The sequence below is a fragment of the Paralichthys olivaceus genome, chromosome 5, assembly GCF_024713975.1.
Source record: "Paralichthys olivaceus isolate ysfri-2021 chromosome 5, ASM2471397v2, whole genome shotgun sequence".
In the NCBI taxonomy this organism is placed as follows: Eukaryota; Metazoa; Chordata; class Actinopteri; order Pleuronectiformes; family Paralichthyidae; genus Paralichthys; species Paralichthys olivaceus.
This window is the reverse complement of record NC_091097.1, coordinates 13,226,376-13,348,271: the sequence shown is the minus strand read 5'-3', so window position 1 is coordinate 13,348,271 and position 121,896 is coordinate 13,226,376. Positions and strand designations below refer to the sequence as shown.

General features: G+C 41.3%; 9 protein-coding genes and 1 pseudogene across 12 annotated transcripts; 8 read left to right on the top strand and 2 right to left on the bottom strand.

The window, feature by feature from the left end:
* The first annotated feature begins 485 nt into the window (after positions 1-485).
* On the top strand, positions 486-29,322 carry abca3b (ATP-binding cassette, sub-family A (ABC1), member 3b). Its single transcript, XM_020101810.2, has 31 exons — positions 486-816; positions 1,764-1,854; positions 5,090-5,336; positions 7,852-7,976; positions 8,797-8,962; positions 10,108-10,367; positions 10,452-10,568; positions 11,089-11,209; positions 13,389-13,562; positions 13,701-13,882; positions 15,318-15,464; positions 15,636-15,765; positions 15,857-16,011; positions 16,564-16,719; positions 16,812-17,022; positions 17,816-17,966; positions 18,329-18,427; positions 19,476-19,674; positions 19,756-20,062; positions 20,150-20,423; positions 21,163-21,367; positions 21,522-21,741; positions 22,684-22,842; positions 23,399-23,571; positions 24,422-24,556; positions 24,664-24,858; positions 24,950-25,137; positions 25,227-25,397; positions 25,944-26,140; positions 26,305-26,378; positions 27,079-29,322. Exons 2-31 carry the CDS (start codon positions 1,801-1,803, stop codon positions 27,208-27,210), a joined length of 5,124 nt encoding a protein of 1,707 aa, XP_019957369.1. The 5' UTR covers positions 486-816; positions 1,764-1,800; the 3' UTR covers positions 27,211-29,322.
* A 1,052-nt stretch (positions 29,323-30,374) lies between these two features.
* Positions 30,375-34,737, top strand: LOC109638676 (cytochrome P450 2K1-like). The gene is made up of 9 exons (XM_069524412.1): positions 30,375-30,794; positions 31,357-31,519; positions 31,614-31,763; positions 31,853-32,013; positions 32,673-32,852; positions 32,943-33,084; positions 33,618-33,802; positions 33,922-34,063; positions 34,163-34,737. Exons 1-9 carry the CDS (start codon positions 30,585-30,587, stop codon positions 34,348-34,350), a joined length of 1,521 nt encoding a protein of 506 aa, XP_069380513.1. The 5' UTR covers positions 30,375-30,584; the 3' UTR covers positions 34,351-34,737.
* Positions 34,738-34,875: 138 nt separating this feature from the next.
* Positions 34,876-41,208, top strand: LOC109638713 (cytochrome P450 2K1-like). Of its 2 annotated transcripts, XM_069524414.1 has the most exons (9): positions 34,876-35,647; positions 35,770-35,932; positions 36,297-36,446; positions 36,868-37,028; positions 37,527-37,706; positions 37,785-37,926; positions 38,030-38,214; positions 38,334-38,475; positions 38,586-41,208. In XM_069524414.1, the coding sequence occupies exons 1-9, from the start codon at positions 35,453-35,455 to the stop codon at positions 38,771-38,773; spliced, it is 1,506 nt and encodes a 501-aa protein (XP_069380515.1). In that variant the 5' UTR covers positions 34,876-35,452; the 3' UTR covers positions 38,774-41,208. The 2 variants fall into 2 exon arrangements, with proteins under 2 accessions (XP_069380515.1, XP_069380516.1); XM_069524415.1 differs by lacking the exon at positions 36,297-36,446.
* A 280-nt stretch (positions 41,209-41,488) lies between these two features.
* On the top strand, positions 41,489-46,116 carry LOC138407638 (cytochrome P450 2K1-like). The gene is made up of 9 exons (XM_069524413.1): positions 41,489-41,817; positions 41,915-42,074; positions 42,242-42,391; positions 42,538-42,698; positions 43,299-43,478; positions 44,054-44,195; positions 44,569-44,750; positions 45,384-45,525; positions 45,610-46,116. The coding sequence occupies exons 1-9, from the start codon at positions 41,617-41,619 to the stop codon at positions 45,795-45,797; spliced, it is 1,506 nt and encodes a 501-aa protein (XP_069380514.1). The 5' UTR covers positions 41,489-41,616; the 3' UTR covers positions 45,798-46,116.
* An 822-nt stretch (positions 46,117-46,938) lies between these two features.
* On the top strand, positions 46,939-53,795 carry LOC138407640 (cytochrome P450 2K1-like). Its single transcript, XM_069524417.1, has 6 exons — positions 46,939-47,292; positions 47,813-47,992; positions 48,071-48,212; positions 50,231-50,415; positions 50,535-50,676; positions 50,776-53,795. Exons 1-6 carry the CDS (start codon positions 46,999-47,001, stop codon positions 51,015-51,017), a joined length of 1,185 nt encoding a protein of 394 aa, XP_069380518.1. The 5' UTR covers positions 46,939-46,998; the 3' UTR covers positions 51,018-53,795.
* On the top strand, positions 48,448-50,061 carry LOC138407639 (cytochrome P450 2K1-like; annotated as a pseudogene).
* Positions 52,814-56,746, bottom strand: LOC109638747 (uncharacterized). The gene is made up of 4 exons (XM_020101873.2): positions 56,604-56,746; positions 55,198-55,894; positions 54,416-54,529; positions 52,814-54,147 (listed from the first exon to the last, which is right to left on the bottom strand). Exons 2-4 carry the CDS (start codon positions 55,840-55,842, stop codon positions 53,191-53,193), a joined length of 1,716 nt encoding a protein of 571 aa, XP_019957432.2. The 5' UTR covers positions 55,843-55,894; positions 56,604-56,746; the 3' UTR covers positions 52,814-53,190.
* LOC109638748 (RNA-binding protein with serine-rich domain 1) lies at positions 56,743-59,351 on the top strand. 2 transcript variants are annotated; one of them, XM_020101875.2, is made up of 7 exons: positions 56,743-56,873; positions 57,574-57,720; positions 57,824-58,003; positions 58,111-58,216; positions 58,488-58,641; positions 58,727-58,868; positions 59,001-59,351. In XM_020101875.2, coding segments are annotated over exons 1-7 (837 nt in total). In that variant the 5' UTR covers positions 56,743-56,871; the 3' UTR covers positions 59,107-59,351. The 2 variants fall into 2 exon arrangements, with proteins under 2 accessions (XP_019957434.1, XP_019957433.1); XM_020101874.2 differs by lacking the exon at positions 56,743-56,873 and adding an exon at positions 56,904-57,114.
* Positions 59,352-60,650: 1,299 nt separating this feature from the next.
* LOC109638656 (arf-GAP with dual PH domain-containing protein 1-like) lies at positions 60,651-69,740 on the top strand. Its single transcript, XM_020101742.2, has 11 exons — positions 60,651-60,991; positions 62,466-62,596; positions 62,842-62,933; positions 63,635-63,717; positions 66,394-66,506; positions 66,825-66,971; positions 67,282-67,365; positions 67,780-67,842; positions 67,970-68,041; positions 68,285-68,513; positions 68,608-69,740. The coding sequence occupies exons 1-11, from the start codon at positions 60,871-60,873 to the stop codon at positions 68,634-68,636; spliced, it is 1,164 nt and encodes a 387-aa protein (XP_019957301.1). The 5' UTR covers positions 60,651-60,870; the 3' UTR covers positions 68,637-69,740.
* On the bottom strand, positions 69,726-112,214 carry LOC109638690 (ras-related protein Rab-26-like). 2 transcript variants are annotated; one of them, XM_020101781.2, is made up of 10 exons: positions 111,983-112,122; positions 111,658-111,883; positions 109,302-109,412; positions 94,146-94,187; positions 92,390-92,456; positions 86,112-86,164; positions 73,402-73,467; positions 73,062-73,118; positions 72,230-72,306; positions 70,973-71,214 (listed from the first exon to the last, which is right to left on the bottom strand). In XM_020101781.2, exons 2-10 carry the CDS (start codon positions 111,841-111,843, stop codon positions 71,115-71,117), a joined length of 759 nt encoding a protein of 252 aa, XP_019957340.1. In that variant the 5' UTR covers positions 111,844-111,883; positions 111,983-112,122; the 3' UTR covers positions 70,973-71,114. The 2 variants fall into 2 exon arrangements, with proteins under 2 accessions (XP_019957341.1, XP_019957340.1); XM_020101782.2 differs by having other exon boundaries at positions 69,726-71,214; positions 111,658-112,214.
* Between the last annotated feature and the right edge of the window lie 9,682 nt (positions 112,215-121,896).

Sequence of the window (121,896 nt, the reverse complement as noted above, 5' to 3'; positions counted from 1 at the left end):
ATGAATATATAAACGTAATGTCAATTTCTCAATTGGATGCAGTATGACAAGAATGAAAAATAAAAATGGTATATACACACACAACCTAATTGATGAATTAAATGATATTTGAAGAATATGTTGAGGTAAATTATCAGAATAACAAAAACTATACGACACTAAGTTTGCCAATATTGTTTCTTTAAAATATCAATAAACATAAACCAATCAAATCCTTTTAGTCAGGGATGTCTTAAACAAATGTGGTGAAAAACATGTATTTGAATAAGTATATGTCTGAGGCAGGATATTTTACCATTAGCACACATTATATTATAATACATTTTGGTATATGTGCAAAATGAAATGTTCATCAAAACACAACCCAGCATGTTTTGATATAAATACAAGAGAAAAACATAAAAAGCGTGAAATATATGACAAATAAGTTTTCTTGCAGATGCAGCCATGAATTCCAGCTGTTGCGATCACGTGACAGTCCAGGTCCAGTCAGGTCACGTGGTGTGTTTTGTTGACGGTTGTCCCTACATTTTGTGATGCGTTCACGGGCAGCTGCTGCAATGTCGCTTTGCTAGCGGGCACCGGAGCGGACTGAAGCAGAGAAGCCCAGACACCCGGACCCGGGCCGCAGACTACACGTCCTGCCGGGTCACTCATGCCGAGCCGGGCCGAGCCTCGGCGGTGTCGGTGAAGGGAAGAAGCCCCCGCAGTGATGCTATCGATGCGGGTTTGAGACAGGAAAAGGAGGAAGTGCTTTTCACCTCGACAGGAGCGCAGCTTTGTGGAGTTCACGTGTCTGGACCATTGTTTTTAAAGGTAACTGAGGACGAACCATCACCGGGTCCGTTCACTCGTATGTATTCGGCCGTTTTGGGAGCGAGTCAGCGGGTTATTATTTGTGAAAACACCGAGCTTTGTCCTCCAGCTTCCATTATTAGCATTCATCAGACTCCACGGGGGTTTGACGGGCAGGTCGCTTGTCCAATCCGGGGCGTCCACTGGGCTTCACGGGACCAATCAGACACGAGGGGGGCGGTTTTCATTCACTAAGGAAAACACTCAGGCCTGTAATGACATTTATTTTTAAAGCGTATTGTTAAACAGAGCGAAATAAAAGAGCCACGATCCCTCTGTGTGTGAAGCAAAGTATTATACTAGTGTTGCTTTAATGGATTGTGTGCTGTTTTGTCAAATGTGAGTCAACTGAGATGGAGACATTGGGGAAATGTGGCTTCATGTTATTGATCATGCTCTCTCCTCTACATGTATGTGATTATCAATGCATGGGAACCCTCATATTACACGTGGGTTTAACATTAGAGGCCTTTCTCGTGTAGCTTCGACTAAAAACTAAAACCGTCGCTTGTCCAACTGGTTCAACATGCAGATGTCAACTAGTGGTTTTCCCAGTCTTCATCTCGTATGTTTTCTTGTTCCATGCTGAAGTAATTTCCTGCAGATGCTGATGTCAGACCCCCCCCCCCTCCATCCCAGGCCTCGTGTTCTTGTTTTTTCTGAATTTCTTTACTGTGAGTTATTGAATATATAAAAATATCTTGTTTTCTCATTGTGATCCTACTGATTGCCCAATTTCACTTCTCCCTTTTCCCCCTTTTGATAAATAGGAACCGAGATCAGAAACTGACACAGTTGAGCAGAAGCCGTTTCAAAAACTCAACTTAACCTTTTTGTAACCGTTTTAAAGATAGGGGCTTTACCTGAAGCTCTAAATGTCAATTTCTGTCTGTCTCCATCTACTGTAGAAGTCTGACGGGACAGAGCCCTGTGCTTTGATCCAAAATGGCTATTGTGAGGCAATTTGGACTGCTGGTGTGGAAGAACTATCTTCAGCAGGTGAGTTTGAAGAAGGTGCACCCACACCCACGCCCGGGAACTCTGGAGGATGTCTAGAGAATTAGCTCCAGACTCTCTTTGGATGTTGCCTTTCACACATGCACAAATCATGGGGTGATTCTCCACTCAGATGCGTTCACAACAAGAAACCTCCGCAGGGTTCAGGTGAGCGGTGGTGCAGAGGCAGGACGTAACGTTACTAATTCTGCTGCGGAGTTCATGTGTTGTTGTTTACAGCACATCGACACCAGCGTCTGCTCTTACCACCAAAAGCGCTCTTGGCATCTTTGTCTGTGTCCTCTGTGTACATGGCACTACTTTTTCATCTGGAGACATTTATATTATTTCAGTTTTGCGTCTGTCGCATGTTAGAAACCCCATCAACATGCCGCTGCGGCAAGTCCTGTGGAGGATCACCTGCTGTGTTCTCACATCGGAGGCTTTCGAACACACATACAGCTCCTCTGGATCATTTCCCGTGGATCTCCTAAGTTCAGTGCATGTCTGAAAGCAGCTTGTGTGTCCTTATTAGGTGGTGACAATGTTTGCGACTGTGAGTCGTCAGATGTAGCTGTGTTTACATAGTGGAGTCTCTTATAACAGTATTTAATGAGGTATGGGCTCATGTGCCATCATAAATACAGTGATCTGACTTAATATTTTGTTTTCTGCAAATTAATGATGTTACCCAGCGACTTGGCAACTGGCCGACCCCACTGTGTCTGCACTGTGTTGTAGTATCTTAGGCTCCAGCTTGGTCAGCACGTTAGTGGCCGTCACATGCTATTCCTCACCATGTAAGGCTGCTTTGGGGAAATCATTATTAGAACCTTCAGTTACTTAGTTGCTCTGTTTATTTATTGTTGTGACATATATGAGACAGGTATCATTACAAGAATGTTGTGCAGTTGCTGATTCATGTGTCTGTGTTGTATATTTTCTTTTTTAATTTGTTGGGTAACGTGTTGAGCAGGTTTACACACACCTGATAATAACCAACAGGAAAGACAGGCAGTCTTACTGTAGCTGTTTACTCAATTCTTGCACAAATATGAAGTTCGTGGAACATAATATCAGCTGACTCAGGTTCTGTCACAGTTTATAGTAGATAGAAAAATGTTATACAGCCAAAAATGTTGATTTTTATGGTTGTGGAGTCTTGGCACATGTCTTGCTGTGTATTGCTCTTTATGACTGCTTGCGTAGCATTAACATCAGCTGATGGTTTCGCAACTATTCAGAAATGGAATTTTTTGGTTATCAGCTGCATAACATGTTGGTGTGAGGAGGCTGTTACGCCATATCGCTCTTTGGCAACCCACTGCTGCACAGTTGTGGTTGTCCAGAGACTTAAGAGACTCCATTAGGACCGGTGAGGAAAAAAACAACTGTTGGTGTGTATTCACCATCTTAGCGGCACAACAGAGATTCAGGGTAAATGTTATTCACATAATCTTTACTAAGAATTTAATCACATTTCATGTATAGGACAGTGTAATTTAGGCCTGTAAAAACATGTCACAAAAACAAAGACCTTACCCTGCATTCCAAGGCCATTGTGTTTATGGTTGTGTCCTGTCATATTTAGAAAATGTCATTTGTCATATTTCCAGTCAGTGACAGCAGATACCTAATGAGATTTCAATGCTTTTCAAATTAGATGTTCTTGTGAATATGATCATTACTTCTGGTTATGTTTTCACCCGTTTGTTGGTTTGTTGGTTTGTTTACAAGATTACACAAAAACTATTGGATGAATTAACACAAAACTTTGGGAAAATCTTGGTCTGGATTTGGTTCAGGAATTCTTTTTTCCCACTTTCTTTTCACATTTCAAGTTAGTATGTTTTTCAATATTTTTCGTTTTCAATGACCTAATAATAATTCATGAATCTTGATTAAATAAAAAAAAATTGGCAATAAATTCATTATAGATGAGGCATGTTTAGAGGACTGATAATTATGAGTGTGTGCAATTTGTTGCAGATCTATATAAAAACCTAGATCAAGTAAATTTGAATGTGGTTGCATGAGAGCCACTCTAGATGTGCTTGTTCTTTGTTCAACAGTGACCTCGAACATGAACATTATGAAAGTACGTGGACTATATGTGATTAAGAAAAATATCTATACCCCAAAATAAAAGTTTTACAAGAACACAGAGATCTCTTTTAAATCTATTTCTTCAGTAGAATTAACCGATTAAACAAATGCTCTCTTCTACTGTACTGAAGCTTTACAGTTCCCCAGTTGTAAGCTGCTGTAAAATCGTCTGCCAGATAAGTAAATGTAAATGTGTGGCAGCATTTGAGACAATTATCCCAATGTTATTAAGTTCCTGAAGCGTTATATTCCACATGGAGCCGGTCCCACTCGCATCAGCAGCACCATGACTCTCCTGAGTTACAGCGCTGACTCAGGGGAGTCAGCAGCACCGTGAAACGTAATGACTTCAGAGACTCATGGTAAATGATACAGGTCGATAAAGTCCATGTGTCAGAAAAATCTAAATTAGGATTCATTACTTTGCAAGAGTGCAGGCGTGTCCTTTTTGTAAGAAGTAGAGAAAAAAATCTGCATAGCTTTAGAATAATTTGATGAAGCATAAACAAAACTTTCATTTAAATCAGGCAAAAAAACAAACTCCACTGACCACGCGTTCATTTCTACCCCGCAGGTTTTGACACTGAATAGGATTTGGTCTCGAGACGCAGCCTTACACAAAACAGCATTATGCAAATGTGGTCATAATATCAAATCTATTTATATATGAAAATACTTTACATTATACATGTGCATGCAGAGGGAATATGTCTTGTGGTTTATTTATTCCTCTGAGTCACAACTTTGATTCAGCGCTGTAAGGAGAGGGTCTGATAGAGAGCTTGACTGTGTAATGTCCTGAAACTGTCCAAGTCACTTTGTACTCTAATCAGTCAATAGGAAGAGGCCACCATATAAATTAGGCTTTATTTCCACTGTCTCATTTTGAACTCTGAGGTGTGTGAAAATAATAAATTGATGCCAAGACACTCTGTCTCTGCTAAACATGATTTGTAGTAAGCATTTTCAGAGCATATTAACGGTTTTGAAATGGGGTTGTGTTTACTTTTTAGTGCTGCATTCTTCTTAGCTGTGGGTTTCAAATGAGGTTTTATTTATCATACAACACTTTACTTGTATATTCCCTTCAAAATCTAATTTCAAAAAGACTGATAATCTCTTTATTCCCCAGAAACGTCAAATCCTGGTAACTCTGGTGGAGATACTCCTGCCCTTGCTCTTCTGCGGCATCCTCATCGTGCTGCGTCAGAAGGTGCCTTTTAAGGACTTCCCTAATGCCACGGTCTATGAGAGCTACGCTGTCGATGCACTCCCCAAGACGTTCTTGCAGCACTTGCAGCTGGCCTACGTGCCCGGTAACTCCAGTGTGGTGCGTCAGGTGGCGGAGGAGGTGCGAGCCCGCCTGTCTCTCTCCTCAGGTGGGTCATGGTTGGGAAGGAAATGGGCGGCAGGTTCAGCAGAACGGAGTTAGCTTGTCAAAAAAACAAAACACATGTTTTCACCCCTTTCGGTTTGTTAAACAAGATTACAGAAAAACGACTGGACGGATTATCATGAAATGGATGAGGTATGGCTCTAGAATAACCCATTAAATTAGAGCAGGTCTTGGAATGTTTTTATGACTTTCTCAAACATCATGTGAGAGGGTTTTTTTTGTTTTGACATTTTCACTGATTTCCCAGGTAATAATACAAAATATAAGGCCTTCAAGGGACTAATATCTATATGTGTGTGCACTTTGGTGCAGCGTGATTGGATCTAAGGTGACTATTGGCCCTGGCTGGAGTTACACACTCTAAATTCTAGTTATTTTATCAGTTGGAAATCCGAAATGTTTGTAACTATTTCCTCCTGATGTCAGTCTTGAGGCTCTGTGCCTCCAACAGGCTGTAGCCTTATATCCTCAGGTTGCTGGAGGGATATTGATCTTCTAACTTTCACCATGAAAACAAATCAGACCAAAATCTCAAACTAGTCCTTTTGATATGGACATTGTATCATCTCTTGAATTAATGTCTTATAATATTGATTCTTGGAAGACAATTTCGTCCTTGTGTTGCTACAAGATACAAATCATGACTCTGTAACAAAAAAGCTGCATACACGATTGGAGCTGTTCCTACCACCATTACAACCAGTGAAACAAATACCTGAGCCATGACACCATTTTTAATTCATGGCAGACTGGGAATACCGGTTCCTCTAGAAACAACCCTCAGGAGAGTAAAAGGCTCACACCCTTCTCTTGTGTTACACTGTATCAAGAGGGATGGAGAGGGGGCACACAGCCCATTGTAGCATGAGAGTACACTCCATCTCTTTCCTACTGACAGAATCACACACGCCCTCTCTGCACGACCAGCAACCCAGATAAATAATGCGGACAGTCTGACTGACAGTGTTCCCACTGGCTGTTTGCATATTTTCCGTTACATTTCACATTTTAACGGCAGCAGAGTGGGCCTGACGACAGATTCCAGGCAGCAGGTAGACAGATCTGTGTGGCTGTAGGTTGTCTTGTACACAGCCACAAGAGATCCCAGTTCAGCCATTAATGAATAATTTAGCCGGTTTCAGCTCACGGGGAAAGGTGGAGGGGAATCCAGGCTAGGTTTTATACACCAGAATATTTGTTCTGACTAAAGTAAAGGCTTCTTCATCAAAATCACCTGTACACATGCACACGTAGATGCCACATCCAGCCAACAACATACACATTTATAATTCTGTTTATGATGTGTTTTTTTTTTTTTTCCCTAAACACAAATAATGGAGGACGTATTTCTTTGAACAAATTAAAATGATTAATTAAATTAAATGAGCTAATCCAGAGTCTTTCTATAGCTGCTTTCAGATGTGAATTGAACTCTGGACATTCTCCTGAGATTTTCAGACTGTATATATGAACGCAAATATTGTCAGGCACCTGCTCCGCACATTTTCATTAACCTTTCCTGCAAGCCCCCTTGTTCAATGTACGGATAATTTCAGCGTGAGCACATGTTATACTGCAGGAAAACTGCAAATCTCTAAGGATGGAAAACGGTGCCACATATGTAGAAGACGCAGACGAAGAAAGACGGCGAGATTCGAGAGCTTTTTGAGATAAGGGCTGACGCTGATGTCAGTGTACTGTAAATAAGCCCAGACGCCAACGTTTCAGACATTTTCCTGTTGTCGTGAAACCACCTTTTTCATATGTGAAAGGCAAACTCTGGAAAATGACTGGGAAATTGGATTCGGACATTCATTTTTGAAAAAAGCCTATGTAACCCCTTTACAACTGCAGTCCAGGAATTATGAGCTGGTGAAGTTAAGAGCAGTGTGTCGAGTGTTTAAACTGGTGTGTTCAACAGGTGATTGTCCTTTACCTCCCTCCCTCTGTGTTTCATGCAAGTGTTTGCTTTATGTGACTGACCCAGATATAACCCTTGGACCAATGTCTAAAAATGTTGTGCTCTGCCAGACTCCGAATCAATAGCTTCAATTGTGCTTTATAAGTAGAACTGACATTGAGAAATTCAGGGCTGTGGAAATCTCAAAAAAGATTGAATCTATTATTGTACTGCTCGGGGGGTTTTCAGGTGCATTTGTGTTGGCAATGTCTTCTTTGTGTTTCAGCCTTGGAGGTTTCTCTTCCCTTTTCCGTGAGATTTAGCATCTGTGTCAAAGAAAGCATGATGTGGGCTTGTTCAGTTTTTTCTCCTCAAGATATGACCCGTTTTGATGATAATATTGGCAATAAATTCAGTATGAATGCATTCTCGACCAACTTCCTGACTGTCGAACGAGCACCAAGGCGGGGCAATGAGACACAGGCATGAAAACGGATGTATTTAAGATAAATTGCATATCACAACTAATGCAATGTTCCTAATAACTGTCAACGTGTGTGTGTGCTTGTGCGCGTGCGTGTGTGTGTTTCTTTTCCAGTGCGTGGCTTTGAAACAGAGGAGCATTTTGACCAGTTCGTGAGGAATGATCCTCTATCAGGGAAGGTGCTGGCTGCGGTGGTGTTCGACCATGCTTTCCATGACGATGAACCTCTGCCTTTAAAGGTAAAACACACACTAACACACACTTGTAAGCTTTCACAATGCAGTTGTCTAGTGATTGCATCAAAATCTTAGACCAACAAGTCAAATAAGATATGACATGATTATCTGCTTTCAATATACATAAAATAGAACGAAATTAGAGTTGAACCCTTTCCTCCAGCGTAGCAGAAAAAACAGAGGACAGATGAAGTCAGGGGTTTATCCAGAGTGATCCCACATGGGAAACACTTTATCTGGGTGTTATGGGGATCTGACAGACGTAATAGGTTTGAAGGCTTCACACTGTCACAGCTCACAGCAGGGGCAAGATCCCTCCCTTCTGTTTGTTCCAGTCGTATATAGATCAGTCAACCCATTATCACAGCTTTAATCACCAAAGCTGTGAAGAAAGAGGAACCAAAGTCTTTGACTCTTTGTTATCATTTGGATACAAGTCAAATGTAGTCCCACCAGTGAGTTCTGGCTCCAACGCATGGTCACCTCCCAATTGGACGTGCCTGGTAAACTCCCAATATAAGGCACCCAGAAGGCCTCCTGATTATATCCACTAACCTCCACAACTGTCCCCTCTTCAACATGGAGTTTTTCTATTCCGAACTGCCTGAACTCCTCACCTGCTGATTGTGACTATTGCTGAGAGTTGCCTTCGTCACAATGGTCGACACCGCACCGAGCCACCGGTCTATATCGCGCTCTTTCTTCCCCTTACTCATGAACGAGATACAAGAGGATACAGAAAATCATTTGACCTCTGCAGCAGACACCTTTACCTGCAGGTCATGTCTGAAAACCTCCTCTTTTATCTCTCCTTCACACACAGGTGAGGTACCACCTGCGGTTCTCCTTCACCCCGCGCAATGCCCCAACCAGGGAGATGTCGGAGCTGAACCCGAACAGTGACCTGGACTGGCACACACTCAGTCTCTTTCCCCTTTTTCAACTGCCAGGGCCAAGAGAGCAGTATGAAAAGGAAGGGGGCACGCCAGGTGAGACCCGCCCACCCATCTTCTCTTTGACCTTCCTTATCTTCTGTTTTTCTTTGTCTGTCTCTCTCACTTTTTCTCTCTGTCTTTTCTGCATTGCAAGGCACCATCGTGTCCTACATGTAGGGCCCTGCATCCAAATTTAAATGTTCAATTTATAAAAGCCTCATATTTCTTGGAAGCGTTATTCAAATAAGCATTAGTCCTAAACATTATATTTTTATGCTTGGACAGAGACTGTGATTTATGAAAAGCTCTTAATTTCCCACTATCTCTCGAGCTAGAGCCCTCTCGTCAGGCTGTTTCCACGGCAACCATGTCTGTGAGCATCTTTGGCATGATCAGTGTTATCTACTTTTGGCACGATCAGGTTACAGCACGGCCTTGCATCATTTGTGAGCCATTTGTTAGGTGTCAGGCACCGTTCAGGCAACATTGCATGCTCTTCAAATGTGGTGGATATGTCAGGGTTAATTATGTGATTATGATTAACCAGGGATTAGAGGGGACACTGTTCTGTTGTCCCCAAGAAGCTCCACAACTCTTTCTCATAAGCAGCTTTCAGACAAGCACTGAACTCCGCAGTTCCTCCGTATTTTCTCCAGAGGAGGTGCAGGTATGAATGCGAATGTTGGCTTGAGACACTCTGCAGTTTCTGTGGACTTTCTCCGCTTGGCATCCAAGTATAATATCCGTAGAAATCCAGGAGAAGTGTGAACACTGGGGATCCCCTGCTGGATTCACAGGGAGCGAGTGGGCAGGTCGATGATGATTCCAACGCACGAAAGACACAAAAAAGAAGAAAACTAAAATCTCTGTAGCCAATTGTGCAGATTTTATTTGCTGAAAACGGCTATACGTGCCAAAGGTAAATGCAACTTTAATGTGATGAAGAGGCATACTCCAAAAGATGAAGTCATCCCAGCAGCATAATATACACTGACAAGCTTTTTGGAACCCATGAATATGAATGTCCAACTTCCACATGCATCATAACTCACAACTGCAGTGCCACTTTTCTTCCTCAAGGGCTTTTTAATGTTGACCTTTAGAGAGAATATGGGACTTTTAGAAAGAGGGTTTACACCACGAGAAAATCCTTGGAACCCTGACACAGTTTCTCCAAATTTAACTGCTCTTTTTTTTAGGTTATTATCGAGAGGGCTTTCTGGCGGTGCAGCATGCAGTGGACAGAGCCATCATGCAGTCTTACAACAGCACTGCAGCTGCCCCTCTGCTGCGACAGATCAGAGTGGTCCTGTCACGGTTTCCGTACCCTGCCTTTATATATGACGTCTTCATCTTGGCCATTCAGAACCAACTGCCCCTACTTCTGGTGCTCAGCTTCACGTACACATCCCTCAACATTGTACGATCAGTTGTGCTGGAAAAGGAAAGGAAGCTCAAGGTGTGTTTCTGTGTGTCTGTGTGGGCTGCTCTGGAAATTCGTGATAGAACCAGCCAGACTAATCTTTTGTCTCATGCATTTCAGGAGTACATGAGGATGATGGGTCTCAGCAACTGGCTCCACTGGAGTGCCTGGTTCCTCATGTTCTTCCTCTTCCTCTCCGTTTCAGTCTTTTTTTTTACCTTGCTGCTCTGTATCCAGGTGAGTTTGTGTGAGAGATCGTCATCACTTAACACAGTATTTCAAATATGTAATGCCTTTGCCACAGAAATCAAGCTAAGGAAACTGTATTACAATGTCATTATTCACAGTAGAGTCCAACTGATATGGATTATTGGAGGCTGATACTGAAATCCTGGAGCAAAAATCCCTTCTAACAGATAAATCGGTCGATTTAAAAAAAAAAAAATATATATAACAAAATATGATTGTGGATTTTTTACAGGAGATACAGGATAGTTTACAACCATAAACTGTATTGTGAATAACTCAATATATTTTTTAAATGTAAAATGTAAACATAAATGCACAACCTTTCTGCATTGTTTATTCTGTTAAAAGTTCATATTAGATATGTGTCTATGAAAGGGAAATATCAGCTTCAGTACAGTTGAACAGTGACTTAATGTCATGATTGAAACATGAAGTGCAGGACTGTTTTGTTCCGAGACAGTAAACAGGCGAGTGATACTGAGTGTTGGATCTGAATGTGTTGTTTCAGGTGAGCCCAAACGGCGCGGTGCTGAGCTACAGTGACCCCACACTGGTCTTTGTCTTCCTGCTCATCTTCACTGTGGCCACCATCAACTTCAGCTTCATGATCAGTGCCTTCTTCTCACGAGGTGTGTGATTCTGCGTGTGGTCAAATGCCTTTAAGATTCCGCTTTTGAACTCTAGGAGTAGCAGCCAAGATTCTTTAGGGTTAAGATTATTACATAATGTCCCTCTATGTGTGGGTAAATATTTAATCAATGTTAATGCTAATCCAGTCAGCACATTTAGTAAGGTACAAATTCTTGGTGAAGAGAAATGCATTGTTAGCAAGTTATTTGCAGTTCTTAGCTGTTTCCACCTCCATCTTATCATTTTCACAATTCTTGTCCCTCTCCTTCTTTGTTCATTTTGCTCATTCAGAGCTTCTCATTCAAACCTGCAGCCATCCCCTTCCAAAGCGGCTCAGATTGCACATGCATGTTAGCATCTTGCAAAACAGTCAAGGGCTCATTTGGCAGCAGCAAGTAAATTTTTTTAACTTTTACCATTGTGATTGGTTATGATTAAGCTTTAAAAGCCTTTTGGTCCATAGGGGCAGAGCAGAAGAGAAAAGACACTGGAGAAAAGCTCTGTTGTTTCACAATGAGGTGTTGAATGTCTCTCTCCATTAATCACAATGTATTTGTGCCCTGTAATGTAATGTGCTCCCTCACCTGCCCAGGCTGTTTTCCTTTATTGCTTAGACATAATGTCGCTGAGTCCCTCCAGTGTCATTTTTATGATCACTTGCCTGTGACAGACATAGCCAGAGGCATTATGGGTGCAGGTGATCCAGGCGTCCATTTGTCCCACTCTTGTGAACACAATGTTTCAGGAATGTTTGGAGAAATTCTTTGTTATTAAGGTTTCACCTGGGCTCAACAATAAACCGATTTGACTTTGGTGGTCAAAGGTCAAGTTCACTGTTACCTTACATGAATGTGAATATCTCCAGAATGCCCTGAGAAAATTCCTTCAAATTTGGCACAAATGTCCTTTCTTGCTCCTGCTGTCTCTGTCCAGCTCGCTGCTTTTATTAATTATAATAATTGTACGACTGTATATCATTAAATCCATACTATTAAATGGAGTGGACTAAAGAAGTGTGACACTTACAGAAATATGAAGTTGCTATGACACAAAGATCATTATTAATGAAGCCCCACTCTGTTTTTCTTATGAATGATGGTGTAAAGGGAAAGAAAGGCTTTTAGAGAAAATAGACCAAACCAACAGAAAAGATCCTTAAGTGCCTTGAGTGGACTGTTTTTTTCTGGCCGTTTTTGTGTGTGCAGCCGTCTGAGCACTGACACAGATAATGGTACTTAATCAATGGGCAGGCTCAAAATGTCACGTTGTCTGTCACAAGTACCTCCTTCATGCTGCACAGAAATGGAAGTAAAAACGCCTTTCGAAATCTCTCTTTCTCGTCATCTACAGCATGCAACCCTCTTCTGAATTTTTCCCCCATCTCTCCTTTGTCCTCTCAGCAGCCCTCACAGAATACATCTATCAATCAAAGAAATAGATTTTGCAGCAAAAATGGCTCTTCTCACATAGTAATTTACCTCTCAGCTCTACAAATACATGTGTGGTACTCATCTAGTGCCTCTAGAATTCTTTATCTGTATGTGTGACAACAATCAGAGCTTGTTTAAACATGAAAATGCCTAAGTCTCTACGAACTTCATCAAAAAGGTTATTCGTAAATATCTTGTACTTTTTCTTTTAGATTTAGTCGTTTGACCCCTTCTGAAGGTCATAGAGACTCGGGGATGGCACCAATTGATCGGGCATACCCACATTAGTCCAGATGAAACTTCCAAGTCTCTACGACCTTCAGAAAAAAGGTTATTGAAGAATATCTCGCTCTCCAATTGGTTTTCAGCCCTAACCCTAATTGCAACCCTAGCTCCAATTGCAACCCTAACCCTAATTTCAACCCTCACCCATATTCACCATAGGGTGAATAACTCTGCGCTGCTTACTGGAAACGTGCTGAAATTCAATGTGGGTGTGTGGCAGGCTCCCCTTTATTAGTTTTCAACCCTAATTGCAACCCTAACCCATATTCACCATAGGGTGAATAACTCTGCGCTGCTTACACGAAACGTGCAAACCGAAATTCGGTGCGGGTGCTTGGCAGGCCCCCGTTTATTAAAGGTTCTTTTCGTACCTCAAACCTCATCTTCTTTAATGCTACATGAATCTTGCTACTCATCGACATCCCATTTTCCATTGATTCCTTCTTCTTGTGTCTCCTTTTAGCCAACGTAGCAGCAGCAGCGGGCGGCTTCATTTATTTTCTGAGCTACTTGCCTTATTTGTTCCTGTGGCCACGCTACGACTTACTGAGCCATGCCCAGAAGGTGTCAGCCTGCCTTATCTCCAACGTGGCCATGGCCATGGGTGCGCAGCTCATTGGAATGTTTGAAGGCAAAGGTGAGACTTAATGTCGTGTTTTAAAAAGAAATGATTTCAACCTGCAGTCTGTGAAAATGGAGCAATACTTTATTCCTGTAAGTCTTTTTAAAAATAAATTGTCTTTAAGGTTAATCTTGTCTTGCTTGTCCTCCACAGGTACAGGAATCCAGTGGTCTAACCTGTTTGACTCTGTCACTGTGGACGACGACTTCTCCATGGCCCAGGTTCTGGCCTTGCTGCTGTTCGACTCTATTCTTTATGGGCTGGTAGCCTGGTACATGGAAGCAGTTTTTCCTGGGGAGTATGGAGTGCCTCTACCTTCCTACTTCTTTGTACTGGTATGCTGTGCACTAAACTGCTCACACACGGATGCACACACATATATTAACTGAGGATGAAAGCAAATACAGATGCATCAGTGTAAGCATGGACCGATAATGCACTAAAAAAACAGATATGGATTCTTCAGATGATTGTAAGCAGAAGGGTACTTGAACCATGTTGCGTTTGTCCCAGCGTCTCAGTGGCTTTAGTCTTTGCAGCAGAGTCAGTTACTGATTCAATCGTGAGAAGTAAACTTGAGAAGTGCAACCAAAAAGAGGGATGTTGTGTGCGAACAAAATATCACCTTATCATCTGGGTGGTTATTATAATCACCTTTCCCATAAATGTTAGTTTCATGTTACTTTGATGCTTGTAGTATTTCAACCTGTATTTATTGATTACTTAATATTTAATATATCAGTTAAACTTGGGAGATTGGATACTACTTAGTGGGTTTGGTCAAGAATGTAGTTGAAAGGTTGTTTACTTTTGGCATCCCAGGAACTCACTGGCATTTATTTTCCCCTCAGAGAATTCATCAAATGGTGAATTTATTTTCCCAAATCTGAAGGAAGAAATTTTGATTTTCATCGTTGTTTTTTTCCTTTATTTCATAAAACACGATCCACATATACAAAACGTATAAATAATAAGATAAGAGAAAAAAGGTCTCCCTGGTGTTCAGCTCCTGTGACATCATCAGGTAGTCGTAAGGATGATGTCTCTGGTTCAGTCTGCCGTAGATTAATGAAATTCCCGCAGTCAAGAGAGAGAAAGTGTCTGTGATGTAGTGACAGCGCGGGGGATTGAAAATGAGGGGTCACAGCTTATCTGCCAGAGGAAATCGTTGGGTTCAACTAAGTAGAATAACAGGAAATGTCTGAGTCTTTTCAGCCAACACAAATGTTTATCTTTGTAAGAACTATGGACGATCACGAAATGGCATGCCTTTTACGCATACACAAAAATAAACATTTCCTACCCTATTTCCCAGGAATCAGGAATTAAAGAGACTGCCAGCAGGGTGTGGATAAGATGTTGACGCACTTAACCCAGTGTCCATTGTGTGTGTGTGGGCGTGAGATGCTGTTTCTACAGTGTTGGAAGTGGACGATTAGCTCTGGTTTTTAGGAAGTGCAGCAGGGAGGGAGGTTCAGTCCGGAAACAGTCCTGTGTAGTGTGGAGTGTACATTAACAATGTAAATGTCGGCCCATTCTCTCTTTCTAATGTTTTTATGAATGGCCTAGTTCCTCTGGCTCCCTTGTAGCATCCTGTAATTACCTTACTTCATTCATATTGTGAGAAATATGTAGTGTGCAAAATGAAGTGCACTGACATGTTGGAAATATACGCTGATATTATAATACTATTTTCAACTGAGACCTTTATTCTATCCCTCATCTTTCCTCTGCCTCTCCCTCAATTTCTTTCAATCTTCACGTCAACAGCCTTCATACTGGTGCAGCAGCCCTCGCATGGCTCTGGTGAATGAGAAAGAGGAAGAGGAGGATGCAGAAAAGGCTCTGAAAGGAGAGTTTATAGAGGAAGAACCAGCTGGATTAGTCTCTGGGATCAAGATCAAGCACCTTGTTAAGGTGAGCAGCAAAACAGGACACTGTGACCCAGAGAGTCAGCATGACCCCATACTTAGATTGGTGCAGGTGGATCAGACAGTCATTACAAAAATCTATTTGCAGTAATTGGATGGTACCTTTATTTCCTCTGAGGATGTGTATGTAAAGGTTTTGGGTTTGCTCTCTCAATAGGAATTCAAAGTGGGCAACAAGACACGTAAAGCAGTGCGGGATCTTACGCTGAACATGTTTGAAGGACAGATCTCGGTGCTGCTGGGACACAATGGTGCTGGAAAGACGACGACGCTGTCCATGCTGACAGGTGAGCAGGATATAGACAAAGCAATTCTCACACAGTTATGAATAGATGCAAGCTATTCGATATTAACCCTTATTTCTGCTTCTGTTTGCAGGTCTTTTTCCTCCCACCAGCGGCAGGGCCTACATCAACGGTTACGACATCTGTCAGGACATGGCTCTGATCCGCCGCAGTTTGGGACTCTGTCCTCAGCATGACGTACTATTTGATAACCTCACAGTCAGAGAGCACCTGCTTTTCTTCGCACAGGTACTCACACATGCACACCTACTATACACTTATGGTGGGGTCCAAAGCTTGAGACCATTTTATTAGACTTTTGTGTTGCCATAAATTTTCTCAGTTAAATTCCTTTGTGGTTGACACATTATTTCCAAATTATACGTTTATTGAATGTTTTTTTATGGAGACAGGCATATCTACAGCATGGACAATAACAGGAATTTAAAACACAAAACTCCATACAATGCAAACTAATTTGTATTATTAATATTATTATTATTATAATTGGCTCCAGCCCATGAATCTCAAAAGGATAAGCTGTACAGATGATGGATGGATGATTATTATAATATTATTTCCATAAATGTTATTGTAGCAACAGCAGTTTTACTAAGGGATTCAATTTAACATTCATTTTCCACAGTTTCATTAAGAGCAGTTTGTTTGTGACTTACTTCTTGGTGTCCTTCCACAGTGAATTATCCTACAATCTTATTGTAACTTTTCAGTTCCTCTATATACTCAACTTTAAGTGCACGGTAAATGCTGGTAGTTTAGTCTAGTTGTATTTGTATCCAGTTGAAAGGCTTCTCCAAAGACAAGATTCCAGATGAGGTGGACAGAATCCTCCGTATCCTGAACCTCGAGGACAAGCAGGACGCTCGCTCCAAGACCCTCTCTGGTGGCATGAAGAGAAAACTCTCTATTGGCATTGCCCTCATTGGAGACTCCAAGGTAAAAAGAATTTAACAAGCACTATTCAGCATCATTCATTTTGTCATATCTCTCCACCTCAATCAACTCCTCTTATCTTTACCCATCTCTAGGTTGTAATGTTAGATGAGCCTACATCGGGTATGGACCCCTCAGCTCGACGTGCCACCTGGGACCTCCTGCAAGGCGAGAAACGTGGTCGCACCATTCTGCTTACCACGCACTTCATGGACGAGGCTGATCTACTCGGTGACCGAATCACCATCATGGCAGGAGGAGAGCTGCAGTGCTGCGGGTCACCGCTCTTCCTTAAGAACAAATATGGTAAGTGGAGGGTGATGTCAAAATAGCAGCAGACAGTGTTGTCAGAGTTGATAAATGTGTAGTATGGGTTGTTAAAAGACAGTTCTCCCTTTATAGGAGTGCACAGAAATTATAAAAAATATTAATTCTTGTGAAAACAATATCTCAGGAATGCCTTGAGGGAAATTCTTGAGAACTGGTACAAACATTCAGTTGGACTCGATGATCACCTGATTAGATTTTAGTGGTCATGTTTTAGTTTTTTAGTTTTTGCTTTGTGAACATATTGTCTAAATAATGCCTTACAAAAATCCATTCAAATTTGGCACCAAATTTCATTGAGACTCATTGATTAATTGGTTAGATTTGGGTAGTCAAAGGTCAAAGTGGCCTAAAAAACCATGTTTTTGGCCTCTTGAACATGATATATCAAGTCTGCCTTTGGGGAATTTCTTCCAAATCTAAATAGTTGTCACTTGGACTCAAAGACTAACTGTTTTGATTTTTGTGGTCAAGGGTCTAAGCAACCTTGTATGAGTCTGGAAAAAAAAATGTAACTGCCTTGATTGGTTGAGGCAAAGACCTGCAGGGTGGTAATTATTGTTTTGTCTGTGTTTGAATAGAAAAATACTGCACTTGCAACAGCCTATTTCTCTTCTGCTATACTTATTATCAGAAGCCGTTGTTCTTGCCCAATAGAAGTGCTTTATATTAAAACCGAATGGTCATGAGAATGGAAAATCTAGTTATTAAGTGGAAACACGTGATTGATATGACTAATTGCTCAGGCTTGTTCCTTTCATCTGCTCACCAGGTGCTGGCTACCACATGGTGATAGTAAAGGACGCTCTTTGTAATGTGTCCGAGATCACCCGCCTTGTCCACATGTATGTTCCTAACGCCACGCTGGAGAGCAGCGCCGGAGCCGAGCTCTCTTACATTTTGCCCAAAGAAAGCACCAGCAGGTGAGTCAGTCTGGTCTTTGTTCCTCTGTTGAACACTCACAACAACACAGTAGGAAGAGGGAAGGGGCCTAATGGTTTGAAAGAGCCCCAACCAGAAATCACCTCTGCTGAACCGTATGACTCAATGATAATGAATCTGGCCTCTGTGAAAGGAGACAGCGGCTTGAGAATGTCCCAGAAGGAATCAGGAAAATGTATAAAAGAATATATGCTCACATCTTTAGACACCTCTTTCTTCTGTTTGGTGGTTTGTTGTTATAACATTTCACAGGGAATTATGGCACTTTTGCTAAGCTTTGAGAATTTATTCCACTGTGTGTAACGTGTTTCCCCGATTTACTGTTTTGTTTGTGACTTCTCAGGTTTGAGCTGCTGTTCGCTGAGCTGGAGATGAACAGAGAGGAACTTGGCATCGCCAGCTATGGAGCTTCTGTCACCACCATGGAAGAAGTTTTCCTCAGGTAGGAGAAATAGCACATGGGAGGTCATGATGATCAGTAGAATCTGACTGGGAGTAACTGTGAATATCAGCCATGACCGAAATCTGCTATTTTATCAGCCCTTTCTCTCAGTACCCAGACATTCAATTAGATATATCTGTTTCCTGCATTATATATTTATAAACTTACCATTTTCAAGCAAAACTATTTTATAAAAGTGGTTTTTCAATCAAGTTAAATATATTAATATTATTAGCAGTTTACAAGAAGAGAAACTAAATAGAATATTATAGAGAAAAAAGGGAGTTCAATATAATACACACATAAAAAAAACATGTTAGTGTGAACTGACTTTCTATGCATCAGTTTTTGTCACATTGCCCTAGATCCCAGGATCATAAAATCCCTTTGCCTTTTTTTTTTTTTTTTACAAATAACCACATCAACTGAACCTTAGTGTAAAATGGAACAATTTGATGTTTTAATTTTTACATGGATGATATGTCCATCTTTGTTTACACATCTCGGTTCCAGCTGCCTGCTGCTTAATGAGCAGTTATTTCTGCTTCCCTGTTGACTTGACATGCGTATCAATGGCAACGAACACACAAGGCGCATCCACTGCAGACGGCAGGCGCTGCAAGCAGTTTCACTTGCATAAGTGTATAGCATCGCAACCGGCGCTGGCAAGAATGTTTTTTTTCCACAGGCCTCATTATTTACAGATCACACTGAGAGGCTATCAGTGTGTTCTGGCAATAAATCAAACATGACACAGAGAAAGCTGCTGTTTCAACATTATCTCATTTAGCTCTCTTCTCGAGTTCGGTACATTGCAGCCAAGAAAATGACTTATCTTTTAGATAATTAGAAACCATTAATATGACTATCTAATGACTAACAAATGTAAGTTGCAAATTTGTCATTGCAGGCAGTCACCATTGAGGAAATATGCTGTCGTAGAGCTCAGTTTGTTCATATTTTTTTTGAATCCCTTAGAATTAAATATGTTTGCAACTAGGCTCACATATTTCTCGTTCCCTAAGCGCAGCATTATTTATGTCCTCAGAGTGGGAAAGCTGGTAGATTCCAGTTTGGACATCCAGGCTATCCAGCTGCCCGCCCTTCAGTACCAACATGAGAGACGGTCCCATGACTGGACCACAGATGACGCCAGCAGCATCAGCGGCATGACTGATGTCACCGACTTCACAGACAGCGGCACTCTCATCTCAGAGGACTGCTCCAACATCAAGCTGAACACAGGGGTGAGTTAAAGAGGAACCAAATACTTGTTGTTTTTTTTTGGTTATATCATTCAAATTGCTCACATTTCACTCCCCCACCAGGTCAGACTCCACATGCAACAGTTCTATGCCATGTTCCTGAAGAGGGCGTTGTACAGCTGGAGAAACTGGAAGGTGATGGTGGCTCAGTTCCTGGTTCCTTTGGTCTTCACTGTCCTGGCCTTAGTTGTGGCACGCACTTTCCCCAGTCACCAGAATGCCCCTCAGCTGAGGCTGGCACTCAGCCGCTACGGTCCCACCAGGGTCCCTTTGGCCCTGCAGCCCGGGGCGAGTCCCCTGGCTTCTGCTCTGGCAAACACATACACTTCACAGCTCCCCGACCAGCTAGGCCAACTCATCAACATCACTGGTGAGCACAGCGAGAACCACACATGCCTCGACTGCTCAGTTGAGTGTTTACTGACCAGATGTCCTCTTTCTGTTCCGCTCCCTTCAGACTTCACTGATTACATCCTGACCCAGGCAGAGGAGGAGGGCGGCAGCTTTAATGAGCGCTGTGTGGTTGGTGCTGCCTTCCGTGGCAGCAGCAGCCAGTTTACTGAAGCAACGGCCTACTTCAACAATGAGGGCTACCACACACCTGCCACGGCTCTCATGATGGTGGACAATGCTCTGTTTAAACTTGTAGCAGGGCCAAATGCTTCCATTGAGACAGGAAATTACCCCATGCCACGCAACCTGTCGGAGATCGCCTGGAGTCAGCTGACAGAGTGAGTACAGGGGTGTGGTGATATCATGAACTTATTACCTCCACCCAGTAGGTTATGCCCTTTAAGGGATTGCTACGTAATTTGGAGGAAGGATGTGTCAGGGACAAACTCATTACATTTTGGTGTGGATCAGGGGGCTGATTCAGGAATTGTTTTTCCCCTTTCTCTCTCAACATTTACCCCAGGGAATAATTCAAGGAAATTGATTTTAAAAATGTGGCACATTTAGGGAACTGTTGTCTAAGTCTGTTAAATGGTGTGCAGCTTGGTTGAATTGAGACTCTTGGGCCTTGGCAGAGGTAAGCGCTCTCTGCATACCTCCGCGTGATATTCTAGTTTCTTTCTCTGCTGTCGAACATGGTTTCTCGCAGGAAAAGGTTGGTGATGACACTTGCTAAGAGTTTCAGCCATTGTTGCTTTTAAAAGCCAAAACTTTATATTACGCCCTCTGAGACATGCTATTTCTTTAGCGTAGACTGTACGCCACAGGGACTGTCCACGAGTGGCATGTTGGGAAGACCTTATATATATACATGCAACCCCTTTATAACATTTGCAACAGAATGATATTAACTAGGTGTGTGGAGAAAAGAGCAAGGAGAGAGAGTTTCAACATACAGTATGTCCAGACAAGGATAGATTCACTCCATGAATTTCAGTCACTCTGTTGATCATCAACCTGTTTCCACCTCCTCCTTTCTTCTCAGTCCTAACCGTCTACTTTTCTTTCCTCCTGTAGGGGTAAGACCAGCTTTGCCATCGCCATCAACCTGATGTACGGCATGGCCTCCCTCTCCAGCACCTTCGCCCTTCTGCTCGTCACAGAGTCCGCCCTTAAGTCCAAGCACGTGCAGCAGGTCAGCGGCGTCTACCTGTCAAACTTCTGGTTTTCGGCGCTGCTGTGGGACCTGATCAACTTCCTGCTGCCCTGTCTTCTCATGTTGGTGAGTTTTGACACCTGATGACTTGCAGGTATTAGTTTACTGAGACTGACTAGTTAGAGCCCGGTGAGATTTGTCCAGGTTAAAAATACAGTCTGCATAGAACTGATGCTTGAATTGTTCTCGCTCATGTCTTGACTTGTTCTGTGGTCTTCAGGTGGTATTCCGGGCGTTTGGAGTCAAGGCCTTCGTGGAGGATAACCATCTGGTCGATGTGTTGCTGTTACTGTTACTCTACGGCTGGGCTGTGGTGCCTCTTATGTACCTACTCAGCTTTTTCTTCTCCACTGCTGCCACTGCCTACACTCGCCTGACCATCTTCAACGTGATCTCTGGCACGGCCACGTTCCTGGCTGTCATCATCATGACCATCCCAGGTGAGAGGAGACACTGCTTTCCATCATAGGTAGACATTGACAAAGTGTGTCATTGCCATAGTGGACACACCGTCACCTTTTCAGACAGCTGTTAATCAGATTGAGTCAAAAAAAGAAAATCCTGATTATTCTGTACTTTGTCCAAATATCTTCTCAGGTGCAGCCAGTTCTTCTTTTCTCCTGTCAGTCACAGGTTCCCTCAAACTCTAAAATTGGTCTGAATGATTTTCTCCGGCTGCTACGATAATTCAGACTTTGATTGAGCTCCTGCCTGTGCTGTGATAAGAGTAATTGTTGGCGGCTTGAAAGATTATTTGGCCCTCAGTCCTCTTCTGCAGTAAAAAAGCAGTAAAACAGTGAGAGGCACTTTGAAGTCGTTAACGCATCAGGAATTTATTTCCTCTGTGACGCATTAGTGGAGCTCTTAAAAACTCAAGTTAAACAAAGCTAACTAAGCTACACTGTCTTGGGGTGACTATCTAAGAAAGTGCTCAAAGATGCACTATAAATAAACCTCGCATATACGGACAACTCATAATATATAATCATTATAATCTATAATCAATACTCTGTAGGTCGCACCGCTAATGTTGTGAATGTTTAAATTTTTAGCCCTCAAATTAAATAGGACCGTCACTTTTTTAAATGTTATTTCCATTAAAAATCGACTACATATACTTATGGTGGATTTATGGGTTGTAAAAGTATCTCAAGTGGAACGTGAAACTACACGGTTTCCCTCCTCAAATACAACATGCAGTATATGTGGATGGGAAGCCAGTGATGGATCATGTTCTCGAGGCCTGTGTGGAGAGAAGTTGAATTTTTGAAATGACAATGAGGAGACATCTGACTCCACAGTTTAAAAAAGTGGAAAAAAAAAAAGAAGAAAAGAATTATTCCTGATCATTCCTGCTGATTTCTCGATCATGAATTCTCCAGAGCTGAAGCTGCAGGACCTGTCACGCTTATTGGATAAGGTGTTCCTGATCTTTCCAAACTACTGCCTCGGAATGTCCTTCTGCCAGTTCTACCAGAACTACGAATTCATGTCTCTTTGTACGTCCAGCCCTCTCAGCCAGGCAATCTGCAAGCACTTTAGTAAGTACCGTCTTTATGTTTCCTCAGATAATAACAAAACCATTGTTTGTGATGAATTATGATACATGTGATATAGATGTAATAATAATGATGAGTAATGATGTGGGTGGCAACTAGGTGCAAAGTTATTAAAAGGATAATAGTGGTTTATTTTTATAGTAACGATTGAATTATCAATATATCTTAAATAAATAAGGAACTTACTTTAGATTTTTGCCTGTTTTATCCCAAATCGAGCAGAACTGGAGCAAATCGATTTCAATCTTTATTTTCACTTGGATTGTTTGTCTCCACACCTTCACAAGCCTCATTTTCTGCTGTAAGTTCACAATAGTTGACAATAAACAAGTCAGTCTTGTGAAATAAACAAATAAAACAGAAACATTGGACAAAAACACTGTAAACTAAAACCCTACACACAGTTTAAACTGAAAATTGTATTTTTATGATAAATTCTCCACCAAGATTGTTGTATTTTAGTTGTATTACCGCATAGATTCTGTATGATCATGCTCGTAATCTATTTGACATAACTTGTTGTTTCCTCTGGTTTTAGACATCACATACCAGACAAACGTATTCTCCATGTCGGAGCCTGGTGTGGGACGCTTCCTTGTGGCCTTTTCAATTCAGGGAGTGGTCTTCATTATTCTGCTGTTTGTCATCGAGCTGCAGTTTGTCCGCACTCTCTGGAGAATTGTCACCTCCCTGTGCAGACGACGCAAACAGGTAGGTGAATCGTGGGAACACTGCACAGAGTTTGTGTGTGTTAGATTATTCCTCTGAAGGTTTTAACAACAGCCTGCAGTGTTGGATGTCTCCTGGGATATTTTCAAGGTGTGAATGATTACATTCACACTGAGCAAAGCATCATCCCTGAAAAAACTGAGTAGTAATTGTAGAACCACAAAGTGAATAGTGTCTGGTCATGCAGATATGATTAAATCAACTAAAAAACACTGCATGAAAAATACATTTTAAATCATATTTCCAGGTTATAAGGTTGAAGATTAACTTTCATAGTCTCCACTTGTTGTGTAGTTGAACTAATAGTGTCTAATCTCCTTCATGAGTCTACCCCCTGTACGCTACTCTATATTTATATGTACTATTGTCCATTGTTACCTGCTCCAAAGAGTTCATGTATTCTTCATCTTTGTTAGTAAGCAGGACTACGAAATACGTATTTGTTGGAAGGATGTGGTTTGAGTCAGGAAAGAACCCATTCAATTTTGGGGTGGATGGATCAGGGCGAAGATCCCTCTTTAAAAATCTGGCATGTTTAGGTGTCTTTTATTTATGAGTGTGTTCAATTTGGTGCTAATGCAATAAAAAATCTATACCTAGTGAACTGAAATGTGGTTCAAAAGGAGACTGTTGGAGGAGGTGTGCACTCTCTCAGTGGCTGTCTATTTAAATATTGCAAGATTGTGGACACATGCTAATGATGCTGAAAGATGTGGAACATCATCTGAAAGCCCCTTTTCTCATAAGACGGAGGCTTAGAGGGAAAACACAATGTCTTATTTTTCAACGCACATTTTCATCTTACTTATGTGTGTGTGTTTTTGTGCATCAGTTACCTCTAATAGAGGATGCAGCGCTCCTTCCAGAGGACAGAGATGTGGCCGATGAAAGGAAGAGGGTCCTGGAGTGCCAGCCGATAATAGAGTCTATGGTCGGCAGCCCCCTTGTTCTGCAGGAGCTCAGCAAGGTACGTAGCACAGACGTGCCTCTGTGTTGAAACGGGCTGAAAAAGGCTTTACTATGGATGCATGTGACTCCCTGAGATATGACAAGGTGGTTATCTCTTCCTCTCAGGTGTACAGCAGCGGGGCAAATCTTCTGGCTGTGGACCGGCTGTCTCTGGCTGTTGGAAAAGGCGAGTGTTTTGGCCTCCTGGGCTTCAATGGAGCAGGGAAGACCACGACCTTTAAGATGCTGACGGGTGATGAGAGCGTAACCTCCGGGGACGCTTACATTGATGGATACAGCGTTTTGAGGGACATTAAAAAGGTGTGAGAAGAGGGGTTTAAATTCACTCAGTCCAAAGTGTTGCTTTCAAAGTGCAGATATTTGAAAGTAAATATTTATCTCTGTATTGCAGGTGCAGCAGCGCATCGGTTACTGTCCCCAGTTTGACGCTGTGTTGGACCACATGACAGGGAGAGAAACTCTGAGTATGTATGCTAGGCTCAGAGGCATACCAGAGAAGTATGTGTCCGGCTGTGTGGAGAACGTCCTTAGGTCACTGCTGCTGGAGCCTCACGCTGATAAACTGGTCCGCAGCTTCAGGTGAGTCATGTGTTTTGTGCCACACGGTACTCATGTGGATAAGGCTTCATGCTGTGTGTGTAAAATACCATCTCACCATCAACATCCAGTGGTGGTAACAAGCGGAAGCTGAGTGCGGGCATGGCTCTGATCGGTGGGCCTCCGGTCATCTTCCTGGACGAACCCTCGACTGGGATGGACCCTGTGGCGAGGAGGCTGCTGTGGGATTCTGTTACACGCACACGAGAGTCTGGCAAAGCCATAGTCATCACTTCTCATAGGTGAGATTTCCATTGTATTGTATTTGGTTCAGGAGTGGATGAACTTAATAACGTAAAGTTACCCAGGTACTGTATTTAAGTAGAATTTTGTTTGTGCGTTTTACTCAAGTATTCTTATTTTCTGCATTTTTTTTATCTCAACTTTATTACATTTCAGAAGGAAAAACTATATTTTATGCACCTCTGAATTTAGCTGTAATCACTAGTTACTCTGTTAATATTTAAATAAAAAACATACGAGCTAAAAAAAGCATTATTATTGATAAAAGGACACATTATATAATTACTTCAAATTACTTCCACCACATACAATGGTAGACAATAATCCAGTAATAAAATAAAATATAAACTTATCACTGCCTTATTTTTGCAAGTTCTTCACTTTGATACAACCTCTATACTTTATGACTATACTTTTGTGTTATTAAGTATTTTTAAAAATGTGATTTATTTATTTAAAACATTTTCCTTCACCCCTGATTACCAGTTAAACGACGTTATATTGCTACATCCTCATTTATGAAACTCAAACTGTCCCCTCACCAGTATGGAGGAGTGCGAGGCCCTGTGCACCAGGCTGGCAGTGATGGTCAATGGCCAGATGAAATGTCTCGGGAGTCCCCAACACCTTAAGAGCAAGTTCGGCAGTGGCTACACTCTGCTGGCTAAAGTGCACGTGGAGGCTGAGCTGGAAGACAGTGACCTGCATCTGTTTAAAGACTTCATTGAAAGCACCTTTCCAGGTCAGAGACACAGTGTTACATTTGAAATGTTCATAAGAATATCATTTTTGATTCAAATAGAAAAATAACAAATTATAACTTATGTTTTAGGGATTTGTTTTCTTTTCTCTGCACTACATCAATAATGGTTAATATCTAAACATTTGAATTTCCTCCCACGGCAGGAAGTCAACTAAAGGATTCACACCAGGGGATGGTACACTACCATTTGACTGACAAGACACTAACCTGGGCCCAGGTACTGTCACAGATCTGCAAATATTATTTTTCAACAAAGTTGAAACTGAGAAAAATCCATCCCTGCACTTGTGCTGTGTCTGATCTCCCTCTAGTGGACAAAACAATATATAGCAAACTTTCAATTTTCTCTCCTTCGTATTTCACCAAGTCCACCTCAGCACGTTTTACTTTGATGAGCTGAGAATGAGGATTTGTAAAACTGAAACAGGAGAAAAAAACACAACACAGATTTACTCCTTTCTTCCTTTCCCGTTACCAGCAGAGCACTTTGCCTCTCCCTTTTTTTTCTCTCTCGATTCTTCACGCTCAACGTCCCTAATGCGGCGCTCTCTCCCCTCTTTGTTAGCCTGTTTACCCGGGTGTCACGTTTCCATCACTGCCAATCATTACCAGAGCCGATTCAAAGCCTTGTCTACTGCAGAGTCATTTGATCTGGGAGTTTATTGCCAGTAATATCTTTTCTAGTGGGATTTTTGACCAGTGGAGAAGGGGCTTTACACTAATCGCAGTTTCATGTGATCATGTTACATTCTCCAAAATGCTCAAAACATCTTGAAAAGAAAGAGACGTGCATGGAACTGGAGCTACATCATTTTATATTCACAGTTTTTTTTCTCATTGTTTCATTTCACCCAGGAGATATATTCACATCACACTTTTTCACGTTCTCCCCCTCCTTGTCCTCTGCTCCCTCTCAGGTGTTTGGCACTTTGGAGGCAGCCAAAGAGAAATACAGCATTGACGATTACTGCGTGAGCCAGATATCACTGGAGCAGGTGTTCCTCAGCTTTGCCCAGTTCCAGCACTGCATAGAGAGCGGGAAGAAGTAGGTGGAGTGAGGAGTCCGTCCATCCATCGTCCATTTTACTCAGTGTGTGTGTGTGTGTGTGTGTGTGTGCGCGTGTGTGTATGGATTTACAGTTACATAGCAGTTGTGTAAACAGGCTGGAGCAGAGCACGATTTATCTCCTGCTCCATTTTTACTTTGCCCAACAACACTTACACAAACACGTAAACACACACACACACACACACACACACACACATACACACGCATACACACACACACACTGGGCCCGTCCCTAACTTCAGCATTTCTACTACTGTATCCTGCTGGTGTATTTGTTGGCTCACTCATGCCGTCCTTGTTGTTGTGTGATGGGAAAGTAGGAAATGGGGATGTTGTTTATTCCAAGTGATGAACTCTAATGCACCTTTTAGTGAGGTCAAAGGTCATTGACACCACTCATTAGAAACGACCACTACTCTTAATTGTGTGTGACAAGGTGTGTGTGTGTGTGTCTGTACGTACAGCTTGTCTTTTTGTTATTTATGATTTATTATGATTTAGTTTCAGAGACTTCGAGCGTTATTGTTTTGGTGATCGTCAGTCACCATGAGAGAGTGAACCACTCTTATTTGATAGTTTATGAAAATGTTGCACACCATTACGCCTTATCTAACTAATGAGGGTTTGCTTCTTTTTATTGCTCAATATAAAACAATGTAAATAATGTGGTGTTTTCATGGTACTAAAGCCAGTTAGTCATTCAGAACAAAGAAGAACGGCTACTCTTTTAAAGACTGTTTTTTTGGCTCATTAATGAATGCATGCATAAAATACGACTTACCGAGCGCATGATGATGATTATCATGATGATGATGAAGATGATGATGAAGATGATGAAGAAGAACACTGGAAGACCGTCCTTTCTGCAGAGGAGTACGTTTACTCCCGTCTGAGTACATATAATATGCCTCTTATGAACCAATGATTCTGTTTTTGCTGCCAAACAAGTTACAGCATCAGTTTATGTCGCAGCCATTAGAATTTATGCAGAAGCTATTTGGAGAGAAAATCGCTTTATGACGCACGCGATGCTGTTGCAGTAAAACAGCAGGAATAGACCTCAAGTTGTATCAGACTGCATGTGATCGCTTTGGACCAAGAAGAGCAAAGACTGCAACGACCTTTGGGGTGTTTTTGAACATGTATTTCTTTTTTTTCCCGCAGCTATGCATTCCACATGGTAAACCTGTGTAAATATATGTGTGTATGTGTGTGAGGAAGCGAGAGAATGACAACAAATTATTCCTGAATTCATCCAGACTAAAGTAAACCAGTGCTACGATAAGAGAACCAAGAGATTGTCCCTGTGCAGTGGACAAACTTTACTGCTGTGTCACATTTAGCGTGTAGCTGCTCCTTTAGGAAATGCAATAAAAAGGATGAACAGTTGTATGGGTGGTAAAGGCAAACACAGTCCCCTGCACACAAACAGACGCCTTGTCCTGAGGAAGAAGAATCAGCGCAGTGTTTGTTGCTCTTTCATCCCACAGCCTAGTTGGTACTTTAAAGAACCTGGAAAACGTGTGTTCTATTCCATAGGCTTCTTATGATTTTTCGCATGTAATGATGAGAAACATTATTTTTACTTCCTGCTTGCCGTCCGTCAGTCAGATGAATGTATTTTTTCGCGTCTTTCACAAAAGCAAGAAGCACTCGACGTTGATCAGTTTTGTCACCAACTCTGTATGATTTACGGCACTTTCTTCATGTCACTGTCAGATGTGTGTAGAAAATAAAAATAAGAGACTGACATTCCAGGAAGACACTGATTTGTGGCTTATTGGTCTTAGAAGGTTTGAACATCTTCATATTTTCATGTTTTGTTTGTGTGTATCTGCACAATTCATTGTTTCCTTACACTGTATGACTTGAATCAACTGCACATTCGGATACGTGGTTATAGGAACATGGGAATGTTTGAACTGCTGATACTATAAGAATTGAGTGCTGAAATACAGTGTGTCATATTTAAAAGGGGAATTTACATCAGTGTAATTGTGTACTGTACTGTACCATGGAACTTACCTTGTCAACTGTATTTGTGTCGCTATTCTTTTTAAATTAAATAATGCTCTACGCACATGGAAGCAAACATCCGTGTCAGGTCTCGTTCTTCCACCAGCGTAGACTTCGCTGAATCTGTTCTCTGCACACATTCCACCAGGAGACGAGTGGAAAGACTTGTCTGTGCTCCACCTTGTTGCTGCAAGAATAACCTCACAAAAGCAGAGTCCAAAGGTGAAACATGACAACTGAGTGTGAACAGCGGTAAAGCTTAATGCTTCTAGGTCAGACGCAGCCACAAATCCACCACTTCTGTCACTGTTGTAAACATGTAGAAACTCTTTAACTTAACTAGCTCTGTTTCAACTCCAAGACAATAATACTGTTCATTCTCTTTTTGTTGTATCGACAATAATATCCCAATCAACATCAGAACTGGCCATGTGTGGATCGATGTCAAATTATTTTGCAGCTTTTCTAACTGACTCATTTATATCAAATCAGTCAAATGTGACCTCCTTGTTGGAGGTCACAGTTGATGACACTGACTATCAACAGCAGTACCAGCTTGAAATGCTTGAGGACTTGTAGAATATATCTGTGACGATTCTCAGGTGTCATTGATCCTCAGGCAGTTGTTCCTGTGCACACGGGTATAAAGACCCACAGAGGTTAACTACCTGAAACCTCCCACATGTCACGTTAGACGTGAAGAGGCCTCTTGGGTGAGGGGTGAAATTACTTTCAGAGGATTATCCACACACACACACACACACACACACACACACACACACTCTCTGAGTACACAGTAGATCAAGAAAGAATGTGGCCCCCTGCTTTGGCCCAGCAGCAAAATTTTGGCAATATTTTCATTGCTCATTCCTCAGAAGTCTTTAGAGTTGCACATGAACACTACTGAAGTTAGACAATAGAAAACACTGACTTCTCACAATTTGAAGCTCATTTGTTCTAGATCCAGTTTCTCTCTGTTTGCTTTAATTTAAATCAAACAATCTGAGAATGTAAATTAATTTTGTGGTTGAAGATTAACAACATGTCAATGATGTTGTGGGTCTCTGAAGACCCTTGACCTCCTCAGAGGCCCTGAGTTGTTGTTGTTGTTGTTGTTTAACAGAGCATGCTCAAGTCCCGCTGGCCAGGGGGGAGAATGCGCGTTCATGTCACAGTTGGCACGCGCGCCATGACGTCAGGCAGAAGCTCAACACGGCCTCGGAAGTGAGGAGGTGGAGAGGAGGAGCTGGAGGAGTAACCCTCAGAGGGTATTTCAGGTTCATGAGCACAGAGCATCGTTGATCGTCACACACAGAGAAGAGAACAGCAGCAGGAGCCATGGCTGTTGTGGATGACTCTGTTTTCTCCCTCGTCTCCAGCCCCACCGCTCTGCTGGGGGCTGTTGTTGTGCTCCTCGTCCTCTGCCTCGTGTCCAGCAGCTTCAGCTCGGATGGAGCGGGGAAGGGTCCCCCGGGGCCGAGGCCTCTGCCCCTGCTTGGCAACATGTTGCAGCTGGATCTCAAGAGACCCTACAGGACCCTGTGTGAGGTGAGCTGCGGCCTGATCCGACTCATCCATTCATACATGTTGGCTTTAATACACGAGCTTGTGTTTTTCTGACATGTGTGACTGTGTTTCACTTTTCATTGTGTTTTACCAAACAAGATGAAGCGTTGGTGTTTTTACCTGTAGGTGGTAAAGAAAAGGACTAAAGAAAGTTGGTGTCAGTTCCCAGCTGAATTTATTTGTGGTAAAAAAAGTTTTTTAATATCAGCTAAATTTGGAATTTAGCTTCATAAGCAGATTATATTTGGTGTTGGCTTGATATTTATCAAGTCATAGAAACATCTTCATTTACAATGCTTTATTTTGTAGAAATGGGGAAATATACAGTTTCTTCTAACATTTGAATCAGTATTGTAGACAAAAAAAAAAGCAAAAAGGAAGCTCTCAAAGGAAGCTATGGTGTGTCACAGTGTTGTTGATAATATATAAGGCAAACAGCACCTTATATGTACAGGTCATCTCATTATTCAGGCAACATCCACATCCTACAGTTATCCGACAGACACAGGTCATCTGTGTGCAACTTCATGTTGTGTTATTTCAGCTTTCAGAGAAATACGGCTCAGTGTTCACCGTTTACTTTGGACCCAATAAAGTGGTGGTGCTGGCAGGATACAAGGCGGTCAGAGAGGCTCTGGTCAACTTCTCAGAGGAGTTTGGAGACCGACACATCTCTCCTATTTTTTATGAGATTAATCAAGGTCATGGTAAGATCAACACGTTGTAATATTTTTCATCATAGGCACAAAAGTAAAATTGCTAGAAATTATGGATGACCGTATGTTTGTTTTAATTTAAAAGGAATCATTTTTTCAAACGGAGAGTCGTGGAAAGAGATGAGACGTTTCGCCCTCTCCACCCTCAGAGACTTCGGGATGGGCAAGAGAGTAATTGAGGATAAAATCGTGGAGGAGTGTCGGTTCCTGATCCAGATGTTTGAGGAGCACAAAGGTATTGAGTTGATGTAAAACCTGACAAAATGTTCTCATGTGCAAAAACAACAAGTGGTGTAGATTATTTTTACTTCCTGTCTTTGGTAGGGAAACCATTAAATACAACAAATCCATTATATTATGCGACGTCCAACATCATCTCCTCCATCGTGTTCGGGAGCAGATTTGAATATAATGACCCTCGGTTTCAAGACTTGGTGAGAAGAACGGGTGAAAGCATACAATACTCAGGCACCGCTTCAATCCAGGTAAACCTCGTGCTTGTTGTTTAAATCAGTTCTGTTTAAAGGGAATGTGTTCGTCCGCAGTGAGACAGATTTGATCTTGTGTGTGAGTTGAAACATTAGCACATGATTTTTCTTAAATTGTGTAGGATACAAGTAACTTATAGCATCAGTTTATAGTTGCTTTGGGAAAACTAAGGCCCAACAGTCACTCAATTAAACCATGTTTAAATTCACTAGATCTGGATTTTAAATTGGGTGATGAATATCAGTCCACTAAACATGCCTGATTGTTTCAGGATCCAAGCATTATTCTGAGAAATCAATGAAAATGTTGAACGCCACAGACGATTTTATTAAAAATTGATAAAAGGACAGTTGGTGGGCCAAGAAAGAACCGCTTAAATTTGAGGGCAAATACATTTTTTAAATTTCGTTTTTTACGTTTTCACCAATTTCCCAAGATATAATTCATAAAAGAAAAATACAGGCTTATTTGTCTATGAGCGTGTGTTATGTGGTGCAGCTTGATTGAATTTAAATGGGACACCTTGGTGTAATTGCTCCACTGACTTCCATTCTAGTTCTTTCCTGAGCTTCACACTCTGGAACAAATGTTGTTCAATATGTTTTACAAACCAGAACTGATTTTCTTAAACCATCTTTCTACTGTTGTGTCCCAGCTTTACAACATGTTTCCCAGGTTGGTCAGTTGGATAAAAAACCGGCAGCTCATATTAAATAATGTCAAATCGACCATCAGGGATGTTAATGTGTTAATCAAGCAACTGAGAGAGACCCTGAACACAAACTCCTGCAGGGGGCTCGTGGACTGTTTCATAGTTCGGAAACAGAAAGAAGAGGTAGGACAGCAATGTGTCATATTTTTCAGCAGACAATAATAAGATTGTGCTCATGAATATTTTATAATATGTGGCTTTTCTTTCTCTCAGGACTCTTGTGTTATGGACACTCACTACAATGAGCAAAACTTATTTTTTACCATTACAAACTTGTTTTCTGCTGGCACCGACACCTCTGCAAGTACACTCAAATGGGGTTTGCTGCTTATGGCCAAATATCCACATATACAGGGTAAGATGGAGTATGTATGACTTTACCTGTGGGTGCCTTGAAAAGCCTTTTAGTTACAAACCTGAACTTATTTGTGTGTTAAACCATCCTGGTAATCGGAATTCTTGTTTTTTTTGTGTTGTCTAAAGACATCTACTTCAAATTTGAATTGTGTTTTAAGAGTTTTTCTGTGGTGGCTTTATTTTAACACTAAGTAAAAGAAATATCTTCTTTATGACACAGTAAAGGACAGGGGGGAAACACAAGAAGCAGAATATGTGAAACATGAGTGAATAAGCCAAGTTTAAGCTGCTCCTGGCTGGGTTTGGCTGGAAACAGGATGGATCTTTTAAAGAACATCCTGTTAAAGAACATCCTGTTAAAGAACAGTTGATTCAAGAGATGGAATGCTAAAATGAATTTGTGTCTGATTAACCAGATTAGCTAACTGTTAACTTGCAGCATGCCTTCTTTGGAGAGGCTGCAGCTTTATTTGATCAGTCTTCAGGATGGTGTTCAAACATGCTTTGTTGTTACTCTTCTTGTGATAACAGACCAGGTGCAGGAGGAGCTGAGCAGGGTGATCGGAGGCCGTCAGGTTCGAGTGGAGGACAGGAAGAACCTGCCGTACACAGACGCCGTCATCCATGAGACGCAGAGACTGGCCAACATTGTCCCCATGGCCATTCCTCACAAAACCAGCCGAGACATCACCTTCCAGGGCTACTTTATTAAAGCGGTCAGTCCCTCACTCAGGTCAATACATATACATTTGTGTTTGTTGGGTCTTCCACCTCTGAACACTTGGAAATGCCTTCATTTTTAGGCTTTACAGGTTTTTTTCTCGTGTCATTACAGGGGACTGTTGTGTTTCCTCTTCTTACTTCTGTCCTGACTGACAAGAGCGAATGGGAGACGCCACACACTTTCAACCCTTCTCACTTCCTGGACAGAGAGGGTAAATTCATCAAGAGAGACGCCTTCATGCCCTTTTCTGCAGGTATAGCAGCTTCTTCACACGTTTTATGTTCCTTCATCGATCAGAACTAATTTACACTTCAACACGTGATTATTTGCAACTCGCTCGCTGTTCTTCCAGGTCGCAGAGTGTGCCTCGGAGAGAGTCTGGCAAAGATGGAGCTCTTCATCTTCTTCGCCTCCCTCCTTCAACGCTTTCGCTTCACTCCTCCACCAGGCGTTACGGAAGATGAACTGGATCTGACGCCGGCTGTGGGCTTCATCCTCAGCCCTTTACCTCATGAGCTGTGTGCAGCCAGTCGCCTGTGAGGGATTTCTTTTCTTTCTTTTCATGCTATTCAAATCCTCAAGATCAAGAGTTGTAAATAAATTCAGATCAGCATCAGGAGACAGAACTTACCTGACAAGATAATGAACTAATTAAATATGGGCGCACAGACTAGCCTATTTTTTTTTTTTATATATATAGAATTTGTTGATGTTAGTTTGAACAGGTTGATATAAATTAAATGTATTTAGTCTTTTATAGTAAGGGATGACATGAGTGTATTCCTGCTTTCAGTTATTTGAATTGATTTTTTATTTTAGTGCCTATGTCTTTCTCCTCCTGCATAATATAAATCGAAATAAAGATAGACTTGTTCTGTCATAATGTTTTGATGTTAACAAATAAATAAAGGGGAAATTGAGTTTAAACTGCTTTTAAATAATGATTTTATCAGCTGACAAAAAAGTTTTTTTCTCATGCGTTGAGTGAATAAGTCAAGTTTAAGCTGCTCTTGACCAGGTTTGGCTGGAAACAGGATGGAGCGGATCTGTTAAAGAGTTGTTTCAAGAGATGGAATTATAAAATGAGGCGCAGCTCATTGTTAACTTGCAGCATGCCTTCTTTGGAGAGGCTGCAGCTTTATTTGATCAGTCTTCAGGATGGTGTTCGGTAGTTAGAGCAACGTTAATTTGGATCTTGTCAGGAAAGAAAGTAACAAACATTTTTGCACTATAAGAGAGAGATGTGTCGGGTCATGTCAGTGCGAGAGGATGTTGGAGAAAATGGAATTTAAATAGAGTTGCTCAGCCAGTTTCTGCTTAGCCAGACATGTCTATTCATTGTCTGTGAAGGCAAACTGATTATTAAGTTTCAGTTGTTGTTGAGCAAAGGAAAAGGGAGCGGCTGCTTAAACAAGGCCTCAGATTAATTTACATTACAAATCTGCACTTTCCAGCTACTTGGCAGGAGGAGTAGACTTCTGTAAGTATTTGCCATCAGGTCAAAGTCTCTTTTATCGGGGGAGGGGAGTAGGATTAGTGATTATTCTGTCAAACCTCATCACCAATAGCATCTTGAACTCTGTGGGAGGACAGCTGCTCTGTGAGAAGGGTCAAGTCAGGTGAAGACTCCTCCATTAGGATCATGTTTGAAGATCTTCTCCAGTCCTCTGCTTCAGCCTCTCTGTTTGGGGCCATTGTGCTTCTGCTACTCTACCTTCTGACCTCCAGCCTGAGCTCCCATACAAAGCGGAGGGAGCCTCCAGGACCTAAACCTCTCCCCCTGCTTGGTAACCTGCTCCAGGTGGATCTCAAGAGGCTCGACAGCTCTCTTTTTCATGTGAGAAATGTCTTATATCTGATTCTTTCCAGAAGATAGGGATATTTATTTCTTCTGGCTGTAATATTACTTCTTATCTAATGCTGTGAGTATCATTTTTTTTGCCTGCCTTGATGTTTTAGCTGTCCAAACAGTATGGACCAGTGTTCACAGTCTACTTAGGGCTGAAGAAGGTGGTGGTCCTGGCAGGATACAGGACAGTCAAACAGGCGCTGGTCAACCATGCTGACGAGTTTGGAGACAGAGAGGTCACCCCTATATTCTATGATTTCGACAAAGAAAATGGTGAGAGAGAAACGTTTTGACTTTTGTCTTTGTCTAGTTTCACATAACAACTGTATTTATTTTTAGCACTTATCTAAACAAGCTCACCAAGTCCTTCACAAAATACATGGCAAATGTTGCAATGTTAAAGGAAGCAAAAACGATTCTTGGATCTGTCCTCTGATCTGGATCTGCACCAAAATCTAGCTTTGGTTTAGTCCCTCACACATACTGCATCCTTCCACCAGGTGTCGTGGTGATCTGTCCAGGAGTTGATGCATAATCTTACAAACCAACGACAGAGGGTAGAACATTGATGGTGCCTGTAATCTGAGCAAACATTTTTCCTCTGGGTCAAACCTTTCTCATTTCTTTTCTTTTACAGGCATATTATTTTCCAACGGTGACTCATGGAAAGAGATGAGGCGCTTTGCTATGTCCACCCTAAAAGACTTTGGGATGGGGAAGAGGATTACTGAAGGACAAATCATTGAGGAATGTTACTTCCTGATTGAAGAATTCAAACAGCACAAAGGTACATGCACATCTGTACGGAGCCCCCTCAGGGTCAGGTGGGAGGAAAAAAAAGTAAACTGTGCCCTTTCACATGCACTTGGCCGGTGGCCCACACCCAGAAGTAAATGTATTTAGACAGAAATGAACCAAATACAATTATACAACTTCTATTGAATGCTCACATGGACTTATGGTCTAACATGAGCATTGTACGAGTAAAATATGATCATTTGATTAAATTATGTTTCACATTTTTATTGTTTTTTGTCTCAGGAAGCTGGAGGGGGCGGCACCCCAGCTCCCCGTAATGACCAGCCGCCACTGGTCCAATACTATAATCAGTCTATGGTCCAATATTATTGTGTCAGGGCTACATTTTCTTCTTCAGTTTGCTGCAGTCGCTCTAATAATTCACACGTTGTGTCTGACTCTTCTCTCAGACAAAGCCTTCAACAACAGCCGGACACTTGCTTATGCAGCTTCAAATATCATATCATCTCTGGTGTTTGGGAAGAGGTTTGAATACAGCGACCCTGAACTCTACACTTTCGTGGATCGAGACCGTGAGACCATCTATCTCACAGGATCGATGTCCATCCTGGTACTGCTACTCAAGGATTTTGCCTTTATTTTAACATCCCTGTGGATATTTAAGACTTGTTAACACATAGCTTAAATGCATATACTGTTTTCCCTTTTTCAAAATAACAACATTTAAAGTTTCTAAGAATTTCTATTAAAGAACTTACATCCATGTTATTTTTGTAGTTGTTGAATATACAGTGAAGAGTTTGAGTCCACAAAACACTTTTGGAGTTTCAGGGATAAACAGTGTTGCAGCCAAATCCAATACAATTGAAGTCAATGGTGAGTCCTTCTTCAGATGTAAAAAAAAAACAACAGGAAAAAACATTAAATCCCTCCATACTACTCGTGTGGTGTCATTCAAGTGTCTGCAAGCCCCGACATGCATTTGAAATGAAACGGCGTCATTGACACCATGTTTTTAGTCTGAATGTCTTCTAGCATCACTACTTCCGGTAGTGGAATGTCATTACTCTCATGACTGTTGTGTTAAGTTATGTTTTTATTGTTGCAGATATACAATGCATTTCCTTGGCTGGGCCCTTATCTTAAAAACTGGCGAGCTCTGATGAAGAATAGAGAAATCAATGTGAAGAACATGAGGAGGATAATAGCAGAGATGAAGGAGATGCTCAACCCTGAGATGTGCAGATGCTTTATTGATGCATTTCTGAGCCGCAAGCAAAATCTGGAGGTGAGGTGCACTATTCTTCTGAACCCACTTCTAAGGTGATAATACTGATTAATCATTGAGTGATCAATCCCTCTATAGGAGTCTGGAATTAAGGATTCACACTACCATGATGACAACCTGCTTTTCAGTGTGACAAATTTGTTTGCCGCTGGGACAGACACCACGGCAACGACACTTCAGTGGAGCCTGCTTTTAATGGCCAAGTACCCTCATGTTCAAGGTGAACAATACATCCACAGGCTTGTCTCAGTTTAGTGTAAAATCAGGATTAAAGTAGCGTCACGCATTTGTCAAATTTTAATTTCAATTTCGTGTGTATTCAGACAAAGTCCAGGAGGAGCTGAGCAGGGTGATTGGAAGCCATCAGGTTCGAGTGGAGGACAGGAAGAACCTGCCGTACACCAACGCCGTCATCCATGAGACGCAGAGACTGGCCAACATTGGCCCCATGGCCATCCCTCACAAAACCAGCCAAGACGTCACCTTCCAGGGCTACTTTATCAAAGCGGTAAGTTTCTCACATCGGGCCACACAGATTTGTTTTTGCAGGATTATTGTTCTTCCATGTGTGAAAACTCTGAAACTTGTGCTTTTGTTCTGACGCCTGCTTTCTTCTGTTAACTGCAGGGAACCACCGTGTTTCCTCTTCTTACCTCTGTCCTGTATGACGAGAGCGAATGGGAGACCCCGCACACTTTCAACCCTTCTCACTTCCTAGATGCGGAGGGTAAATTTACCAAGAGAGATGCTTTCATGCCCTTTTCTGCAGGTATAACAGCATTGCTGTCAGTTGTCGTCTTTATATATAGTGATGACAGATATTTCATGATGAACCCACACGATAGTGATCAGCTCATCTGCAGCGCTTCGTTCTCACAGGTCGCAGAATGTGCCTCGGAGAGAGTCTGGCCAGAATGGAGCTCTTCCTCTTCTTCACCTCCCTCCTCCAGCACTTTCGTTTCACTCCTTCACCAGGAGTTACAGAGGGTGAACTGGATCTGACGCCAGCTGTGGGCCTCACCCTCAACCCTGCACCTCACGAGCTGTGTGCTGTCAGTCGCCAGTGAGGGAGACAGCTGGGGCCTGTTTTACAAAAGTAGTTCAACATACTCAGGACATCACTTTGTAACCTAATATTGTCCTGATAACCTTGAACATAAAGAGGGACATTTACTGTCTCAGCTTATCTGCGGTTTTAAATCACATTTCACTAGATTCATTAGATTAAATTTCACACACTCATTGATATCAGACATTCATTTTATTTCTCTTTTTAGTGATTTTTTCTCTTGATATTTTCATTCTTATCAAATTCCTGTTGCTCTAAATGTACTTGGCTGTTACATCTTGTCATTCATTGCTATTTATGTGGACAACTCCATGAATTCTGTCACTTGTCCATCGTCAGATTTACAACCACTGCTTCTCCTATGACCAATATACATTACGAAAGGTTAATCATTCATATAAAAGTGTCAGTTGACTCCCAGTAGAATGTTGGTATTCATGTAAATAGTCTGGGTTTACAGTAGCTTTGTTCTTTATTATCGCTCCAGCAACAGCTGGTGGCAAGAGGTATTTGATTTTCAGGTTGTTGCTAACACAATATCTCAGGAAGACCTGGAGGGAATTTCTTCAAATTTGCAACAAACGTTTATTTGGACTCACAGATGAACTGATTAAATTTGGTTGGTCAGAGGTCAAAGGTCATGGTCACAGTTGCCTCTTGAACATCATCTCTTAAGTCACTTTGACTAAGAAACTAGCACTTGTCATAGGTTATATTGACCTCTTATGAATCTGAAAAGGTATAAAGACTGAATGTGCACTGGTTGGTGGAGGCAGACACCTGCAGGCCAGTAATTCTAGTTTAAGATAGAATTTCAAGTCAGAAAGTCTGAGGAACCTCAACACCCCCAACTTAGAAATACAAGATCTGTAAAAAAAAAGCGGTGAAAGCTGTAGTTTTTACTGTTTATAAGCACTTCTGTCATTGAATTTGTTGTACACATAGTACTGTCCAATCACTGTCTGTGGACCTGTTACTACTGCGCTAGTATGTATGAAATGCCACATAATATGTTGATGAACTGCTTTTGCTAACAATGGCAAGCTGGCTCATGTAAAAAAGGTTGTTGTGTGGAACTGGAATGCAATCAACTCAATTTATCGGGTGTGATGTGATTTCGAGGGCCGAGCTCTGAAGGAAATGCGAACGAGGCGAAAGCTGGATGAGATTGACCCAGATAGAGAGAGCTAAGGGTTTGTTGCAGTAAAGCCTAGTTTATGCTAAGGTGTCGACGCAGACCCCTACGCCGTAGCCTGACGTGCGCCTCCCAAAAATCCTAACTACGCGGACGTCGACGCAGAACTTCGAATGCTCAACGACCTACGGCGTAGGTACGGCGTAGACGTGACGCAGAAGCATAAACTAGGCTTGTGATCCACAGTGTTATTGGTGAAAGCCATTAAAGGTGTGACCCTGGTTTACAAAGAATGCCCCTGACTTCCAAGCAATGTTGGAAAGGACGTAAGAATGATGAGCCCGTTCAACCCTTCCCACTTCCTGGGTGAAGAGTAGTCGGAACGAACTTGTGCCCTTTTCACAGGTCCAACAACTTCTGTTGGGGGTTAAGAAGATTTAGATTCTGTGAACTGATGCTCTCAAATTATTACAAAATCTGTGTTTGTAAATCAAACCTTCTCTACCTACCAAAGTAATGCTGCATGAGTTTCAAGTTATGTGTAGAAAAGATGTGTATTCGTAAAACCAACAATGAATAAAATCTGTGGAAGAACAATATAAGTGGGGAGGTTATGCAAAAAGACATAAAGAAATGGTGTTTTGAAAACCTCTGTGTAGAAGCAAAGAAAAACAGTGTCAATTTAAAGTTCCCATGTTTTGTGTGACATCTTGGCCCCGTTTTTACACTTTGTTTTGATTGGACTATAAAAATCCAACCATAAAGCAGTCCTGCAACACTCCGGTCATTCTTCTCCACCACAGGTGAGTTGAGAACTCTCCCAAAGACTTTAGGGATCGTATCGTGTGGACTTAATGTTGCATCTTTGGAAGGGTCAGTGTGTGCTAAGCCAGTGATTATATTTGAACTTACTGCAGGACACTTGGATAAGAGTTGTATATTCTGTTAAACTGTCCATGACCAATTGAGGGGGGGAGTAGGTTGATGTATAACCTGATTTTGAGAAAACCTGATAGATAGATAGACAGATTAACTTTATTGATCCCAGTAGGGAAATTGTTGTGTCAAAGCAGCTGTTCAACATTCACAGAGAGTAAGACACAAAAGACAATATGAAAAACATAAAATATTCTTTGTGATTGTACATTTTCCAAATATCAGGTTGACAATAGACTTTGCTTGTGTGTTTTCGGTTTGAGGAGCACGGTGAGGGTTGTAGACGAGAAATAATTCCAAAGAGTGTATTTTTGATTTCCCATCTTATTTTATTACCTCTGGAAAAGAGGTGATGTTTTCTTTGCTGTCTGGCTGTTTCATGATTGTGCAAAAACTACTAGACCGATTTTCTTGAAGCTTAGTGGAAGGGTTAGGTAGGGGCCAAGGACAAAGTATTTTCTAATTTATTTTTGTGTTTTATTTAATTTAATTTAATTGTAGGGGCAGATCCAAGACTTTTTTTACTTTCTTTAAGTTTGCGAAATAGTTAGCTCAGTTGGGATTGGTCTCATGCAACTACAGGAGGAGAGAAAGGTGCATAGAGAGAGAGAGAGGAGGAGATGCTGTTCATTGATTGACCACTTCTGCAGGTAATCAGATTCAACCTGTCAAAGTTCAGAAGCAGTCCAAAGTCATTCATTACCTATATATTTACCACTGAGACAGACTACTAGGGGCTCACAAGGCTTATCACTGTCACAAGTGAAAGAATGGCTGTGATGGAAGAGCTCCTGCTGCACTTCCGCAATACAACCACTCTGATAAGCTCATTTCTGATCTTATTTATCCTCTATCTCATCTCTTCAGGCTTTGGCCCTCAAAGGAAGGAGCCTCCAGGGCCAAGACCACTGCCTCTGCTGGGTAATTTGCTGCTTTTGGATCCCAAGTCCCCTCACATAGCACTGTATGCGGTAAGTGCATGAGATATAAAGCTGCAAGAAATTACATCAATATATTGGCTAAAAATCACAAAGAAAAAGTAAGTTTTGTTTTATATGTATATTTAAGCTCTCCAAGAAGTATGGATCAGTTTTCACCATGCACTTTGGACCTAAAAAAGCAGTGGTGCTGGCAGGACACAAGACAATCAGACAGGCTCTGGTTCAGAATGATGCACTTTCAGATAAAGAAGCTTTGCCGATTATACGTGACCTGAAATTAACACACGGTGAGGAACAACAACAAAAAAAACATAATTTTGTATTTTAGAAATTACATTAAATTTGTATTTTGTTGAATTGTATTTAATAAATTGTCCTTTTGGATAATTGATTGTCTCCTGCTCTTTTACCAACAATATATTCAATAGAAAAATTAAAACCCTGTCTTATGCAGGAATTGTTTTCTCCAATGGAGACACATGGAAAGAGATGAGGCAGTTTGCTCTGTCCAGCCTGAAACAGTTTGGAATGGGAAAGAGGTCAAATGAAGAGACAATTATAGAGGAGGCTCAATACCTGATTGAGGTATTTCAAAGAAAAGAAGGTAATAAACCTCCGATTCATGATCATTTGTGTTTGTTTGTTTGTGGGATTTGAGCAAGATTTAAATGAATCGTATCTTGAATATAATAGATCCAAAGTCTTTTGTTTTATGGGATTAAGCCAATATTTTTATTTTTTTTATTTTAGGTAAAGCCTTTGACACTTCCCAGCCAGTGAGCTACGCTGTCTCCAATATCATTAGTTCTTTAATTTACGGGGCGAGACATGAATATGATGACGAAGAGTTCAGAACTATGGTGGCTCACTCTAATACCAGCACTACACTCATGGGCTCTCCGTCAGTACAGGTACTGCAATGCATCTCACACATTTATATTCAACAGACACAGACCTAAGTCAAAACCCTCCCCATCTGGAGTAGACAGGAATTAAAATACGTGACTATATACAATGTTCAGGTTTAGGTGTCAAACTTTCTGTTAGTTCAAGGTCAGTTAAGGTAAGACAGATAAGATATGCCTCAGTGTGCACTTTTGTTTTGGGATTCAATCATATTCCTTCCATGCACTGTGATGAGGGAATCAAATCTGGGGATATCCTTGACTGTGGATCGTGCCTTGATGAGAGATGACTTACCTCTTTGGCAACAGTTTGATTGCCAGGACACATTATCAATCACCCATTTGATGGTTGCTCCAAATGTTCAATTCAATTGTTCTGGACATTTTCTGGAACTTTTTCCTGCTGCCAGCGCCCCAGTAAATTGTTGGGAAAATGTCGGAGAGAGTCTACGTGAACGGGAAATTTTCCAGAAGGTTTGCAGCGATGTGTGACGACGGTTGTAAAAAGCTATTTCCAGTATTTCACATAACCTTCTTGCCAAATGCTATACTACTGGCTCTTGAGTTAACCTATTGTGTGAATGTGTTTGTATTTTCGTTGAACAGTTGTACAACAGCTTCCCGAGGTTGTTCAGTTGGGTTGGAGCCCGAAAAAAACTGCTGAAGGGTGCATTTGCAAACAGGAAACAGGTGATGAAGAGGATCAAGAATGCACAGGAGACCCTGAATTCACACTTGTGCAGAGGTTTCGTGGATTCCTTTCTGACCCGCAAGATAAAGCTCGAGGTATAAACAGGATTGTTTCCTGTACGTGATATTAAAGTGAAATGTATCCATTTCTAGTAATCTAGTATCATCTATTAATTTCAAATTATCTGTCAGATATAAATCTGTAGTAAATGGTGGAGGAAGTACTCAAACATTATATTCAAGAAAAATTTCAAATAAATAGGCAAAAAATGAACTAGTAAAAGTATCAGTAAAAGTAAGTGATTGCTTTAAATTTTAATTTAAAAGTAAATGAACTACAGATATTTGCTTATATTACAAATATGAAAAATGTACATAAGTACAGTAACAAAGTAAATGTAATTTGTTTCATTCCTCCATAGTTATCACCACAGCTTTTTCAGTACAACTGTATTTATGGTTGCTGAAGCCTCACACTTACTCTCTATAATTAAGCCTAAAATGACAATGAGTTTAAAATATTACATGTTCCACATGTAGATTTTAACAGAATATGATGAAGAGGATAGAGTTGTATTCCCCAAGAATTTTTTTAGAGGCTGAGTCATCATATAAGTGCTGCCTTTAAAAAGTAAGTGTATCACTGACACTTCAGTCCAAAATCTGTACAGGCATCCGGGAAAATGAATTCTCACTACCATGATGACAATCTACAGCTTTCTGTTATCAACATGTTTACTGCTGGCACCGAGAGTACATCATCTACTCTAAGATATTCCTTACTGATCATGGCCAAGTACCCAGAGATACAAGGTAAGGAACTACTGGAACACACATTTAGATACACACAAACATTTAGTTACAGAGGGATATTTAATGACAAACATACACAAGTACACAAGTCTTGTTTGATTAAAATTCTCAAACTAATTTATTGGACATGATGTGTGTGCAGAAAAACCTCCTGCTGTTTTGTGCATGAGTGAAAGGCAAACTCTGGGTAAACTCCATAGCCAACTCTCCAGATTTTACCAGCTGGTCAGATCTGACAACAGCTCATGAGTAGCAGAAAGTCAGGTTGTCAACTAGGTGTGCAGGTTTCACACCTAGGTGTGAAGAGGTAATCACCCATCACTGTCCTCTCATTCATTAGAAATCAACATTAATCTGCTTTTGCACAACCCAGATCGAGTCCAGATGGAGCTGGCCAGGGTGATAGGAAGCCGTCAGCCCCGAGTAGAGGATAGAAAGAACTTGCCTTACACTGAAGCTGTCATCCATGAAACACAGAGAGTTGCCAATGGTGTGCCCTTTATTGTACGTTCTGCCTCTAAAGACTTCACCTGCCAGGACTACCTCATCAAGAAGGTAAAACAACCGTCAAAAACACAGTGCTAAACACTTTTTGAGTTTTTAACTGAAGCTACCACAGAGCTGCAACATGCAACTCCTCCACTAGATGTCACTAGATTCTGCACAGTGAACCTTTAAGTGGTGCTCCCGTTTGCCATATATCAAACTCTGTTGCTCACTTTACATGTGGCCTCACCCACTGTATATATACACTAACACAAACGGTCAATTCCTCCAGAAGTCTTTGTTTTGTCCACTGTTTGTTTTTCCAACAGGATCATGCAAAACCTTCTTAACGTACTTCCACCAAACTTGGTGGAAGAATGGCACACGGGTCGGGATAGAACCCATTACATTGGCTTTAGGCTTTAACATTGGTTTTGTCATTCTATACCTGTGAGTCAGTATATTATTCTGTCACCAAACAACCTGATGAAGATGAATCAGAAACTTTGAATTTTAGTTTAATTGTAGTAAGGACAATTCAATCTATTATTACAGCAAATGTAATGTAAGTGTGGTCACCGAAAATATTGGTTTACTCTGCCACTTACAGTAGTGACTTAAATTGGGTTTGAATGATTCTGGAACTGTGAAAAACATTTACAATCCGACCTAAACTTTGCCACCATCTCCTCCATGCTTTAGGGCACCCCAGTGGTTATTCTACTGTCGTCTGTTCTTCAAGATGAAGATGAGTGGGAAAACACTTACTCCTTTAACCCAGGCCATTTCCTGGATGAGGAGGGGAATTTTAGAAAGAGGGATGCATTTTTACCATTCTCTGCAGGTAGCTATGATTTTGTTTGCTTTCACTAATATATAGGACAAATTTACTTGTGGATACGACATTGCTTTATGCCTTTTTTTTCAGGCTCCAGAAATTGCATAGGAGAGATTCTGGCCAGGATGGAGCTCTTCCTCTTCTTCACCTCCCTCCTCCAGCACTTCCGTTTCACTCCTCCACCTGGAGTTACAGAGGATGAACTGGATCTGACATCAGTTGTGGGCTTCACCCTCACTCCTGCAATGCATAAGCTCTGTGCTATCAGCAGACATTAAAACAAACAATTATTGATTAGTCATTGAAAATGATGCATGTAATAAGATGAACTGCACCTTAAATCTTACAAAAGATTTACACACAACTTTATAATGTATATTAAATATATGATTAATATATAATGAAATCTGATTTGATGAAACACTCACACACTACTTAGAACACTGAAAAAAAGTGCCCGCACATCATTTTCTATTTTTCTAAATCCATGGTAAAGACAAATCATGCCAATATTCACCTAAAGCAGTGTATCCCCTCATTCTATTGCTGTATGCATTCTCTTAAAATGTGCTTTGGAAATAAATAAATTAAAAAATGCTTCAACTATTCTTATTTTAAGGACCTGGAAGGAATTTCTTCAAATTTGGAACTGACATTCATTTGGACTCACAGATGAACTGCTTTGTTTTTAGTGGTCAAAGGTTGTTGTGACTTTACAAAACATATTTTTGGTCTTCTGAACGCAACATCTCAGGAGGAAGCAGCTACAAATTTGGTACAAACCTTCTCGCAGATGATCTGATAAGATTTGGACATGTCTTTGGCCGAACATGATTTCTCAAGTCTTCAAATTTTGACGCAAACACTAACTGATTTGATTTCAGTTGTCAAAGGTTATGGTGAATATGAATCTTAACATAAAAAGACTGAAAGTGCACTGGATGGTGGGGGCAAACAAATGCAGCAATTCAGTTTCAGACAAAACAGCTGTAAATGGTGCAGGGAAATTCTGTGACACAAGATTAGATGTGTAATGTATCTTTTATTCCATTACGCCTCGGAGCTCGTAATTACAGACCCTCAAGTCGGAATTTCAAGTCGGAAAGTCGGAGGAACCCCAACACCCCAGACTTTAAAATCCAAGATGGCTGCTCCGTATAGCAAAAGCAGTGAAAGCTGTTTTTGTTTGTTTTTGCAAAGACAACAACTGTGGTCTCCTGTGGCAGAAAAAAGCAGAAAAGCAGGTTTCTGCCCCCAGAGGCATCAGTGTTGGCCGGTGGCCCACACCCAGAAGTAAATGTATTTAGACAGAAATGAACCAAATACAATTATACAACTTCTATTGAATGCTCACATGGACTTATGGTCTAACATGAGCATTGTACGAGTAAAATATGATCATTTGATTGAATTATGTTTCACATTTTTATTGTTTTTTGTCTCAGGAAGCTGGAGGGGGCGGCACCCCAGCTCCCTGTAATGACCAGCCGCCACTGGTCCAATACTATAATCAGTCTATGGTCCAATATTATTGTGTCAGGGCTACATTTTCTTCTTCAGTTTGCTGCAGTCGCTCTAATAATTCACACGTTGTGTCTGACTCTTCTCTCAGACAAAGCCTTCAACAACAGCCGGACACTTGCTTATGCAGCTTCAAATATCATATCATCTCTGGTGTTTGGGAAGAGGTTTGAATACAGCGACCCTGAACTCTACCCTTTCGTGGATCGAGACCGTGAGACCATCTATCTCACAGGATCGATGTCCATCCTGGTACTGCTACTCAAGGATTTTGCCTTTATTTTAACATCCCTGTGGATATTTAAGACTTGTTAACACATAGCTTAAATGCATATACTGTTTTCCCTTTTTCAAAATAACAACATTTAAAGTTTCTAAGAATTTTTATTAAAGAACTTACATCCATGTTATTTTTGTAGTTGTTGAATATACAGTGAAGAGTTTGAGTCCACAAAACACTTTTGGAGTTTCAGGGATAAACAGTGTTGCAGCCAAATCCAATACAATTGAAGTCAATGGTGAGTCCTTCTTCAGATGTAAAAAAACAACAGGAAAAAACATTAAATCCCTCCATACTACTCGTGTGGTGTCATTCAAGTGTCTGCAAGCCCCGACATGCATTTTAAATGAAACGGCGTCATTGACACCATGTTTTTAGTCTGAATGTCTTCTGCACACAAGCTCTCGCCCAAGCCCTAGCATCACTACTTCCTGTAGTGGAATGTCATTACTCTCATGACTGTTGTGTTAAGTTATGTTTTTATTGTTGCAGATATACAATGCATTTCCTTGGCTGGGCCCTTGTCTTAAAAACTGGCGAGCTCTGATGAAGAATAGAGAAATCAATGTGAAGAACATGAGGAGGATAATAGCAGAGATGAAGGAGATGCTCAACCCTGAGATGTGCAGATGCTTTATTGATGCATTTCTGAGCCGCAAGCAAAATCTGGAGGTGAGGTGCACTATTCTTCTGAACCCACTTCTAAGGTGATAATACTGATTAATCATTGAGTGATCAATCCCTCTATAGGAGTCTGGAATTAAGGATTCACACTACCATGATGACAACCTGCTTTTCAGTGTGACAAATTTGTTTGCCGCTGGGACAGACACCACGGCAACGACACTTCAGTGGAGCCTGCTCTTAATGGCCAAGTACCCTCATGTTCAAGGTGAACAATACATCCACAGGCTTGTCTCAGTTTAGTGTAAAATCAGGATTAAAGTAGCGTCACACATTTGTCAAATTTTAATTTCAATTTCGTGTGTATTCAGACAAAGTCCAGGAGGAGCTGAGCAGGGTGATTGGAAGCCATCAGGTTCGAGTGGAGGACAGGAAGAACCTGCCGTACACCAACGCCGTCATCTATGGCCATATACAGTTTCTTCTAACATTTGAATCAGTATTGTAGACAAAAAAAAAAGCAAAAAGGAAGCTCTCAAAGGAAGCTATGGTGTGTCACAGTGTTGTTGATAATATATAAGGCAAACAGCACCTTATATGTACAGGTCATCTCATTATTCAGGCAACATCCACATCCTACAGTTATCCGACAGACACAGGTCATCTGTGTGCAACTTCATTTTGTGTTATTTCAGCTCTCAGAGAAATAAGGCTCAGTGTTCACCGTTTACTTTGGACCCAATAAAGTGGTGGTGCTGGCTGGATACAAGGCGGTCAGAGAGGCTCTGGTCAACTTCTCAGAGGAGTTTGGAGACCGACACATCTCTCCTATTTTTTATGAGATTAATCAAGGTCATGGTAAGATCAACACGTTGTAATATTTTTCATCATAGGCACAAAAGTAAAATTGCTAGAAATTATGGATGACCGTATGTTTGTTTTAATTTAAAAGGAATCATTTTTTCAAACGGAGAGTCGTGGAAAGAGATGAGACGTTTCGCCCTCTCCACCCTCAGAGACTTCGGGATGGGCAAGAGAGTAATTGAGGATAAAATCGTGGAGGAGTGTCGGTTCCTGATCCAGATGTTTGAGGAGCACAAAGGTATTGAGTTGATGTAAAACCTGACAAAATGTTCTCATGTGCAAAAACAACAAGTGGTGTAGATTATTTTTACTTCCTGTCTTTGGTAGGGAAACCATTAAATACAACAAATCCATTATATTATGCGACGTCCAACATCATCTCCTCCATCGTGTTCGGGAGCAGATTTGAATATAATGACCCTCGGTTTCAAAACTTGGTGAGAAGAACGGGTGAAAGCATACAATACTCAGGCACCGCTTCAATCCAGGTAAACCTCGTGCTTGTTGTTTAAATCAGTTCTGTTTAAAGGGAATGTGCTCGTCAGCAGTGAGACAGATTTGGTAAAAGGACAGTTGGTGGGCCAAGAAAGAACCGCTTAAATTTGAGGGCGAATACATATTTTAAATTTCGTTTATTACGTTTTCGCCAATTTCCCAGGAAATAATTAATAAAAGAAAAATACAGGCTTATTTGTCTATGAGTGTGTGTTATGTGGTGCAGCTTGATTGAATTTAAATGGGACACCTTGGTGTAGTTGCTCCACTGACTTCCATTCTAGTTCTTTCCTGAGCTTCACACTCTGGAACAAATGTTGTTCAATATGTTTTACAAACCAGAACTGATTTTCTTAAATCATCTTTCTACTGTTGTGTCCCAGCTTTACGACATGTTTCCCAGGTTGGTCAGTTGGATAAAAAACCGGCAGCTCATGTTAAATAATGTCAAATCGACCATCAGGGATGTCAAAGAGTTAATCAAGCAACTGAGAGAGACCCTCTGCAAGTACACTCAGAAGGGGTTTGTTGCTTATGGCCAAATATCCACATATACAGGGAAAGAACACTAAGTAAAAGAAATATCTTCTTTATGACACAGTAAAGGACGGCTGAAAAACACAAGAAGCAGAATATGTGAAACATGAGTGAATAAGTCAAGTTTAAGCTGCTCCTGGCTGGGTTTGGCTGGAAACAGGACGGATCTGTTAAAGAACATCCTGTTAAAGAACATCCTGTTAAAGAACATCCTGTTAAAGAACAGTTGATTCAAGAGATGAAATGCTACAATGAATTTGTGTCTGATTAACCAGATTAGCTAACTGTTAACTTGCAGCATGCCTTCTTTGGAGAGGCTGCAGCTTTATTTGATCAGTCTTCAGGATGGTGTTCAAACATGCTTTGTTGTTACTCTTCTTGTGATAACAGACCAGGTGCAGGAGGAGCTGAGCAGGGTGATCGGAGGCCGTCAGGTTCGAGTGGAGGACAGGAAGAACCTGCCGTACACAGACGCCGTCGTCCATGAGACGCAGAGACTGGCCAACATTGTCCCCATGGCCATTCCTCACAAAACCAGCCGAGACATCACATTCCAGGGCTACTTTATTAAAGCGGTCAGTCCCTCACTCAGGTCAATACATATACATTTGTGTTTGTTGGGTCTTCCACCTCTGAACACTTGGAAATGCCTTCATTTTTAGGCTTTACAGGTTTTTTTCTCGTGTCATTGCAGGGGACTGTTGTGTTTCCTCTTCTTACTTCTGTCCTGACTGACAAGAGCGAATGGGAGACGCCACACACTTTCAACCCTTCTCACTTCCTGGACAGAGAGGGTAAATTCATCAAGAGAGACGCCTTCATGCCCTTTTCTGCAGGTATAGCAGCTTCTTCACATGTTTTATGTTCCTTCATCGATCAGAACTAATTTACACTTCAACACGTGATTATTTGCAACTCGCTCGCTGTTCTTCCAGGTCGCAGAGTGTGCCTCGGAGAGAGTCTGGCAAAGATGGAGCTCTTCATCTTCTTCGCCTCCCTCCTTCAACGCTTTCGCTTCACTCCTCCACCAGGCGTTACGGAGGATGAACTGGATCTGACGCCGGCTGTGGGCTTCATCCTCAGCCCTTTACCTCTTGAGCTGTGTGCAGCCAGTCGCCAGAACAAGATTTTTTTTTTCTTTTCATGCTATTCAAATCCTCAAGATCAAGAGCTGTAAATAAATTCAGATCAGCATCAGGAGATAGAACTTACCTGACAAGATAATGAACTAATTAAAGATGGGAGCACAGACTAGCCTTTTTTTTTATTTTATATATATAGAATTTGTTGATGTTAGTTTGAACAGGTTGATAGAAATTGAATATATTTAGTCTTTTATAGTAAGAGATGACATGAGTGTATTCCTGCTTTCAGTTATTTGAATTGATCTTTTATTTTAGTGCCTGTCTTTTTCCTCCTGCATAATATAAATCGAAATAAAGATAAACTTGTTGTGTCATAATGTTTTGATGTTAACAAATAAATAATAATAATTTCATAAAGGGGAAATTGAGTTTAAACTGCTTTTAAATAATGATTTTATCAGCTGACAAAAATGTTTTTTTCTCATGCGTTGATCGAGTGAATAAATCAAGTTTAAGCTGCTCCTGACCGGGTTTGGCTGGAAACGGAGCGGATCTGTTAAAGAGTTGTTTCAAGAGATGGAATTCTAAAACGAATTTGTATCTGATTTACCAGGGGCAGCTAATTGTTAACTTGCAGCATGCCTTCTTTGGAGAGGCTGCAGCTTCATAAGAGAGAGATGTGTCGGGTCATGTCAGAGGGAGAGGATGTTGGAGAAAATGGAATTTAAATAGAGTTGCTCAGCCAGAAAACAGGTTATTTTTCTTTGCTGTCTGTCTGTGTCATTTTCCTTTAGGAAAAGGGTTGTTTTTGATTATTTGTTGGATACAGTTGCATTAAATTGAGGGGGCATACGTTTTGTTTTCTACTTTCTTTAATATTGCGAAAAGAAAGGTATTTCCCCCACATTTTTGTGGATTTCATAAGAAACAATCAGGCATGTGTAGAGTGCCACTGACCATGAACACGTGAAAATCAGCGCAGACCAGATAATGATCCAGATTTTGTGAATCAAAATAAGTATGCTGGCGTGTTTGAAGATATAAGCCAAAGATGAACATTTTCCTTATAGACAATATTGCATTTTATAACCCACTTTAATTTCTTCAGCAAGAAAAAAAAAACAGTGCTTTGTGAGCTTTGCACTGAAACTGTGGAGCAGAGCAAACAGCACCCAGACCACCTGGGAAATGATGTAATACTCACCTGGAGACCTAAACTAACCCAGTAGGCACTGAGGTGGGTTTAGATGGGGCAATACTTTGTCCAAGTGTTATAACAGATGCACTGTAAACCCTATTTGCTTTACATGTGGCCTCACCCACTAACACAAACGGTCAATTCCTCCAGAAGGCTTTGTTTTGTCCACTGTTTGTTTTTCCAACAGGATCATGCAAAAACTTCTTAACGTACTTCCACCAAGTTTGGTGGAAGAATGGGACACGGGTCAGGAAAGAACCCATTACATTGGCTTTAGGCTTTAACATTGGTTTTGGAATTCTATACCTGTGAGTCAGTATATTATTATGTCACTGAAGATGAATCAGAAACTTGAAATTTTAGTTTAATTGTAGTAAGGACAATTCAATCTATTATTACAGCAAAGTGTGGTCACTGAAAATATTGGTTTACTCTGCCACTTACAGTAGTGACTTAAATTGGGTTTGAATGATTCTGGAACTGTGAAAAACATTTACAATCCGACCTAAACTTTGCCACCATCTCCTCCATGCTTTAGGGCACCCCAGTGGTTATTCTACTGTCGTCTGTTCTTCAAGATGAAGATGAGTGGGAAAACACTTACTCCTTTAACCCAGGCCATTTCCTTATATTTATGTAGAAATATGATTTAATGTAACACACACTACTTAGAACACTGAAATGGGAGTGTGCTTTCAATCATAGCCAGCTCTTTTTTTATTTTTCAATCAGTCAGCATTGAGGTATGAACAGTAACAGTTCATCAGTTGATACAAAATAAACAAGAAGGGTTTTGTACAAAAAAGTGCTCACGCGTACATTTTTCTAAATTTATAATTCATGGTAAAGACAAACCATACCCACATTTTTCCTAAAGCATTGTAATCCCTTCATTCTATTGCTGTATGTATTCTCTTAAAATGTACTTTGGAAATAAATAAATTAAAAAATGCTACAACTGTGCTTAATGTAAAAACATGTGCATCTTAAATTAATACACCAAAGTGACTTTTAAAAAGCAAATCCAAGCCCTTATTGTCCCAGAACATTGTTGAATCAGAGGCCCTTTACGGTCCCTCCACTTTGATAATATTGAGCTGCTGATCTTGTGCAGCGTGACTGGAGTTCACCAGCGGTTGCGTAGACACGCTGCAGTCCTGGAGGGGCCTCGCTGAGCAGTTACCAGGGAAACCAGATGACTTGCTCTCTGGTATTCTGAAACTCGGAGAGTGTGACTGTGTGAATGTAGAGGCGTAGGATTGTGTGTAGGGTGGCATGAGATTTTGGCTGGTTTGCTGTGTGTATGCAGTTGCATATGGTTGCGCTTGAGGGGGAGTGTGAGTAAGTGGAAGGTTCTCAGCATTGCTACATGGAGGAAACCCATTCATACTGGTAGGGCTCAGTCCTGGCAGTTTAAAGGCCTCTACATTTTCTAAACTCTCTAAAGAGTTGTAGCTTGGCTGGGTTTGGCTGCACTGTGTGTATGTGCCCCGACTAAAGCTGAAGTTGTCTTGGCTGAAGGAGGTAGATGCAGAAGCTGTTGGCAAAGCAGAGGGTGATGGGGTTTTGTTGTGCTGCTGTTGAGAACTGCTACACTGTCCCAGTTTGAGGGTGAGGCTCTGCAGAGTGCTGAGAATCTGTTTCTGAACGTGTGTCTGCTGCGCCTGCTCCCGCTCCACACGGCACTGCTGCTCCACAAGCATCTTCACTGCCAGGCCCAAGCTGCGCACCTCAGAACCCAGGGTCTGAATCTGATCCTGCAGAACACCTTTCCCTCCAGTGTCCTGGGCTGCCTGCTGTGGGCTTGGGTTTTGTTCACTATGAGTAGCACCATGGCCACCAGTGGTCTGTAGGCGGATGATGGACACCCCTGGAGCTGAGGTTGTGAAAGGTGCTCCCAGGCGATTAGGAAGACGAATGCCAACCCGAGGAGGTGGGTGAGGAGAACGGACAGACAGACCTGGTCTCTGTGTCAGAAAACGCTTGGGGGCACCACTTCCCCCAGATTGACCCTCCATAACAGTCTGTTCAACATGCAAAAGAAATGGTTAAAGTTATAATGCAATCATAATGTTTTTTTATTCAGTTGGTTAATCTCCCATATTCATGTGTAGACATACACTACGACAGATATATGCTGGAATACAGTAGTACCTGGAACCAGCTACATGCATAAAAGCAAAAAGTCTCAAAATTAGTTACAGTTTAATTTTAATAAAGAGCTGGAACACACTTCAGTTCTGAACAAAGTCTGAGATCTGTTATTTTGTTTGAGGTTTGAGCTTTTCTCACCTTTTCAGTGGTCAGATCATATGTTTCAGGCAGCTGAGGTATTGCACTACTCATATTGGACCCCTGGACACTTGAGTGATCTCTCCTGAACAACGATGCCACCTGGTGGAATGACTGTTGAAACACAATTTATGTAAATTGGGATTAGAGACATTCAGACATGCACTGGATTGCGTTCATCCGTATTTTCTTCGGAGGAGGTGCATGTGTGAACGCAAATGTCAGAGTGAGATGCTCTACGGACTTTATCCACCTGTCTTGGACTATTAAGTCCGTAGAAATCCAGGAGAAGTCGATGTGATAACACAGCAGGGGATTCCCCCACTGGATTCACTGCGACTGAGTGTGTGAGTGTGAGTGTGAGTGTGTGTGTGTGTGTGTGTGTGTGTGTGTGTGTGTGTGAAAAAGCAGTGTCACACATGTAGAAGATACAGACGAAGATGTCAAGAGAGTATGTAGTGACAACAACAGTGTCTGGGTGCTGTAAACTAAATCATCCTGCCTCTGTCTGCTGCATCCGGCTGCTCCACCTCTCGCCTGAATAATGCAGAAGATTTTTTGCTGTTGTGAAAGTGTCTGTGCAGAGAACCTGCAACTGTGTTGTGCATGTCTGAATGGCAAACTGCGTGTTAAACTCTGTAGCCAATTCTCCAGATTTTACCCAGGGGACATGTCTGAATTTGCTGAACATCCGTATTTGGTAAATTATACAGCTTTGTGCAACTGTAAACATAATTACAATAGCTGTTGACACATGAAGTAACTTAAGTTTAGGTAGGTACCTTCATCCTGTGTGACAGCGCTTTATCCAAAAGCCTCCTTCGAGCTGCCAACATTGAGTTGGTGGCTGGAGAAGATGTGGCTCTCCTCCTCATGAATGCCCCAGAACCTGTTGGTGTGGCTGACACAGCGCCTATCTCTGCTCGTGTTACAGTGGACTGGGGACCTCTCTGTTGGCTGTTCTGTGCAAGGGAGGTGACGCTAACAATCTGGATGTCATTTTCTTCCTTATCTCCCACGCGTTGCTGTTCTGACCTGCTGCCTCCGCTGGTCTCCCCAAACCCAGGTGGCTTTCCACAAGCCTCTGGATTTGAAGAAGTTTGTTTGGCAAAGTCCGCAGCTGCTGTGAAGCCAGCCTGGTGAGATGCCTCCCGTAGTAGGTTTTGAAGATGAATGTTACTCCAGCTCTCTTGTACTGCCCCAGCTCGAGCTTGCATGTGTGCTATTGTTGTTGTGCTGCCTCCACCCTCCACAGGTCTGACCCTCCCTGGGGGCCTCCCTTGGAACTCCCTCAGGAACAGGTAGATGGCCTGGGCAGACACCTTGATGTTCTCCAGCTCCAGCACGGCTTTGATCTTACGGAAACTCAGACCAGCTTTCCTCAGCTCCACCACTTTGTGTTTGGCGGCGTCATCCAGCCGGCCCATGGTCTCACAAAGGAGTGCAGCTCTTGGAGTTAGACTGGTAGTCTCTAGACAACTGATATAACAAAATATAAATATATTAATATTTATGTATGTTTGAGACTGAGAAATGAAAAAGCACACATCAATGTCACAACTCTGATGTATATTCTTCTCAAATGATGAATATATCAATTAATAATACATCAAAGGTTTCTTGTACAATTAACCTTACATCAGTCATGTCAACACGAAATCATCTTCCATAAGATATATCACTAATCAAAACGGTATATAATCGAATTTGTGTTTAAATTATTGGCCCCTTGTGAATTCGAATTGCACAATCATTTAATTAGTTAGACAGCTGTTTATATGGTTGGATTAGTTATATGGTATTTATGAGACACACATTATATCAGATTAAAATGTGATTAAAAAACAAATGGGTATTTTACCTCGACTGCTTGTTTTTGTTTTTTTTAAATATGCCATATTGCCTATTTTTTATAGTATGAATCAGAAACCAGGCAAAGTGTTCATTGCTTATCGTGAATGTATTTATGAGAAGATTGAAAACTAGTTTAACTTTTAAGTGGAACAAACCAAACAATGCTCGGCGCCACTGAATAAAATAAATAACGTTGGTCTCTCCTGGCTAAACATTAATACACAAATAATACACATATAGGCCTTTATGTGTATCTGGTGTTGAATTCACGTTAGCTGAACTGGCTAACATCAACAGCTAACACTATGATCGGTCTGTAAAGTGATGCGTTTACCTTGTTGCTGGGACGTGAGGCGGATTGTTGTTTCTTGTCAGATGGAATCAGTTCAAGTTCCGGGATGACACATTTCGTCCTCGCACAGCTTCGATGCAACTATACGCGCAGAAAACGCACATTTCGCTTTTCTTTCGTCTGTCAGAACTAATACAAACAAACGACTTGTGTGCGGCGCTCATGTTCTGACGTCACATCCGCACTGTCATCATCACCGAGCGACTAACGCGCCGTCGGTGTTCGAAACGGAGTCCCTCGTTTAAACGAAATGTAAGTTCAGTCTTAAACATATTTTAAATACAGCTCATGTTAATCAAATACTGTAGGCGGTGAGATGGGGAAAGCATGCGCCATGTTTTTAATACTGTGAACATCTTATTAGAGTGGAAGTTGTCGACAAACGGTGATCAAGCTGCCAGCCGTGTGGTGTAGAATGGAAATCAATGGCGGCGGGTTTCTGTTGTTGGTCGTTGCGTAAAAAAACCTGCGACGGTTCAGTGGTTTAAATGATGTAACTTTCTGTTTTTACCTCCGACCAAAAGTTTACATTTAGTTTATTTGCTACGTTTGGTTTAAATGCGATTTATTGACACGAGCACACAGCTGGTCATGTGATGACGGAGAAACGTTTTACTTTGTCTTGTCCTGAAGTAATATCAATGATCCACAGACGTTTAATGGCCAAACATTTTGGTTATTAAAAAGTAACTTTTATGATTTATTATCGTAAAGTCGATTGTTGTTGTTGGTTACATCTTAAAAGTGAGAATTTGCTTCTTTTGTATGATTGTAGTTTGAAGAATTTTGGCTATCGTTCTGCAGCTCCGACTAAGTATTAACTCAATGACAAATGTTCAAATTTATGGCCTTGACAGATTGATTGACGATGAAAATGATCGACTGTTGAAGCCCTACATCATACAACGCATATGATCTCAGTAATATAACACCACTTTTTCTTTGACTTTAGGGCACCATCACCCACAAAGCGGAAAGATGAGGAGAAATCTAAAGACAGAGGTAAAGAAAAGAGTGGGACAAAGGAAGGAGACAAGGAGAGAGGACGGGACAAAGTGAGGAAACGACGCAGTGCTTCGACTGGTAGCAGCAGCAACAGGTTTGTTTTGGTTACATGCATTAGTAACCATGTCTATGAAAATATGGTTCTTTACTTTGTATATTTTTTTACTAAAGTTCATCTATGTTTTGAATATGACCAGATCGAGCTCTGCATCGAGCAGCAGCTCTGGTTCCAGTTCCGGCTCCTCAAGTGGGTCCAGCTCATCTGGTTCCAGTCGCTCTGGATCCTCTAGCTCTCGCTCCTCCTCGTCTTCCAGCTCCTCTGGCTCCCCGAGCCCCAGCCGCAGACGGCATGACAACCGCCGCCGCTCACGCTCAGAGTAAATCACTTCTTTGAATGCGGCCGCACAGAGTTTTTGCAATATTTGCTAAACTGTTTGTTTAAATCATCATGAAGTTAATCTATGTTTTGTCTGTGATTCTGCAGGTCCAAAACACAGAAGAGGGGAGATGATAAAGAAAGAAGGAAAAGAAGCCCGAGCCCCAAACCAACTAAACTTCACCTGGGACGGCTGACCAGGAATGTCACCAAGGTCAGCAAAAAGAAGTCTTTACCCATTTCGCACCCAAGCAAAAATAAGTGGTCACTCTGCTGCTTTCAAGCGGCTACTCTTTATATCATGGTTTTCTAAAGGTTTGAAAATGATTTAAAATGAAGACATTACCTCAGTAAGTAAAAATTAAGGAAAGAAAATGTTTTGATTTTATCGTTCCATAATATGAATGTCCTATTTTTAGCAAACAGCATTTTGTTGTTTTGTTTGTTTTAGTAATGATAAGTATCTGTCTACCTTTTTTGCACAGGACCACATCCAGGAGATCTTTTCCACTTACGGGAAAATAAAAATGGTTGACATGCCAGTGGACAGGCTCCACCCACACTTGTCCAGGGGCTACGCCTACGTGGAGTTTGAGACCCCCGAGGACACCCAAAAGGCCCTGAAACACATGGACGGAGGTGGGCTGGAGTGTTTGTCTCAGTGCGTCTGTCTCACAAGATTACTGTGGGTATTGATACAAGGAATGACTTTTGTTATCTACAGGTCAGATTGACGGACAGGAGATCTCTGCATCTGCTGTGCTGACTCAGCGAGTCCGCCCTCCTCCTCGTAGACCCTCTCCCCCTCGCAGAATGCCCCCACCACCACCTATGTGGCGTCGCAGCCCTCCACGCATGAGGAGAAGGTCAGTGTGATTTCAGTGAAATGTCTGCCTGTACCTGGTTTGCACACTAGTGCACTATATGTGCTATTTATTCATTGTATTTTGTTCTTCCAGCTCTCACACCACAAATATTTTCCTTCTGTGTTTTTGCAGGTCTCGCTCACCGAGGAGGCGGTCCCCACCACGGCGCCGCTCTCGCTCCAGATCTCCTGGTCGCAGGCGCCACCGCTCCCGCTCCAGCTCTAACTCCTCCAGATAGAAAGGTTTCCTGCCTCCAGATTCCAAGTGATCACCCTCCTGCTTTGACTGATATTGTGGACCTACCAGAAATAGGGTCATCTGATTTTCTAAACATCTGTCTGCATGTTTTTTATTTTGTGTTTATCCTGAAAAGTTGGCAGTGTTGTGTCAGGCTCAGTTTGGTCTCTTTTTAAAGTGTTTCCTCTATTGACCATGTTCTGAATTTCTTTTTGATATTTTGACAAATAAAGGTTCTGAAACATGTACAGTGTGTGAGTTCTGTTTGTAACAGTCAAGGGGAGATTCTGCCTCAACTCTCTTGGTTTGTGTTTGCCCTGCTCAACTTAGCCTTACAACTTACTCACTGTACTTATTTTTAGAGAACATGAAAACATTGAATGTGTCTGCTTTTGTTACCACTGCCATACTGGTGTTTTTTTCACCTGTCCCTTTGGTCTTTGGTATTTAATTAGTTTGTTTTTAAGCAAGATTAAACAGAAACTATTGAATGGATTTCCCCGAAACATGTGGAATGGCTCAGGGAAGAACACAGTGAATTTTGGTACAGATCCGGATCATCTCGCCTATTAACAGCTTGGATTGGCTCCACCCCCGTGAGCCTCTAATATAAGTGGTATAGATATTGGATGGATGGATTGATCATGACCAGGGAGCCGATCAAGGATTTTCCTTTATTCAACTTTTATTCAGTTTTCCCATGGAATAATTCATAGATCTTGACCAAAAAAGTCACATTAAGGGAACTAATATCTATATGTGAGTGCAATGTGTTGCAGATTGATTTGATTTAAAGGGACTGTTGGGCCTTGGCAGCAGTAGGTGCTCTACTGAGTGCCATTTTAATTTCAAATAAATATGGACATCCGAATACAAACAGCAGTGTTTGTATAGTTCCACAAATACAGGATCACTCATAAGACCTCTGGTAAGATAAGATCAATGAGATAATCTTTTAATACTCCCACAATGGGAACATTTGCAATTCATGTGCTTTTACAGAATGTACAGTATAGTATAGTGTAGCAGCTGTCGTTTGTTTTTCAAAGGCATCATTTACTGAGTAGATATATTCAGTAAATTATATTCAGGAAATCATAGTACGAACATGCTTTTTTCGAGTGGCTGTAATATTCCTGTAAATGTTGGATCATTTGTTGTGGCACCTGGAGCAGATCACACATATGAAGTTGCACTCACAGGCTCATTTAGAGTGGGGGGGTGTACTGACGCTGCTTGAGTGACGTCTCCATCCCCCTGTTATTTAAAACCCTCCCCAGCTCCACCCACCTTTAACCTGCAAACGGGTCTTATCAACTGGAAACACCTGTGTGATGTCATATTTCAGGCAGATTTGGACTGTTTGAGGTCAAACTTAATTAAACTATAATAAAAATGATACAATAATTTTATATATCTCTATTGTATACATTCTGTAATGTTTTTTCTGTGGCTTGTTGTGTTTTTGCCTGTGGACTACATGTGTGTGTATTCGGTGTCTGGAGAGTAAAAGAGAAAGGAGTGCGATCCTCCGCTGGGTGTCTCACTCCAGACAAACACCACGAAGAGCTGGGTTGAATCAAGTAGTGACTGGAGCACCGACATCACACTGACCATGCCCCTCTGCTCACACGCACCCTCCACTCCATGGTGTTTCAGCGCGTCATGACGCACTGTGTCTACTCAGTCCAGCGCGTCCGGCCGGTGCTAGAAAAAAATATGTTGTAAGTTTCGATGCATGAGAGTTTGAGGTTTCCAGACGCTGATGAGTCTTCAGAGCAAATTCTGTGTCATCATGGCTTCGGATCAAGAAAATAACAGAGGGCGAATGAAACAGCTTTTGGAGAAACCTGGGAATGGAGAGTGTGCCGACTGCGGAGCTGCAGGTATGCTAGAAGATGGAGAGTTAACAGATGCTGGACACATGTTTCTTATGAAATCTGTTTGGGGTTACGATGTATGACCATCCTATTCATTTGTCATCCACTGTGGGATGTTATAAACTGTAAACTGCCTCTGGTACGAAGTTATTTGTCAGTCACGATTAAGCAGGGTTATGATATAACAGTTAACACAATCCTCACACAGGAGAGCAATCTAACTAATGTGTAACCCCTTTCATACCAGCACTTGCTGAGCTGTAAGTGTTCCTCACTTCAACTTGGTGGATTTTCATTCAAACATTCAGGGACCAAATGTGTATTTATCTCTTGGCTGATTTCCTTCAGCATGCACATATTACATGTACTCTCATACTCACACCCTGGTTTGCGTTTTGTCATATCTGTAGTTACATGCAAACAGGTGTGGTTTGTTTATTAAGACTTATCTACTCTGTGTGGAGGTGAGGAAGATCTTGATGACAAATACTAAACCTGTTAAACTCCTATTCCAAACTGTGTGTTCACCCTCTATGTGCTGACACACACAGACACACAAAATAATGCCTAACCACATCATGCATTTCTTTTTTGTACAGATGCTTGTGTGCACAAGGAAGTATCTTTTTCATTGTGCTATTTTTGCTCAGTCGCCAAAAGCAGCGGTTGAAGAGCTGCAGCTCACTGATAGTCGGCTTCACACTGCTGTAGTTCTCTGGCTCACTTACAAAATAACCACGACGGCAGCTGTAATCTCACCTTGCATCAGAGTAATGATTCTGAAAGTGAGACCTTGAAGTGTAGGAGTAGCTGTGTGTGCAGTGTTTCACACGTTGTTTTTCTGTTTTTCTTGACCGGCCTGAATTGAAATTGATTAGTTTACTGTATCTTGTAATTAAAAAATGAAAGACAAAAAAAGGATCTATTGATCTATGGGACAATGTTTGCCATGCTGCACTTTTCCCACACTTGTGGGCCTTCAAAGTAATGATTAAACTTCAGACCTTTCACTGAGCAGAGAACAGTGAAATGTCACGAGCGCCGAAGTGTAACATTTTGCAAACTTTATTGAACAGACACATGATATATCTGTGAATTTATCTAGATGGAATATATGTACTTACAAAATAGATATGTTAATGTCGGCCTCTGGAAGAGTTAAGATGAAACCTTATTCTACCCAAAATACATTTACAAAAACATGGAGTCATTCAAGGTAAACCTTCACTGATGCCGTGAATGCTGGACAATGTCTGGACATTCTCCAGACTTTTCCTTTTTACCCAAATATTGATCATCTGTGGAGCTGAGCTATGATATCATCTCTCTGAGGATTAACTCTGTTTTATAATCAAGTTCAGTGTAAACCCTTTGTGCACTAATATGAGCATACATGGGACATGTGAAAATCTTTTCCTCAGTGCAATATTTGTATGTGTGTTTTATGCTTCTACAAACAAGTCTTTATGTTGCTTTGCAGACCCAGAGTGGGCCTCCTATACCCTGGGTGTGTTTGTGTGTCACAGCTGCTCAGGCCTCCACAGAAACATTGCTCAGATCAGCAAGGTGAAGTCTCTCCTGCTGGATCCCTGGAGCTCCTCAGAGGTGGAGGTGAGAGCGTCTGAAGGGTTTTATTCACACACTGAACAAAGTAGAGAGCCCAGTTGTTTTACAAGAGATGAGCGGGCTAAAACTTGGCTTGAAATAACGTCTGCGACTGTGACTTTCAGACTTAAAGTCACAGGTTTATGTCTTGCTGATGTCCCCTTGGGTTTACATGTTAGAATGTGCGCAAGAAATTAGTTTGTGGTGTGTTTTGTCATCATTCTCTCTGTGCGTTCCCCTTTTCCTCACAGTTTATGGACTCTACTGGCAACAATGCTGCCAAGGCCAAATATGAGAAGCTAGTTCCTGCTTTCTATTACCAACCCACACACAAAGACTGCATGTAAGTGATGTGGTCCTCCACCCTCCTTAATATCTGATCGAGGAGCTGCTTCCACTTCTGTACAAGTGGTCACCTCTAAAAGATGGATGAGTAAACATCTGACGCTCAGGTGGATACCATAGAAACTCTTATCTGGGAAATTAAGGTTATTATAACCACATTTGTTAATTTATACAATAAAAAATGTAGATGTCATCTTCTTCATACATTAAATGTTAGTCCTTTGCAGTGTCTGACACCGATCAGCTACGTTTTAAACCTCAGTCAATGTATTGTGGTTATTTTATCTAAAGGAAAACTACAATTATTGTGCAACAAATGGGCCAATGAGTAGGTCTGGTACCTATGCGGGCATGTAGAATTTCTCTATGATAAGAGTGCCAAGTTCCTGTAGTTCTAACAGGAGGCAACAGTTCAAATCCATGAAGAGCTTGGAGCTGAATGCAGATTAAATGTTGAAATGAGTCATCTTAGTTGAAAACATTCTGAAAACGCTTTGTGAATCTTACACCTGGAGAAATTAAGATAATAAAAATAGATATGAGATATAAAAGAGCCAAATAATACTTTTGTTCAGAGTTAGCATGAAATGTAGCTCAGAGGCTCGACTTCTTTGTAATTTAATGAGATGTTTCCAACAAATCAGCTCAAAAATCAGGTGATCGTCAAACTCTGAGTGTCCCACACCAACTGTTCTGCAGGCTCCTGCGGGAACAATGGATTCGAGCCAAGTACGAGAGGAAGGAGTTTCTTTGTGTGGATAGGCAGGAGCCCTACTCTGCAGGTAAGAAATATATGCTTGTCTGCACAGTCAAGCACCCAAACACAATCTACCACTGGCTTACTCTGGAAAACAAGTAATTGTCTGTGTCTTGCACAGCACCTTCTGTTCAGCATTGATGGAATACTCAGCAGGAAAACAGCTTCGCCCATTTATCATTGTCAACATTCTCAAAACAGCCGATCACATAATGAGTGAAAGAGGAGGAGGGTGAGGAGGCCTCCATTCACGTCCATCTTTGCTGCCCCGCCTCGACTTGAACGAATAGCTCAAAAATGTGAAAAAAGTGAAAAATATATACTGAGCTATTAACTACTTCTAAAACCTAAAAAATGTAAAATTCAAGAAATTCACATATACTCAAGTTAATTGGCATCAAGTTAGAGTCTGGAGGTGTTGTAAGAGATATTTGCATCATAAACACAGGAGGTGAGCAGTATTCATCTGCTTCCAGTCTTTATGCTAAGCTATGCTAAGCATGTACCAACTTCAACTTTAACATAAAAGGTGCCTGATTATCTTCTCAGCCAAAAAGTCAATCTACAAATGAAAGTACTTCGTCCTTCAGCTCCGTGTGCGTCCTCGTTTCTTTCTGCTCTACACTGTTTCTGTTGTCGTCTGTACATTGACCCCTGTTTCTGCCAAACTGCAAAATATCTCACCCCTTTGTTGTGGTTGACTGTGTGAAATCATTTTGCCGTTGCCCTCAGCTCACTTCTCCTCAGAGTTTAGAACACAATGCCATTGTTAGTGGACCGTTATGACTAAAAAACTTACTTTCCAGGTGTTAATGACACACTCATGAACATGTAAACTAATTATTAAATTAAATTTAACATAATTTCTAACACTTTTTCACCTCAGATTTGCTTTTGCAAATTTCACCGTTTAATTGCCTCTTACTAGTCTTTGGCTCTGTTAAAGAGGAAATGTGAAGCTGTCAGAAATGTCTATATGTTCTGCTGATAAAACCTGATGGCCACAGACCACGCTCTATATCAGCTTTTATTGTCTGTTTCCCTCTGTAACATCTGAGCCGGAAACAGGAAGTTGTGCAAAATGAAATCAGTTAAACCCAATAGAAAGCCTGGTTTTTGACACTACTGTGTTATTTCTCCCCCTCGCTCTTTGCGGGGGCAGTAATTGGGATTATCTTGACAAATTTGAAGGAAAGTGATGTTATTGTTAGAGCCACACAGTCAGGTTCACTAACTAGTATCCACAGAGATGAGGAAATAGATTGTGAGGTTAGAAATTAGCACAGTTTCCTTTTACTAAATTCTCACAGAAATTCTTGGTTATTGCTTTCAAGACCTCATCAGGCACATTAAGAAGTGCCTTTACGTTGCATTTAAGAGCTGAAATATGGCCTGGGATTTCTCAAACACAGGTGTTTAACACCATTATAAGCTAATTTTTGTTTTGTAAAAGTTACGCAGTAAGACCGGTCGAATGCTGGAAATCAACACACTCGTCTTTTCCAGAGAAAGTAAATCTGTTGTATTTCTCTAGCAGACGAAATGTATTGAATGTTTTTTTGTGATTTAAAAACATGCAATAGATGACACGAGCATGCTAAAAGTAAAACAAGCAAAATCTCACTTTAAGGTAGAAAAGATAAAGCTCTATTATCAGAGTCTCATGACTCTCGAGCTCGTCCTCCGTCTCCCTCCCTCTCTGTCAAAGGCCTCTTGTGTTGTGCTGTGCCGAGGAGCATGTGGGTGCCTCTGCCGTGGAGGAAGAATGGTGTCTTTTGTTGTGTACAAATATTCTATATAACATCGCCCATAAGAGAGCATGAAAAAAAAAAAACCCCAGCAGCGACCTGAAGGAAGACAAGTGCTGTGGTCTGAAACTGACTTTGCTCTCTCGTGTGTTTGCAAGTATTTGACAGCCTGTTGTTACAGACTCTTCTCCTCTGCCGTGTCCCGTTGCTGTGGACAGTCCGACCCCCTCCTCCGAGTAAACAAAACATTCACTCTCATGAATAATTGATGAAGCCAGTACTGCTGCCTGTGGCCCACACCACACCCTGATAACTTTATACGGTACAAAGAATCTACAAAAACTATGAAAAAGTGTCTTGATGCTAAGTTTTCTTGCAGGAGTTGTAATTTATTGAAATTGCAGTGTCACAGTCTCGCTAGAATGATGAAAGCTAAGGATCTATGTTTAAAATTAGGCTGGTCGCTTCAAAGTTTGCATCAAATCAGGATTTGGACATCAAACCTGAAGAAACATTAAGATCATTATTACAATATAATCGGTGTGAGTATGCCAGTGTGTGTCAAGGGCAATGACAGTGCAATTCTTTTTGCAAGGCTGTTTGTGTTGGCTCTTGCTGAATATGTGCAGAGAAGCTGGTGTCAGGATCAGGCCAACAAGGAGTGTGTGTGTTTGTGTGTGTTTGTGTGTAAGTATATGTGCACACTTTTAGCTTGTGGTCACTGCTTCAAGCAGCTCAGCAGGGGTGGAAGGAAGTGCCTCAGCTTTTACCACACATCAATAATTCACCTCCATCCAATAAGCCTCCTCTGCGAGTGTGAACATCACTGAAATAAACTCTGTTTACACACTCACACACACACAAACTTTAAGGTGTTGTATTTAATATTTTGGTAAAAGTCTGTTGCGTCGCCTCTATGTTTTCACCTTGTGTGGATGAAATGGGACCCTCAGGATACAGAGAGGGGTTCCTATGGAAACGAGGCAGAGACAATGGACAGTACCTCAGCCGAAAATTCATTCTGTCCGAACGGGAGGGTGTTCTGAAGTACTTCAACAAGCATGATGTGAGTGTTCTCTCTCTGTTCCGCATCTGAAGCTGAAGTACTGATCTCACTTTATTTATTCATGTTATTTTGTCCAAAAATGTTTCCTGGAGATCCTTCTATTTTCACAAGTTCAATTCTGCATGTTTTCCAAATGTGCTTTTTACCATTTGAAACACCATGAATGAGGTAAAAGGATCGTATTGCCTGAATACACCACAATCATTGTGCTAACAACATCTTTTGGATCTACCACATGATTGAACTTTTTCAATGAAGAACATTTTCAGGACGTGGTTGACTTGATCTTGTCTCTAAAATTGTATTTCCTTTCTGCAGGCCAGAGAGCCCAAAGCGATAATGAAGATGAATACTGTGAACGCCACGTTCCAGCCGGCTAAAATTGGCACAGCTCATGGCCTGCAGATAACCTATCTGAAGGACAACAGCACCAGGAATGTCTTTGTTTACCACGAGGATGGAAAGGTGAGTGGCACTGAATGTCTGTGGGGAGGTTTAGACCAGGAAGTAAAGAGCAGGGATGTGTTTTGGAAAGCACGTGTGTGTGTGTGTGTGTGTGTGTGTGTGTGTTTGTGTCCATCTGGTGGAAATGGTTTGTCATTACAAATCCGTGTGTATTAATGTCTGAATTAGTAGAAAGGTCAACACCTACACAACCTTACAAAATGTGACAGTTTTATGATAAGTGATCATTAAAGACTAAATTATGATAAATGGATAAATAAAACAGAGAGAACATGAGTTTAACTGCACTTCCTGATCTTCTGTCTCAAAGGAAATGGTGGACTGGTTCAACGCCATCAGAGCAGCCAGGTTTCATTACCTGCAGGTGGCTTTTCCTGGGGCTCCCCAGTCTGATGTGAGTATATGCACTTCCATCAATACAGACACACACACACAAGGCTAAAGCTGCCACTGAGGACACTGGCATCAACTGGTTTGTCTAGTTTGTGAGTTTCAGAAAGCGTTGGGATTAAATTGTGCAATCAAAAAAAAAAACCAAAACATACCAAGCATTTATTTAACTTATTGAATCCAAAGCTTTCTTTGATGACTTTTAAATTAACAAAATAAATGAATGCATTCATTTTTCTATTCTGTTAGTGGAATTTAGATACATTTGAATAAATAAAATATGAATCTAAGTCTTCCTTAAGCTGTGTTGCAGGACACACAACTCATTCCTGTTTGTTTCCCTGCATACATGAAGACCTGCACTCACACACTATTAAAATTCACAGAGTTTAATCACCGAGGTATTTTGTTTCTCTAGTTGTTGCCGACGCTAACCAGGAACTACACAAAGGAGGGTTACATGGAGAAGACTGGTCCAAAGGTAAGGGGTTGTTTTCTGAATACCACCACAGCACATAGGTAGAGAAATATGTAGAACTCATGATATCTGAGGTAAAGCATGAAAGCCAGAGGACCTTTTCATTTGTGGCTCTGTGTCTGTCCCACAGCACAGGGAGGGATTCAAGAAGAGGTGGTTTACGCTGGACGACAGGAGGCTCATGTACTTCAAAGATCCACTGGTATGTGAAACTGCTGCAGTTGTACACTGTTACCTATAGATGTCGCTGTGGTTTATCGATCTGTGTATTTTTAGAAACAGCCTAATATCCCCAAAATTCAGAACATGCACCAACACAGTGCACTCAGTAGCATTTGGTTTGTGGTGCACTAAATAATGTAATATCAAATATGTGATTGTATATTTTGTTGAAAGTAAAATTTTGTGTTTAAATCAGGAAGATTGTTTCTCCCTCTGTTCTTAGGACGCTTATGCACGAGGCGAGGTGTTCATTGGCAGTAAGGAGAACGGCTACAGTCTGCTTCCTGAGCTCCCTGCTAACACTCAGGGCTACCACTGGCAGTTTGGAATTACCATATTGACCCCGGAGAGGAATTTCCTTTTTGCATGTGAGACTGAGAAGGATCAGAAGGACTGGACGGTTGTATTTCAGACGGTTATCAACAGACCAATGTTGCCTCAGGAGTATGCAGGTAAATTGAAAAACCAACTAAGACAAGTTGTTATTTAGGTTTTTCTCTATCTCGAGTTGCTGATATCTGTATTGTTTCTATCTTCTCTCTGCAGTTGAGGCCTATTTTAAACACAAACCATGACTCTTGTAGTCTTTGAGGAACTTTTGGTGCAGGATGAGAAGCAAGAAGTGGAGTCTGAAGAAGAAAATGACCGGAGAGGCATCTGTACTTTACATCTTTAAATAGGTCTTATAGAATGAAGGGGGACAGTGTGATTATCATTCCCACAATTACGTCTTTTACTCAACGTGTCATCCTGCTTCATTTCACTTACATTAGACCCATTTCTTAGTGAATCAGAATCTGAGCGGAATCGGCCTAAATCTCATTTGTCATTGTAACTCACATAATTGAAGGGAGCAGTCATCCTCACCTGAATATGCCAAAAATGTGTGTATATGTATGTAATGTATGTTTGCCTTTTGTGTAGGAATCAGAACTGTTGCTGCTCAGACTTGAACAGATTTAAATGTGGTGCTTTCTAGTCTTGTAATAACAGTATGAGTATTTGTCGTGACTTTCAACAAAGAGTACAAGCTAGGCCGTCAGGTCAGTTATACGCAGAATAAAAACAATCTGACACAGGATTGAAAAGTCAGTAGGAAATAACAATACTATTACTCATGTTTATTTCCATGTAGGAGTATAATATTTATTTTGTTGTATTTATTTGTCTAATTTGCTATCTGCAGCTTTTAATGATATGATGCCAGGCATTGCAGGTACAATTATTTTTTTTAAAACTTGTAATACACATTCAAACAGCTGCATGTATATGTATGGTATACAATTTATTTGGCTTGCATTCCCATTCCTTCTTTTGTACAACCAACAAATTAAGATTATTTCATATCAAGGTTATTTATCCACTAGAGGGAGACAAAGGAATCTTAAACTTGTGATTTAACCCACAGCAACCACACTCTGTACACGTAAAAAAAACAAAACAGGTGTGCATGTTAAATATATTTCATACAATGACTCAAAAGAAAGGCCTGAAGATGCTTCTGAGCAGCGATGAACAATGTGAGTGTGCATCCATTGTGCACAAGTGTCAGCCAAGACGAAGACCAAGTTCCATTTTGTTCTGTAACTCACGCTCTGAACACACTGAAGTCACGTAAGAGGATTTGTGTCGGTGAATGTGAAATATACTCATGATTAAAAAGGTTTGAAGCCACATAACCTGTTTTTATTGTGTTTATTTTCAGTTACAAGTAAGAAGCTGCACATTGAAAAGTAGGAAAACCAACACAGTGAGAACTTCAAAATGGGAGCAAATACTGTAGAAGGTGAAATCTACTAATACAACTTTCTTTTTAAAAAAAGGCTTACGGTTCTTCATGAATAGGATAAATACTGTTAACAGATAAGTGTCAAAAATGTTTTCAACAGGCTGTGGCACTATATATAATTTACTTATAACAATTAATCTGTGTATATGGATGAATGGAAAACTAAAGCAGGAATTATTAAAGCAGTCTAATAACATTTTCACCAGCTACAACTAAAACAGTGAAACAAAAACAGAATTCTACATGTTTCATATACAATACTTCAGGTAACATTGTGAACAGACTCCAGGTCTTCATTCCCAAAACCCACTCACACCTATTATTCACCTAAAGTGCTATTTTTCTACTAACTTTTTCTAACGTGCAGAAATAACTGTTATAAGTATTAACACATAAAATGTTTTAGAATATTTTCAAAACGAAACATTGTATCAAGAAGAACGGTTGAATTAGAGGTCTCCAAGACTCAGAACTGATCCTCCGTCATAGAAAATATTACGATAATGAAAAACTGTTGCAGGTTGTGTAACCCATGCGCTGTCATGTTTCTGTAGATCCGCTTAAACTACTTTCTAATATTTGCATTAGGCATGAATTTATATCTACTAAAACAAGCTAATGATGCTATACTCAGTATCATTGAATACAAAAACATTGATCTGCTTATATTCTGTTGAAGTTATACATAATCCCAGATATCCACAGCTGAATCATGGAAATACTTAGATTGAGTTTATGCTGGTGAGCTAAACCTGGCTCCACGGAGCCTAAAATCCAGACATGGACACTGAACCTATGGACAGAAGACAAATCACTAGTGTGTTATATGGACATTCATCCATACATGGAACAAGAAGAGAACATTCAAACTATGTTCATTGAAATTTGAAGTGGATGTGAGAAAAAAAAGGATTTATTTATTTTATTTATATTTTCTTGTCTCTGCAAAATGTTTAATTAAATCCCCTTCACAATAAAATCACCACGCGTTGATGCAGAGATGTTGGCAAGGTGTCAGATTGTATGTCGGAGGGTCAAAAGATAATGCAAGACACACATGATGGGGGGGGGGGGGACAACAATGTGACGCTGTGAGAACTGAGAGGTCTGAGAGTCGAGAATCAGAAGGACAAACAGGTTAATACCTCATCTCTGATCATGTGAGGCATAAACACACACATCATTAAGATGAGTGACACACACACACGCACGCACACACACAGGCAAACACGCACGCACACACACACACAGACTGCAGCAGGCTTTAAGATCTGCAGCACCCAGTGCCCTTCATCTCCTTGTTGACGTACTCCTGCAGCTTAAACTTCTCACTGGGATCCTTCAGGGACCGGTGCTTCAGCTCCCTGACACAAAAGAAAAGGATAAGATGAGGCTAAACACAGAGAGGTCACCCACCATAAGCAAAACAAATGCTCAGACCCCCTCCCCAAAAAAGCCCACCCATTAATATTACCTGGGCGTTTGACCTTCACTGTGCAGAATCATGTGTGTCCAATGTTTGAAACTAGACGTCTGTTTTCATATTCCTCTGCTGCAGGAGCAATGTTTCTCTGTGCTCACCTTGAATATCACTTTATGTGTATGTATGAGTGTAGAACTTTTTGACAACTAGTTTGGAGGCCAATCGTGATCCAACTGCTGAATCTGAAATTCAGTGCACGTTGAGACCATGATGCCGACAAATGAAAAAAAAAAAGAAGTAACATTTGAAGAATTTAGATGGGGTTATGGATGATTTGTGGTTTGGGTGCAACCTGCACATCATTTCAACAGAGAGGCTGTGCCGAAGACCTGGAATTAATGAAATGTTTGCAGGGAAAGAACAGAGGAAGTGCGACTTCATTCTCCACTTAGGATGCCATTACTCCAAATAGTTGTTGGTTGCTTTATTAATCTCTAAAATCTTATTTTGGTTACCTTTAACCTTGAGTTGAGAGGGTTTGGGTTGTACATGAACTTTGATATTCATTTATGCCTCCAACAGCCTGGAGACATTATGTTTTCAGGTTGTCCTCTGATCGCCTTTCAATGCATAATTCTGAGATCATCTAGAGGGAACTTCTTTAAATTTGGTAAAACCGATTAGATATTTAAATAAATCCTGAAGTGAGGTCCTTCAAATTTTGACTTGTTGTCACTTGGACTCAAACTATTCTTGAAAAGTCTTAAAGAAAATGATATATAACTGAAACCGTGTTGGTTTGGCAGAGGCGGAAATTCTAGTTTTTAATGTTTCCTAATAACAGTAAAGTGGTGTCTTATTAAATCCACCTTTATGTAAATACCATGTTGATTAAAATTCCAAAACATGTCTTAACTTGACCAACGAACAATACTTACAGACAGGATGATACTCACCTAGCCACAGCAGTGAAAGCCAGCTCAACGTTGAGACCCGACCTGGCGCTGGTCTCCATGTAGGGAACTCCAAACTCCTGCAGTGTCAGAGCAGAGACAGTTACAGGAGAACTTCACAGAAACAGATGAAAACGTAACTCACTGTAACAGGTTGGTATTTCTGCACCGAAAATAAAAAAAATGGCTGTTGAATGAAAACAACAAAAGCTTCCATCAGAATTTCTCAGCTCAGTGTTTGTGCTCTGAAATTGTTTATGTCGAACACATCCAGCTCTGAAGTGATTTGCCTCCCTGCTTTTCCTCTGCAGAGGAGTTTGTCTCGGTGACGGTAACTGATGCTCTTTCTTTCCCTTTAGTTACTCAGTGGCTTTTTATTGCTCCCACTTCTGTAGACAATCACTCAGCTGTTTGCGGTTTGTTTTGTGGGCTGTGTAGCAACAGTCCAGCAGATTAAAAAAATCCTTTTCTCCTGCTGTCAGTGCGTGGTTGTATTTGTCGCTGTGCAAGAACTGTGAAACTGAAATAACCGACATGTTTTGATACTAAGACTTTCATGGATGATGACCCACAGGGTGGAAATTTCCAAAGTAAATATTCATGAAATTGTCACTATCTGAAGTGTGTGGTATTTCTTTGTCTTATCTTTTTAGTTTGCAGGTGATACACCTTCTTTAGAGCAGGAGAGACTGAGATAAGGAGCAAGAGTGAAAACTGATCAAGAAATCCAAAAGGTCCCACACAGGGGTCTTTTTTGAAATTCTCTACACTGGTAGCAGTTTATTTTAGCTGTGGCCTCGAGGGAGCGGAGGCTGCCACCTTCTCAATTCTTCACCTTAGCAAGCCGCTCTCCATCTTCTCTCTTCACCACCCTGTCGTGAGTGGCATCCGCCTGGAGAGACGGTGAGAACAGAGATGAAATATAACAACATCAGATGTAGAACCACCACACACACACACACACACACACACACACACAACTCAGTTATATCATCAAATAACTAATTAATTTACTCACAGATGAACACTGGAACATACATTGTGTGATGAGAACTTTCAATAGTTATTTATTTGGACTTGACTTTGGTCTATGTTCCATCCATTAACATTAAGCTTCACTTTTATGGAGCTACGGTGTCTTCACACGGTCACAAATATTTCCCATAATGCCTTGCCTTGTTTCCGAGCAGCATGAGCACCACATCCTGTTGGGCGTATTCATGGATCTCGGTCAGCCACGCCTGGTGACAGCACAGAGACAAAAGAGAGGGAGGACATGTGGCTGTTAGAAAAGCAAAAGGAAGACATGGAGAATGAAAAGCTGTAAAAAGTAAAATAAAAAAGAACATCCTGAGTTAAGAGACAAGAGGGGGGCGGGCACAGAGAGGGCTTCAGGGAAAGAAAAGCTTGTCTAGGACTTGACAAGGACGAGACGCAGCATTAAATCTAATGACATGAATAAAGAGGAGGATTACAGTGAGAGCGACTACAGCATTTAGATGAACATGAGGGAGGGAAGAAAAAAAATGCAGTCAGGAAAATAGCGGAGGAAAGGACGAAGCGCTTCAAAGTGTTTGAAGCGCTGAAAACAAAAAGTTTAATGAAAACCCATCAGTGTCAGTTTAATCAAGGATCCGTCCCATTTGGACACAGGGACAAAGACTGTATGAACTTCGACAGCACCTGACCCAGCGTCCACTGTTAATGAATGTTTCATCAGCGCAGACGGACGCCTGCAACCTCTCCTGCTGCTGAAGTAATACTCCTCAGCACAGGTTAATACCCACAGTGAATTACTCCACATTAGATTTCTGATTTCCTGGTCATCAATCCTCCTTTTTCCAGAGTGGTCCTGCTCAAGAGCCGGTTCCCCCTCCGACAGCTTCTCGCCTTTTCTAATTAATGCCGCTGATGACTCTGTGTTTGTGAAGGGATCTCACCGGGGGTCACCTCAGGCCAAAGTCTCCCCGTTAATTAATAAGAGATGAGATAGGCATAGTGTTGACACTGCTGCCCTGCACATGAGAGAAACGATAAGTGTGTGGGGGTTATTTCCTCCACGAGAGGACGTTATGTTTGTCTGCTTGTAAGCAAGATGACACGAAAACTACTGAATGGATGATCACCAAAACGAACCCATTAAGTTTTGAGGCGGATCTTGATCAGGGGGCGGATTCATTCTTTTTCACTTTCTTTCACATTGTAGGTTTTTCACCATTTTCCCAGAGGATAATTCCCAGAAAAATATCTGGTGTATTTATGGAAGTGATATCTATGATGTGCAGCTTGATTGAATTTTAGAGGATTATTGGGAAATGCCGGAGGTATGAGTTCTGCTGAGTGCCATTCTAGTCTTGGTATTTAATATATTAAGAAATGGGATGGACATTTTAAACCACAGGATCAGCCACAAATGTTTTCTACTTTTCTGCAGAGGATGAAAATATATGGGCACACTCATGGTTCTAATGTCTAATGACTTAGTTAGAGTCCCCAAAATCCCTGTGTTGTCCTCTATCAGATTTATGTTGATTCTCTTCAAAATCAATTCTGAATCACATTTGCGATTTGATCGTGATCTGGAGTTAATGAGGTCAGAAAGATCAGGACATCCGAGCTACTGGAGCTTATTTAATCAGGAAACTAGAAGAGCAACTGAAGAGCACATATCTAAACCAAGGCCGATCGGCCACCGTATCACCATGTATGCTACAGTTTCATCCTTTCATAGATATTTTTAAATAAAAATCTCAATCCCAAATCTACATCCTTTCACCTAGTTCAAGAAAACGGGCTCAGACGTTTTTGCATAATAGACAGAAAAACAGACAAACAGCAGCATGGAAACGAAACCTCTTGAGTTAGGAGGAACGTCTGGAGAAAAGTCTGACTGAACCACTTTCTATTCAGAGAAAGCTGGAAAAAAATAGATGGAGTTGGGTCGTTTTAATTTGCATCTCCGTTGCTCTTCAACATTTGTGCTGACTGAGGTGGTGGAATGTTACTGAAGAAAATTTTGCATGTGGCTAACTGCTTCTTACATAATTCAACTTATTGTTGAGTGTTTCCCATCATTCACATGTTGCTTAGCGAGGCCGACTGCTGTTGTGGCTTCTCATTAAATCCTATGCATCCTTCTCAAGAAAAGTTCTCTTTGTAGGAGGTGACACTGACTGAAATATTACCATATGTGGCCTTTATGATAGAAAGTTATTGTTCAACTACCTCTCACTTTTTTCCCTCCCGCAGGAAATCAATCAACAAAACCTCCCTGAGCTGAAACCGCTGCGATTAGCGGTGATGAACCAGAGCTTGTAATTAGACCATCCAGCTGTTTATAGCACATTCCCCATGGGTCATTTCACACATGCAAGCGTTGATTCTGCATGTCGCCTCCATCCTGGAGAGTTAAAGTTTCCTATTATCTTGTCATCGCAGGGGAGGGACGATATGTGCACTGACTAAACAGACAGCAAAATATATCAACACAGTCCAATTTGATTACTTGAATGAATGAATAGTGAACATGTTGAACTCATTTTTTGTTTAATGCCAGCTTTGGAAACCAGTTTGGAGGATTTCTTGCTGAAACTCTGCTTTTACAAAGTTATCAAATGTTTAAATGAAGTTGTTTCAGTCTACATTGTCTTATTATTTGCAGTGACTAGTTTCCTTTCTCTGATGAATTCAAATGTGAGTTTAAAGGTTTTTCTAAAACCTCCCAGTCAAGCTCCCTCTTAATATTAATTGGTTGCTATTTGCTCTAAAATATCAAATCTTATAAGCCAAACATGCTGCTGACATTCACACTGTAGAAGTACGAGACGGCAATATGATGGCACAGAGACGGATGTGATGGAGGGAGCGATGTGACAGAGTCAGAGAGGGTGCCAAAAGGCAGCAAGATGGAGAGACAGACAGTGACAGTGAAAGACAAAGACTGAGGGATCTGTATCAGAGAGGAAAGAAGATAAAAGTCGAGCAGACAGCTGCTGGCGGCTGCATCCTGACATTGCAGAGACAAGTTGTCACTGGTGGAGGTATGTGAGGGTACTTCTGATGTTGCCTCGTATCTGTTTTCCCTTTGTTGTCGCTGACAAGAAGAAACGGGGCCGCGCACGACTCCAAACACAAAACGAGCCAGGTCAGCTGTAGCTGTTTGCTTGTTTGTGATAGGGCGGCAGTTTTCCTTTAAAACTTTATAACTGCTGCCATTGCTGATTATGTACTGGGGATTAATTGCACTGTTTTATTAGTAAAGTTCTTATATGGATTTCAACTCTGCTTGTTACACCACCAAGCTCCATCTTCCTTCTAGGTGGAGCTCCTCTCAGACTGCTTACTATCTGACACGGAGGTCACAGCAGTTCACAGTGAAGAACGGAAATTTCAACAAATGCCGTTATTTCTAAATGCAACTTTACATAAAGCAATGAACAATCCTCACACTAAAGATTTGGCATGAGAGGATACAAGTCAACCTGTCTGAGAGCAGCTCTCTGTGCAGACACGTGAACCATCCCTCAGCTGCCTCAGATACATTTGTCCTTGAATTCACTATGTTCTGGGCATGAACAACAAATGATGCGCTCCTTCCTTGACACAGAATCGCTCTTAATCCTGTTAAAACAACACTTTGTTGAGTAGGATAATGAATTTCCTCAAGGAGCTCCGGAGTTTTTTTCCACATGATCCAAATTTCCCTCTGTTGCACTTTCATCTAAGCAGATTTGCTACGGGTGACGATGCTATTCTTGCCAAACTTTGATCAGAGTATTACAGCAACTGACAGAGTGGAGACGTCTGCTCCCGACAGCCGGCAGAGTCAGACTGAGCCGACCCAGAGCGGCGCGGGGGGAAAGTAGGGCTTCTCCCCTGAGAGGAGGTTTAAGCTCCGCGAGGCAGCTGAGCTAAACGGAGTGACACCGTCGCTGTCTGACACGAGAAGACGAAGACAACAGATGCAGAGAAATCCTCTCGCATGCACTCGCGGCTGTGTGTATTAACACATTTGAGCATGTGAGTAGAAAAGCAATAAGCTATATTTTATCATTTCAAAACTACAAAGCTCTGAAATGATTGCCTCAGCATTTTTAGACTCCTGGGGTCTTGTTTATGCAGGCTCCTATCAGCAGATTTTATAGGTGCACACATTCACGATCTGTCCAATCAAAGACAGAACAGTGAACAACTTCTTCACCTTATAAAAACAACACTAAAAGCATCCACCTTGTAAGCTGATTCCTGTGGCCTGACAGGGAAGAGAAAAGGCTTTTATGTTTGCAAAAGAGCAGCTGATGGGTCTATCTGGCAGAAAACACCGGTGTGAGACGTGTGGATGACTGATGTGCTTTGTAATGCTGCAGACAGAGTGAATATGAGAGTGTAGAGAGGAACCATCACTCTCGTAGGATTTGTTTTTGTGCACAAGGCCTGACCCTAACCTCTCTGTCAGTGACAAGTTTACTTAGTTGTGAGTTGTGTTAAATTAACCTGGGAGTGAAGGTGGCATGGTCTGTTCTCAGAATTAAACCGTAAGTGAGTGAGCGTCCTCACCTTTGCACCAAACACTTTCCATTACGTCGCGTCAAGGTACACTTGAGTGTTTTTCTTTACATTACAGGGATTCAGTTTGGGCCCCTGATCAACAGCATAGACACAAAGAAACGCAAGTGCTAAAAGCCAAATGGAAAAAATGACTGAAGCGACGTCAACTCCCAGCGTTGGCAGATTAAGGTCTTTTCTTTGGAAAAGCCCAAACCAACAGAAAACATCACAACTAACGCTTGGTTTCCAAGTTGCTCTTAAACTTAAAAGTGAGCACATGAACATACAGCGGGGTTTAAAACTCTGAAACCACTTTGCCTATTCACCTAAATGGGAAACATTTAATATGGAGATTTAAAAAAAAAGATGAGCATTATCTGCAATTTGACAGCTCAGAGAGTAAATGAAATCAGCTCACAAACCCTGGCAGTGCACGCCAGGATCTCAACCTTGTGAATTGATTTTTATTTCTATGAATAATGATAGTATGAATATAAAAATTAATAATTCATGGTTTCCAATATATTATGACAGGAAATATTAATGTGGAGTGAGGTGGCTGAAAACTCTCAAAGCTACCGGGGAAATAACTGTTGCTACTGCTGTACATTCTCATGATAAAGAATTCAACATAGCATCTAAATGTAGATGCAGAGGTTAAGCTGTGCGGCAGACATCCACACCCATACACACACCCACACACACACACCAACACCCCCCCACACACACCCACACCCATCAACACCCACACGCAGTCCTCATTATCATGATATGCTCGGTGACATCCGTGTCAACAGTTTCCAGAGACGTGTTCTGCGTGTCACAGAGGGGGTGTGGGGCTGTGTGCCTTCCTGTCAATCGAGCTGATATCTTGGCAGTCCTAATGTCAGCCCTAAACACAATTCCTCTCCTCTTTAAATGTGCTTTTTCTTTGGTCTAAATGAGCTTCACTTAATATCTAATATAATAAGTACAGTCATTTTGTTTTAATGAAAAATGTGTTGAAATAATCAAACCCCCTAAAGTAGTTTACTGACTTTGACACACTGATGTCGAGTCATCCTGTGTGTGTGACATCTGCTGAGATACCTCTACTGTGACTGACCCAACAACATCTTAGATATAGTGCTAACATATTGATATGCTACACACTAAAGAAATTGTTGTATAAGAAGTTCTTTTGGTGCAAACACAGACACACAATAACTCTTTCAAAATGTGTATACTGTAGATGGGATGTATATTTTATAGCCAGTGGCAATTTCTGTAGTAAACTTTTAGAGTTTCAGTCTAAAGGAAAAGTTCTAACAAAGTTGTCTCTTTTACTTCCTCCCAATCAACCTCTCTAATACTCAAGTAGTTTCATGCAATGGTGTTTCCCACTTTTGTTTTTTGTTGCAGAGGTTTTGAAGCATGATAGTAACTCTGGATAATCATCACTAATGCAAAAGTCGCTGCTTTTTTGTTTGTTGAAATTCATTTTTTAGACAGTTTAGTTTGGGGAAAAAACCAAAGTCATCAGATTAATATATTAAAAATAGTTTGCGTGGGTTCACTGTAAGTTCAAATAAAAATCCCCTCCACTTTTTTTTTAAGAGGAGGCTCTTACTATTCTGTTCATGCATATAGTATAATTGAAATCCTTTCTAAGTCAGACAAAAGCTTGGAGGACTTTCTGCCTGGACAAAAAAATGATAGCAGGGATGTGATAAAAAGCCACGACAAAATATAATGACGCCTCTTCATTCGTTCATGCCAGTTAGAGATAAAACACAAGGGACAGAGTTTTTGTATTTGCGCTGTATTGTACTTTTTCCTGTGAGTTTTTCTGAGAAGATTGATAATACTTTTCTTTCCGAAACAAAACAATAATCTCAGTTAAACAAAGTATTAAAAAAATAGTAAAAACAACAAAGCTTACAGCTCTGGGATTCAGAGGAATCTTGTATATTTCCTGAAAGTGTAGTGTCAATAATGACTGGGAATGAAGAAAGAAATGACAACATAGAGGTTAACTCGTCAGTTAGAATATAGACAGAATGTAAAAATGGATGACATAACAGCTCCCCAAAAAGTAAAGCCAACGCGCCTCGAACCCCCTTTTTGTGGCTGGGTGCACTATAGGTCATAAACCCTGCCTCCTCCATGTCAGCAGATGGGACAAACTATGAAGTCAAAATACACATCAAATAGATTTTTTTTTAAAAATGGTTTCTGTCTCTTCTTTTGTTTCTTTGTTTTCTTTTTTGATGTAGTGGCTGTTTCACAACAGCTTTTTAATGCTTATTTAATTTTGGACTATAGATCTTAGTCTGGACCCCAGGGTTCTCAAAACAACTTTTTTCCTCAAACTGTCCTTATTAATGCATTTTAAATGATTCAACCTTAAACCTTTCATATCCTTCTAACACCATTAATTCATTAAAACATTTCAGGGTAATGCAAATACAAAGAGTAGAACTAACAAAGGCCTGTCCTTCTCAGATATTCTTTGATATAGAAAAGTAGATAATAAAGTATAAAGTAGTAGAATTGCATTGCAAATAGCTAAAGAGCTACTTAAGCAGTTAATAACGAACATGTCTTTGAATAACCTCTAAATGTATCATAATCATTTATGGTGCTTTTTGATGCAGTAAAAGAAGAGAGGCGAGCGTATGAGTGGCTTTGACCTTTGTCTTCCCCCTCGCAGGTAAAGATGCAACAAACTCAGAGCAACATCAAAAGCCCTTTTCTGGCGAGCAGGCAGATATAATGCATTAAGTAACAAAGAGCAGAGATATAATGGAGAGGAGACGACCCTTTCATAAATTCATCGTCTATGAAACAAGGACAACGAATGAGGACATTTAAGCTGTTTTTGCCTGGTTTGAAATAAATGTATTTCTGCAGAGACAGTCTAAAGTCTCATTTATGCTTCCTTTATGTACGATGAGAGATATGTTCGTTTCAAATGATGCAACCATGACTGTCCACTTTGGACCCTGTGTCCTTTACGTTGGCATGGTTGTTAAACAATGCATGCACAAGAGAGCAGAGCAGAGAGTTTCTAACAACAACCAAAATGTAGACGTGGAGGAGGGTGTGATAACGCAGCCCTTAAGAAAGAGGCAAACATTTTCGACTCGACTGCATGTTTACACTCCATTTTTAAAAAAAGGTTCCCTTCTTGGTAATGAGAAGGGAACTGGTCGGCTGATCTAACCAGGGCAGACAGTTAATATAAGCCCCGCCTCTTTCAATGAGCAAAGAGCTTCTGAAGCTGCAGCATCACTGGTGAAGAAACCCCTTAAATCAGAAGATGTCAGTGCCAAGACTCAGCCAATGAGGTACTTGAGAATACTTTTTTTCTATTTTGTACTTCCCCACCGCTGCCCTTTGGAAAACTGATCCAACGAAAGCAAAAAGCAAGTGATTTATTGGGCTATCCTCATTAATCTTGCTCGCGCTTGACTGCATGTTTGTGCACTGATAAGAACCCCATCCCTTTTGTCACTTTGCAGCTGCCATGGAAGTTAATGGAGACGTGAACAGGGAGTAGCCGCCTGAACACACAGGTGAATTGCTTTTCTTCCGACGCCTTGCCTCTACTGAGCTCTGCTCCTCTGCTGCACATTTAAGTCTAGGACAGGTGGTAATTTGGTGAAGGAATCAAGCTGACATGCTAATAATGTTCCATGAGGGAGAGAAAATCACAGGTGATGTGAGTGACAGGTTTAATGGTTGAGGTTTGCTGCACGCCATGCCCTCAATAACTTGAAATAGAACGTGGCGGTGCAGAATAATCCATGAAATGTGTTTTCATACGTCACTTGTGAAGCGAGTCACTTCTAAAAAGCTAGGATCTCCGCTGATTATAATGAATGGAATTTGAATTCATATTCTTGCATTATTTACCGACAGTTTCTCTCATCACCATCTGGTCTGGTGGTGCCATGACATTTAAGTAACAGCTGCTTGGTAGGCATTTATTTGAAGCCGATCCATGCCCCGAGGATTAACAGAGATGAATGAAGGTACACTGATATAGCTTTATTCTTCTCACAGTGTTTTTGCTGTGTTCATCTTACCGTGGCACAATTCCAGGTCTTTGTGGGGTCTAGCGGCAACACTTGACCGAGGCAAGCAAGTGCAGCCCAAGTAATGAGTGGGAAAGAATAGAATAAAAAGATGGGAGAGAAAGGTGTGACTTGCCAATGTTAACATTAAACAATAAGTAAGATATCTTCTTTTACCTACAAGGGCAGATACCCACTCTGGTGCACTAAACGTGTGCACGATCCATGTGCCAGGACTGGTGGGTGACAACATCACATAATCTAATCCAAGAGAGAGTTATTGATCTGAACAGTCAGTATGAAACACAGAGTTTGTGTCTTATGAGGCTGCTTCACATGGATCACTGCCAGAGCACTGATCAATTCTAATGCTATGAGGGATTTTATTTTGGAGTGCGGTCAAAAGTGCAGGTTCAGCTACAACTATTGTTGCCTTTAAAATGGTTACAAAAGATTTGTATAAGATTTTATTCCCTGATCTGCCACTGCTATTTTATTTTACATTAACATTTGTTTAAATGACAGTAATTTTACAACAACAAACCCACTGAAAGTCATGACCTGACTCTAGTTTTACTTCAGTTCTATTGAGCAATTAAGTGTCATTAAGCTTATTATCTCCACCAAGGACATTAGGCTTTCACCCATGTCTGTTTGGGTATTTGTCAACAGGATTACACGAAAAGTAATGAGCCGATGTGCAGCAAACTTGGTGAAAGGATGGGAAATAGGCCAGAGAAGAATTTGTTAAATGTTGGTGTGAATTCAATAAAAGGGATCTGATACATTAGTTTTTTTTTATCACTTTACGTGACATTGTATTTTTAGACAATTTATGCCTTTGACCAGTGTTTTTTAGTGAAGACAGTCTCTGAGTAACTGAATTTTTTGGTGATCTGCCCCTTCTGTGTTTCAAGACATGCAGTTTAACTTACAGATAGGTGGCACTGAATCTCTCTGATTTGACTTTGTTTCCGATAACCATCAACGGCAAATTATTCCTGCCTCTAAACGATAGCGCCACAGGAGTCCAGGCTGCTTTTTAACAGTAACGCAGACAAATGATTTGCAGCTGAGGCCTAAATTACTCTTCTACTCCCCCTGAAACACTACTTCTGACAAGAAGACATTCATCACATCACTAAATGGCTTCTGTGTTTCTGCTGCAGTGAATTACATAAACTAAAGATCGATGATGATCATGAAACCCCACAATAACTCTCTGAGTCTCTGACCCAGAAAGGAGCTTGAAATAATAATGGGCATATGCAGGATTCAAGAAATGACACTTTTATCGTCACACCACTTAAAACACAATCATACTATCGAGGCGAAAGCAGCTGATGTCATGTCAGAGATTCTCTTGCCTTAAATTAAAGCCTCTCTCCCCGGATGATGGACAGCTGTGATGGCGTTAATGCTTTGCTTGCCTAAAATGTCTCGGGCCGGGAGAGAGGACGACACACCGCAGAGAGGTCTGAGGACGGAAGATGGGAAGAAGGATTTCTCCCATGATCCTCTCTCATTCCTCCTCGTCTTCTTCAGAGGGCATTCATCACCATTAGCGTTCATTAACATGAATCAGTGCTTGATAGGCAGTCGTGGGCCAGCAGTCATCTGTAGCTCAAACCACAGGCACATCTCCTCGCTGGGTGAATGTGGGCGCGGGGTGGAGGGATGTGGATGTGATAAAGGAAGGAGGATAAGACAGTAGAAACTAAAAATAATAAACTTTGTGGGGAAATGGCATCAATTCATAAACAAAAGATCTCAGAACATAAGGGTTAATATAAGTTTGTTAGTGAACAGATATTTATAGATAAGTGGACTTTTCACAATGTTAAAGAAATAGATTCCTGGATTTGCCCCTTTAACCAGATCTGCGGACCCATTAGTCCCCTAAATATGCCTGATTTCTTTCATCGAGATCCAGAGAAATTCACACAAAAAAAAGGTAAAAGAAAATGAAAATAAATTCCTGAATCTGACTTAATCGAATCAGCTCTAAAAGGTAATATATTCTTCCTTGGCCTATAGCCCATCCCTCCACCAAGTTTCAAGAAAATCTGTTCCATAGTTTTGGTGTAATCCTGCTAAAGGTCAAACAAACAGCAGTGAAAACAAGTGGGTAACTAATCCTTTCAGTAAGTGCCATGGAAAGCAATGACAGTGTGACTGTGGGCCCGCACGCACAACAGTGCTTTTGGAGAGTGTAACAGTTTGGACATTTTAAAAGGATGTAATGTTGAGTGGGTGGTACAAAACCCATGTAACTACAGAGAGTCAAAGGTGTAGCCCTCAGGCCAGAGAGCAGACCGAACTCCTGAGGGACAGAACAAACCCAACAGTAAAACTCAACAAGCTGAATACACATACTCATATCCAGTAGAGACTGTGTTTATACCGTCTGGTATTCCTATTGGAACACTTATATACTGCCAACAGTGAAAGCTCAACCACGGAGACAATGCAAGGACTGTGGATCAATTGATGTTGAGACTTCTTTATAAAACAGAAGCTGAAGCATTGGACCATGTAGAGAAAAGACGAGCTGGAAGGTCTGTAGCTGCACCGTCTCATTAGGAAACTTCTGTTTAAGATGACTGATCACGCGTTACTCATCCTCCCTTCTCTTTCTGCTTGCACAACACATCCACGTCTGTCTCCTCTGCTTCTGCTCATCCTTCCTTCCTTCCCTTTCTCCTTGAGCTGTTGATAACACCTGGAGCTAAAGAGTCACCTTTCCCCACTTAAATGATTTCTCAGGGTAGATCACCATATTTCTCTGGCGGAGGCTGCTGATGAATAACCTCTTCTTCCCCTAACAGCCCCTTTGCTGCACAGAAAGAGACATTTTATCTGATGACCAGCATCAATTAAAGCCGTTGAGAGTTGCCACCCCGTCTGCTGCAGAGTACATTTACTACACAGTGGGAAACAGCAGGTATGATGACAAAGTGACACCAGCTGGCTCGAACTTCAGTCCCTCAGACAGCTGTGATACTATGAAGGGTGGTAATGGAGGAGATAGACATCGAAGTGAGCGGGAAAAAAAGGTTCGCACCGAAGCAGGCCTTTAATCTGACCGACAGAAGGCTATGTTGACCCAGGAATGCTGCAAAGTTGTTATTTTCTAGCGAAACACCTTGTTGTGTCACTTTTGCATTGAATTTCTATTAATTTTATTAAGCTAAGTCAATACAGGGAATATGTCTTGACAGCCAGGATAAGATTGTGCTTTGATTTTTAAACTTCTGTGCAGGACTAAATATCTTTTTTAACAAGCATCTCTCATGTTGAGATTCTGTTTATGAAGCTGTCTATCCAGTCCATCTGCCCCTGTAGGCAATACAATTATCTGGTCTTTCACAGAAAATGGTTTCCTCAGCGCTCAGGTAATTCTTCCCAGTTTCATCCTTCATCATCTAATCAGTTTACACTGAAAACCTCAGCTTCAGTTTAATAAATGTAAAGGTATAAACTGACCTCTGGGCAAGAAGGAACAGAGGAGTTACAGCCTCAGGGAGGTCGTGTTTAACACATCAACTCTCTAACACCATCTAAGTGCTAAATACTGACAATTGTTTTTTTGCTGCTGGTCCTGACAGCCAATATTTGAGAAACAGCCATGCAAAGCTACTTAATATGATGTATTTGTCCCTGTTTGTTTGTAGGCATTAGAGTGCAGTGGAGAGAAGAAGAGAGTAATAAAGAAAAGCAGTGGAGGTCTGCCATGATGAATGGACAGTGCAATAGTCCCTCGGGTCAAAAGAAAAAAAAAGTTTGGACTAAAAGCTGAACTGTGCTATCACACACTAAATCTCTTGAAACTCTGCTCCTATTTGATTCCCTTGTTGTTCTCTTCCCCTTTTTCCCGTTGTACTCAATAAAGCCTGTTGGACTGGTTTCAATCAAGATGTGGGTTAAATAATGACACAGACGTATCACAAAGCTGCATCATCCAGTCATTCAATCATCAGTAATGAATGACATGCAGCAGATGCTACTGAGCCTGTGACAACATGTCTGGTAGTGATCTAACCGCAGCCTTTCAATCTATAAAATCAATCTGATGGGAACAACTCTGACCTATAAAGTCAAGCTTGACAACTGGAAAATGTCGGTTCATGGAAAAGTATGAAAAAGAAGTGATGGAATGAAACTGGAGGTTGTTCGCTCTTACGCAAAATCAAACAGAGGCTTCTTTTTAAAGCAACTCTGCAGTTACTGAATACAGATCCACAAATAAACAAGAGCCAGCCAACAAAAGAACAACCCACCTGTATGTTGTCGAAGGATGTCTTGTTGGTGACGTCATACAACAGAAGGAGAGCTGGAAGAAACAGAGAAAAGAGCATCACTTTGAAAATTCCTGTCCATAAATCAGATTATAATGTAAGACAGTTTGGTGGATAGAAATGTGTGCAACTGCTTAATGTAATCTTTAACTTAATCATTGACTGCTGTCTCAATTTCCCTTCAAATTAAATTACGAGAGTTAATTTCGCTCCGAGCACCAGGATGATTCGTTTGAAAATGACATTCCTGTTTGACAATTTGGGAAGAACTCAGACAGACCAGAGTCAAGACTTAAGCTCTTTGACTAACATCGGTCTCAAGGATACATTTGAGTACTGGTTTGATTTTGCCCCACTGCACTTTACTGTTAAAATGCAGTAACGACTCTGCAGGTCTGACTCTGTGAATCAGTCCCTTCTGAGAGGGAGATGTAAACTTCAGAGCCGCAGCACGTTGATGTGAAGTGACTGTAGCCACAGTCTTTCTGCCACCCCCTCTTGCATTTAAAAAAAAAACATGGGACATAGACCAAACAAAAAAGTCAAAGCACACATCAAAAAAACGTATAAAAGTAAAACATGGTGCTACTGAGGCTCCATCCCCCGATTGCTACGGATTCCAAATGCAAAAGATGGCAGCGTTTGTATCCAGATATTTAGGCTTCATTCCTGGATAAAGTAAAGTAAACTTCCTTTATTGATCCCACAAGGGGAAATTCTTTTTACACTCATGTTTTTCATTTTATACATGCATTAACCCACAATCCCACACACACACACAGGGCTCAAGACATGCACATTATGGAGAGAGATGGTAGAGTGATGGGCAGCCCCAGGAAAAGCGCCCTATGAGCGATTGGGGGGTACGGTGCCTTGCTCAAGGGCACCTCAGCAGTGCCCAGGAGGTGAACTGACACCTCTCCAGCTACCAGTCCACCTTCCATGATTATGGTCCATGCTGGACTTGAACCGGCCACCCTCCGGTTCCCAAGCCAAATCCTTATGGACTGAGCTATTGCTGCCCCAAAATAGTAGAAGTAGGTGGAGACGCAGCATCAATCTTTACGCACAGTCTATAAACATATGAATGTAAAATTGGTGGAGTTTCCTTTTGTGGTGTTTGCACCTCAGAAATTTATTGTGACAAACTTCCATGGTTACTGTGGTAACTTCAACACAGAGCTCAAGACTTTTTATAGACTTCCAACTTCTCTTGTTGTTCACACTGATGTTTGTTAAACAGAATAAAAATACTGGAATATACAATACTTTTGAAGCATTGTGAAATACTGAAAAGTGACCCAAGTAATTAATGTAAAACACCACATTTAACTCGCTTATACAACCAATGCGATAATCTGATGTGCCAAAGCCATAAACATACTGTAGTATTTAATGATGTGCATATGTGTTTTGTAGGTGTTACATTTTACAACATGAATGAGCATGAAAAGAGTGAAAGGACCTTTTGAACTGCACAGATGCCTCAGTTCTTGTCCTTTTGTTTCTGTGTGAGGGGCAGTGCAGGTATTAAAGAGGCAGTGAGAAGCTGTGCAGCTGAAAAAGAGGCAGCCCAGTAGGGATGAGCATGATTCAGACCGACAGCTGTGTAATAAAGCTGAGCTCTGCTATACTTGTCCTGGAGGTGGTTCTCACTCTTCTGCTATTTCTCATCACTCCACGGTTAAAGTCAGGACATGAAATCCTACACTGCCGCAGGATCGTTTGTTGGGAGTGTCCATGTGCAGATTCATGCAAAAAATAAACCGAATAAGTGATTTGTAATGCATGTACGATGTTCAAACAATGGATGCAATCAAGAAATCTCATGATACGCAAGATTTACTGGCAAATGGAACGGTGAAATTGAGGTTTGGATTAGGAAATAAACAGAGATTGCGAGTTCAGGGCAGAGAGAGAGTTGATGGGAAAAGTAAGAGCAGCAGCGGGAATAAAAGCGTTGCAACAACAAAAGAGGAAAGTTAAATTGGTGAGACACTTTAAAAGGTGAAAACAAGGACAACCATGAATGGAAAAGAGAGCACAACAAAGATGGAGGTATAGCAGAGGGAATTGGAGAAACATTTATGATGAATACTTGAGAGTGCGTCTCTTTCCCCCCTAATAGCTCATTTAAATGAGAGTATTTATATTGCAGTTTTTCTTGTCTTATGGTCCACTCTGTGTACTTTACAGTACAATCCACATTCAGCAATTCATGCAGACTTTCATCTATATGAAGCTCTTGGCAGCACAGCCATCAGGAGCAATTTGTAGTTCATCTTGCCGAAGGACACTTTTAAAAAAATTTTTAAACATGTTTTCTTAAGCATTGCAAGATAAAGCATTTGTTTTAGTACATTTTAAATGATTTCCCAGGGAATAATTCATGGATCTTGATGAAAAAAAAAAATCTGACTGATACTGCATCTATAAACGTGTGCAATTTGGTCTTAGACTTTACTAAAAAGGCCGACCATAATTTAATCGGCCTCAATTAGAAACAATTGTTTAAAGAGAACTGATGAAGCATTAATCATGATCAAATTGTTTAATTGAGGACATTGCATGCTTTTGTTCAGTTGGAGATTGTTGTTTTATCCAACAATCTCTCTGAGTGAACCTGTAATTTACATTTACTTTGTGCTTTTCCTGATAAAATGTGCTGTATATTGCCAAGTTTTCTTTTCCCTACATGCTTAAAACTGTTTTTCTCCTCCATTTTATCACATGATACTCAAATAAGCTTGAATCAAGAGAAGAATCCTGAATTTCACAAAAACAAGCCTTGAAATATCTGATGATATCCCCCCCGCCCCAAGAAAGTTATTGTAATAACTCCCCTCTATGCATGAGTGTGTTTGAAGGTTGTATGCAAAAGAGTTTAAGGTCATTAAAGCACTTCTGTCAGGCTTCTCTAAACTGAACGACCTCCAAATCCTTTATTGCACCATAATGTCACTGTCAGCCTGAAATATTCATTTTTTTTGCACATAAATATAACAGCAATAAAACATTTACAATAACTCACAGCTGGTTTAAGTCTTCTCGGGACCCTAATTTGATTTGGGGCTTTTGGCATATAACAGTTCAGCTTCCGTCCTCGTTCAATGATCATCATTTATTATCAAAATCTTTAGACGTTGCCAGACTTGGCTATTAACACAGCACCGTTCACTAGGTTTGGTAACGGTACCAAAAGGCTGCAGGACTCTGGTATCGGAATAAAATACAAAAATAAAGTAATTAAACATTACAGAACAGATGATTGCAGGGAGGCAGGTAACAGAGACGACAGACTGGGACTTTATTACATATTACCAGTCTGAAACTAATTTTTCTGGTTATTCAGACACCTGAAGAACTCGCAGTCTGGCTCCACATGAGGTTATCGGCGCAACTTGGCAGCATTCATATCTGGTCGTCCATCTTACAGTCTGTGGGGATGATCAGAGATGAAAGATACTGGCGAGAGTCAGTAACTAAGTTTCCATCCAAATTTAGCACAAATTGTTAATGAAGCTCCAGATGTTTGGCAAAGTAAAATACTAATTGATTATATATAAGCCAGTCCCACTATAATCATATCAAGAGTTGGGTGCATTGAGTCAAATTGTTTGTTCACCACTTTGGTGCAATTGAACCATTGCAGGTCCCTGAGTGAACCAGTGCTTTTCCTCTTGGTTACATCACAATTAAAATGTACCCTGTGGAAGTTTGTAGTACACTAGTAGTGCTGTGGAGCAATGTTTTTTTTACAAGTGGGTACCTGTTATTTTTTAAAGTACAGTCTATAATTTCGTGCATGTGGACATCGTGAGTTACATCATACCACTGGTGTCATGCTGGTCTGCTGATTGACAGTTGGGGGCAGTAACGCACTAAAAAGAAACAATGTGCCAACAAAAGCAGTGGAGAAAAAGACTGTCAAACCAAATGAATGGAACTATGGAACTTCTTTGTTTACAAGAAATCTTACAAGGACGACTCTAATTGGAATTGATCGATGACCTTATCACATCGTGGTAATTTCATTATAAACGAAATGTGACGGATCATTAAAATGATTACTTATTGGACCTTTAATCATACAGCTTGGGCGCATCATTTTCAAATTGTAAAGAATAATGAGAACCATTATCAGTGGCTCATATTTTCTACCCACTGCCACACAACGCATTCAAAGAGAGTCACTTCGATGAGACGGATCTAAACAGTGGAAAAAAGACTGCTTGTACTCTATGATGAGTAAACTGCTGGGAAACAGGAAGGAAAAGAATATGCTTTACACACTGAAACTTATGTTCTCAGAGGGTTCGGGAGGCTTGTGACTGATGTTCAATAGTGAAAACAGTATGAAAGTAAAACAGTGAAATATTAAATATGAATATGAAACATCTGCAGTTTTGTACAAGGCGTCAAAAGCTCACTGACAAACAGATGTTTGGATTAAATTACAATCAGCAACTTTTACGAAAAGGCATTCCACAAGTTTTCATAGTGTTAACAAGGACAGCCGATAAAGTTGCTTGTTCAGATCCTCTCCAGTCAAACCAGAGGCTGTTTCTACTTCTTTTCTCACCTCAGCACTTAGAACAGAGCGGTGATACGAGGATCAACATTTAAAAAGGTCACATCTCTGATATTTATGATGTAGGACACCCTTGATAGATATAGTTCTAGACATAGAGCAACAGGCTGAACTCCTGTGTTATACTTCCCTTTTTTTCAGTGGAAAAGTAAAAGTTTAAGTCTATACTTCATCGATGTGGTTTTCAGAAGGTCTCCTAAAACTCCTCTGAGGTCCCCAACCTAAGAGAGCTGCAGATAAATCCTGCTCTAATCTCGCAGACTGATTGTCAAACCCTGACATGCATAATGAGGATAATACAGAGACACAGATTATTTACACTCTCTAAATCATGCATTTAGTAGGTCACAGTCACACACACACACACACACAGACGCACTCACACACAGACAGACACACAAACCTATTCCGGTGTAATTTGCATAAACTTCCCAGACTGCCTGGAGATTAAAAGTCAAACCAGGTTATGCATTGTCCACACGCATGAGGTGACAAAATGACAAACACACGCTGCAACACTGTGTGAATATCAAGAGGCGAAAAGAGAAGAGCCACCATTTCCCCCCTCGGAGAAAAGCTGTACCGCTCTTTAAAGGTACTTAAAAGTATTTCTGGTGATGTGATCACTCTCACATTATCGTTGACATGCATGTTTTAATTGGCCACCTCAATTTTTAAACCCACCAAGATCATGACAAAAAGTAAAAGATGACCAAATAGAGCATACTGTGCTTTTTACTGCTCAAGGTTTTGTGCATCATAAAAACTGCTTTTGGACATTTGATCCAAGCTATTTCCGAAATAAAAACCTCTTGACTGTCAGCTCTGTAAAGATCTCTCTCTCTAAATGGAGCTCTATAATGACATCATAAAGAAACTAGAATTACTGCCCTGCTTTGCTATTTGATACAGTTTCAGTCGACACACATTTACTCCAGACATATGAGGTCAGTTATTGTTTGTGTGAAACTGGTCTAACAAGAATTTCACTCAAGCCAAAAAAATAAGGTTTTCTGAAGCCACAGTGACTTTTGACCTTCGACCACCAAAAACGAGTCAGTTCACCTTTCAGGCCAAGTGAACGTTTCTACTAAATTTGAAAAAAGGCCCTCAAGGTGTCTGAGATGTTTTATTCCCTGGACCAAAATCTAATCAGTTCATCCATGAGTCCACCTGAGCGTTTGTATCAAATCTGAAATTCAGTCAAAGTTATTGAGATATCGTGTTGATCATTAAATGGTGACATGAATCCTAAGGTTGTTGTCTTTTCATCACAGGAGAGATGAAAAGACAACTTCATCGACTGATAGTATTGCACAGTGGAAGAAAAACTATCTCACCTACACCGCAACACTAACACGGCTGTGGATTATACATGGAGTAGAACTCTTTTTTATGCTTTACTGCAGAGCAAAGCAAACAAAATGACCTAAAACACATTTTCCCTATGTCTACAATAAAAATCACTGCACACACATCAAAACAGTACAATCTAGTTGAATGCATTAGATGGTAAAAACACACTAACTTGTAACTCTAAAGCCGTGAGGTCATAATCTTCATATCATGAGACTGGCCTAGAGTGGCACGTTATGAGCTTCTTTAGGCTCATTTCCTTTCACACAAAATCACAAAAGTGTATTCTTGTGTATAAGTGGGAGTGTCTCACCGTGGGCGTCGCGGTAGTAGGCATGAGTGACACTGCGGAAGCGCTCCTGTCCGGCGGTGTCCCATATCTGCAGAGAGTGAAAGAGGAAGGCAATCACTGCAGCGACGTTTCTATCTTTTTAATAACTCTCCTGTTTCTTCTGTGTCTGCCGTTGCTTGCTGTGAAACAGCCAATTCAATCAACTCCTGTGATTCTGGATAAGTCTAGAAGATGGAAAATAGTCCACTGCCTTATGAAGTCTGCACTGGTGAATATTCTGGGGTGTAAAAATGAACCTTTCGGTCACTTGGAGGCAGCAACGCAAGCACAATACCGATATGCATCACGGAGCGCTTGTTATCTGTGAAAATGGTTGCTCATGTATACATCTGGCTGACAAGTTTTATTATCCACCGGTGTGAAGACTTAACGCTCTGTTTTGGTCTCCACCATGTCCTAATGGAAAGAAGCAGGTATTAAGCTGAGCAGAGATGCAGGGTTGTTTCATATAACACATTCAAATCTGATATATTGTTATATAATTTGAGATTTGAGGTCACACCTTATATTACATACAGTCAATACAGTGTAGAATTTGTCCCATCGTCCAACAGCAGCAGAATAAGGCTAATTAAATTCTGCTCTTCCTCATCGGGCAACACTGTTTCTGAATGCAGTTTGGCTCCAGTGCCAATTACATGTTCCCCCATCCTTGGAGGAGACCTTTACAGGCTGACAGCAGCCCTCATTTGGTTTATGTATAAACTACGTTTCCTGGATTTTTTCCTGGCTTGTCACCTGCTGGGTCATTATCATTCCCTTTGCATGCCTAACCAATTTACTCTCACTCTCTCTTCCTCCTCGCTCTCTGTGACATGTCTGTTTGGATGCTGGCTCTGCCTCCTCGCTGCACCCTGGGGCAACCGTCCTCCCAGGATCCATGTGGCAGTAATGAAGGATGGCAATTACACGAGGAAAAATAACTCTACGCTGTCTCTGTTTGGAGGCTACAGGGTGCTCTGGGAACGGCTAAGCCAATTAACCCCAAATAGATTAATCACAGAGCAAAAGTCCTTTCCACCAGCCTCTGTCAACCCCTAATTAAGATCATTGTGTAGCATTCATATAATTACTAGCCGTGATTGAATATCAAACAAACAACACTGCAGAGTTGTTCCATCTATGGGCGTCAGTTCTCACAGTTGTGAATGAAGAGTGTCGCACTGTTTTACTTCGTTATACGGCATAAGCATTACAGCTTAATGCAAAAAGCTAAACATATATTGGCCCCCAAGGACAGAGCACAAGCAAAAGAGAAAGCACGGACATTAAGGGAAATGTGCTCGGAATCCAGAATGCAGCAAAGAAACCCATACAAATGGGGAAAACACAGTACCCTGGGACCCCGGGGTGATGGTGGGCCTGACTAAGAGAAACTGCAACATTATACAGCTCTGAAGGGAAAGAGAAAGTATCCGTTTGGATCTAAATAATGTCTGGTTGTCAGGGTTTTGAGGGTCTGCCTGCTGGGGGGACACCAGGGGTCGTCTCAGGGAAGCATTTTCCCCTTTTTACATGTATGCACTTCTAGATTTGCAGAACTTAAACATACTTATGTGTTTTGTTCTTAAAACTCATAATAACTGGTTTTATCATCTGTGCTGTTTATTAGGAGACAGTAAATACTCATTCTTATTTGGCTGACACCTTTTATTTGACATCAATTATAGACATTTTGCTTGTTTTGAAATGATTGTCAGGATGAAATAAAACTCACCTGGAGCTTCACCTTGACTCCGTCGATGTTCAGGACTTTATTCTAGGAGAGAAAGGAAGATATTATAAATGACAGAGCCAAAATTCAGGCACTTTTCCAACCAGGAATAATGTTTTCCGTGTACGGAAGAAACAAGCTTGGCTGGGTGTGTGTGTTTTTGTGCAAACCTGTCTGAAAACTCTCCTTTCTCCTCTCTATCAATATTGCATGGCTCCACCTGACCCAGCCTCTTTTGATGAGGCCTCGCTGGTTTCCTCCAGAGGTTTAACCCGCCCTGCTCTCCCTGTCTCAGGCTCTGTACCTTCATTCTTGAGGAGACATTGATCGGAGCTTCGATCTGCTCCACCACACAGCAGAGTGAAGCTCAGCCAAACAGATGTGCAGTTTGTCAGGTCAGAAGATCACTCTGTCTGGAGAGCTGAGTGGACAAAGGTTAAACAACCTGCCATCTCATTAACTTCAGTCTAAATGATGACTGGACTTTAAGTTAAAAATATCTGGACTGTGGAGAGGAGCCCTTCACCTCATTGATCCAACATCATTCATCACAGTGGTGATCTACACGATTAATCTGTATCTTGATTAACCCATTCATGGTTTTTATTCAATCATAAAACCATTCTTCTTCAAATTTCTCTGAGCCAAATTATGGCAACTTCAAACTCCTTGATTCAGCAAAATCCTCACTTTTGAAAATCATTAGTATTTTGCTTGAACAGAAATATTTGAACAATCTAATCACATGATCTAAAGCGTATTGAGCAAGAGAGTTTAGGGCAAATGCAAACACACTTTTGTTTTATGTCAGAAAAAAGTGCACATGGTTCAAAAGGGTTGTACTTAGTCTTTTAATTAATCCTTGCTGTGTTTTGGGAATAACAAGCAATAAACCAATCAGAGTGAAATCTCCCATTACCTCTAAAACCAAGTGCTCTTGCACACTGGCCAAGTGCGATTGCCATTGCAGATTTGCAGGTAGTAAGAAAGATCGGTTCTCTGCAGAGGAAATGATGCTGCTTGTGCACAAGGGGAAAGTTTGCAAGTTGACCAAAAAGCAACAGCAGGATTTTACCAAAGCTTCCTGAGGTACAGCAGGTGTGAGAGGAGGCAAGTTTTAGCAAATCCACTCAATAGAGGTGATTTAGTCTGGACCCCTGCAGGTGGTGCAACAGAATGGGTAGTAGCATAGACTGTATAAGGATGGATGACACATCACTTTCTCCCAGTGAATCTAATGAAGTCACCAGCCGATACAAATGCTCAACCAATCGCGAGTCACTCTCATTCGTTTTTTTATTTAGCATCAAACAACTTAAACTGTAAAAATCCCTGTACACCAGGCAGTTACAGAGGACAGCCAGCTCCATTACAAATGATGACTTGCATCCTCTGCATCGGGAATTTCAGCTTCTACCATCTGGTCGAAGGATTACAGTCCCAAGGAAAACAAAACGCTATAGAAATAGTTTTGTTCACTTGAACAGGTTAGAGCCATATTCGCACATTTGTCATTATCCAATTTTCTATTGATCACAAAGCATTTTAGCACTTTTTGTCATGGTTTTTGTCTTGTCTTCTGTCAATGTGTTATAATTTTGATCTGTGTTTTGGATGGATGCCTTCTCATTTCTTTTTGCTGCAAAACAAATCTACCTACGGGTTTAAAATAAAGTAACCTAACCTAACCTAAATAAAAACCATTGAACAAACATCAGTGTGATAAGAACTGTTTAAAATGCCAAAAAACATCTTTGAGAAAACTTTGATAAGTACTTTAGTCCATGTCCTATCCACTTACATGGAAGAGGCAGGATGTATCACCAGGCTTTACTTTTGGAGTGCAATCATATTGTTAATTTTTTTATGCAGTCTACAGGTACTACGGTGGTACATGCTCAAGCTAGCATTGCTAAATCGATTGTTGAAATAATTCCTGATATACTTACGGGTTAATAAACTATATAAATGTCTCTAACAGACGACTGTGCATATTGATTATGTGCAATATGAAGCAGAGCAGCTTTAAGTGTCTCTTGTACACTCTCATTCTCATCAATACATTTATTTCACCACATGAATTCCCCATCTTAAGTCTCTGCTGTTAAAAAGAAGAGGTCAAGACGTTCCTCAGTGACTCACACACCAGCCTCCCAATACGACGGTGTGGATTACCTCACCTGGTGCCACGGCAACGGTCAAAGCCTCCCTCTCCACCATCATCCCCTCTGAGCTGTTCCTGAAAGCCACGGCTGACCTTCTACTGCTCTGAGCCAGAGACACAGGAGATATTCAACCCCGGCAAGATGCTAATCTTCCCTCAGAGCACCCGAGAAAAAAAAAAAATAGATGCAGTCTTTGTTGACGTGTTCGGTTGATTTGCATCCTCACGAGTCACACAGGAGGAAACTCATAAATATTCACAGACAAGTGAAGCTGTACACTGTGTGTCTATATGTGTGATAGGAATCAAGAGTCTCAAAAGACTTCCTCCATGTTCTTGTTATCGCTAAAAACCACCATGCTGAGGATTTTGTGGTTAGTCAGGGTTGATTACACCTATAATTATGCTGGAAATATTTGAAACCAGACAGAACAGGGCATAACGACGCAGATTGAATAATCTCAGAGAGTGAGGACTGAGCAGGATTAATAAAGCATCTCAGCAGCTTATACAGAGAACGAGTCCACTGTGGAAGACGGGGAATTAAGGTACTGTAGATTAAAGACTGCCCATCACACTTCCAGCAACACTTTACTTTCTCCACTTTATTTTTCAAACCCCTCTCAAGCTTCAGCGTCTTTCAAGGGGACACCGCTCATACTCTGTGATCTGCTTACAATTAACAAGAAGCTTGTACCACTCTCAGGTCAGTTTAATTCCCCGAGCTGCAGCAGAAAACATCTTCAAATACATACTGCTCTACTTAGCAGCCAGACACAGGAAGCTGGCTATCTAATGCATATGTTTGAGTGAGTGAGGAGATACAGTCGGCACAGGAACAGCACTTCTCATGGGATCATGAATCAAAAAAGGGCACTTGGAGCTCTCAGAGCAGGTGTCAGCCATCCATCAGATATACCACTTATCATTTGAGGGTCATGGGTGCAGCCAATCCAAGCAGATATTGGATAGATAGGCGGGGCTACACCCTGGATGGACAGGGTTGACATGCAGAGGCAACAACCACTCAGGCTCACATTCACACCTACGGGAAGTTTAGAGTTGCCAATTAACCGAAAACCAACACTGAGAACATGCAAACTCACAGAAAGGATCTTCTTGATATGTTGTGACGTCTGTAGCGTGAGCCAATGCAACATTGAATGACTGAGAGACAACGAACAGGAGCACTCTGGCCCCAAAATAGACGCAAATGAAGCATTGTCGTGATCAACAATGCTGCTTAAGCTAATGAATCCCAGACGCCGCTGCTAAGTATTGAACTCATCGCGTGTCCAAATTGCACCGAATTCGACACCGCACGTAACAATACACAGCCAAGTATGATGCTAAGAAGATGAACGGTTCTCGAGATACGCGATTCACACACAGACAGACAAACAATTGGGGATTATGGGATGAAAGATTGAGTTTCTCAATGTCTCCTTTTGTTCTGAAGGAATCAACACATGTCAGAAATCAAAGCAGTTCAGAAAAAAAAACAAAGTACCGAGACATAAAGGAGAGGCAGAGCTCTCTGCTCCGCTGTCGGCCCAACTTCCAGCTGTCAAGTTTTCGATGTCATGCTGACACAGACATATGCACACACTCTCAAATACTGGATCTAAAACATTCTGCCACCCCAACCTCTCCATCTGCTGCAGAGAGGCACACGTTTCAGCTGCTGCTCCTCAATGAAGTTGATAGTGGAAACAGCTCGTCCAATATCAATGAATCAATCTCCCCTCCTCTTCCTCACTCGTCTTACACCATAACACACCTCAAGTTAAAGCCTTTCAGCCGTTTCTGTGTTTTACAGGAAGCCCTTGTTTTAGTTTTGGAGAAATAACTACTGCTATGGGTAAAATGCCAGCTTAGAACCTATGGTCAGCCTATAATTATCTGTTAGTATTTGTTGAGTTACTTTTGTTATGATCAGTATGTGTGAAGTGCGACCTGGCATGTATAACACCCCCCACCTCCATTATCTAAGAGGCTAATAACAGATATTTCCCCCTCTCCTCGATGCAGTCGGCTCAGCATTTTCTACAAAAACATTCAAATTAAATAGCGCTGCATATTCTCGCACAATAAATCACATATACACCAGACACACAAAGGAGTTCATTCATTCATTAAACGATTACACTTCCTGAGCCGGCACAGTTGGCAGAGATTGGGCAACATTTCACGTGGTCACTGTGATTTTGGCTTCTGATTTCTACGTCAGCTCTGACTGACAAAAGGTATCTCTCCTCCAAAACACGTGTGACTAAGAAGTCAGTGTAATAGTAGGGACCTTCCTATTACAGACTGTACCTCACTCGGGAAACAAAGATTAATTGAAAGAGCTGTGGACCTCTGGGCTCCTTCATCAACAATTCAGGCTTGCTCATCTATTTCTACGGCTCAGAGGCACTGGCAGAGCGAGAGTGCTGCTGCAGAAGATCACAGCAAATAAAGGAAGAAATAAAATAAATATGGATGAATAAAATTGATCATCTGGGACCACAAGGCATTGGTTAACAGGGAAACTTGGTTACTGCCAGGGACTCTCTACTTCTTTTACGGAATTGTGTTGTAAAGCCTTAAAATGTGGCTTCCAATTGGATGTAAACATGACTAAAGTGGTTAACTTTGCTCTTTTTATTTCAGCCCATGTTTCAGATTAAAGCTCCTTCTTGGAAAAAGCCTCTTCTATGTATTTTTGATCTATCACCTGTAACCCGCAGCAACACACTCACACCAACGCAGGCACTATTTTCTGATGCTGTATCACAAAGCCTTGACCTCTCTGGAGCTCTTTCCCCAGGCTCCTCTCACATGCTGGTCTGCTACAAATCAAAATGGCAATGCGACGGTATGGCTGTTGGCTGATGTATAATGGCGTTGGGCACTGAAACTCCTTTCTTTAGTTCTACCTCCATTTAGACTTGAATATATGAACAAACACAGAGGTAGGTTTAACACAGACATCCAAACACCGCCATTATAAGCACAGCCAAACTGCAAATGTCCCTGAGAAACACCTCTATTTATTTTGGTCCAGCATCATCACGGGCGGATATCTGCCAACGCATATGCTGCTCAGATTTTCGCAACTGCTGAGACACATTTCCTGCAATGATGTGCCTTGTCTCAAGAATATAGTGGAAAACAAACTTCAAACATAAACTGTGTCAAAAATATAAACTATAATCATCAGATGGAACACAAAAATCATCAAACACAAAGATCAGGCTCCTCATGGTGGCCTGTAGATACAAGTTGGAGTTCTTGAGCACTTATAGTTCCATGGAACAGATTTTCACGTTTCTGTGTGTCTTGGATGTGCACGAGGACACATGCAGAAATTCAATTCACATCCTTGCAAGTACATTCCCACGATTCCACTGTGATGTAATGAGACAGGACAAAGGCAGGGAAGACTGCAAACGTGAATGTGGATTTCCTTGTTAATGTGTCATGAGGAAGGAAATAATAATCAATCTGTTGTTTGTGAGTTGATATTGGAATAAGTTATATAAAAGTAAATCAATGAGCAATCTAGAAACAGCACACATTATCTACTATCAGTCTACACAATGTCATTTTTGATAAATATCCCTGTCTCTCTGGTTTACTGTGTGTGTCTCATCTCTGTCTCTCATCAGCTTCATCATGAAATGCTCCCATATTCCAACAGCTCGCCGCTTCTTTCATGCCACGGTTAAATATTCATGATGCTCATCAGGGCTCTCCTCTCTACATCCCTGTGACATTAGGGCAGCATGTGGCAAAGCTGCTTTTCATTAATTACCATAGACTGCTTAATTACAAACATCTCCCTGGGCAGAAGTGAACCTCAACCAGGGTGTACACACACACGCACACACACACGAATGTTCACGTGTACATGGACAGAGTTGGGCAGAAATTCAAATGTAGCTGAATTCTTGACATTTTTTAGTTTAATAAGGGCTGAGTCTTGTGCATCAACAAAATAAAACAGCTTGCCCCTGATTATAATACAACTAGGACAACACACAGGACAATTAGTGATGGTCAAAAAGGTTTAGTTCAAATACATTGTTCCATTGTAATTTCTTTCTCATCTTAATTCAATTCCAGGCAGGCAAAAACCATTACTGCCACTTGCTGGCATGATTACACCTGGCACTTAAACTGCACCCACTCAGAGGAGGCAGGCGGTCTGACAGGCAGGCAGGAGAGTGGATAATGGAGAAATCAGTCGGTCAACCCTTCACTTAATATAAAAAGCATGCAGGAGCTGGAAACAAGTGAAAGACAGATGCATAAAGAACATCATGAATGAGGAGACGGACTGTCAGCGACATCCAGAGATTCAGATTTTTGAGATGGGTCCATTATCGTCACTTCACATATCAGACCTGTCTCTCTCGCTGCAGTCTTACATTCCTCATAAATCTGAATAATAAACATTTCCAGCCTTATATTATGGATTCTGCTGGTTTTGATTCTTCAAATTCTTCCTAGAACAGAATTTAAATACTCTAAGTGGCAGTATGTAACATTTATTATGCTCTAAAATACGACTTCTGAGCTGCTACTTTCACACCAAGGCTGTTTGACTCGCAGAAGGCATGCTCCAGATTCCTGCATTAGCTGAGACAGATGCAGGTGGAGTGAAGGGCTGGTGTGGGGCAGAGAGGAAGGGCTGGTGGGGGGCAGAGAGGAAGGGCTGCTAGCACAAAGCTTGATTTCCAGAGGTGGAAGTGGAAACACTTTTTTTGCAGTACAGCTAAGGATTGAACATGGACAAGAGGAACACATGCAAAGGCTCACAAGTCCTGAAGCAGCGTAACCACTGTATCAATTATTAATCACCACACACTGTTTAAAATCATGATCAGATTTTGATCAAATCTATGAATTTTACACAGAAACAACAGACACAGTCTGTACAAGCAAATGTTCTGTGACACCTTCTCTGTGCAGCAGAAACACTCGTCTCTAATATAAATGAAGTGACGGATCAGTGGACAAGTCATTTTTTCAAACCTAACCCTAAAACCAAGTCTTAACCTGCAAAAAGCCCATTGAATTTTTGAGGACAGACCAAAATGTTTTTCCCAAAAGTTAAGGGAAAGTTATTCACATCACACATGTCCTCATTTTATGTATTTTAGCCTTCGCCATGGATGGACTCAATCACGAGACAATGAACGTTGTGTCTTCCCTTCACATCAACATTTCTTAAATATTTACTCTTGATTAATCGATTATGATCCAGTCAACAGAACAGCAGACAAGAGCGACAGAGATCACCAAACGTAAAGTAGCCTGCGTCCTAAAACATGACTCGAGAGCAGGTTGCTGCAGTTTTCAGGCCAATGATGATGTAAGAGTGACAACAAACAATGTCTGGCTACAGTCGGAAGAGAGATACAGATGCGCAACAAGATCTGCATGCCTTGATCTCCCATGGCTCAGTAACAGTTGTCACATCTGTTAAGCATTGTGATCAGTGTGAGTTTGTATCCTGTGTGTGAATGTACGTGTGTTTGTGTCGCTGGATGTGTGACCGAACGGAAACCACACCAGTATCTCACCTCATGATTTAGCACGAGGGAGACAGACGGCCATCCCCCATCAATAATCTAATGATGGAGGGATGAATTTCTCATAAAAGGAATTTTAATGTTTAATGTCCTCACCCCGCTCAGGAAATATACACAAACCGATTCCGTCTGAACTTTAACACACATACTCAAACCTCATCAAAGTGAAAAAACATCTCTTCCTCATCCGTGTGCAACTGAGGGCTCAGCTCAGATCAGTTAATTCACACATTTTCAGGCCATTCAAGCACTAAGCTGTGATCAGTGCTATTGATCACACGACGAGGGCTCGGCCTCCCACACAAACCATCAAGCACTGTTTACTGGGAGGTTGACCAAACCACAGTAAGTACAAGTCTCCTGATGAATTGCACGTCCAACTGGGATGATTGGCTTTGCATCATGGAGGTCAGAGGTCACGACAGAAATCTATATTTACTGCTTCAATTGTAGGTGGTTTGACAAAGAGCATCAACAAAGTCTGGTAGTTCTCGTAGGTTTAAGAAAAGGAAATTGTGCAGGAAACGTAAATAATTAAAGACCTGTGAAAACTGGAGTTAAGGTGCAGACGCCAATATTGATATCTACTTTTATCTATTTTATCAGTATAGACAAACCATTATTTATTATAAGCATAAACACTTTACAAGACTAAGACCAAGATGTATGCTAAGTAGAAAATGTATAATGTATAAGCTATAAATTACTAACTTCACAAATGAACAAGACAAAAAAACAACATAAAAAATACAGCTTTTAATCTGATCGAAAAAAAAATCTGGCCCTGCTTACCTATTGGTTGGGCTCTGTGCTGGATAACGATACTCTGAGTTGAATGAATACTGTTTTATATCAGCTGTAGTGTTAGTTACATGTAAAAAATCAACAGCATCATCAATCTGATCACTGTGGAAATGGATCCCAGCAAATTCACGACTGAACTAAAACCTCATGTATATGAGATGCATGGAAAAATCCACAATCTTCCATATGGGATGTGACCGAGCGTGTTTCCCATGTGTTGACCCAGAGCAGAGGAGGACGAAGGTCAAAGATCTTATTTTTCATGCATCTTTCATTCTAATAGCAGCAAAAGTTCTTAAATGTGGGAGCAGGAGTGCTGACATGCATCCCCACTTCAAATTTTGTTAAAATCAGACGCCTGAAAGGTTTGAGCAAAAATGTTGCAGTCGTCTGACTCAGAGCTGCCCCCCCCCACCCCCACATACATACTAAGTACACCCAAAAATAACATCAGTGAAATCTGAATAGATGCTGTTTGTTATGTGTGAAACTTGTCCGTGCCTCGACATATAAACTTGATTTTACATGATGCCACGGCTCCGTCAGCGAGGTGTGAAACCTCTGGTCAGACTTGTGACACACAGGAGTCACACTCGTGTAAATGGAAATGAGAAGGGTAAAGAGAGGATGGTGGAGGAGGCATGGTTACGCTTCAAGGTGAATGCTAACATTTTGTTTGTGTTGAGCAGCAAAGAGACATGATGATCAATGCTGCCACAAACACAGTTGACAGCACCTGCACCTCCTCTCTCCTCTCTCCTCTCCATCCCCTATTCTCTCTTTGTCTCTCAGTACCATGAGTTTCCGGAGCTTTGAGTGATGCACTCTTTTCATTTTCATTTGTGCCTGTGTCATTTAACATTACATAATATCCAAATATACAAAATGCTAGGGCAACATTGCCATCGAATGATTTTGTCCATCACGATGGACGGATGGTCACAATCAACTGTTTCAATGTAGCGTGACTGCACGGGAGCTGATCATCAGATCTGTGGGGATGAACTAGAAGCCGTCTGCTGGTAATTCTCTGGGTACCTGTGTAACACTTTTGTGGATTCAGCTGCCATGTTTGTTGACATTGTTGACACTGTGTTGACTAAAGATTTTCTATTAACAATGAGATCATTCACTCCAACCGCCCACTCACAGGAAATGACGCTGGTGATCAAATGACACAGTCAACGATATTGGGGGTGTACAATATCTTTGCAGTAAATCATTGGAGACGTAAAGCAGTGTTGTGATGTATAATCTGTTATGGGCTGTACAGTGACCCTGGGAAACAGACTCCATCTCCAGAATGTATCCACAAGAGTATTGTAGTTCATCGTAGTGAACAAAGCAAGGGCTGTCAACATAGACCGTGTATAAAGATGGATGACATGAGCATTTCTGTCATTTTAGGTAGTGCTTATCACAATGATTTATGTACATTTAATTGTATTAGTTATTTCATTCTATAAAAATAGGGTGAAACATCATGACTAGCTGAGCTGAGATTACTTGCAATTAGTTGAGCACATGTATCAGCTGGACCTCAACACCATGACTCAATCCGCCTACTGTGCAGACTGTGGTCCTCAAATCATGTGATCGTATCAAAGGTGTTGTGATGGATGAAACTTGTGGATGCATAAGAAGTCTATCACTCACACATGTGACTGACAGCTGAGTGCCCTTGTCTCAGTGGATGTGAGTGCAGCTCGTCCCCTCACAGTGAATCTACATCTGCTGAAGGATTACTGTCTCTCTGGTGTCAGATAGTGAGGAGGAAAACATGAGGAAAGGTCGTTTTTTTCCACAACATCAAAAATGAGGGGAAGGTTGTCGAACTTATATAGTTAATAGGCCTCTCTGCTTCGCCTTGGAATTAGTTCCTCCGCTATTCCCCCCTTTCTCTCTCTCACTCTTAATGATCCTACATTTGTCTCCCAAAGAAATTGCTTTTCAAGCCTCGCTTCCAAACAAAGACATTTTGACCCTGTTCATGGAGACTGAATCTTCCCTTAAGCTGAAAACATTGTATTTCAGTAAGTTAAATTGGAGACTCATCGAGTTTACAGCGAGAGATAAATCTACCAACTTCCCTGCTGGTTTGTGGGATTTAAAAGGGATTAAATGTGTGAATAAATGTTTGCCTTCAGGCTACAATATTTAAAAGAATAAACAACCAACATTACATGTATTATTTTCTAGAGAGAATGTATCCAATGCTGCACTGTGAAGGAAAGTGACAGAAAAATGAAACAAGTTTTAAATATGATGGATGTAAACAATTACAGTATGGGAAATTGATATTGGACTATGAGTGTGTAACTGAGACAAAGTGGCTGACATGACAGTTACTAAAAGAAACTGGTAACAGATTGGTAGAATGGCCTCATACACCGTACATGCAGGTGGTGGAACCCCAGTCTGGAGGAGGGGGTTCAGCACCAGGGACAGCTCCCACCACAGACTACCACAGCTCTGAGAAGGATTTGGACTTGGCATTTTTATTTATTTATTTATTTTTTAACAAAAGCCAGTGAATTAAAGACCCAAGGACAACAACTCATCTTCCCACTTCCCATAAAAACATTGACCTGATCTGACGTCCGAAAAAAACAGATCCAACCCATATTGCATCCTTTCTACAAGTTCCTTTGTAATCCCTACAGTAGTTTTGACGTAATCCTGCTAACTAACAGAAAAATAATGCAAAAGAAAACATAAACTCCTCGGGAATAAAACCTTGTGCGTGTACAAACAAAGAATATATGAATATATATTTCGTGAAAAAATATACTAACCCCTGCAGATTATAGATATTCCTCTGATCCATAGAGCTCAATTAATGAGGTACATGAATGTTCCACACGAGGTTACATATTCCTTCATTAAATTCAATAGTGTCTTTTGTGTCAATACCACTCACACTGCTTCAAATACTCACTAGAGCACCAAATGTGTTTTCGTCCACAGGTGAAACTATAGCAATATATACAGTACTTCAGTTTGAGTAATGTTTGATAAGAAAATGCAGTGCCAAGTCGTTTTTAAAAACTTCTTAAAGCCTTAAGAAGAATGAAACTAATACATCTGTGACCCGTTTTCATTTCAAGATTTGCAGTATATCTTCAGTCTGAATCAGTGGCTGCCACAGACAAGGCGGGGGAGCTCGACTGTATTGTGAGAATGACTAATGCATTGTTTTGGTCCTTTCATGAGATTTGTTGACAGAGGGAAAAGGCTGAATAACACCATGCATCTTAATAATTATCCCAGACCCACCAAAGAACGGCCTTACAGTTCCATCTTTGTCTCTGACTAATGAGAAAATTAATGAATGTAAAGCAACTATTGTCTGATATCAACAAAGTTTGAATATGTTAACCATTTGCATCTGTGGAGTCGTCTTGATTAAGGGCTTTCTAAATCTGAATTTAAACTGACATTGCTTCTCATAGTTTAACGGCTTTAATGTGTCTGATGTTTAATTAAAAACTAAATTCAATACAGCAATTATTGAATGTGCGTTTTCTCTTCTGCTGTCTGTGGAGATATGAAATTAAGCCCTGGAGAGCCAGGCCTTGATACAAAAGACAGGGTTGTTGGAGTCTTTTGTCCGTAGGTCTTTTTCATTCCATGACAGAGACTACAGTTGTCCTCCACTGATAAAGTCTGATCCTCATTGTATCTCAGGCAGATGGAAGAAGCACAAGTGATGTAAGCTGTGTTTAAAGAGAAAGGCAGAGAAGAAATTGTCTTTGTCCTATCATCTCGTGTTTGTGTCCATGCATGTTGTAAATCTGTACTTCCGTGAGCTAAAAGACACATATTAAGACACAGCAAGAAAAAAAATGGTGCCTGAGCGACAGGGGTCATTTTCTCCTGACTGATGCCTTTCCCATGCTGCCTGTAACCTCCTGACTGAAGCAGCACGGCTACTCCTTCAAGCTACCGACGTCAGGGGCCACACAATCAAACACAAAGCTCTGCTCTCCGGTCAGCCTTGTCCATCTGCCCGTCAGTTAGGACCTGTATTACCATGGCAACAGGTGACCTGGACAAGCTGCATCACAGTTGGCGTGGGGACTGTATTATCTGATCTTCTCCTCCAAATGTTCTACTGATTTTTAATCCAAATAAAGTATTTTCTTAATAAAATGAGACAACTTGTGCTGGTGAATAAAGACAGTAGAAGAAAAACTGATTTTACACATGAAGGTCTGTTCACAGCTCTCGGGGAGTTGTATAAAGCTTTCTGAGGGAGCTATGTATGAATTGCATAGACTAAGAGTCTTCTTTTTACCTTGGAGACTCCAAAGTTTTATCATTTCCTATTTTTTTTTTTCATTTCTTGTTTCTTAGTTGCTCACATCATAAAATTGAGCTGTCTCTGTTTTGCGTATTGTAGTTTTGTGCTCGTCTCTAGTTCTCATTTCTCTCTCGGAGAAGATTTTCATCTCAAAAAGATGGCGGTCAGTTTCCTATGAATGTTTGGCAGCAATTATCTGTCAGAGTATGATATAACAAGGAAAGATCTACATGGAGTTAATATGATTAGACACAGTATTCTCTCTCTGTCTTTGAATTTATTGCCCTTCATAGGGAGATTCTCTAATAAAATCCGATGTTACTTGTATTTCCTATTCTGACTGCCTGGATTTTAAGCTTAACAAGGTACCAATGCAGCTTTGTAATCCTGAGAACATGCTGAGGTTTAAATGAGACGAGATCACAATAAACAAGATGGGGAGGAAAACACTGCATCGCACTGTAGCTTTGAAGTGGAAACCGGATCAAATCCCCATACGGAGCAAATTGCTTTTTTCTTTCCCAGCAAATAATGAGGATCAAAACTGTCTTTCCTAAAAATAACAATCACTCCCTGCCTCTCTGTGTCTCGGTGCATCCACCGTGGGAAGACAAACACTGAGGACCTTCATGTTTTCCTTCTCAACAAAGTTCGCATTCTACATTTCTCAAACAAGTAAATTGTTTGTACAAGTTGTGCAGTTGCATAAACGGTAACTTGAAATGTATGAATACGGGTTTTCTCTAAAAGTGCTCATGATAATTTAGTTGACTCTGTTGATAATTGAAAAGGTATCATTCATAACCTACAGGATGATGTTTCAATTGTCCTGAGAAACTGAGCCCTTTAACAAGAAACCATGCAGAAGAGAATGGGAGCCTTGAGGAGGATAATGAAATTATTCATGTCACAAAGCTTGGTGCCACACTGCGATTAAATAAGTCAATATGAGGAAAGAGCCGACTGAGCACTAAACTTTATGAGTTTTGCACTTTTTCCTCCCCGTGTGGTAAATGCAGCGAAAAAAAAATAGCTGATGAAGGTCTCTGCTGCGGATAGATAGGCCTAAACATACATTGGGGCTACAGACACTGTACTGTGTTGTAAGAGATGTTACATAAGTAGATAAATCAACCGCTCATCCGCCCACAAACTCATCCAAACCCACACACAGGGCTTTAGAATGGTTGGGTAATTTAGTTAAACACACACACACAGAGGCAGCCCATGTGAAAATGCCTCACAGGTGTTTAACGGGTCCAATGTTGCAACTTCACTTTATATAATGGTGATAACTTTTTAATTTTAAAAAGTTTCTGAAACTAAATTATCATGATAGGTGGAGCAGACTGGCATGTTGGATTCATTTAACCTTTGACAATAGGTTTTGTCTCCTCTGTGATGAGCGACTAAGATGAGTACAGTTTTTTAAAGACATTTTGTCCACCATTTTGCGGAGAGTGCGGAAGACACGCAGCAAAAAGACACGCAGGAGGGCTCAAGCCTCCGTGAATGGGGGACTCACTCTTCCATGGGCACCAGCCAGCGCCCCCAATAGGAAGACAGTTGACAGTGCTCTGCCAGAAGGGATGAAGCTGCTCACAAGTGCAAACATGTGACACAGAAAAAAAGATGTTTAGGCTTTTGCAAGCACACGCCGGCCAGTATCGTTCAAACCGCTTTGGATGCCATATTTGTTTACAGGCTTGTGCTCTGGAGTCAGTTGTGAGCGCTTCATAATCACCTAATCTGACAAAGTGAAAATGTGTGTGTGTGTGCGTGTGAGAGAGAGAGAGTTTGAATGTACCTGAGCCAGTGAGTGTAAAGGGATTATTTTAAACTCACAATGATTGTGTGAAAAAAAAGGCTTTTGGATGAAACTGGATAAAGCCTGTCACTGATTAGAACTAATAACAGTTTTAGCACTGATAAGTACTGGAAGGATGCAACTGTCTCTTTCTGCCACCCAGGGTCTTAGTGGCCACCCTGCATCTCATGGACGGACAGACGGACAAACACCTAAATGTGATCGTTAGAAAAGATGGACACGGTTTATTCCTGGACGTCCATGTGGGACCACAAATCTGGCACATAAGAGACATTGTTATCACCCAGGGAGCCAAAAAAACTAAAGCATGTCAAACTAATTTAAGAAATCAATATCTTGTGAGACTTCTAACACTAGAAATACTCACAGCTCTAGGCAATATAGTATATGAGACACTGAACAACTTAAAAAAAAAAATTCCCCCTTGTGCTTATGGCCTAATTTGTAAAAGGTATTGTTAAGGATTTGTTAAACTCACCCTGAAGTCAATGCCCACAGTGGAGATGAAGCTGCCCGCCAGGAACGCTCCATCCTTGAAGCGGACCAGTAGACAAGTTTTCCCAACGCCAGAGTCTCCGACCAGCATCACCTGTTGAGAAAAGAACCAGGAGGGAAAAGCTCAGACAGGAATGACTGGAAGGGTAAACAAAGAAACACACACAAATCTGTACGACCGGAGGTGTGAGGAAGAAATTTTCAGACTGTCTGACTGCATGATGAGGGTTAGAGTCAGACAACACTGAAATAACTCACAGGGAACCAAAAAACTCACAAACAAACAGGAAGATGCAGCAATGTTATGTAAAATATTTTGTCATCAGAAGATTTGAATCAAACTAAATTGAGTCCTGATATTTGGATTCTTGCCCAGTGAAGATGAAGGTAAACTGTATGTGAGCGAGTATGTGGCTGCTCAATATGGCCACCAGTGGATGTCTGCATTTCTCTTTATATTCTGAGCTGTGACGAAGTTAAATACCAGTATCAGGTTAGCTGAAGGACTGTGGGGGCCGCTGACCATGGAAATCATAAAGTAAGTTCCCCATGGGTGCAGAGAGGAGATGAAAGATAGAGGTGGAAGAACGGAGGGATGTAAAGTAACAGAGAAACCCGTCTGAGGCTCGAGCCCTCAGTTTCACTCTTCTCTGCATCCATTCTCATTCTCTTGTCCTGTCCCCCTGTTCCCTCCGTTATGCAGCTCTGCAGGAGGAGCTACCTGGTCTCTCCCTGCCCCTTGGTTGTTTTAAATCAAATGAAATCAGTCTCCTCAGTGAAGATTAATGATGTTACAGAGAAAACAGGACATAATGAAATATGGCACAATGAACAACAAATGACAATGTCTTATCTGCACAACAAAGGGGACTGCATGTCACTTGTCAGACTGAAAAGCAGATGTATGATAAATATTCAAGGAAAGACATTTTTTGTGCCAAAATGGAAACTAGAGAATTTGACTTTTCCCTGTAATCGTTCATTTGCTGGCTGCAAGAATGTTGACAAATGAAAATATCCACAGTTGACAGAGTGACGTGGCCTCGGTGGAACAATCGATTCAGCACATAAGCAGTGTTTTGGTTGCACTTGCACCAAACAGCTGCTTGAAAAACACAGAGTAGGTGGCACGAGTCCCATTGAAGCTATGCTGGGAGTGCACGCTGAGAGTCTGTGGGAGTGAGTCTGTGTTTGTTTTGCGATTAGGTGACAGTTCTCTTCTCACACAAGTGCTCACATCGTAGTTGGGCATAGCGAGATAACAATTTCACACAGTTAATTCAAACCCAGTGACCTGTGCTGCTGACACAAACACACACTCAACCCCAAGTTGCACAAAGTGAGCGAACAGCCTGTTTACTTGCTACTGCAGGCCCATTGTGAGTGTGTGTGTGTGTGTGTGTGTGTGTGTGTGTGTGTGTGTGTGTGTGTGTGTGTGTGTGTACTTGAACGTATATCTTTGTGTTGACAATTTTGAGCAGAGACCTTACGGGGACATTTTGGATGGTCCTCACTTTTTCAAAGGGCTTTTAAAGGGTTAAGATTTGCTTTTAGGGTTAGAGTTAGGTTTACGTCAGGGGCTAAGGAATGCATTATGCTGATGATAAGAGGGGTTGTGCGTGTGAGTTTGTGTGTACTTGTTTTTCTGCCTCTTTAGGATCTTTTCCAGCATAAACACTGATTTTGTCAGAACCAGAGGACCTCATGAGATCCGAAGCCAGGTCCTAATGAGGCAGAACTTCATTTCTGAGGTCCTGGTTAACGTTAGTGCTAAGATGTGAGTAGTGGTTTGGTTAAGGTTTGGCATGAATTGGTTATGGATAAGGTTTTTGTTGCTGGAAGCAAAGTTGTAGTGTAGCTGAGCAAATCTCTCTTTATCTCTCTCTGTATGTGTTGTATCTTTGTGCATAGTGGAGTGAGGAGATTCTTAAGACTTGGTTTTAGGGTTAAAATTAGGTTAGGTAGGTAAGAGGCGAGGGAATGTATTATGTCAATGAGTGTCCTCTCTGAGATAAAGGTAAAAAGGTGTGTGTGTGTGTGTGTGTGTACCCAGGTTATCGATCGTATTGACACAGCTGGCGTCAGCTCACTGCTGTTTCATGAATACAGGTTTTAAAAGACAGTGGAAGAAATTAAATCAAGTGTCCCCTATGTCTCGCCCTGCAGAGGTAAAGAATAAAGTCTCTGTATGATTTCTTATGTGGGATTATTTCATTTCCTTGTTTAGTTTCTGGTGACCTCTGTGTGCGTCAGTTCGCAGCCTCTGCAGCTCTGTGGTGAAAACACTGGAATAAAGCTCACTTCATGTGTTGCTGCAGCAGCAGCAGCTTGAGTCTTACCTTGAAGGCGATGTCATAAAACTCGCTGCTGTTGCTGATGGACGGTCTGCTGGGATGGACCACACCGTTCATCTGAACAATGGCCGGGCTGCTCCGCGCTGCTTTCCCGGAGCCTCTCCCGGAGGGGCTGCCTGTGGACGGGCTGCTGGACGCGGCTTTGCCCCTGGCAGCCTTCTTGCGAGACATTTCTCAAGATTTTCAATCACTGTATCTTCGTGAACCTCAGCTGAAGCCAAACAAGAAAGCCAGAGAAGAAAAAACAAACCCAGGCGGGATTGAAAAGTTTGCGCAGGTGGAAGTTGAACTGGCAAAAATAAAAATTCACCTGCGCGTCAAACGCATGCTCCCCTGACACCTGGCTACTCAAGGCAGGAGGGAAACGATCCCGAAAGGCTGAACGCGGTCGCTTCCGCTGTGGTGGAGCCGCTTCCTGCCGCGAACAGGCTGCTCTCTTCAGGGCAGCAGCCTCGGATCTGAGCGTCGATGGGATGTGGCACAAAACTGAGCCTGGAGCGCAGCGCGGTCAGGACGCAGGAGCGCAGCACTTCGCAGGAGTCAGGCTCTGTTTCTGTTTCCACTGAATCAACTCACTAAAGAATAATGCCCACCACGTGACTTGGTAGTGTTGACTGTGTGATGACTGTGAGGAGTAGTGAGGTCATCACGTGATTGTTATAAGGGTGACACACGGACGCTCTCCGCGGTGCTGAAATATAACTGATCTGTGCCAACAGTGTGTGATCACAGGCTTCCTCCTCAAACTGAAATGATCCGTTTCCATCGAATCCCTACGGGTTCAAAACGTTATGACACTGTTGTGGATTCAAATGTTTTCCTCTCTGAAATGACATTTTGAAATTTTGGATAAATCTGGAATATCAAAACAGACATCTGAAGTAATTTGCATATAGTACAGTGTTCTATAATAAAACAAAGATGATGTGTGAGCACATGTCTTTCAATCAGGCACTCGAGCTTTATGCTGTATAGATTAATTGATCCGAATAAAGTTAACTTTTTATATGAAAATAAAATATAATATAATATGAATACTATGAAGTGTTTTCTTTTGGTTGATTGATCAATTAAAAAAACGGTTATTTGCCCAATAGAAATTAAAAGGCTTGATAAATGTAAGCAACTTGGTTCTATACAAGCAGGAGCTTTTCTTATATAATTTGGAAAAAAATGAAGTGATGAAATAAATAAAATGCAGGTAATGACTCCCAGCCACCTGTGGAACGAACTTCTGATGTGATTGCAGTTATTCGCCACAAGAGGGAGACATAGGAACATGAAAGAGGAAAACAGGGTAAGTTAGTCTCGATGGTTGCTGCTGCATTCAGTTTATGTTTTCAACAGAACGCTGTCATGATCAAATCTGAGTAATTTTACAAATATTGCACGATTATCGATTAGATCAATGTTTGAACGAGGAAGAATCTTCATTGTGGTGCAGTCCTGAAATCAATTCGGCAACAACAACGAAAGTTTACGCCAAGCAATTTTAACAGCATGCCGCAAAATTTGATTTGAAGTGATGGTAGAGTGTGTGGTAGTTTTCAACAATCTTTAGTTGTAATCAATACAAACCAGCCAACAACCTTGTCAATGGCCTTTCTGTGAACCACACCAGTTTTAATTCACAACATCACTCAAACGTCTCTCTATAACATGGAGGACGTCACTCTGTCGTCCACATATTGTCCACATTTGCAACAAAGAACAGCAGCGTATTCTGATTAGACCCCGGCCTTCTTGTGGCCAGTAATGAGACGCTGTTGTTTTCCACCCCCTGTCCGTAATCTAGTTTGTTAAGCAATTTGAAATTTGTGTATCATACAACTGCCCTGTGTTCAAGTGCCAGGCTGTCCAGGCTCATTAGAATACCCTCAGAGATCATAGCCCAGAAACCTCATTTGCTCCAGGCGACTGAAATGAGCTTGTACGACCTCTGACCTTTACAGCGTGTAGCGTGAATGAGGCCAGGTTAAACTCTCAAAGAGGCAGCTCTGTTTAATGCAAACCGAAGATTTGAGATCGATCCAGAGCAATAAACTGTGTACGTGTGCCACGTACTTGTATGTGAGTTTCTGTGCAGTGGATGAACAGCGACAATATGTTTGCCTCTTTCTGGATTTGGCAACGGCTGAGGCATTTTTCAACAAATCCCTATGTGGTGAATATTCATTGTTGGAAACCGTTTGATGTAAAAATTAGATTTTAGCATAATCTAATATTCAAGCACATTTCTCTATTTTCAAGCCAGATTTGTATCAAGCTGAGGTTATAGTACATAGATTTCTTGGGGACATCTCATGGTTGACCCCCAGTTCAGTTTGGTTGTAAACACACAGACAGCTGTAGCCCCTGGTTTCTGTCTTTAAATCCGCCGTCTGTCAGCATTTTTCCCTGAACTGTGCGGAGTAGGAAGTGGAGCGTCATTGGTTCGAGGGGAGTACAAACCCCAAAATCCACCAACCCCCCAACATACGACTCTGTTCGACAGCTGAGATTCGTTCTGGCCCTAAAGCAGCTGTCTACTGTGGCAACAGCTGGGCATTTTGGAGGGAAGAGGGGACGTGGATAGAGAGGGTTGCTGGAATCCATCCCTGCTTTCAGAGAAATTAACAGCCTTGTCAAGATGAGTTAAACATGGCCCGCGAGTGTACTGTACATCGTGAGGCTGTGATGTGTATTCATGTTCCATAAGCTTGTGTGTTTGTGGGCGTCTGTGCTGACGTAAATGGCAGCATTAATACACGAATGAATAGAAACTGGAGGCAGTTTTGAGAAATCTAAACAAACCTTTTGTCCCTTTGTGTAAAGCCACTCTTTGATTGAGCCGTTAAGAATGATCCAATCTCATGATTTCAACACGTTCATTAGGAGCAAATTACGACACTTTCCTCGGCGCAAGCATCAATAAGTCTTTGCCATCTCCATGACAATAAGTCAAACATCCTGGAACTTGTGTGTGCAATGTTCTTGGTCAGGTGCTTGAAAAAACATTGTGACATTGAACACAAGGCAGACAGAGGGTGAAGTGCAGGCATTTGAATGTGTGTGTGTGTGTGTGTGTGTGTGTGTGTGTGTTTGCCCAGTGCAGTAAGGTCATGACACCCACATCATTCTGCAGGCGCACCCAAAGGCCAGGCATTTGTCAGTTTACCCATGGTCAGGTGCCCCGAACGTGGACTGGATGGCGTGCAGCAGCCTGGCCAGTCGCTCAACCAAAGTCCCAGCAACTGTTGATCTGTTGGCTGCTCTTCCTCCCAGCTGCCTGTGGCCTGAGCGCTGTGAGGAGGGGCGGGGGAGCATCATGCCAGCCGACACCCCCTGTTTGTCAGGCCTTGGCGAGAGCAAGCATCAGTGGACTGGCACTGCCTGGCACTTATCGCTCCCTGAGGCATCCTAAACGAGAGAAACAGAGACAGTGTGTGTGTAAGTGGAGAGAGGGGGATTGGTGCCGCTTGTGTACAAAAATTTGATTTGTGTAGGACATGATTTAATGAACAAGAAAATTTGGAGCTTACACTGGTTTGACATGAAAATACTTTATGGAAGGTACTTATTCAGCTTGAAGCTTACTTTGACTTTAATTCCATAATCCTGTTAATTTCCACATGTTACTCCACAGCAGTTATCACATAGTGAAGAGTATGATGCATAACAAGTCTGTTTGAAAACAGCATAACACGTAAAGAACCCTAAAAACATCATTGGACCATTAAATTGCCCTAACTAGCCTCAGGGTGTACAAACCAAACCCTTGTCATTTGTTTATTGATTTACCAGCTATACCCACCCACAGGCCCAATGGAAAAATAAATTAATAAATATAAATATAACATTACATGCTTGCATGCATAAACAAATGTAACAGGAAATCAAACATGAGCTCATATCGTACAAATCATATGAATTTTTCCAGTAGAACTATGTTTGTACTTTCATCTTCGATAAAGCAAGCAATCTTTCTCTGCCCCTCCCCTTGGGCGGCCAGAGGTAAAGCGGATCATCCACTAACCAGAGGGTCAGTGATAGAAAAAGGCACTGTGTATAGAAGCTCTGTATAAATGTATGTGGAAAAGGATGAATTTGAATTGAATGACTTGTACTGTTAAGTGTTTCGACTGGTCAATAAGACTGATTTATATTCACAATTTGTTTGTAAATAGCTTAAATTCTTCTCATTAACTTTTTTCCAGACAGAAGTTGATGAGTTAATTATCACAATAGGATTTTAAATGTCTCAATGCAAGAGCTCAACACAAGTGAAAGGAGAAAAAGAAAGGAGGGAAATGAGCCTTTGCAGAAACTATTTCTTCTGGTGGTTTGAAATCACCTTGGCAGGATTATTTCACTCATTCTTGCCATATTTTAATGTGCTAAACAAGCGAAGCCAAACCCCGACTTCAAATCTGTCAAACTAAATTTTTAATCCTCTTTCCTCAACGTTGTTAAAAGGTGACACCATTAATTGTTACCTTTCCAAAGACGTCACCACAGCATCTCAGTGTCACACTTGCAATTTCCACCTCTGTTTTAACACCGTTTTTCGCAGAGCTTTTTATTTGTCTTCTTTTTTTCCATTTTTCATTTTGCTGTAATCCAGCAGGGGGTCTGCATTAGTACGGCCCCTGAGAGCCATAGCAGGGTTTAATCTGAAGTGTTGAAAATAATACATGCCCAACTCTCCCAGGACCCTGTAAAAGATCCAGACGCATAAGAGTCTGAGCCAGGGTACCAGGATGGAAAAACTGTATGACAGCAATAATCACTACCAGGGGCCCAATTTCCCTCAATATCTGCTCCTTATTCCAGCCCCCTTATTTATTTGGATACAGGCCCTTTAACTTAAATTTAATTTGAATCTGCTCTGAGCTTTTATGGATTTATTTAAGGTGCGAAACGCTTTTGTTTCTGGTTGCACAGATCTCAAGATAGAAGGTACCCGGTGCACTCACAGATGATGGGTGTGATATCTGAGGCCCGGCCATAAATCCTCGCTAATCCTTGGTGCTTCCTGCGAGCGTCAGTGTCATTGGTTTTTGTTGCTGCGGTGATCAGATTTATGACCTCACACATGGTGTTCCAGCAGGAAGCGCTTGGTGTTGTGCACGCTGACATGCCAAAACATGCAGAGTAAGCACAGGAGGGATTTCACACACTGATCATGAGATTCAGACGACTAACGCTGCGTGGGATCGAGTTGGACGGTTGGAGCAAAAAGCAAAATGGGAGAAAAGAAGAGGTAAAGCATCTAATTGCCCGATTTCATTTTAGGCCTCGTCCACACCTTTGTGGATAAAATGTGTCCCGAATGTTTCCTGTGACCTCATGTGATCAGATCTCACTTTCCTGTTCTATATGCAAATAAACACTCATGTCATTTCTGTTCCAGATGACCAAATGGTGTTGTTTTTAAGCAGTCTCGAGTGTACAGATGTGTCCGCTGTCAGTGTGTCTGTGGGCAGACGCAGAACAGATTGAGTTTTAGGTGGCTGCAACTTTTCACAGCTCAGAGGAGGCCAGAATAAAACGCAACCCGTGGTCCACTTTCTCTCTCAGGCTGCAAGACCAGAGGTGGCTACTCTACGTCGGAGCTCAGCTGGAACCACGGCAATAAAATACACACACACACACACACACACACACACACACACACACACACACACACACACACACACAGACAACATACAAGCTGCGGCAGAGAGTGGGCACACAAGCACCAACTGGAGAGAGCCATGGTGAGCGGGAAAAGGTGTGAGCAGGAGAAGTGGTGTGTGTGGGTGAGTGTGAATATGCGAGAGTGTGCGTGTGTATTTGTAGAGTTTTTGCAGTTGTGACAGCTGGGATGAAGGAGTGGAGGCGGCGTGTGTGATCGGAGGAGGTGCCAACAGAGCAAGTGTCTCTTTATTTTCATCACACACGTGTTATTTTCATCACACACGCACAAGAGAGTCTGTGTGCGCGGATATACATTTCACGAAGAGCATGTACATCTGTGTTTGTTCCTGTTAATATATGAACTATGTATGTTGATTTGGTTTGTATGTGCAGACCAGTCTGATCTCTTGACATGGAGAAATTATACATATACAGTATATGAATCAGGCTCTTGTTTACATCATGCACTGTGTTAAGGTAGCTTCAGTGTCAATACGCCTGTATCACATGGAAGACTTTTATCTGTGCATTGGTTTCATTTACAGAAGTTTTGAGCGACAAGCGTTCAAACCCGGGGATTCTGCACTATTGTAAGATTATGCTCATTGGTTTATAATTGTGCTTTCATGTGGTGTCGGGATAATCGCTCCCGACTGAGACGTCATCAGTTTCTTATGCTACACTTTTGTCACTTGCAGACTGCATGTCCCTCTCTCACCACCCTTGATAGCAGACTTCTTAGACATCTGTGTTTTAAATGATTTATATGCCTGTCAGACCTGATCCTTTTCTTTTGCTCTCTATGCAAATAGTTTCAAGGCGTTATTTAAAGGCTCTTAACACAAAACTACGACACATTTTGTTAAATGTCGGCTTTGGGGCGTAAATCCTGATGTGCAGAATTGTCCAATAAAAGAATTCCTAAGAATACTGTGCTGGCTTTGAGATATTCACCTCCTACTACTTCTGGCAGCCCAGCACAATAAGAGGTGAATGGAAGTTTGTTGATCAAAGCATCGAAAATAACATTTGAAAAGTGGAACAGCAATGTGTTTCTTCAGAAACAATGGCCTGGTTGCTCTGAACAGTCCACAGAACACGTCATGGACAGTTTTCATTGGGACTATATATATATCTTTTTTGTTGGTAGAAACTATTTCCAATCAAAACTGCCCACAGCGAGGTCTGTGGTTTATCCAGAGTAACTGCTGTCAAAGTTTTAAAAGTCGCAGTTCAATGCTTGAGCAACACTTTCACCACCACTTATTGATTTTTTTTTTTGAGGGGGGGTGGAGGCACAAATCAGACAAAACTGCATCACATCGCACTCGTAGAAATATGCCTTTGAACTCATCCTCTCAGGTTTTGCATATTTGGAATGCCGCACCAGCGTATCTGTTCACTTTGCATGTGATTGTGAGTGCTGTGTAGGTGAAGTCACTCTGTCGTAGTAACGAACCGCGGCAGCCGCTGCAGAGAGGCGGGCAGACGGGCAATGATGAGGTCATTCTGCAGGCAGGATTAAGGCCGTGACAACTGGTGCTGAGGCCAGTGCCAGCGTCGACCGGGGCAGTTGTGCTGCGGGCACCATGCTACGGCCCCCGACTCCACACCAGCATTACCCCACTGTTGTTTTTTCATTAGCTTGGTGCTGGCGCATGGTGCTGTAGGGCTTGCCAGGCCCACAGTGTGAACCCACAGTTGTTGCGGGGCTTTGGGGCCTTCTCTCCCTCTTTCTCTCCCTCCTTCTCCATCTCCCTCTTTCTCTCTCTTGCTCTCTCTCTCTCTCCTATAGGATCAGGTTACGAACCAAACACACTCGTTAACTCAATTATGCAAGCCCCTTGACGCTTTGATGTGTCGCGATAACGCCAGGATTACTGAGGGGACAGATGCCGTCCCACCACAGCGGAGCTTTGTTGCCACATGCCTCAGCTATGGCCGATGAGAGATGGACAAAATGGAGTGGTGAGGGTCAGGAGAGGGACCACTTATAACCTGATCGGGTTGAAAGACGGGGGGCGGCAAGAAAAGATATCAGACTGAATGAAAGCCTTTTGCCGATCTTTAGATATCACACTGACATTTGGATGGAACTGCTCCAAATTTCCTACCTAACATCTGTGTGGCTCCAGATCAAAAATCCCAAAACACAGCAGCTATAGTTCTTCACACTATGTGTCCATCTTCTTTTTCAACAGCCTGAACATGAACCTAAAACCATTAGCTGCACCACTGAGACCAATTAGCAAAATGTGGCCAAACAAACGTTCCCTTGCTTTTACAACATGTTATCTCTTATCCACCCAGCCCTTCATTTTTCTCTCTTTCCATTTGAGACGGAGGTTTTAAGTGCGTCTTTGGCCTTTGGATCTATTCATTTTGCGTGTTCTTAATGCTTTGCAATGGTAGGGATGCTCTATGACCCGCAGGCCTGACATATTGATGTCTATCTCCCACATAAGCTCCAGATGTGAACTCACTGCGCTGGATGGAATCACTCAGGCCAAAATGTTACAGTCACACACACCAACAGTCTGCTGACACAGAGCTGCCAGTTTGAACACCTTCTGGGTTCAGGGATCGAATACACACCGCCTCTGTTTAATGAACATACATTAATTTAAACCGCAGACCTCTGAGGACGGTAAACATCATTTCCCACTAGGGGGCAATGCAGCTGCAAACTCACATGACAGAGAGAGAAGAGAGAAACACCTGTGAGATCAGAACATCTCACTTCTCTCTCTCTCTCTCTCTCTCTGGCTGCTGCTGTCCTGCCGTGTGTCCCGAGTCTTCTGGAATGTGCAGATTTGGCATTTAGACAAGAAAGAACTGGATCCACTTTAAACAGCATATTTTATTTTCGATTCCTCCACACTCAGGGGACGAGGAGAATGAGGCCATGTAAATCATTATTATTATTATTTTTAAATTTCCTGGTTATTTTTGAAAAGCAAACTGAACCTCACTGACTATGTTCAGCTGATCTAGGAATCATTAACGGTCATTATGGTGAAACTGGATTTTAGATTTTGATGAGTTTGCTACAGATACAGATGAAAACCTCCAATCTTGATTTATATTTAACATTTACATTATTTATTTATATATACATGTGGAGAAATAATAATGAATTGTGCAAATTCAAAGGGAACATTTTATTAAAACACATGTTAAGTTGTAGATGAAATTACAAGTTGAAGGATGCAGTCTTAGTTTTGGTGACTCCTCTAATTTGAATCCCAGTGACAGTATTCTCTTAATATAATCTTATTTATTATATTTAAACTACAAATATACACAATTGAAAATGTACATTATTTTTGGTTTCGCAAAATAGACCCTGAAAACATACAGTTGAATGCAATTACATTCTCTCCTTGTATTTTTTAAATACCAAAGATTATGCATATACACTTTACATATTTATATTTTTCACATTATTTAAACAGAAGAGAAATTAAGCTTTACTGATATTTATTACGCTCCTCTTTTTTCCATTTTCACAGTGTTATTTGCCGTTTTGATAGTTAATACTTTTTATGACATTACTATAGTTGGGATGCTTAAAGCTGCATTTTGCTTTGTTAACATCACGGAGCCAGTTAACACATGCAGCAGAGCAACAGGTAAATCTGCGGAAAACTAAATCTGAACCATAGCGGTGTGGCGCCAGAATTAACCAGGACCAATGAACCACCTGTTCTGTCTGCATCATTACATCCAGCTGAGTGTGAGAATGTTCCTGATGTTGTATGTTCATGTTGCCAACAGAAAACACAGATAAGTGCTGCAGTCCCACGGGATATACATTGTTGTTATCCCTCTTCGCAGCTACAAGTAACAGTGGTACAGCTGAGCAGTACGCAAAGGTTCTTCGTGACCTTCTCACCTTCTTTTTTGGGTTTGAGTTCCTGCTCTTAAGCTTCAGCCAGAAGAACAACAAAAACAGCGTTTGATGTTGTTAGCAAAGTCTTTTTCTCTGTCTGCCTGGAAGTCCCCTTCTCTTCCTAACTACCACCAAATGGTGTCCTGTAATTCACAGCGTGCATGTGCATCATTTGAGAGCAGACTAAACCCAGAAGCCTGACCTTGGGATTTCTTCGCCACATGAAATGACTTCCATATTTGATGTAAACGTATGGACAATAAAAAATCAATAACACATACAAACAAATCAGCGTCAGATATAAATACAATTAAGTCAATAAATCAACGGGTGTTGTTAGCCCCAAGAGTGTGATCGACTGGGATTGGAGACGTTGTGGTTTGCCAGTGTCCACAGTGTTTACTCGCATCTCACAGCTGCAGAGAATGGATGACAAAAAGAAGAAAGAAATGATTTGAAAATAGGATGAAGTGGGTGCTGAGACGAGGGAAAAGATGACGAGAAATAGAAGAGACAAAAAGAAGGATTTTAAAAAACTGAAAAAACAAACGTGAGCCCGAGGAGAGATGAGGCCTGGAATCAATAATCTGGTTTCTCTAGTCAGGCTGAGGAGGGGAGAGAGTGAGTGGCGCCTGAGGACAACAGACCGCATCCTTCCTTCCTGCGAGGCAACA

What these genes read in the sequence shown, in the direction of transcription:
- LOC109638747 (XM_020101873.2), bottom strand. Translation starts at nt 55,842, where the DNA reads ATGGGCCGGCTGGATGACGCCGCCAAACACAAAGTGGTGGAGCTGAGG. An exon ending in CGCTGTCACACAGGATGAAG is followed by an intron (nt 54,530 to 55,197) that starts GTACCTACCTAA and finishes GTGTTTCAACAG; the next exon opens with TCATTCCACCAGGTGGCATC. An exon ending in ATGATCTGACCACTGAAAAG is followed by an intron (nt 54,148 to 54,415) that starts GTGAGAAAAGCT and finishes CATGTTGAACAG; the next exon opens with ACTGTTATGGAGGGTCAATC.
- abca3b (XM_020101810.2), top strand. Translation starts at nt 1,801, where the DNA reads ATGGCTATTGTGAGGCAATTTGGACTGCTGGTGTGGAAGAACTATCTT. An exon ending in AAAGGAAGGGGGCACGCCAG is followed by an intron (nt 8,963 to 10,107) that starts GTGAGACCCGCC and finishes TCTTTTTTTTAG; the next exon opens with GTTATTATCGAGAGGGCTTT. An exon ending in CTTCCTACTTCTTTGTACTG is followed by an intron (nt 13,883 to 15,317) that starts GTATGCTGTGCA and finishes TCACGTCAACAG; the next exon opens with CCTTCATACTGGTGCAGCAG.
- LOC109638656 (XM_020101742.2), top strand. Translation starts at nt 60,871, where the DNA reads ATGAGTCTTCAGAGCAAATTCTGTGTCATCATGGCTTCGGATCAAGAA. An exon ending in GCAGGAGCCCTACTCTGCAG is followed by an intron (nt 63,718 to 66,393) that starts GTAAGAAATATA and finishes TGGGACCCTCAG; the next exon opens with GATACAGAGAGGGGTTCCTA. An exon ending in TGGAGAAGACTGGTCCAAAG is followed by an intron (nt 67,843 to 67,969) that starts GTAAGGGGTTGT and finishes TCTGTCCCACAG; the next exon opens with CACAGGGAGGGATTCAAGAA.
- LOC109638713 (XM_069524414.1), top strand. Translation starts at nt 35,453, where the DNA reads ATGTTTGAAGATCTTCTCCAGTCCTCTGCTTCAGCCTCTCTGTTTGGG. An exon ending in CAGGATCGATGTCCATCCTG is followed by an intron (nt 37,029 to 37,526) that starts GTACTGCTACTC and finishes TTATTGTTGCAG; the next exon opens with ATATACAATGCATTTCCTTG. An exon ending in CAAGTACCCTCATGTTCAAG is followed by an intron (nt 37,927 to 38,029) that starts GTGAACAATACA and finishes GTGTGTATTCAG; the next exon opens with ACAAAGTCCAGGAGGAGCTG.
- LOC109638676 (XM_069524412.1), top strand. Translation starts at nt 30,585, where the DNA reads ATGGCTGTTGTGGATGACTCTGTTTTCTCCCTCGTCTCCAGCCCCACC. An exon ending in CCTACAGGACCCTGTGTGAG is followed by an intron (nt 30,795 to 31,356) that starts GTGAGCTGCGGC and finishes GTGTTATTTCAG; the next exon opens with CTTTCAGAGAAATACGGCTC. An exon ending in GATGTTTGAGGAGCACAAAG is followed by an intron (nt 31,764 to 31,852) that starts GTATTGAGTTGA and finishes TGTCTTTGGTAG; the next exon opens with GGAAACCATTAAATACAACA.
- LOC109638748 (XM_020101874.2), top strand. An exon ending in TGACCAGGAATGTCACCAAG is followed by an intron (nt 58,217 to 58,487) that starts GTCAGCAAAAAG and finishes TTTTTTGCACAG; the next exon opens with GACCACATCCAGGAGATCTT. An exon ending in CCTCCACGCATGAGGAGAAG is followed by an intron (nt 58,869 to 59,000) that starts GTCAGTGTGATT and finishes GTGTTTTTGCAG; the next exon opens with GTCTCGCTCACCGAGGAGGC.
- LOC138407640 (XM_069524417.1), top strand. Translation starts at nt 46,999, where the DNA reads ATGACCAGCCGCCACTGGTCCAATACTATAATCAGTCTATGGTCCAAT. An exon ending in CAAGTACCCTCATGTTCAAG is followed by an intron (nt 48,213 to 50,230) that starts GTGAACAATACA and finishes TTGTGATAACAG; the next exon opens with ACCAGGTGCAGGAGGAGCTG. An exon ending in CTTCATGCCCTTTTCTGCAG is followed by an intron (nt 50,677 to 50,775) that starts GTATAGCAGCTT and finishes CTGTTCTTCCAG; the next exon opens with GTCGCAGAGTGTGCCTCGGA.
- LOC138407638 (XM_069524413.1), top strand. Translation starts at nt 41,617, where the DNA reads ATGGCTGTGATGGAAGAGCTCCTGCTGCACTTCCGCAATACAACCACT. An exon ending in CAAGTACCCAGAGATACAAG is followed by an intron (nt 44,196 to 44,568) that starts GTAAGGAACTAC and finishes TGCACAACCCAG; the next exon opens with ATCGAGTCCAGATGGAGCTG. An exon ending in AGGACTACCTCATCAAGAAG is followed by an intron (nt 44,751 to 45,383) that starts GTAAAACAACCG and finishes TCCATGCTTTAG; the next exon opens with GGCACCCCAGTGGTTATTCT.
- LOC109638690 (XM_020101782.2), bottom strand. Translation starts at nt 111,843, where the DNA reads ATGTCTCGCAAGAAGGCTGCCAGGGGCAAAGCCGCGTCCAGCAGCCCG. An exon ending in CTGTGGGCATTGACTTCAGG is followed by an intron (nt 94,188 to 109,301) that starts GTGAGTTTAACA and finishes TTTCTCTCCTAG; the next exon opens with AATAAAGTCCTGAACATCGA. An exon ending in TCATGCTGCTCGGAAACAAG is followed by an intron (nt 73,119 to 73,401) that starts GCAAGGCATTAT and finishes CCGTCTCTCCAG; the next exon opens with GCGGATGCCACTCACGACAG.